Below are 117599 nucleotides of genomic sequence, written 5' to 3' on the forward strand. Positions count from 1 at the left end.
TTTCGCAAACTAATTCGTACTCATTCCACTGCAATTTAATTTAACACACTTGGCGTAAAAACAAGGTCACATTAAACTTCCATGTTACAGACTGAATACCACTTAATCTGTATATTCCTTATTTCAAATAGATTTTTATTTTGTTGAATGTATGTTTGACATACTGAGAGGGAAAGAAGATTAGAACACATTATATTTGAATTACAAATGTTCTTATGACTTTGCCAGTATTAACTATGTGGACGACAATAAGGTATATGCATGTGTACTCCAAAATTATATGAAATTTAAGAAGTTTAAGCCATTTGGCAAAATTAACGGTCCGACTTGATGTAAAAACCAGTTAGTGCTTCTTACAGACTGAACACTACTAAATTAAGCTACTTTTTACTACATGTTCAAACGAATTTATTTGATAATGTATTTTCGTCATTCCTATAATACTAAATTGTAAGAGACTTATACATGTGTTTTCATAAATAACAACATCTTTACCATTAAAAAAGAAAATGAAAAAGGGGTGTTAGCATTTTTGTAACAAATACACTACAAATCTCCTATAGTTGCTCCATTTCGCTTCTTTCTGTATCTCTTAGACTTAAATTCATGCCCGGCCATTTGTACCTGGTATGTGATAGGAGCAAGCAGATTTCGATAGAATGTTCCATATTCATACTTATATGCATGAAAAAGATAAAAGATTGCGCAAGAAGAAAGGAAGAAATATTTGGATTTATTGTATTTGTGCTAACTCCTTCTAAACCTGCGTAGGCCGTTTTGATTTTGTTGCAATAACCTTTATTAGAATTTCATAAGACAGTCCAAACGCATTCGCGTCAATCCAACTGGTCTATAAGCAATAAAGTATTGTTTGAAGTTTCGACAAATTGGATATATATATCTGAAAGACACAATTTGCTCGATTGCTATCTATGCCTCCTGGATATCCTCTTAATTATCTGATTATTGCAAAATGGTTTTATGTCGTTTTTTTTATGTAAATAAATCTAGATTTATTTGGTCTTCTCTCTAATTAATTCCTTTTTGTACAGTAATAAGCGTAAGCTGGGAAATGTAAATATGAACATGACAGATGTTTTTGAGACATCGATGAGGAATATAACCAAGCCTAACAGAGCAGACTCAAGCTGTCAAAACATTTTATTAACGTCATCCACAGCTAACTGATTTCAGTCTCTACTGACACATTCACAACATTCACAGTATGTTTCTGACACAGTCGTTTAGGACTAGATCAATTCGATTTGTCTCTAGAATTAATGTCAGAAAAACAAAGATTGCATCTGCGATAAATAAAGTCTGCAGTTCATTTGTTTTAATTACTTTGAAATATCTAACTTTAGTGAGATATGTATTGTCGTGGATTTTGTGTTTTTTAATCTAAAACAAGAAATAAAACTTCATCTTATTTTATTTGCACAAGTTAAACTTTGTATCTGTTATAATGAAAACCATGAAATTTCTTTTCCACGAAAATATCAAATAGTTAAGCTGTAAATCTGCATTGAGCTTATAATAAAATACAGTGATGTTTGGACAAATGATCTTCAACAGGGGCAATATACATATATTTTAGCATAGTACAAAATTAACAAAGACACTAAGTTGGAAGTATTGAGGCTATTATTTTCATGTAGTTTCAATTGCTGGATATTAATGTTAGTTTTACATATCTTTGAATGATTTTTTAATATACATAAACTAATCATAAGTTTTGATTAGACCCCTTACATGTTCAGTCGTAATTTCCTCATACATGCATTAAAGAAATGGAAAATGAATTGCCACACATGATTAAAACTCGCAGTGAAGAAAACTGGTTCATTATAAGAAAAATGATTTTATTGTGTTAAAATAATATATGTTACGGTATGAAAAAAAAACACAACACAACACTTGTAAAAACATCACTAAAGAATTAATAGGTCAATTTAAATTTAGACATGCAATGTCAAACAGACAATTGTAGGGAAATGTCTGTTTTGGCGATATTTTACTGGTTTAATATCTTGTTTTACAAAACCTGTAGTTTATAAAATACGGAAAATTAAACATAGCCCTTATTTTTAGTCATGAAAACTAGGTAGAACTTGTGTTTAATATACTACAGGCGTATTATGATCTTTATATCATAACTTTAGATACTAGACTAAAAATAATTGTTTACTTGTTAGATGTTTGAAGCAACCCGATAATTTGTGTACTTGTTAGATGTTTGAAGCAACCCAATAATTTGTGTACTTGTTAGATGTTTGAAGCAACCCGTCTGAAATATTTTTCCATTACAGCTTCTTTTTGTTGTGGGCCTACTATGCAAGTGTGTGTTTTTGGTGCTCTGCGCTTCCGAGAAATCTACCCTTATCTATTATCTTTTGTATATTTTGTCAAAAGTGTTGTTAATTTATTGCTAGAATTTTACAAGATGTATCAATCAAGTATTCGGCAATCACGAAGATATTAACAAACCCTTTAAGATAAAAGAAACACTGATTATATACCTTAATCCAATGCACTCTCGAAAAGTTGACATTTTCCGAATTTTGAATCTATTTGATGCAAATCTGCAAGTTTAGTCATGAAAACTAGGTAGAACTTCTGGTTAGTATACTACAGGCGTATTATGATCTTTACATATATCATAGCTTTAGATACTAGACTAAAAATAATTGTTTGTCTTCGTATTCGTAAGTTTTCAAAGTATTTTACTGAATATAGTTCGAGACATGTTATTTGTAACTGTTATAGAATATAAACAAATAGATCGAAGTTTACAAGAACTGATAGAGGCTTTACAAGTTTCAAATGACATTTGTAGCCTTTAGACAAAAGCCTTAATTCGCTTGGTTAAATGTTTAACTTACATAACGAAAATCATATTATATTTTAACCAAAATCAACGTGTATCAACTATTATTATTTATTACTATTTGATTTATATTTTTGAGTATGGTAAAACAGCGCAACAATTCAAACAATATAATCAGAAAGGTTAAGGAGGTAGGTTACCTTGTTACCATGGTACATTCAAATTAGGTGAACCGCGGCAATTTTTTGTATTTCGTGTAATATGATGTTTTAACTGCTACAATCTCAATTTCGTTTATTTCTGTCCCTTCAAGTTCAATTTTTATCCAGGTTTGAAGAACATAACCATCCAAAGGTATTTTATATTGAAAGAAGAAGGAAAATACGGATATCTAACACTTTCCAGTGTATTTTAGTTTCAGTGATATCCGTAGAAGTCTGCATTATTGATAATTTATAGTATGCGCGTTAGGTTTCTAATATAACCTTTAAATGTATATGTCGCGGGGCTCGAGTTTCCATGGTAAAGCATTTTCTCTTATTTTTAAACAACTATATATAAAAACGGGATTTTCGACGGCTTCTGTGCCATTCTGTTAATAACCAACATAGAATATTTGGGTAATATTATTAGCAAAATACCAAGCACTTTACATGGTACCATATTTTTCTTAAAGTTTAAAGTAACCATGGCAACAGAGATGTTTAAAATAGCTTATATCTTGCTTTTTTTTCGTAATTTCTTATAAAAAAATATTGAAAAAAGTTATCTTTCTTGTTAATGTAGTTTTAAAACATATTACTTCTAACGTAAGTTATATTTTCGTGTTATTTGCATTTATTCAAACAAATATCACAGCTTAAAATACATACAGTAGTACCCTTCGTCTTGCATTTTTCATGGAAAAATCGTTCAGCATGCTGCTATGTTTCTCATGGATATTGTAGTAATGGAAATAAAAAGCCGAAGCTGTGTTTCTTAAATAGACCAGTGTAAACGCTTTTGAATTTTACATTTAGATATATAGGTCACGGGCTTTGTTTCCATGGTAACATCAATTGAATTCAAGAGACCACAATTTTCTACTGAAATTTGAACAATTTTAGTCTTTTAGAGCTTAGTTTTAGTATATATTTAACAAATTATCAACGGAAAGTGAAAAATAGGTATTACAAATAAAACTGCAAGATTTTTTATTTGAAAATGGCCGTAACAAGTAACCTTTCACCCAACTACATTCCAAATAACAATGGTTACCATCATCCATTTTCTTACATTCCGCATAACATTTCAATATAACTACATAAAAGAAGCAAAATATTTATTATTATTCAGGGCAAAAGACTCATAAAAAATATTTCAGCAAATAATGGCTGTTTGAAAATAGTTCAAATAAAGAAAATGCACAGAATTACGTACATCCAAAATAAAAGCTATTATTTGTGCGCGGTAACTGACACGTAACGTCATGACGTCAATGACGTCATTTTAAGGCAACATTGTTTTGAAGCGTTTCTGCGGCAGTTTATTCATTATTTCTGCATTATCAAACCATAAAGCATCAGATCGGAGACAAGTTCATGATTTGTTTTCAGAAGAATAAATATACAAACACATTTTGTCGTAAACGTCGTCGTAAATCGTCACGATAGCTTCCGGTTGGACATGCGCACCTACAAAATATTTAGGTAACATAGCTTCTTAAATGATAGTCCTAGCCAGCCGGTATATTAAATAATAACTCAAGCCTGGGGTTGATATAGTGTGTATTACACGACAGATGCAATCCTACAACTATATAAATATTTGAACACAAAATGGCTATGACTTTGTTTATACTTTTGAAATAAATGGTCAAAGAGTAGTAGATTCTACGATGAACTACCGACTACGACTATTATAATGACTGACGGAACTGTATAAGGTGTTTTCGACTAAGTATAAAAAACTAATATCTTTCTATTAAAACTTCATAACCCAATGAAAATTCTTTAATAGTTGTAAAAATAGTTGTAGCATTGGTATGAATTCTAAAACAAATGTACTCTGTGACACGAACAGACCACACGTCATTTACATTATTCAACATAAGGAAGCTTTTAAAAGATTGAAACTCTACAACAGACGCCGATATATAGAATGCATGTTTTAGCCGACAGGACAAGTGCCTTAGGTGTCACTATCGTTTTGCAAGTCGAGAGATAAATTTTAATTACTTGAAACATAATGCGCATACAATGTGTAAAGGCTTTGTTGTGCTGAAAACCAGCTAACTGAAAACAAGGGCACCTTCAGTTATAAACGTACCAAAACAACTTCTTGAATATGGCATCAGTTTTGTTTGCAAAAATTTAAACCTTGTTGCACTTTTCACTTCTTGTCACGTACAGACTCAGTCAAACAACCGAATCTGCTATTTCTTTCGTTCGTTGCATTCCTGTGCTTCTAAAGTATCTTTGTTTAGATTACGTTCTAAAAACAGCAATGTTACCTGCGACTTCAATTTGAATCTGATTACGGTTTCTTATAAAACATGATACCTGAGTACACGTTTAGTTCTGATACTTCTTTTTAAATGAAACAAATCTGATCATACTTGGAAAATTAAAACCAGTAAAAGGTAACTCTTCTAGGACTATTTATCATCTTTAATTTTTGAATAAATTGATTCAACAGAGAAATGATGTTTAGTTCTGCTCATAACAGGTATAGCGAGTAAGATATAGAACAAAAAATGGCAAAGATGTTCCCGTTTGTGAAGAAAGCACCAAATTTTGCATGAAATTACTTTAAGGTATCTCAAATCCTACAAGAGGAAGAGACACGCTATATCTGCCCTGGAACATCCTTTTAAATCAATTTAAAAAAGGGAGGTAAAAATGTCATGAAAAAAATAATTCTTCCTTTAAATTGAAATATATCGATAAAGTAATATTTCATATGATCTAAACATGGATAACATATCACTAGCATAGACAAACAACCATTTGGTATTGACAAATATACGAAGTTTACTACAAAATACTCTTATTTCTCAAGATACATACTAAAAAGGGAAGTAATCAGATTTTACTGTAATGCTTAATTTCAAAATTGCGTGTGAAAAGATGTTGATGTTTCTTATGAAGAAAGCATGCAAGTTTGTATTTAAGTATTATAAAGTATACTGGATGGCTTGAATAGACCAAAACCTGAGGCCCCAAAGGGGAACTACCTTTTATTTATTTCAATTAAATACATCTAGAAAAATTTCAAAAATGTTAATTCATTACCTTAACCAATTATAACCCTTGACACAATATTTATTCAATTACGTTTATTTATACACATTCAATATACATGACTCAGGGAAAATAATATGAGGCACTTAAAGAGGAACTGTTAAAAATCACATTTTAAGGGCAAATTAATTTATTCCAATCGTTAAAATATCATATAACTGAACTAAACATAAGTAAAGAAACAGAATCCATGGATCTTATGTATAAATTATCAAAAATGTAAAAAAATATTCATATGTTTAGGTCAGTGAGGTAATCTATATATCTGTATTTATCAGGACAATAGATTTATATCAAAAAGAGAGGCCCTTCAATGGATCATTTTTGTATGTTGCATAACAGTTTATGACATAATCATGTTCTCAAATCAAATGACTCATCCAAAGACCCATAAAATAAAAGAAACTGATATTTACACCCTTTCAGTAGATATCTAAGAATTGTAATAGGTTTCCCAGTACTTCTCTAATACATTTGTTTGACAAATATATATTTCTTATACATGAATGTGTTATTGCACTGGCATTTAATTGGTTCTATGAAGTGTACATAGTAATGAAAGTCAAGTGTCATTACTGGTCAGTCCTGATTCAACAGAATTAAGCAATGCAAAGGTCACAATTAAGATATACAGACACTGAATAAAAACCTGGCGCGGAAAAAAAATCATGATAGTCTCAAAATGGCGCATTCAATGAGTCCTCCTTTTTGCTCTGTAGAGCTTTATTCCTTCCTTTTTACATTTTTTTTTGCTGAAATCACATAACAGATTTATCCTTGACATATAGGAAGCATATTCACAATAATATGATAGCATGCCAGATTTATTGGAAATGTAGGTCATACAATTTGGGGTATCATTTTTAGTTGATATTGTAGTTGGTTTGTTTGACTGAAGTACATGACTCCCCTCCCAATTTTCTTTTGATGTTTTTTGTCAGCACTGACAATATTCTTTAAGAAAATGTAAAAATGTAAGCTACAGAATTTAAACGGGTCCTGCTCTGTGCTTTAGCCCTTTGAAATCTGTCAATTTTATCTAGATTAAAGAAGGCCAGCTATTTAGTATGTTCATACCTTAATGTCTCTCCCCAAACATGGCTTCATATATAAATATTAGAAATGTGAACATCAGGTAGTTTAGATGTTTTCATGCTGTCCATTTCCTTTAGGAACTAGAATTTTATCTGGCACCATTTACTGACTTACAGCTTGATACTTTTGTTTATAACATGACCATGTATTGTTCCAAAAGTTTGAAGTCACAACATGTGGTGCACTAACTGGTATGCGACATTGTACACATTTGTTTGTCGCAGATGCATAAAAACAAAACCACAAAGGGATAATGTTACGAGCAACCAATACTGATACACACTGTTATTTTCTATAGTAAAACAGTTCGCTAGTTGTTAGCTGTAGCTTCAGTTCTGGTACATGCTGACTAATACCGTAGTAAGCCGCATTTTTGGCATAAAAACAATGACAAAAATCCAACAGGAAAAGACACATCAAAGAAAGTAGAGTTTGGCTTAAAGCTAACATTCTTTATAATGCATTATTTGGTTGTGACTCTGTCTCAATACGTTTGCAAGGCATAGGATATCTTTACTTATGGTTATGCCGTGTTTAAAGATTCAAGCAGCACATGACAACTGGAAGGATAGGTTGTTCTATCATGCAAAGAAATATCAAAATGAAGCTAGAGAATATATTTTCTTAAGCAATTAGACGTATTGAAAGCAACCCCATAAGAGATGTTCACGTATGTAGCAAATAACATTGTATCAAGCAGGGTGTAGACAGGCATTTATAGCATACATAGACATTGCTAATCCTGTCAACTGGAAATGGTCAAGAGAACAGTTACTTGGCTTTAATTACGTAATACGGTTCATAATTAGCTGCTATAAGTTGGAGGAAACACATCAATGTAACTACAAGAATACATACAAAGGCAGATATAAATGTATCAAGCCAATCCTGTGTACTTAGACATTTTGAAGACATGTGTGCTAGAGAGTGAAATACAAATGTACTGGCAAATCTATTACAGTTTTAGTTAAATATTGAAAGGGTTGTTACGCCTAAAATTAAAAGTTGTTTGTTTAGGGTAACCTGATCGTAATTTTTCTTTCAATTTTTGTAAGTTCACGAAAAATGTTTGTGGCATTACCTTAAACAAGCAATTATTCTAGGACTTATAACTTCACTACTGAGAGGTATTCCTAACGCTGTATTGGACAAAGAGCACATATCAGCTATGATTATAACTAGGATGGCCTGCAATAGTCATTTACCCGTGCTGAATGAGCTCCATTGGCTATACCGAGATGCAGAGTATAATGAACTCTGACCCACAAGTACAATGTTCTGAATGATCATTTCTTTATCAGATACAAGATATCATTATATAGGCGTTCAGCATATATTCCAATGTACGCCAACATTTCCGATTTAAGAATAAAATCACTATCGTGATAGGCTCGCAAAGAAATAAATATGCTAGGCAAATAATTTTCAGTTTAGGAAAGGAACAGCCGTAATAAATGTGTCAAACATTTCGATGGTCTTATTTTACAATCATGATACCTTACAAAACTATAAAGCATTATGCTATTAAATTAGTAATGCCACTTTTTGAAGAGAGTTTGTCAGTAGTTAATAGCAAAGTACTAAACGCTAGTGCCGCAATATTTACTTAAAACTTGGCGGCCAATGGTAAGAATATGCACTGAGGATTACATTTCGAGAATGGAAAGGTATTATAAGACCGCAAAGCCTAAAGTTAACGGCGGATTTTAATATTTTAAAGATATGAGGGATACATCAAGACTAAATGAACAGCTTTTTATCGATATCGTTAATGGAAGGAATTTGCAATAGTTTAGGCCTTTGTGAGAAGTAAAACCGCTGGAAGCTTATTAACGAAGACAAATTTCTTACAATACGTATAATAAAATTAGATCTAACCGGAAAATATACCTGTTGCATTATTTCTAATATTCGTAAACTGTCACTGATAAAACATTTCAGAGGTTTGAAAAGACTCAAATTACTTGGAGGGATTTTGGTAAGGAAATCCATGTTCGAGAACCAGGCACGATAATAATTACAGTGTATTTGGTTTGATAATGCATCAGACCACACATGCGCATTCGCGGCACTCTTTCACATAATAAAGGAAAAGATCATTAACCCAGGAGGCAGTAAACAGTTTTCAGCTGTTAGTTCTGATTGGACAGTACTACATTACAAAATGAGACGCAATTTATAGACATAAGTGCAGTTTTGTTCTTTGAAATAACAATATATGATAATATTCAAGTTTCAATAGTACAAAAGTGAGCTTTCATCTTAGAAATATTAATAATTACTTGCAGACGCGAATACACGCTTTCGTTGAGCTAGCATAAATGTCATTTTGAAAGAGGCCTCTGGAAAATTGAAATAGTAAAATATCGATACATATGAGCCGCGCCATGAGAAAACCAACATAGTGGCTTTGCGACCAGCATGGATCCAGACCAGCCTGCGCATCCGCGCAGTCTGGTCAGGATCCATGCTGTTCGCTAACAGTTTCTCCAATTCCAATTAAAAGCGAACAGCATGGAGCCTGACCAGACTGCGCGGATGCGCAGGCTGGTCTGGATCCATGCTGGTCGCAAAGCCACTATGTTGGTTTTCTCATGGCACGGCTCATATGTCACATACTTTTGAACTTATTTGCAGATTTTAAACTCTTATTGGAGTAATAAACCGTGCAGCAAGGACTTTTCCACAGCAATTTAAAAATTGGAAAAGTGAGATTTTTTTGTGACCAGGAGAACACACAATTCAAGGTCTGAGAAATGAAAAGTAGATATAATGCATGCATTGCTGATGGTTTGTCCATGAACAGGCTGTGCCTGCAACATTTTCGTTCTTGTCGTGTTGAGCGACCTGTGAAGTTTCCACTTTTCTCTATTCTAAGAGACACATACAATCATGTTAATACTGCGAAACATTTGTAGTTTTATTTCAGGCGTGTTGTTGTCGTAGGAGACTGCCATCCGAGAGGCTCTGAAATTCCTCCAGTGTATAATATGAAACTCAGTCTGTGAAGTTCAGATGTGCATTTAGGAAAGAAAATATTTCACATCTCATCAATTAAACTTTTAATCAGGCAATGAGTTTTACGACTGCTAGTAACGAGGAAGGCAAACAGCTTGACTGTGCAAAATGTTTACATAATTAAATCTTCCTCTCTCATACGAGCTAAACCATCGCCAAATCTACAAAACAACGTAAAGTAAGCATAGTGAAGTGTATTATGGAACTACATTTAGATTAATAGGTTCCTAAGAACCTTTAATGTTTTACTTGACTTCATTCTCTTTGTTGTATATATCTATATGTAGTCCATTTGTAAAAAGTAGAGAGCAATGGAATTAATTGCCTAAATTACTTCACAAATGGAAGCAAACGTGATTGAAAGAAAAAGCTGTAATCAGCGCAGATTAATGTCTTATAGGATGCTGACTTATGTGACATTGTAAAAGGAATTTACATTATATATCAGATTGAAATTGATTTGTTGTTAGTACACGTGACCGAATGAATTTGTTCTTTGAAGATTGGACAATCAAAAATACGTTTGCCACAAAGGCATATTTTCGCCTGTACTGGAGTTGAATATATTGCTCTGTATAAAACAGACACAGAACTAAAATCGTATTGTGCAAATGTAAAAAAGAAATAAAACTTGATAAATCCTCAAGTACATATACTTATTCCTATCGTTTGCGCTACTTTGACTTAATAAAAAAATAAGTGCCTGACGTTTATTATTGGTTGTTTTTATGTTAGAAAACTAACCTTGTTGCTACCTATAATCTGTGCCGAGATTTTTTTAAAAATATTTATTGATGCCTATAGGTATCCGCTGTTGAAGGAAACGACGCTGGAGTAGAAAGGTGACTAAGATCTTACCAATGGCATGAGAATATAACACTGTATAGATATAAGACCCATAATTAAACCACAACTTAAGTTATTTTTCAATATTTACATTCGCCCTATTCTTTTCCATTGAAAATTATGACGTTCATTTCCTATGAACAGCAAAAGGAATTGCGCGAAATTTACGTCATCGCTGCTTAGTGATAACCGTCCGCTGTTTTGACGACGTTCGAGTATAGTCAGGGAGAACGCTCCTTAGATGACGTCGCAGTTATTTTGTGTGTTGAACAATGTGGCCGGGAAGCTGATTTTAATATTAAATGTCACAAAGTATGTGCAATTTATAATATTATCTTGTTTACAAATGGAAATGAAATGTAATGTAAATATGTTTAGTTAGTGATACATATAATTTGTCGCATAAATTACATAAGAATATACATCATACACAACTACGTCATACTGCTTTCATGACATTCTTAACGTCATGTCTCTAAATGCCTCTCAGTGTCTTACTTAAGGAGGTAGAATACCTTAACATCTGTATGTGCGCATGCCCAACCGGAAGCTAACGTGAGGTTTTACGACAACGTTTACGACAAACTGAATGTGTTAATTTATTTATGCATTAACCTGTCCCTGATCTTATGCTTAATGGTTTAATAATACTGCAATAATGAATAAATTACCACAGGAATGCTACAAAACAATGTTGCCTTAAAATGACATCATGACGTTATGTGTTAGTTACTGCGCAAAATTGATAGTTTTTTATCTTTAAAGTACGTAATTGTGAACAGTTTTTTATTTTAACTTTTTTTTAACAGCCATTATTTGCCTAAATAATTTTGATGAGACTTTCGCTCTGAATAATGATCAATATTTTGCGACTTTTATGTAGTTATACTGAAATGTTATGAGGAATGTAAGAAAATGATAATGGTAATTAATGTTTTTTGGAAATAAAGCTGGGTGAAAGCATACTTATTACGGCCATTTTCAAATAAAACTTGGGCAGTTTGATTTATATATATTTTTCCGTTTCCATAGATAAAATTTTTATACTAAGATATGCTCTAAAATAGATCTTGAATTAAATTAATGTTATCATGGAAACGAATCCCGTTACCTATATATCTAAATGTACAATTCTTAGGCGTTGACACTGGTCTATTTCAGATTTTTATCTCTATTTCAACACTAAACGTAGGAATGATAATTGCAACTACAATGATTTTTCCATAAAAAAATGTAAGATGAGGAGTACTGCTGTAAGTGTTTAAAGCTATGGAATTGGTTTAAATAAATGCAAATCACACGAACTGTCAACATATGACTTACTTTAGAAATAAAATGTTCTGACGCTACATTAAACGAGAATATTTTTTTTTTCAAAGAAGTTACGACAAAAAGCAAGTTATAAGATATTTTAAACATTTCTGTTGCCGTTGTTACTTTAAACGTTAAGATAAAAAGGGTATCATTTAAAGTGTTCTGCTAATAGTATTACCCTAATATTCTGTGTTGGTCGTTAAACGAATGGCACTAAAGCCGTCGAAAACAAAAACAGTAAGTAAACATAGTTGTATAAAAATGAGAGAAAATGCGTTACCATAGAAGCACGTGCCCCGCGACATATACATTTTAAGACTTTAACGGATAACAGTGAAACCGAAATACAATGAAAAGTGTTAAATATCCGTATTTTCCTTCTTCTTTTAATATAAAATACTTTTGGAGGGTCATGCATTTCAGGCCTGGATAAAAAATTTATTTGAAGAGACAGATAAACGAACTTGATATTGTAGCAGCTAAACATTAAATTACACGAAATACAATAAAGTATTAGAGTTCAACTTACTCGAATTTACCCTAGTAACAAGGTATACTACCTTCTTAAAAGCATTGTAAATTTTGAAATAGTGAAGATCATTTCTTTAAATTTCCAGATTTCAAAGATATAGAAATTTCTTCATGAATACTTTGTTATCGTTATCGTTATCTAAATTTTGATTTTTGTCACCAATACTGATTTGGTCATGTAACAGCCAAAATATATTGCAGAGTTAAAGTAAAGACTGATTTAACTTACATTATCGGAACTAAAGGATCCAAAGTTCTCTTCAAATGACTGAAATCCATCCCCTATATATGCATCGATACCGAAATATGGCTTAGAGTCTTCGTTTTCAAAATCGCCAAATCCTTCGATTGGGTAAGCGGCAATATTAGCATTAGGCTGTATGAAATTCCCGAAATCTCCAAAGTCGGGGTCATTTGAAACTTGACTCTCCATTTTGTTGTCCGCTCCTCCTTGAATGTTCAATTCATTCGTTTCTGGGTAGAGTGATTCAATACTTTGGTCGTAAGACTTGTAATATGGTTGTGAGTTATTGTTGTCGTTAAAATAATCGAACCTATTTTCAGAATATTGAACATCACTTGTACTAGGCAAGGTACTATCTTCAAAATATTCAAAATCAAAACTATTTGACTCCTTGTTTTGTACTGATGCCATGTCATATTTTTCTCCAAATCCTAACTGGTCCCTACCTGCATCATTTGAATTGATATCCTGAAGCTGAAAACTATTAAACTGAGGACTTTCACTCCTTTGATCATTTTTAAGACTATCGACTTGGACACGATCTTGCTCTTTTGATGAAATGAATTTATCTACCATATTCAAATAAGGAATTTCCTGTTGTGCCGGTAAATTTTCTTGAAATATTTTGAATTTTGGTGACATGAAGTTTTGAACGTTACTTTTGTCCTGTGTAGAGTCTGTATTGCCTGGTAGGTTTTGTTCATTTAATGAGCCAAAACTGTTTTCATCATTTAAAGGTTTCGGGTTTATACTCTCGCTCTCTGGCCAAAATAAAGTACTAACCTTTCCTTTGTTGACAGGGTTAACTGAATAAACTGCCTCACCAGAATTCCCAAGTCCGTTGTCTAACATATATGAATTTGAATTAGTGTTGTCACTATTAAATATGTCGTTAAGAGGTGTATTCAGTGCATTTTTATACTGCATATTTTCCAGTGTTACCATATCATTGTCCGCTAATGCATTTTTAGTACTTGGATAAAAAAATGCTCGCATCGAAATATCGCTAATAGGCTGCTCGGGTATATATTGTTGTTCAGGATACTTGTTCGGATCATGTTCATTGTCATTGATTGGGTTATTCAAATGTAATGCAAATGCCCTAACACCAGAAAAATGATCAACATACGGCTTTAAATGTTTTGGTGTTTCACCGTTTTTTATATAAATGGGTTTAAATTTTGAAAGCGGCTTTTCGTCATGTATTGCATGCTTTTTAAAGTTTTGCAGACTTGTAATAAATGGCGAAAAATGAAACATTGACTGAATTGGTTTATCCTGAATATCAGTTGAATCACGGTTAAAGGCCACAGGATTGAATTCAAAGAAACGTTTGAATCTGTTGTTCACTGATACTGTTGGTAGATGCGAAAACTTATCCAGCTTTTGCATACGTATCTTGTCCGTTTGCATATGTTTGATGGCGGATTCTAGGTTTCTGTTGGATACAAAATTTCCAGTTCGAAAACCGTTTAATCCAAGAACGTGATAAAGGATCCAAAATATTACTGTTTTTGCATTTATTTCCATTGTCAAATTATTTCTCTAGCAATGCTACAATCAAAGCTGAAAAGGGAAAAATGCAATTCTAGTATATTGTTAATATTTTCCAGAAATAGGTTGCTACTAGTTTCAGACGTGTTAAAAGATAAATTTGTTTGTTTAATATTAAATATTTACCATATGTAGAATAATGTATGAAGTAGCAAAAAAATCATTTACACACTGATTAAGCGTTACTAAGAATTAATTTAACCACGTCTAAACTATCCTTTGTAATAACATTAAGTATCACTTCAACATGTCCCAAATACTAAAGTACTACTAATATAATATTATAGAATGACGCATCTTGTAGGTTGAAACATTTTCGTACGAATTCAAAACATGCTTTCAGCTATAATTTTCCAAGAATATTACATGTTTCCAAGAAGAAATAACTACTTATTACGGATGAAGACCAATTTAAAGCTGCTCCTACTCTCCTCTACAAGATTGAAGAGCACGACTTGAGAGGCTTTTAGCTGAGTATTTCCATAAAAATAGCAAAACGTTTTCTGATTATTATTCCTAATTACAGGCTTCTAAGAAGATCTAAACGCATAATGATAACTTCACAAACTCCTGTACTGTATAGTATTTATCTGAGAAATACGGAAAATAAAGTGTCGCCTATTAATTCATGTGTTCGTTAACAATTTCCGATATTATCTGAGATGCGGCAGAGCCAATACCAGTATTACCCTTGCTTGCTGTTTTAAAGCAAATATTTGCTTGAATAAAAAAAGCGACCAACGTGTCTCACCCCTATAGTGTTACGTTATATAAAATATTCTTAATTTTCCATTAAATAAACTAATAACAGAAAATGAACTATACTTAATGATTATTGCTCGTTAAGGAGATTTTGTAAGTTAGTAAACACAATCAGAATTAAGCCTTCTTTAGATCTATTCTTATACAATATGATTATACGTTCGTAAAGCGTTCATTAAGGTGGAGCAGAATGTCATTAAAGTTGTGTTCTATATAAAACATAATTCTCAAATCAAACATGTTTTTTATGCTACCAAAGAATTGTCATTATATTGCCTTAGACCCCGGAAGACTTCACACTTCCAGTATTTGATATGATACTATACTCTTAGAATTGTTAAAAAGCATTGATTAAGGTTAAACTGTATATTCTATGTAAAACATAAACATCAAATAAAACATGTTTATTATGCTACTAAACATTGCCATTTTATTGCCTTAGAACCCGGAAGAATTCACACCGGATAGTTTTTGTTTTTATTATGATACCGTACGCACAGAACTGTACAAAAGTGGACATTTTCAGTATTTTTTACTAGTCCGAGCCCTAAAATTGAAATATTATGAATTTTTTTTGTGTTGATTCTGTCATTTTTTTCCATCTACAAATGAATCTAAAGCAAAGATAATTGCTGTAAAGAAAGGAACAGAATGGTTTTGGTGAGATCGACATGATTCATCCATAAAGATGTTAAAATGAACTTCTCACCATTGTTGATAAACGAACAACATCTTTACTAACAATCTACCTGTCTAGTACATATTTTACCGTACTGTCTCGTACTGTCCATACCACATGATACTTCGAATATTTACAGTACTTTGGCCCTTTTAATGAAAGAATTACATTTGTACAGATATAGAAATAAACTATTTTCAGAATTGCTGAAAACGATGTTTAATCTATTCATGTAAAGTTTTATCGCGGGGTATTTATCAAATATGCATCAAAACAAAGATATGTAATAGTACTTTCAAAATGTGGCGTTGAACTGTTAATAAATGTTGCCCTATCATGCGGCCCTTTTCCAGAACTCACGCATACATCAGTAAATTGAAAATAACTGAGTAGAATAATATACCCATGTTTTATATGCTGTTCATTTTCCCTGTCTTTGGCTGATTTAATGTTGTACAAATTTAAAAATTACAAATGTTCGTCTAAACGTTGATTATTTCATAATACATTGTACATGTAAATATTACATATTTCCCAACATTAGATGAAAGCGTGTTAGGTTATTAAAGAAAGATTTAAGGAAGGTCCGTTTAACACTCTGGAAAAAATCTTGTATAGAAGATTATACAACTCACCTGTTTGTTAGTCCAAATTTATCGGTGTTATTTTACAAGTAATTTTAAAGAAATTATAATGTTTCTGGTGTAGGTTGTTTTTAATTTGATATTGGAATATTCTGTGTGCCAATATCGGTATTGTCTTAACACTGCACTCTTATTGTATAACCATTTTAATAACAAAAACAACAATTACTACTTAACTTCACATTACATACAGGTAATAACAAGACACACATCGGTAGAACAGAACTAATTGTTTGATTTACATTTTTCCAGGGATATTTGAATGGCGTGTCTGTATAATTCGCGATCGGAAAGTATAATTTAGAGTATAGAATCAAGAAACACTCCAATGGTCAGGAGCGGCCATAGGTGGACGTTGCCACGAAGAAAATGTTTATAAAAGGTTATTTAAAACAAATCACCGTAGTTTATAAACTATATGACCACGGATAGAAGTATGTGTTCTGATGAATGTCTTAAAAATTATATTAAAAGGTGTTTAAGTACATCGGTTACAATTGTAAGAATGTGCTATCCTAGTCGAAATACGATTCAATACTCCGGTTTTAGTGCCTTGTTTTAAACAATTCCATCGTGGAGCACCGTGGTGGCAGGCGTTAGCCTAAACAGCAAATTTTAGCCTTAGAAGTTTTCACCTCAGTAGTGGCTTCATCTTTTATTATTACAACAAAAAAAGAGAATCATTTGATCAAAGTTAAAGTAACCGTAACTAAACTTTGGGGTAAACGGGAAAAAACTGGCCATTTTTGCTTTCAAAGCTGGTACTTCTTAGTTAACTTTTTGTTAAATCCGCTTTTCTGATACAGTAACTATAAGAGATATGGCCCTGTAACTTTTACACGTATTAATCATTATTAGGTTATTTTAGTGGAAAGGCCAAGAATGAATATTCTTAAATGCTTTTTGTTAGTATCGTTTTACTTACTGTACTTAGAAAAATATAATTTCTTGGCTTAAGTCCACTTTTCTTTCATCTATAAGGGTTTTGAATCTTTATATACATGTTTATCATCATTGGATGAGTTAAGTAGGTCATTAACTATAGCTGCCTCCTACATTCTCTTAGAATGATTCACTTTTGATCACTGCTGTTATTTTGGCTTCAATTTGTTGGTCAGGTCAGAGTTATTCCCTTCAATTTTTTTGCTAGGAACCAGCTCTGTACCGTAGATTTATTTCCGGTATTTTAAGCTGTTAAAAGATGACATGAACGGTAAAATTATTACACAGTACTTAATTACTAAGTTTAGTCCACACTTTATTTCTTTACAGTAAGATATCTATAGCAAACTGAATAAAAAATGCTAAACAGCATCAGCAGATAAAGTTGCAATAATACAATAACTCATATTCCACCTGTCATTTAGGTATAGCTGTATCATAACCCCTTTTGATCAAAATGATATTCACGAGGTTCATGTAGGGAAAGTAGGGAGTAATTTGTTCGCGTTCTTCATAATAAGGATCGGATTTTACAGTCTGAAAATGTTAGTAATATTCATGTTTATCTTTGGTATTAGTTTGGGGACAAGTATTCTTGTTATTCTAAATTTTCCAAAACTCTGAGAGATGGCTGGAACATTTTGTTTTAATTTTCGTTCGTTTCGCGTTTTATGTGTGTACATAAACTTATATGAGCCGTGCCATGAGAAAACCAACATAGTGGGTTTGCGACCAGCATGGATCCAGACCAGCCTGCGCATCCGCGCAGTCTGGTCAGGATCCATGCTGTTCGCTAATAGTTTCTCCAATTCCAATAGGCTTTAAAAGCGAACAGCATGGAGCCTGACCAGACTGCGCGGATGCGCAGGCTGGTCTGGATCCATGCTGGTCGCATACCCACTATGTTGGTTTTCCCATGGCACGGCTCATATATTCTTGTTTATAAGCTTCAGAGGGACGGTTTAATTTGGCTTAATATATAAATCATTCTTATACAAACTATACAATATCCGTGTGCTCTTATACTTGGGTTTCACTTTATGACCATGAGGCCCATACCACTGGTATACTCTGCCTTTGGTAGTCATACAGTACAAGAATTAAAATTGTTAGCAGAAAAAAAGTTTGTATGCAGGGTGTTTAAAAGATCCCCATTTATTTGAGATTTCATTTTTTGTGTTAGAACTGTCATCCATTAATTCCAATGGTATGAAAAGCTCAATTGACTTAATTTTGTTGTTTTCTAAATCTGAGATCAGTTTCCGATTATTTTTCCATTTCAGAAGAGTAACGTATTAGTTCGAATCTGTATGGAAGCGTCCTGGTGCCAGCAGAGAGATTTAAATTTGTCTTACGTACGACTTACTATCTCCTACGTAGGAGTTAGTTTCTCCTACGTAGGACTTAGTATCTCCTACGTAATATTTAACATCTCCTACGTAGGACATAATATCTCCTAAGTAGGACATAGTATCTCCTACGTAGGACATAGTATCTCCAACTTTGTACTTAATATCTCCTACGTAGGACTTAGTATCTTCTACGTAGGACATAGTATCTCCTACGTAGGAGATATTAAGTACTACGTAGGAGTTAGTATCTCCTACGTAGGACATAGTATCTCCTACGTAGGACATAGTATCTCCTACGTAGGACTTAGTTACTCATACGTCAGGGTTCCTTTACTAGGAGATACTAACTCCTACGTAGGAGATACTAAGTCCTACGTAGGAGCTACTAACCCCTACGTAGGAGATAGTATGTCCTACGTAGGAGATATTATGTCCTACGTAGGAGATACTAACTCCTACGTAGGAGTCACTAAGTCCTATGTAGGAGATATTATGTCCTACGTAGGAGATACTAACTCCTACGTAGTACTTAATATGTTCTACGTAGGAGATACTAAGTCCTACGTAGGAGATACTAACTCCTACGTAGTACTTAATATGTTCTACGTAGGAGATACTAAGTCCTACGTAGGAGATACTAACTCCTACGTAGTACTTAATATGTCCTACGTAGGAGATACTAAGTTCTACGTAGGAGATAGTAAGTCCTGCGTAGGAGATAGTTAGTCGTACGTAAGACAAATTTAAATCTCTCTACTGGCACCAGGACGCTTCCATAGATCTGCGTTTCTCAAGGTCTGAGAGAATTTTCCCAGTGAGAATTCTATATGTAGAGATAAAAACACGAACTGGTCGGAAAAGTAAGTGTCATTTTTTTTTATTTCAAAATGTATGAAAATGGGAACGCACGTATATGGCCTGTTATACAGTTTATAACGAAAGTTCGCCTTAAATATGAAGCTGTTCCTTTTTCGACCCTTGTCTACTCAACCAGTTTATTTATAAATATTATTGCATTTATATATATCTAAAAGTTTTTGCCTGACTGCACTGGTCTTTGTATCCATAGAGAATCTTTTCACCGGAACGTTTACTTATGTATTCAAAACTTAAATGTACCCAAAAATGTTCATTAAATTCGAATTGTCTAGGATAACAAAGTCATCTACGGTCAAAATATGGCCATTTAACTTTAAGCCTGCTGGCGGCAAGTGTTTTTGCCTTTGCGACCAGTACAGACCAAGATCGGTCTGCACATCTGTGCATGCTGATCATGGTCTGCACTGTTCGCTATTCTGTCAGTAAATTGTCAGTGAACACCCTTCGAATGATAAATGGTACTGCCCAAATTGAGTAATAGGCCAGTCCATTTTAGAAATTTAGCATGGTAAATGTTTAAATTCCCCAAACCAAATAATACTGTATAATTCACAACAAAACAGATAATAATTTTATTTCAGTATCTTACACATACACAGTACCTCGTTATAAACACGCATATTATGATAATAGTTTCATGGTCAGATAATGATAAAAAAGAAGATATAGAATATTGCAGTCATTTTGGGTGTGGAGAATAGACCCTGCTATATTAAACAGATTGTGTTATATTATACATAGAAGGTATGATATCTTGCATTGTACATTTTTATAGGTTAAACACAACATTATAAACACTTATAAACTTTTCAAAAGCAACTTGTTAATGTATTAAGAATATAACAATATAGTAAATTACATTAGGGATGTATAAAATATTCAACAATGAAATACCACCCGGAGGGGCCCATGTGTCAGTTTGCTTTCTAGACCAATGTATTTACCTAAATGTACAAGGAAATATCTACGTTTTGCCTGTATGAATATATAAATAATATTGAGAAATTTTTCATTATTTGGTGGTGCCGAAGTATTGGTTCTCAGGTTAAACGACTGAACAAAGCTTGAGGTTAAAGAATCCAATCACGTGCCTGCTTGTGTGTTGTATTTCTTATTTGAATGTTGTAATCTTTGAGTGAGGCATTTAAGTCGTGAATGTTGTGATCACTCTCTTGCTACACAGTTCGAACACATGCTCCACAGAAATGCTATTTGAATTACTAGTGTCCATGACCTTTGATCCTTTTGTACACCTTGGGGATTCTATTGAGCGGAAAGCCTCTCTTACCCACTCGCCGATCACTCTCACGTTCTTGCTAAAGCTTTTTGGAATATCTTCACATGCCTCATGTAGGACATCAAAAGAAACAAGAAACAGGCATAACCTCCATAGCAGACAGAAATAGTATTCGTGGTTTTTATATCCATCTGTTTTTGGGGCATCCTTAAAGTGTGGCTGCAGTACTTTTCGCACATAACTCATCTCTTTATGATATTCTCTGGTAAAACCGACATTAGAATTTTACCTAATGCGCCTTTTCAATTAGAAAGACAATTTGATAAACTGTAAAAATGTCTCTATATTAAGCCTAGATTTGGGCTTTGGGCAAGGACATAGATGTGGAGCACAGGTATGAACACTTGACTAAATCTGTGTGCCCGTAGAATCACAACAATGATGATTTTATGTCTAAATATGGAGACAAATTACACTATCAACAATTTGTTTGTCTGCATTTTCGACTACACCTCGTGATGTGCACAATTTATAAAATCAATCGACTTGATAGTTTCAATTTTAAATTGCAATAATTCAATGTTAGACGTTTTCTATGATATTGTTAAGTTTCTCGTCAGCCAGTTGATGTTTGAGATTTTCAATATGTGTAAGAGATAGTACATTTAACATCATGTGCTCACATGATGTCTCTACCATTGAGATACGAGCTTTGCTCAACTCTATGCGGGGTCAAAACCCTCAATAATAGCAGCAAAACTATTCGATATTTTGTTTTGCAAATAAATTCATGCACCAATTAGGACAATTCCTTGCCATTGTAGTGAAAAAAAATCAAAATTTTCAATCAAATTATGACATGCTGCATATATTCGTCAACCGTCTTGATCTGCCCAAAATGAGATGCATATGCCTGTCAACTCTTCATTTTGGTTGTTTTATTTTATCTGAAAACAAGACAACAGCAGGAGAAATTAATACGTAACGCGAGAATTTTCCGTAAACATAGTTTCAAGGGCCCATTTCTACGCACTTGATCTCAAACTAATATCACCTTTAGTAATCCATCCTGTGATGTAATATAGCAGCTGTATATCACTGAGACGGGACATTCTGTGTGAAGCAAAATTGCAAAGTTAAAGACTGAGTGATCGTCAAAAATAACACAATTTGCCGCCAATTTGTGTTTGCTATTTTTATTCGCGTGACGTCACAATGGCGTCTCTCTATCCGTTTCGCGCGTTTCCAATTTACACTTGAAATGGATTAGAAATAAAAAAAGAAAAGAAAAAATTTAGGTCCAGAAAGAAACCTCCAGTATTGTCACTTACGTAACTTAAGAGTTTCAGCAAGTCCAACAGGCGCAACAAGTCAAAGTTGCGCAGTACTTTAGGAGAAGCAGCAAATCCTGCAAGTCCAACAGCAAGTCCACTTAGAAGAGCAAGTCCAGTAAGAAGAGTCCAGGTTGCACAGCAAGTCCAGTAAGAGGAGTAAGTCCAGTAAGTGCAGAAAGTCCAGTAAGCGCAGCGAGTCCAAGTTGCGCAGCAAGTCCAAGTTGTGCAGTAAGTCCAAGTTGCGAAGTAGCTTTAAGTTGTGCAGCAAGTCCAGTAAGAGGAGCAAGTCCAGTAAGCGCAGCAAGTCCAGGTTGCACAGCAAATCCAAGTTGTGCAACAAGTCTAGTAAGAGCAGCAAGTCTAGAAAGCGCAGCAAGTCCAAGTAGCGCAGCAAGTCCAAGTTACATATAAGCATATCTAGGGAGTGTAGCAGGTCCAGGTTGGGCAGTGATTTTAGTGAGTGCAGCAAGTATTATAAGTGATATTTCACTTTTATCGAAGTGAAAAAGTTTTTATCCGGTTAAACTGATTTCACAGATACATCTGCATCATACTCGAACGTGTTTTTCCATTTTCTTTAGTTCAGAACAAAACCATAATGTTACAATTCCTATTGCAGTGATAAACTATTAAAACAAATCATATCTTTAAAAAACGATAGATACTACTCGGAGTATGATCATTGAAAATTAAAGCACAAAAGCGGAATGCATTGACCTGGTATTCTTTTTGAAATTTGTAACGAGCTTATAATTTTATAATGCAAGGTTAATTTGCAGCGTAATTCGCAAAACTCGTCATCAGTTATTTGGGGTGCAAACGCATCTGATCTGTAGATGTGGTATACACTTGATATTATTTTACTGGCTGAATGTTCCTGTTAATATGTGCGTGGGCTTGGAAGGTGCATGTGATCAGTGAGTCGGGATGACTGTTTACTGGCACAGCACTGGTTCCTGTATTATTATACTTTTGCATCATAGATTCGATACGCTGTGCCTTCTCTATTTTTCTCTTTTTTACATTTAATTTGTTTGTTTTGCGATGCATCATCTTTCTTTACTGAGCCATTCTTTCAAATCTCTTTTTACTACTGTATTCAATTTTGTTCGCAAAGTGTTCAAAACAATTGTCTCTCTTATTGACAATAGAGAATAAATCATCAGCAGCATTTGACTCTACTGAGTTATTGCACGGTACATCAGGGCCGGGCATATAGAGATGGATAAAGAATGTGCCATGGATTCGGATTTGACCATTTTTTCCTTTCGAGTCATATTTTCTATAAAATTTCGCTTGACACTCGGAAAGTGAAAATTCTAACGTGTAATCGCAACAATAATGACATTTGATTCTGTTCCTTGTGGCTTATATATTTGCAATATTTGCATTATATTGAATCGGATTTGGTCATTTTCAGCCTTTCAAGTTATTCGCGCATGCGCGTTGAAAATTATGTCATCCTTGCTTTACACTTCAGTTTAGCGTCACATTTATTCGTAGTGAAATTTGTAAATATTTGGAAGAAGTGGATTTTGTAAGGAACAAGGTAAGTTATTACCAACAATTTATTCTGTTTTTTGTTAACAATGCATTCTGAGTACCAATTGAATATTCACATGCGTGGATCTAAATTGTAGAATAAACCAAAGTCTTAGCAAGTCACCCAAAGTGATGACCTAGTTTAATATTGGAAAAATAAATAGCATGATTTAGAACACTTTTTGCTCAGTTACGGATTTTATATCGGTTTATAGAGGTGACTTGCAGTCAAAGTAACATTTTGATGTATGTTTTTAATGCGTATAAATTTGAAGTTCTTGAAGACGGAAAAGTGTAAACAATAGGCCATGTGACTTTTGGCCCGATTTTACTATACATGTACATATGCTACACTCGGCAGGTGGCGCTGTTCAAGGTTTTTCCAATTATTAAAGCGAGCTATTTTTAAAATTTCCAATGTCCTTCAGTTACTGAATGCATCAAGGGGGCATTTTATCTTATTATAAGGTCCAACAATAGTCCAAATAATAGGACGATTTGAGACCGCGTGATAACTTTTGACATGCTGTCTTCGTGGGAATGTTTTCTGGTACATATATCATATATCTGATACTTCCTGGTAAATTATATCGGATTAGCAACAACCACCACTTTGTTAGTTTTGATTGATGAAAATTGTGTTTTGGACACTTGTATGTGTATGAATGACAAATCAATTGTGCTTTTGATCATAAAATTTAGTGATAAAGATTTATAGGGTATTAAAGTCATGTTCTAGATTTAGTCGAACTTATCCGACGCATACAGTTTGTTTTATATTGTGACGGTCAAACTATAACGTCGCGGTGGCTGCAAATGTCAGAAATTAAAAAGCAGCCACTCAGCGACAGTAAGCTTGTTTAGTCCTGGATTTTGGCACATAACACATTGTTCAGGTTTTTGTGCAAAAGTAACGGCAGCTAATTGCATTTTTTCTGCTACATGTATTTGATTTATTTTAATATGACTTATCTATCTACAAGAAAGGAAGATCTCTAGTTTCTTTAGAGAGATTACGCACCCATTCAATAAAAAAAAATGAAAATGAAATTTTAGTCCCATTCAAATACATGGTACTTTCACTTTGAAAAACAGTGTATAATTTCCAATCTGTACACTTTCCTGTCTCAAAAATCATACAGTATTTAAGATACCCTATATGCAATACAATAAGCTAGGTTTAAAAAGTGAAATTCAGAAAGCGGGCATTCCATTTTTTTTTGGTCACATTTTTTTGAAATCCTGAATCAAGTGTTTGCAGGAGTAAGTCTTTATAATTAAAGTTTCTAGGTCAATTACCAACCTCACTGGGTCAAGTCCCATAACTCTGGCATGTATTTTGACAAATTTGCCCCTTTTGGACTAGAAAAATCCTGGTAAAGTTTTACTGCAAGTTACTATCTCCAAATCTTTGCAGATATTGAATTGAACTTCATATGTGTCTCCGGGGTCATAAAACTAGGTGATAGCATCAAAGTTAAAGTTTTGCATGCAAGTACATACAGCTATTAAAGCATATAACTTTGAAACTTATTTTTTCTTTTCTAGGTAAATTATCAACCTCACTGGGTCAAGTCCCATAACTCTGACATGTATTATTGGCAAATTATGCCTCCTTCTGGACTAAGGAAATCCTGGTTAAAGTTTTGCATGCAAGTTTAACTGTCTCCAAATCAGATGCAGATATTGAATATTGAAAACTTTACTGTATCTTAAGGGTTATAAAACTAGGTTATAGCATCAAGTCCCATAACTTTGACATGCTTTTGGCAATTTTTTGTCCCCTGTGAACTTAAAACTTCTGGTTAAGTTTTGCATGCAATTTACTATCCCCAAAACTAATGCAGATTACTGATTGAAACTCTTAGATACTTTAACATTAAGGTAATAGTCCTGCTTCTGGGACAACATTAAGAATAGACGAGCATTCGCTGTCTTATGGACAGCTCTTGTTGTAACATTTCAGAACCAGGATACTTGATTGTTTTTAATACTTATATATTTGTCGGCATACTATAAAACATGGAGTGGAGTCGTGGATTGGAGTCAAATATGGAGTGGAGTCATGGAGTGGAGTCAAATTTGGAATGGAGTCGTTGAGTCAAAATTTTGAAATGTTGTATTAAGCCAGTGAAACTCAATCAAAATTCCTGTTATATTCCTCTTGGGAGTAAAGCTTTCTTCGTGGGTTGCTGGGGAATACACCAAAATCATTACTTTTTTTGATATGTTGATTTTTGTGACGTACACTACTCCTATATCGCATTATGTTTGCGACTTGCAAACAAATATGGTACTTCTTAAATAGATATCATTTCGATGCCTGATGACCCCGTGTTGTTTTTGGTATCATTTGAAAGAGTTGTGTCTGCTGAATAAGAAACAAGTTAATAAGATGACCATACTAATTTAAACGAATCACTACAGTCATGTTTTGGAGCAAGAAAGCAAAAATAAATATTTCTATAGCATATATTTGTCATGTAATTTATATTTTCTTTTTCAATAGGCAATACACTTTCAAATGTTATCAAATTATATGGGCTTACCAGGCATCAGTATAATAATAGCACTATTATATAGAACTTGTTTAAAAGTGAACCGGATACCTTAAAGTTCCCTTCCATTTTAGAATGTTTTGGGCAGAATGTTCCATTTTTATTACACTGACTTTTTTACACAAACAATCGTAGTGAACTACCTAAACACATATTATTATAAAAAGGTACAGTAATGCTACATAGTAGCATTTTAAGATAAATAGGGTATTTCTTTTAAGTGATCTGCTTTCGAAAAATATATAATTCATAGATTGAGAGTCACTTACTTAAGTCCTTGTTTAGAAATTGCTCATATTAGATACAATATAGTTTTGAAATTTCAGCTCAAATATATATATTTGTACACCACAGAAAATAAAGACTTCAGCCTCAAAACCAGTTTATCATTCTGAACTATTCTGAATTCTATCAACGTATTTTTTTGTTTTTTCCTGTATGTAAAGCTTGTATGATCATGATGTCATTTAAATTTAATTAGAATAGTAGAGTAATACTAGGCCCGGCCTGCATTGTTAAGTTACTGAAGGGTAGTTCTGCCCATAAGAATAAAAAGTTCTTACAATGCAAAATTTTATTCAACCTCATTTTCTTTCGAAACTTGAGAATACGTTTGGCGAATGCGGCTTGCTGGCAATCGACTAAGCATTAGTTTGGCTTCCCGGCACTGCCAGTCTATCCGGCGTACGCAACTGTTCACCGGTCTTGCGAGATAGGCTAAGCAGCAAATAATATATTTTCGCGATATAAATTTTTTAAAACAGTCAAGATAGAAACTTACCATAAGAAATAAATTGGCTACTTTCCTGAAACAGATCGCAATAGAAAATCATAACAAGGGGGGCGGGGGTCCCAGTTAGGTGTCTGCGCAAAATGTTGTTTCGATTTTCTTTATATTTTATGACAATATACCTACATGTATTAAGTTTCATTCACAAGTGTTACTGTTATCAGTTTTGACTTACTTTTATAGAAATTCACATTTAATGTGGGTGGGGTAATTTGACATGTAACCAGCCAGGAACGCAATCTCCGCCGCGTTTTTAAAAATGGTTCAAACTTTTTACCTGGAACTTTCGTGATAAAATAACTATGTAATGGACATTTACACAACATGTTGCGTTTTAAATTGTCTTGAATACTTTTTTCAACACAGAGCCACAAATTGGCCTAATCAAATTTACTGATTTTCAATGGACGAACTTCACCAAAACTCTAAAACATTTTTATCAGTTGAGATATTCAGGTGTTATTTTCAGCAGATATTATAAGCTAAATAAACATTAAAATGACAATATATCAGTACACTCTGATTAATATTGGAAGAGTGGTACACTCTCAAACTAGGGAAAAGTGGGTGGGGTAAATAAACATGCGAAGCTAAACATTCGAAGCAAGACCAAATCTATATGCCCCTACCACTCATAGGGGCATAATTAAGATAGTAGTAGATAATCTGAGGCATTTCTTGAACTGCGAAATTATTATTCCTATAGTTGTGTTGCTTCGAATGTTTAGCTTCGAATGTTTATTTACCCCAAAAGTTTATCAAAAGCTTAAAACTGACTTAACGCTTCAACGCGTGTATCATTGAAGATTCCATGTTAATCGCCGTTTGAATACACCTGCGGATGTCTCTAAATTGCTTTTTGTACTTTTAGCATGTTTAAAAGTTGAGTTCTGCTCAACCCGGGGCTATAGGGCGTGGACGGTAGCCTGCATTTCCACTACCGTCCATGAACAGGCCCAATCAAACCGAGCCTGCAACATTTCGTTTTTCTCGTGTTGAGCGACCTGTGAAGTTTCCACTTTTCTCTATTTTAAACTATGATTTATTAACAAAAATACATTCTTTTTCCCAGCAAAACTGCGTTTTATTGCTTCGGAAGAAGAAAATGCAATCCTACTGCATGTTAACGTTTGTTAAAGAAACTGATCTACTTATTTGGGTTTTAGACACCGATTTGATCAATAATCAGCTCCACAGGTTACAAATCTCAAGTTATGAAAAGTTGCCTTTCATTCATATTGGAATAAGACTGGTATACAAAATCGATGTATATCAAACAGCAAAACCACTTCTAATAGGACTGTGTCGAAAACAATCCGTTTTATTACGAGGTTATTTGTCCTAAACAGATACTTGAGAGACGCACATGAACTAGGCAGGATGTTTGACGCTCAGTAATTTTTTCATATTACTCAACTCGCACGTTTATAGTAATAAAAAGTATCTATTTCTGACATTTCAGCCATTTCATGCCACGTTTAGATCAGTTACAATGTTTCTTTTCAATTATTTCACTCCCATATTTATCTGTAGTTCTCATCTATCAAAACTTTGACGTACCAAAGTCATTCTAGAATCGTTTATCCAATTTATACCAATATAATGAAATGTCGTCAATGGAAAAGCTTTCAAACGATAATAATAAATCTTTGATAAACAAAGGTTCAATAAGTGCAGTTTTCCCCTCACTCTGCAACACTAACTGAAGTAATATCGGATTTATAGGGCGAGCTAGATAACTTCCGATGTTACTTTAAGAAAAAAGTGACTTTTCCGATAAATCCTTGCACGTAATCATTTATAAATATTCAATTATAGTCGGCAACAATATTTCTATACTTCGCTTTTGTATTTCACCCACTGAGAAAAAGCCGAGTTTATACAAGGTCAAAGCACTTTATCTTTTTCTTCAGGTCCCGAAAAGGGTAACCCCGTTTATTTTCAGAAATATATATATTTATATTAATAACATCATATATCGCATATAGTCACATCAACAGTGGCAAATCTATCTACCTATTGTTCATAATTAATAGGTGGAAAATAAAACAGTCTGCTTATACATGTATATAGCACTTAATCTTAACTTACTTTAATAAACATCCATTATAAGAAACTGTATTAAAATACATTATGTAGCCACATCTCATGTAACTGTATATTTTTGAGGGCAGGTTATGTAAAAAATGTGAGATTTCGTTAAACAACCCTTTTACATTTTTTATTGTTTATGCCATGTAATTGACGTGTACCTATGGCGTAAATTAGCAATACAATAAAATATGTTCAATTTTTAAACACAAGAACCAAATAAGAAATAATCTTAATCACTCGCTTAACACGCTACAGTATTTCTTTTTAAAACGCGGACTCTAATCATGTTTATGAAAGGTCCTCTAAAGTTAGATTCAAACAATGTAGTAACGAACAATCAATGTCAATAATACATTTACAAAAGTATAAACAGTTGTCCTTACACGGTTCTATACGCCCGTAAATTTATATATTTTATTTTATTTTATTTATGTCTCATTCATTTACAAACATAGAAATTTACATACAACATAAAACAATTGTAAATGACCGTTGTAATTAGAATTACAAGAGACAATATACATATTCAAATTTTAAACATACCATTTAACTTACAAACTCATATTAAGAATTATAATATAAAAGCATGTGTACTATATTCGATATCATTTATGAATAAAGATATCTCTGGTATGAAACTACATAAAAGTTGACAGTGACCGAGTGACTACATGAATACATATATGGATGTTGAGTGAATACATGAACATGTACGGATGTTTAGTGAGCATATGAATGCACGAGTGTTGAGTAATTTACCAAGTGAGTACATGCCTGAATGTATGTTGAGCGAGTGACCGAGTGTACATGAGTGTACGGATGTGGAGTAACTGACCGAGTAAGTATATGTATGTACGAATGTTGAGTGAGTTCATGGATGCACGAATGTTGAGTATCTGACCGAGTAAGTACATGACTTACGGATGTTAAGTAAGTGACCGAATGGGTACAAGAATACATGTACGGATGTTGAGTAAGTGACCAAGTGAGTACACGAGTATACGGATGTGGAGTAAGTGACCAAGTGTGTATACGAGTGTACGGTTGTTGAGTAAGTGACCGAGAGAGTACACGAACGTACAGATGTTGAGTAAGTGACAGAGTGAGTACATGAGCGTACAGATGTTGAGTAAGTGACCGAGTGAGTATACGATTGTTCGGATGTTAAGTGACCGAGGGAGTACACGAGTGTACAGATGTTGAGTAAATGACCGAGTGAGTACGTAAGTGTACAGATGTTGAGTAAGTGACCGAGTGAGTACATGAGTGTACGGATGTTGAGTGAGTTCATGGATGCACGAATGTTGAGTATCAAACCGAGTAAGTACATGACTTACGGATGTTAAGTAAGTCACCGAGTGGGTACAAGAATACATGTACGGATGTTGAGTAAGTGACCAAGTGAGTACACGAGTAACGGATGTGGAGTAAGTGACCAAGTGAGTATACGAGTGTACGGTTGTTGAGTAAGTGACCGAGAGAGTACACGAACGTACAGATGTTGAGTAAGTGACAGAGTGAGAACATGAGCGTACAGATGTTGAGTAAATGACCGAGTGAGTACATGAGTGTACAGATGTTGAGTAAGTGATCGAGTGGGTACATGAGTGTACAGATGTTGAGTAAGTGACCGAGTGAGTACATGAATGTATAGATATTGAGTAAGTGACAGAGTGAGGATACGAGTGAACTGATGTTGAGTAAGTGACAGAGTGAGTACACGAGCGTACAGATGTTGAGAAAGTGACCGAGTGAGTAAACAAGTGTACGGAAGTTAAGTGACCGAGGGGGTACACGAGTGTACCGATGTTGAGTCAATGACCGAGTGAGTACATAATACCCATACTGATCGCGTGATTACTATTTATATTAATTTATTTATTTATATATATGTACGTGTACTAAATATATCAACAACTTTCGGAAGTTTTGTTTATCCTCCTCTAACTCAGCAGTCTTCATATGAAATGAAAGTTTGAAGGTATTCGTCGAACATCACTACATATATTCATACCTTTCGCCGGGTCTTTAATTCTTTGAAACTTGTGAAATAGCAAAACGGATCTATAACCAGTGTTCATAACCAATAATGAATTTTCAAAATAGATTAGTACCTAATGTGTCTTCCGGGTAAAATCTGGTGTTATTTTGTAAATTCTAGATTTGAAATGTATATTCTGCCGGTTGATAAATAGTCGCATTTAATCATATCATTATTTTAAAAAGGGGATTCTGTTTTGCTGATTTAGGGCAGGCTGTTGTTCTATTTAGGTTCCTTCTAAAGCCTAGGTGGCAGAAACTGGACTACATTTTCCTTACGAAATAAATCGAGATTCATTGTACTTGTATTAATATCTGTAGTTGCAATTTAATCAAAAACTTTAAAAGTTTAAATGTTAACATCAGAGACATCTAAAGTAAACGTTAAACCACTTTTGTTGACCTTTTAGTTCGACATTTTGGCAGCTGCAGACTCGGGTACTGATCTGTTTACTTCTTTGTAAAGCTCTTCTATTCTTCTTACCACATCTGTAGTACTGCTGTGTGAGTCGGTATAAATGTGAAATACCAGCTTCGAGCATTCATTCTCGTCTGAAGGCGAACGACCCCAGAATTTAAACTCGTGAACTGTAAAAAAGGTTGTAAGTACAATTTCGATAATGACATTTTGCTACTACGTAAAGTCAATGCGATCTACGAATTTTGAAATGGCAAAACTGCAACTAATGTAGTTATTTGACCGCAAAGTATTTTCATTAAAGAAATAAGGTTGAATATATGTTCAAAACTTTTGAACAACTGTTTACTGTACTAAACAGATGTTTTTTTTCCAGTGTGTCTCAAAATTTCGGCAAAGGTATATTCTTATCAAAGATGAAAGATGGTTACAAAAATATATGTTTCTTTTCGTAAAGGCTTTGCAAGTAGCTGGATACAGTGGCATTTGGGCATTTGTATATTTACTAAACATAAAAGCTGGGTGCACTATTTTGTTTAATCATCAAGTTTTGATTTTAATTTTATGAAAAAGTACGATAAACATTATCAATGAAAGGGTTATGTTATGTTAATCGTAAGTGTGAATGCCTTAATGGAAATCAAATGATAACTGGTCGCTATGATTTCTTTTTCGATTGCTTTGAATTGGACGGTAGCGCCACTGAAGGCTACCTTGACTTGGTTGCTTTGTTATTTGTCTTTCGCCTTGTTAAGCATGTCTTAATGATTTTCCCTTTTTGTTCTGCCTCCTGCCAAGTCAATAAGTACAAGTGTATATGTTTCTCTAGATTTGCTTTTTACATAAAGTTACATGACAATTCCTGTATATTACAATACGTGTCATTTGTAACAATAACTATATATTGTTCTACGGCTTCAACTCGTGGTGATAACAATTGTTTACACGGTCCTGTAAGTCTGGAACATGCTAAGGATAGAAAGTATGTGTTGTGCATAGTTGTACGGCTTAAACTCTAGTGATGCTTGTTTAGTTCTGCCAATTGTTTTCTCGTTTAGGGCAAAACCTTTATTTTATCTAGGGACCATACGCCGCCTTTCATGGAACTGCACTCTGTGCATCATTGAAGGTTTCTTAGGTACCACCGTATGAATACATCTGCGGATGCCTCTAAATTATATCCTGGTACTTAAAACAGGTGTAAATGTTGAGTTCTGCTCAACCTGGGGCTAGAGGGCGTGGATGGTAGCTTGCATTTCTACTACCGTACATGAACAGGTTCAATCAAACCGAGCCTGTAGCATTTTTGTTTATGTCGTGTAGGGCGACCTGTGGCTCTCCACATTTTATTTGAGCCATTAACGTACCGTGGTGGCTCCTATCTTTATCGTTTTTGCTCATTTTATATATTTGTTTATACACTATACAGTTATTGCCTTTTGGTATCGCTTTTATCAGGTCGATAAATCCACTTGCCTACCGGCTTCTTTGTTCCGATGAGGTCTATAAACACCTTATAGACCGCTTATGAGGTCTATAAGAATTTCCAGACCTGTCCTATTTCTAATGTCTACACAAAAATCTCAAGTGCCAGTAGCGGGAATCGAACCCGAGTCGCTCCGATGCTAGCCCAATGCTCTAACCACTCAGCCAAATTGTCGACACACTTAGGCATTTGTCAGAGATTAAATTAAAGTTATGCGTAAGCGACCGAAACAATGCAGTAGAATCATGAGAAGTCCGTGCATGACATTTTATGTGGACGTGTGATTGACTCCGTAAATATAGTTTCAGTTGTTTCCAAAAAAGTATGTTTTAAGTGAAAAAAATCCGACTAGTTTTACATATCTTGAAAATTGATTTAAACATGACTTTACTGTTTAAAACTATCGGTCTTATTTCAGACACGCTCGGAATGTATCCCGATAATTTCCGGATTTTATTTACTGTAAAGTTTTATCATTCAATTTTAAGCAGGTCTTGATATTTGTCTGAACGTTAATACGGGCATACTCTCCCGTCAGAGTGGAGAATGCTTCTTGAATTAGGACAGTTTATTTTACAAAGAAAAATATTGATTGCAAAAAATACAAACTACACAAAGTTCCTCCAAGTTAATTAATAGTCTGCTAATGCAAATTGTGATGATATTCGGTACAATAAACATGGAACATAAGTAACGAAGTTGTATTTTTGAAAATAACCCAGTTAAATTATCGTGATACATTCCGAGCGTGCTGAAATAAGACCGATAGTTTAAACATATTGAAAGGCAGTTTTAGGTACTGGTAATTGTTGAGAAACTGGTTAAAGTACATTTGTTTCCTGAAAAAAAAATGTTCCAATTTTTCTGAATGTCGTTAATTCATATCGAACTAACACTTGACATTTTTATGTCTTTAAATATTATTAGATATTTTGCACTGTACAAGGTTTCATCGATTCTATACTAACTTGACATTCACAAGTGTATGACAACTTCTTCACGTGAATCAGGTGTGGAGAACCAAAACGACATTAAACTTTATAATGTTTATTTAAATCGTTGCCATGGCAATCAAAACAGAGGCCTCTAACTACAAACTTCTTAATTAGTTGTACTCATTGTCAAGAAAACTGAAGATTTTTATATCTTCTCGATGTTGTGCGCGCAGGTTTTAGCACATTTCATTGTGCCAAATCAGGGTATATTATGATATGCATTTCTTGTAATAATGTAATAATAAATCTACATCAATACTTTTTATAGGGCAAATTAAAATTAAATTAAGAGCTAAATAAACTTTTATTTTTGGAAAAAAAACAACAAGAACAAAACAAAAACAAAAAACACATTATAAAAAAACCCATAAAATACCATTCGCGCCAAATTCTGACTAACTGACTATTGACTAGATAAACATTGATGATCTCGGAGAGAGACTATTTCCCAAATAAGTACGGATTTTTCATGCAATGCAAAATGTCATGTCCTAATTACTGACAAATATATTTACAGGTTCGTAGCAAGTTGGGCCGTTTGTTATATTAATAGTATCAAATAAATTGTGACATATATTGTCTTGTTCTTTCTTCTAACTATTTGTTTTTATCATACATACACGTTACAAACCTTCTTCCAATCCGACACCAATCTGGACTATGTAAAACAAAGAAACATGTAGGTAAGTCAGTTATCATTCTCGGAATAGGTCTGTATTGTGTTTATAGACCTGTGAGGAGATTTGAAAACCTCGCTCGCTACGCTCGCTCGGTTTACAAATCCCTCACAGGTCTATAAACACAATACAGACCTATTCCTCGAACAATAACTATTACAAATTGACCGAACCTAAAAGGCAACAATTGTTTTATTATTATATCAAGCGAACGTATATGTGTAAAAATTAAATATAAATATCTGCAGTCTTTGGTAATTTTTCGTAGTATATTGTTTACGACGTCGCATTGTTTTGATTTCAAATCGTGAGTACGTCACAGCTGCAGATCAATAAGTGTTTTTGGCTCCGCCTTTGAGTCAGTACAATTTTTTATTATTGATCATGTGACTACATCTAAACCAATGGTTACGACTTTAGATATAAATTTAATAAAAAAATGTAAACATCCACAAAACACTGCAACAGGTTTTGTTTTGAACACGGACTGTGTTCATTGAATGTGGCTTTTCTAATCGAATATTCTTCTTTGTTTCATGTTTGAAACTTTTAAACTTTATTGAAATAAAACTCCTGTTACAGCCATATTAATCGCGACCTCGTATGCCTTGAACAGATAGAAAGGTAAAAACAGTGCCATTCGTTGAAAAATATATGAAAAATATACATTAATTAATTTGTCAACATTAACCTTATCTATTAAAATTTGGGCTTGTTTGGGTTCCATCAGTTGCGTATAAAATTGACAAAGTGCACGGACAATTTTTAACCAGTGTTATTTTTCTAGGTGCATCTTTATATAGACATATTTCAAAGCTACATTTCGTTCTGTACACCCATAATGTGGCTGATAACTATGATGAATAAAAAAGACACAACTCTTCGAGGTAAATATTCAACAATCATATGTGCACTTATCATGATATTCTGAAATAGGTCTTAAAGTTTAAAATGTTAGAAATAACCTAAGTAACTGTATGTATTTCATCGACATCTATGATTATAACGTTAAAATAATAAAATACTTAAAGACATTCATTTATTAAATGATAGTGGGAACTTGTATTTGCTGATTTTTTTGTAACAAATTAGATACGAAAATAAATTCAGTAATCTACTTACAGAGAGATTTCCTTGGTGAACTTTCAAGAACAGCTTTAACTTCTTTTTTGAATACTTCTACCATTTCATTTTCGTAAACAAAAATCTTGACCTTTTTAATGTATCCCTTATAGCTATCTCCTAGAATGTATTCTTGAATGGCTTCAACCATAGTTCTTGCCATTTCTGCCGGTGGAATACCTTTTCCGCCTGCAAATCAAGTGCAATTAAGAAATAAAAAGTTCTCAAACGTGGTTTATCGTAGAATAACCCGAGTTTTGAGTTCTTGTGCGTATGAATATATCACGAAGGCCGTAGGACTGAGTTATATATTGTTTCGCATAAGAACGAAAAACTCGGGTTATTCTACAATAAATCGCACTTGGGAACTTATCATCTCGATTCTAACACGACATACTATTATGAATAGTGTTAGAAAAAAATGGTAACTACTTTTTACGACCGTGCTACACACCTGGATCGGATGACGACATTACACGCGAGTGGTTCATTGCAGTATAACACGAGATATATTTTGCTCTACATGTATGTAGGTTATTTGCTGGTCGTATTAGAATTAAATATATACACTGTTTCAATAATTTCGCCACCCTTTATACGAGCTTCGTCTTATATATAATTTTCTATTGAACTGGTATCCAGCAGGTGTAAGTGTAAGGTTTGACACATAAAAACCAAACAGATGATTTGTTTATTAAATTGTATTAAAGAAATACTAAAAAATCTTAAAGTACATTGCATGAGAAAAATGTAGAATCTTTAATATACATTTTTAATGTTTCTTAAACCACGCATCAAGTTCTGTTTTGACCAGTACACACATACATAGACAAAGACACAGGAGAAGTGAAAATACTAGTAAAAGAACTAACAGAATGAATCAGCAAAAGTGCATGGTTATTTTCTTTGGAAATTGTGATAGTTTAGTTATGTCGCATGAAATGCATGCTTTGCAAGCAGAGGGTTTCAGTTTTGTTAGTTTGTTTTGGGTTTAACGCCGTATTTCAACAGTATTTCAGTCATGTAACGGCGGGCAGTTAACCTAACCAGTGTTCCTTGATTCTGTACCAGTACAAACCTGTTCTCCGCAAGAAACTGCCAACTTCCCCACATGAATCAGAGATGGAGGACTAATGATTTCAGACACAATGTCGTTTATCCAATAGTCACGGAGAACATACGGTTTCAGGGTTGTATATATAATGTCTGGTGATTATCTGTAATTATTATAATTTATGAATGATTAAAGTGGGCGATAATTGAGAGAGGGTTAATTTCTAACATGAATTATTTGTTCAGTATTGTTTTTGTCTTTTTAGACCCTGTAACATGTTTAAAACATATTTTCTATTTCGGAATATTCTATTCCAACAAGTCAAGAGGCTTGCAGGGGTTTTGAATGAAATAAATATATGTTGTATTGGTCAAACTCATTTTTTCTGTTGCTAACTAGTTTTTGTTTTCTAATCAGATGAAACGGCTACAAATTTCTAGTTGTGTACGTTGCATTTTTTTCACGAGTTTGTATTCTTACAACGTCTGATTAAATGTTTCTAATTACCTACAGCAAAATCTATAAAGGAAAGGTATTGTTTACTGACGTAAAACATTGTATTGAACCGATTGTAAGTCAATTTATTTAAATTCATATTTCGCAATCAAACACCACAATCAACTAACATTTGTAAACTGATGAACGGAAATCACAAGAAGTACTGTTTTGCAAATCAATATTTGATTCCTTCAAGCACACACACACACACGCATGAAAAAGGTCGTAAGTGAAATAAGTTCATTTGAGAAAACTGACAAAAATAGATATTTAATTTCATAGATATTTTTATCCTCATAGCTAAAGCGTTTAAGCTCTTACAGTACCGATGGTCAATATCTAAGAAATTTCATATACGCCGTTTGAAAGTGCCCAATGATGAAATCTCGTATCTGCTATTTACGATCTATTTATTATATATATTTTTTATATCCAAAATCTCATTATACGCAATATAAAAAAATGTACATGAAAGATACAACCTTTAACTTCAGTAGATATTACTAAACCTAACCGAAAATGGGATTTAAGTAACAGATACGACCTTATATTATCAAAAAAAAACGTCATTTTTGTTCAATAAACAGGATCACACAGTAATAATTTCATATTCAAAGTATAGCCCTTTTCATGTTGTTTTCGAAACAGTTATGATTATTTTACTCGGACAATATGCACATACACAAAATTGATACAAGGCGGTTTCATTTCTCACACACAAACATGAAAATACTAAAAACGTCTAAATAAATAACTACATAAAAACCGACCTGTTCCTAGGGCGGGAAATGACACAGAGTTAAAACACGACTTTTCAACTTCAACAAGACATTTTGCGACAGCTGTTTTCCATTTGCCTGGACTATTTCTGGCTTTCACATGTATAATCTTCTGACACAATAGTCGTCCAGAACTAGTCATAAGTATACCTGCCTCTTTGAATGATTTCTTGTTTTCATTCGCTGAAGAAAAAAAAACAAGTATTTTTTAAAAATACTTTCGATATTAATCCATGTCGCTTGTCATGTAAAATGGCAGTGACTCTTTTACGCCGTTTTCTCCACACAAATAAAACAATCCTGATTATTAGGCTCATCTCGTCTGTCAGTTCAAACCCTTATCATCATGTTGATAAGAAAAACTTGAACCGTCCAAATTTACGCCAAAATATACTATTGCTTTCGATTTGTTTGTATTAGATTGTAATAATAATAACAATGAACTTATATTGTCGGAAAAATGAGGGAGTGGGGGTGGTTATAAGATGCTGTCTTTTTATCAGGCTTGAACGAATTATTTCCTAATTAACAGGATTGACTGCGTCATACATGTTTAATTCATGTAGTTCTAAAAGCTAAATGCAAACAGTCTAATTGATAAACTTATTTACTTAGGGATAATCTTCTGTATGACTTTCGGACTAGGCCACTGACTGGCTTGGTACAAACTGTCTGACAGAATGGGTATGCAGTAAGCTGTCTGACAAACGGGACTTCAAAAAACTGAATGTTTCGTAAATTGTTTGACAAACAAGATGTCTTATAAGCTACCTAACAAATAGGATGTATATATAGCTGTCTCACGAACTGGATGCCCGGTAAGCTGTACGACAACAAGAAGTTAGCTGTCCCACAAACTTGATATAAGGTAAACTGTCACAGCCTGGCAAATAAGATTTATATTTAGCTGTCCAACAGACTGGATGTCTATAAACTTTCTGACTTAACATGAAGGTTTGTAAGCTATTTCACAAGCAAAATATTTAGTGGCTCTCTAACAAACAGGTGAGCGAGTTATATAACAAACAAAATGTTTAGTTAGCTGTGTCTCCAACATAATCTCTTGTAAACTATTTTATTAACAAGACGTTTACGAAAATATCTCACAAACAAGAGGTGTAGTTAGTAGTCTACACACTTCATTTCTGATATTCCATTTGACAATCAACAGGTTTAGTTACCAGTGGTGCATACTGGATTTCTTGAACTATATTTAACAAACATGAGGTTTAGTTAGCAGTCTTACAAAATTGATGTCTGCTTATCCATTTTAGGAACAAGTGATTTAGGAAAACTAAACTTTACTTGATCTCCGACAAAATGCATGCCTCGTAGGCTTTTTTGTAAATTTGAGGTTTTGTAAACTGTCTGAAAAACAGCAGTCTCGTAAAACTGATGTATAGTAAGCTGTCGTACAAACAGCGTGTCACGTAAATTTGATGTTTATGTAAGCTGTCTGAAAACAGCAAGTTTAGAGTTTATCTTATAAAGTCAATGTCAAGTAAGTTGTCTGACAAACAGCTATTTGAAGGTAATGTTTAGCAGGCCGTCTCATAAAACTGATGTCTAGAAAACTATCTGCCAAACAGCGTGTCTAGTAGGCTGTCTCCTAAAATTGATGTCTAGTACGCTGCCTGACAAACATATCTAGATAGCTGTTTCATAAACTTGAAATTTCGTCAGCTGTCTAAAAAAATAATGGCTGAAATATTATAACCGACGAACTTGATGTCAAAATGACAAGCATCCCGTATAGTCTGTCAAAATGCAACAGCCTACTTGTATTTATATATGTACTAAATATAATATATCCGATTTTTTGACAGACGTACACACTGACATTTATTTTGCTGGCTCACCAATAATCTTCTTTTCAATTCGCAACACCTGGTCTACTTATTCTAGTAGAGACCAGAGAATTATACATGATTCTTGTAATGGGCGGTATATATTTTAGATCTGTGCAGGCACATGAAGCTATGTGCTTTAATTAAGTCGATATCTACAAGTAAAACCTGTAATTGAGTTTCTAGAAAAAAACCAGGACACATATGGATGACATAGATTGCAATTTGATTTGCTTCACTTAGGCGTACACATACGCGTTTGAAACTTTCTTCTTTCTTGTTTTGTATCTCCACAAAGTAAGTTAGAAAGCTGGTATATGGTCTTGAAATGAATTTAACAAAGAAAATAAAGAACTTAGTAAATCTTTACTTAAAATAAATGATTTACTAAAGTTCATTGTAAAGACATAATAGAAATTAATTGTTATCTTTATTTACTCAGAATCTGCTAACAAGGACATAATTTTAGTAGATACAGCACTTTGGATTTATAACATGACATTTTCAATAGAATACCTTCAAACTGTATTGACCTTCCAGCTGCTCTAACAATTGCTTGTGAAATTTTTCCACTTTCTATATTAAGATCATCTGGAACACTGTTTACTATTACCGCAGTAGTAGCTTTGGTCAGATCCCCTTGTTCTATGCACAGTGTAACATGTCCAATTGTTGTAGTATAGTCTATTCCTGAATCAAGCAGTAAAAGTATGATAATTACCGTTCTGTCATATTTTTCAGAATCTTAAAGAAAGAATTTCAAAGTATCTTTGATTTTAACATAGAGATAAGTTTCTTTTATCAGGTCTGCAACTCAGAGACATTAAAGGTTGCAGCATATTTACTAAATGGCAAACACATGATGAATAAAATGATGACGACTGGTGAAATACATGTACTAGCAACTTAACGACTGGTTTTACAAATGATCGTTCTGTGAGAATGACAAACTATAACTTACCACCGCTTTCCGTGAAAACACTTTCCACATTACAATTTTGTCTGCACGATATTCGGGATAATCTTGAAAGCCGTCCCTTTTTGCCGAAATGTGATTTGTATTTCTCAAATCCCTGAATCATATATTCAGGATATTTGAAAATTATAATAATAATAAAATTATAATATGCACAGAAGCTTAAGAAACAGGTCATTCAAAGGTATCTAATGTAAACTTTCACTAAATAGTATAGTTTTTCTTTAGATATTTACTTCAAATAAAAGAAATTCCGCATTAAATTTATTTAACTTTACTAAATATAAAATTAATTGTGTATTCGTTGTACACATTTATACATGTGTTAAGTGCTTACTTTTTTAAATCTAATTCGTAGTTAAATTGATCTTAGTGCAGTTACAATTATGATTCATATTTTCAAACTTTTATTTAATGTGAAATTGGGATCTAGTATACCTTCAAAGCAATCACTTTTCACGGACTATTCAACTATTGGTAACCTTTTATGATGCATAAATAAGGTAATTATCAAATTTCTTTTCTTTAAAGGGAAATGAATACAAATGATAAGTTACACTCATGACGCTGATTGAAGTCTTAAAATAACACCACTACTGAGCAAGAGTCAACAATTTAAGACGTTGGAGACAGTCAATTCATTGTCTTTATCCAGCAAATGCACTTATAAATGTATTATTTTTCTATAGTTTCCAATTGTGTCTTTTCATTCTACTTGGGAAAAAAGAGAAAATATTTTACAAAATTGAGAAAATATCGCTCAAACAAATATCTAGAAATAAATTAAACCTGCAATCTTGCCACAAAAAAAAAAGAAATGGCTGTCATTTTAATCTGATATGAAAATGTTCATAACTCTATTGTTTCTTATCCGATTTCAAACATACTTTCATCTATGAAAATGATTTCAGACATTTCACACAGTACTAGTTCTAGTATCTCGTCATTTAAACTGTAAAATAACGGCCGAAAATGAAACAGCTCTGACATATAAGAATATTAGAAGTACAGTTACAATCACGTACCTTAAATGACTTTTTATCTTCCGGATGTATTATTATCCGAACTGTTTTTAGAGATGAAACTGCTATCTCCTCTTCAAAAGTATCTATTGCCTCAAACATTATTTCTGCAACCCTGTCTGGTGGAAACTCAAGTGCACCCGCACCAAGTACGGGAAAGGCTATAGACGTGTAGCGCTTTTTATGTGAAGTCAAAAGGCAATTTCTCACGAAATACTTCAAGATCTGTAAAAAAGAGGTTCAGTCATTACCTAAAATAGTACTTTACAAAACTTCTACACACCCCTTATCTTATTATGTTTATTGTTAATGTTAAATAATAGTTTCAGTCATATTATTCCTTTCGTAAAGCATACTTAATGACTATCCTCACCATTTCCGCGTATTCTGGATCCTTATTCCACTTCACGAGAACTCCATGAAATAACGCTTTGCATTTCAAATTTCCCCCTGATGTTTCAGCAATTTTACCTATGATTATGCCGTTTGGATATTTTTCCTTCAATTCCGCTGAGATATTTTCTCCTCCTTCTTTTACTAGTGTTCGTGAAATTATACCGACTCGGAGGTCAAGGTTAGAGTTTGTCGAGTTTGCTATAACATCAGTCTGTAAGTTTAAAATAAAAGACATTTAATCATTATATAGAATGAGGCAGAAATCATTTAAGACAAGACTTTTGCCAAGCTATATAAGTCCCCTACCTGAGGTGGCATTTGACATAAATATCATTCCGTAGGAACCATATTCTGTTTTATATTGACACGACTGAAATGCTTGCATATTTTCTGTAGAACGTACTTTCTATAACAGGATTCTTAAAAACATTTAAAAGTTAACAAATGATCTATTTTTGTGACGGACGGATGGACAGACGGACAGACAGATGAACAGGAAAATAAAATTATGTTTATATTCTGCAAATTATCTTCTACTTGGTTACCTAATTTAATGAAAGAATCTCTTGTACTTTTCAAGTTATCGCTTTTATGTCATATTCTTTGCCTATCTGCTGCAAAAGCAATAACATTTGTCATTGCAACAAAATGAAACCACTTTCGCATTTTTAATATTGACATCTGCGAAAAAGCAGAAACAAATAGATCGCGCAAAAAAGAAATTCCTGCAGGCTAAGTTTGACTGAAATTTCTTGGTAACATTTCTTGTACTCTTTAAGTCTAACAGAATCAACTTCTTCGGCATGTTTTTGGAATATTTATTACCATAGAATCCAAGTTTGTTGTCATAACAACAAAAATATAAAGACGTGCATATTTTCAATACTGGCATATATCCCTGCAGCAGTTTTCATGAAACTATTTTGTATTGCCATAGCAACCTGTATGTTTTGCCGTAATCAAAACAGTAAATATTGCCATCTATGCTAAATTTCATGAAAAAAAAACATATCTTGTACTTGAACTTTGTTACAGGATATAATTGTATGAATGACTGACGGACGTTAATACGGGGGAAAAGTATGTCTCCTCCATCGAGACTAAAAACAAAAGAAATACCAAATAGTGAATGTCACGTTCCAAATACGCAGCCTCCCTAAAACGAAACCTACAGCACGCAGAAGTGCACACTTCTAATACACACACTTACATACAAAGCAAACACACGAAGACAAAACGCACAAATAAAGGAACGCAGTAGTGCACCGCCTTGGAACGGTCAGTGGCAAAAATACTACTTGGGAGCTTAGACCGGTTTACGGAGCGCATCCAAGCCAAGTTCAAAGAATGAGGCCCATAACTCGGAGCTCTGAAGTATTGGTATGCAGATAATTTTGATAAATAAACAAAAACACATTGACAAAGTAAACATACAGACAGCGATCATAAAACATAAAAGAACATACATTGGTAACCTCTGTGTCAAAAAAAGAATACTGGTGTACAGTCTTACTTCCAGTTACAACAGTATTCCCTTGAAGTCGCTATGCATTTTGATATACGCATGCTTTAAAACGAACATGGCTTTAATGCAAAACATTTATAACGTTTACGATTCAGATTTTAAAAATCATTTTGAGCCTAAATAATACCTACATCTTGAGCTGTAATTGATCCAGTAACAATTTCTCTTGTTATCGTCTTAGGCAATTTTTCTCTTTTATCAGACTCTTTCGGGTGTATATGACCTGAAGCATGACAAAAGTAGCCGCTTAGCTTAAGGTATCGAATTAAAATTTCTTAAAATATACGGGCATCATATAAACATATAAGATGTAATGTAGAGTCGTATCCTTTAATCTCATCATGTCATCTGGTTATATTTGTTGTTAACGCACATAAACAAGATATAAGACCAGGAAAACTCGTAACTAGAATGATAAAATCAAAGATGCAATGGCATCATCCTTATAGAGGACCTTACCTTGTGTCAGAACACTCGTTCGCCCAAAGCCCTTTTCTATCTCGTTCACAAGGAGAGGAGGTATATCTCTATCTATGTCACAAATGGAGACATTTCTTAAATATGTTTCTGTTCCATGTTCTACAAGATATATCTTTATTGCCTTAATCATTATTTCGGCAATGATTTCATTTGGAAAACCAAATTTTCCAGCTCCAATTGGTGGGAAAGCAATGCTCGCCACATGACTTTTGTCTGCTTCGATTAGACAGTGTGTTACGACACGATTAAGAACAGACACTTCGTTGCTGGTTCCATCTTTCCAGGTAGGTACAACAGCATGAATGATTCTCTGACACGGAAGACCCCCTGCAGTGCCAACAAATATGTCACCATCTTTTAGACTATGGGATCCTTGAATGTAATCATTGCAATCTTTCTGAATATCGAAGCCCCCTATGAGGAGAGAAGGTACAATTATTTGCTTGCTTTAATTTCAATCGATATCATTTAAGCGTCTTAGAAACTATTAACTTATAATACTAGAACAGAAATCAAGACAATAATTCTATTTTTCATTGTATAGTAAAGTAACGCAATGTTTGGTTTGGTTTGTTTGTGTGTTTAAAACCGTTTTTCACTGTATTTCAGTTATAAAGCATTGAATATTTAGCGTAACCAGTGTTCCTTGATTCTAGCCAACCTCTCCACATGAATTAAAGATGAAGGACGAATGATTTCAGACACAACCTGTATTAGGTTAAACTAATCTGTTTTATCAGTTGTTTGCTGTAAATTGTATTATTGTGTTTGCATGCATGTTTCAATTACATTAACAATCCAAATTGTATACATGTTCGAATCTTTAAACAAGAAATGATTTTGCCTTTCAATATTAGTAGAATTTTCTTGAACTTTTTTTCCAATATTCTGTACCTACCTTTATCAACCAAAGTGCATCCCAGACCACACTTATGATCTAACATTGAACCTGTTGGATTTACTATATATTCAACCGCTTCCTCAGATATATCACCTTGCACGATTTTGATGTCACAATGCCCAATCCTACATTCTGCAAGCACACTAGATCTGTGTCTTGTTTTTTCAGTAATTGTTTGAGTGTCAGCAGTCGAAATTCTTATTACACATTTCTCAGCTAATTCAATTTGATTTAGACTGCTTATGCCTTTAGGGCTTTGAAGAAATGTGCTGAACAAGGGCCGATTTATGATTTTATCTGTTCGAGTAACAGTATCTACTGCTGCATGTAATTCGACAATAGCAAGTTTACAGCATTCTTTTTCCCCACTGATCATAAAACCTTTTCTTGTCTGTTTATCAATTATTTCAATTTCAACAGACATACATTTGTACTGCTGCATGAGTGTGTCAATGACGTTCGTTTTATAAGTAAAAATATATCGAAATACTCCCGGATCAATGTGAAATACTTCTGAAACAATCGAATGCGCGTCAACGAGCTTCATTACCTTTTCGCATATTTCCTGATGCCGGTTATCCACTGACACTATATAAACTTGATCCCTACACGCCTTCAAACTAACTCTACCTTTATCCATCTGCTCTAATTTTGCAAGATGCTTCCTTCCGTCTCCCTGCTGCAAATATTTTCCAATTCTAATGTCGACATTGATTGTTGTACTCTTCAACGATGATTTTAGAATATTTACTGCGGTCTTTAACTCCTCTGACGTCTTACTGTACATAACTAGTGCACCGTCTTCTAAAAATTCCCAAACGCCAGTTACCCTCGGATCTTTCATCTTTCCTTTCACATACATCGCGGTTTCCTTCGACCGAAGTAGACTCCTTTCAAACATGCTAAAACCTTTGAAAAGGTTTCAAGTGAATAACTTTGACATAGTAGAAAAGCGGATAACCACATTATGATTTTATGATTTTCTATTGTTTTTAAACCCAAAAATAAAGGTTTAAAGTAGTCTCCTTTGAAGTATTGGCCAATGCAAACACAGCCAGAGACACACATAACAAAGTTGATCAACCACAAATCCTTTTAGTAGGGACTTTAGTGGAAGGATACAACAGGCGAGTTGCTTCATATGTCACGCAATGCATATTTATATTCTTCTTTTTCAACAAGTATTCGGAAAGAAAATGCAGACCTTAACGCTCTTACTGAATGGAACAAGAAATTTTTTAAAATCACAAGAACTCGAGTAAAATTTTATGAATCAAACCTTTCCTTATTACCTCCTAAACCCAAGTTTTCAGTTCGAAATTTAAAGAAAGCTTTATCTAAGTTACACATGAAATTTGTTTTAACTCCTGTGGACAAAGCTTCAAATAATATTTTTGTTATATGACGCATTTACTACACAGAAATATTATAAAATGAATTGAAACATACGGAAACTTATCAGTTACAGCTACAAGATGAAAATAATATTGTAAAAAGTCATATAGATCAATGTATAAATTTTAATGTCACACTTGACGACCATCAGATGAAGCTCCCTGCTCTTTATTGGATCCCTAAACTATATAAAACTCCATATTAAGCTCGATTCATTGCAAATTCAACCATATACACTACATAAAATATTTCTCCTTCTTGTTTTTCTGCAATAAAAGACAACGTACAGACGTATTACTCCACGGCATATGAGAACTCGGGGGTTAATCTGTTTTGGTCCATCAAGAACTCTGGAGAGGTTTTCTAAAAGTTAATAAACAAATACTTCAAATGTCCGACTATAAGTACTAATGACTTTTCTACTCTTTATACTAATTTACCATATAATCTTATTAAAGAAAAACTGGTAGCTTTAATTGAGAAAACAATTATCTGGCATGTCACGAAACAAGAGCATTCTTTTCTGACAGTAAATTTAAGAGATACACCCTATGGAGTTGTGATCAAGTTTGTGAAGCTCTAAGGTTTCTCTTAGATAATATATAAAGAAACAAGTAATTAGTATTCCGATGGGAACTAACTGCGCCCCACTCATTGCTGATTTATTCTGATACTGTTATGAACGAGATTTCATGCTAAGTTTGTCTGCTGAGACGCAAGTTGAAGCTTTTAATGGAACCTTGAGGTATCTTGATGATATTTTAAATATGGACAACATATAATTTTCAGAAATGGTGAAACACATTTACTCAAAAGACTTACAGCTTAACAAGGCTAACACTTCACATTTAGAAGCGTCATTTTAGATTTAAATTTTAAAAAAGATGTGAATAATCTATAAACGAAAATATATGATACAGGAGATGATCTTAATTTTGAAATTGTCAACTCAACTTCCCCAACCTTGATGGAGATGTCCCTTGAGCAACATCATACGGCATCTATATTTCACAACGTATTCGTTTTGCAAGAGCTTGCTCAAAGTTAGAGGATTTTAATGATAGAAGACTATTTTTTTGTACTTTTAGCATGTGTAAATGTTGAGTTCTGCTCAACCTGGGCTAGAGGGCGTGGACGGTAGCATGCATTTTCACTAACGTCCATGAACAGGCTCAATCAAACCGAGCCTGCAACATTTTCGTTTTTGTCGTGTTGGGCGACCTGTGAAGCTTCCACTTTTCTCTTTTATATCACCAAAAACCAAAACATTATTAAAACTGGGTTAACGTTATTAAAGCTAAAGAAAACTTTCACTAAATTTTACTACGGATCGTCCGACCTATTAATGAAATGTATTACTAACCTGAAGACACTTTATAAACTTGGTCTTACACACTCGGAATACTATGGAGATGTAGTTTATAAAATTCGAAAAATTAAACATAATCTTTATTTTAATCAGATCTTTGTAAAATGTGTTAAAAAGTTTATCAAGAGAGGATAAAATGCAAAAATTGTGAAGCACAGTGCATGTTTGGTGATTGACCACTCTACAGTTAATCGCTTACGTTTTCCTATTTGATGGTGCGATTACTAATAAAGTGTAAGACTTCTTGATGCTTTCTCCTAAATCCTACATAAAACGGACGGAGGAATGGAATTATTTCTTGCAGCTTTCTTAGTCGTGCCCTTAAAAAGTAAGCTCTTGGTGCTCTGACTTCAGACAAGTTGTTGAGTACATAGGTATAATTATATCTTAGATTTATCATAAGTTGATGTTTTACTTAATATGATCTGGTGTTTTTCAGCAATGTTAGAGCCTTTCTCAGCGGGGAATGATTTAATTTACATTGTGTAGTCTAATTTCTTGAAAATAGGGCAACTGCGAGGTTGGCATACCCTAAACGCGTTTAAACCTCAAGTGTCCTTTGTATAGGTTGTTGACCGTTCCGTCTTAAACATTCTGCCCGTATTGTATTTTGTGTTGCGTATGTTGTCTTGTCTGTTGTTAGCGTTTCTTTCCTCTTTCTCCTCACTCCCCCTGCCGCCCCCTCCCATCATTTCCCCTTGCATCTGCGTTCCCTTGCTTTGGCATATCGTGCCCACCTTAATTTTGGCTGCCTGAATCCTTAGGCGGTGCCCGATTATTGTTACTTTCCTTCTTATGTGTGGGTGTGTGTCCTTGTGCTTATGTGTGTCTTGGGCGATGCCCTACAGTGTTGTTATATCTTACTTTTCTGTTTGTTTAACTATGTAAGTTGCGTGCGTGCACGCGTGTGTACGTGCGTGCCTCTTGAATATTCATTCTTAATCCACTTTTCCCATACACTCCCTTTTACCCCTTACTCTTCCTCTATATTTTGCATAAAACTTAAATGTACTTGTCGGATTTTTGAAACAATCCGTCTATAATATTTTTCATTTACAGCTTCTTTTTTGTGGGCCTACTTTGCAAATGCGTGGCTCTAAGGCCGTGTTTGCAGTGCTCAGTGTTTCCGAGAAATCTACCCATACCTATTATTTTTTGATAAATATTTAACAGTTCTGGTGCCGTTATACTTTGAAACGTTTATGTTCGTAGTTTCTAAATATAGCAAACATCCTAATAAGTACTTTAGAAATATAATGTTTTACTTAACGTAATAATGGACATAAATAATTTTACGACTCTTGATAGTATATTAAAGAGAAAAATGCATGTTATCTTTAATTATTTGTACGATTGACGTACCGCCCAGAATGTGTAAGGTAAAATCCAATCATTTTTTAAAAAACCGTTACCTTCGATATGTTGTTTTGGGATGCTTGCAGTCATATTTTTGACTTCTAAAACCGCTTCGTCTACATTCTTCTTTCTTCCCTACAGTAATATACATAATGTCGAACAGCACAGGTTTATTTGACAGTAATACACATTAATCATTTAATGTCTCGCTATTCAGAATTATTATAAAAAAATAAAAAAAACACCTTTACAATATTAACATGTATCGTATAAACGTGAATGTAAACTCTAATCAAATGAAGCACTCCTACCTTTAAAACTATATTTTGCTCTTTAAGTGAAGTGTCCACACTCTTTAACCGTTCATGAAAGCTGAATTCTTTAAACATTTCCATCTCGTGATCTTTCACTTTCAAAATCTTTGTTATAGATTGTTCACGGCCATCAAGGTCTCCTTCCATTGAGATAGTCAAGTTTTTTAATTTCTCACTTAATTCCTCCACGGGCTTCATTTCACCAGCAATAACAATCCTGTTTTCGTCGAAACTAACAAGTATTGATTCTGGATCAGGCACTTCCATTCTCTCAATTTCGGACCTCAATCCGCCCAATATCTGCAAAGAATACGTGTTTTTGGCCATATACAATAACGTTGCAATTTCCTGAGAAAAATTAAAACTCAACTCAATAAATTTTGCATGTACATGTACTAATAATATCCAAATGTTGATGTATATCAGAAGCACCTACTTCTTACAGATCTACTAAATAATATTATGATAGTATTGCAATTCCTGCTGTTGACACTAAGCGTTATGCCATCAGTTGGTCTTGAATTAACGATGTAGGCACAGTAACTTAAATACAAACTTCAAGTAGACACCTCTGATTTCAGATATAAATGTTGTAAATTAAGGTTGCGAAAGAAATATAACATGGGTAAAATCTTTTCTTGTCTATTAATCAATTATGTCAATTTAATTTCAAGAAACATACATTTGTACTGTAACATGAATGTGTCGTTCGTTTTATATCTGACAATATATCGGAATACTTCCAGATTAAAATGAAATAATTCTGCAACGCTCGAATGCGTTTCCAAAAACGTCATTACCTTTTCGTTTATTTCCTGATGTCTGTTATCAACAGAAACTATAATTCTTTATTCTTTTACGCCTTCGAACTACGTTTACCCTCATACATCTGCTCTAATTTTGCAAGATGCTTCCTTCCGTCCCTCTGCCACTACAGTTGCATGGTAACTTTTGTATTTCTAAACTTCATAAGCCTTGTGTTGAGAAACGACTTACCTCAAGTGCAAAGTCCGTATACTGTACATATAACATTTTGCATATTTCTGATACAACTCCGGTTGAATTTTGCTTCCAGTTTTTAACTTTAGCTATTCCCAGTATGTCGTTTTCATCTACAATGCATTGTATACATAAATGTTCTTCACGTTTCTCATCAGGCCAGATAACTCTTCCGTGATGACTTTTCACCATTTCTTCCAAGTCTTTTCTATACTGTGTAGAGGTTTGTAGAAATCTGGAAGTCAAATTCACATATTTATTGTTAAACACTCTGAAAAACAATAATAAATAGTATCTTTAGAAAAATGGCCGATGAAATTTTACAACAAATGACCAAGACATTGATCATAGGGATTTTAATTCACTCTAAGCCTTCATTTTTCAGGTATCAACAAGTAAATGATCTCCCAGTACGTAAAATAGTATGTTTTACACAAATAGATTATGTCACTTCTTTACTCAATATTGTTTCAAAATTTGAATTATCCCAACTGATTAATGAGTAAATAAGCATAGCCACAACCTCGGGTTAAACACCTTGCAGTTCACTTATGTCTTCGAAAGAAATGAAAAACAAACCTGCACATATCTTTGTTCAAGTTATGTAAAACTTGAGGACCAGGTATTTTCAAAATATATTCTTCGTCCTGATCAATCAATGGATAGTGAGATGTAACGTCTAGTTTTGCATCATCTATCTCGTGGATTTCCTGTTGTACCACTCTTTCTGCATCTTAAACAAATAACTGAAATACTATATACCTTGTATTTTTGTTCCCACCTTGTATTATACAATGTACTGTATATTACGATGCATAATTTAAGGATTAAGGGACATAACTCGTGAAATTTAATAACTCGAGCTGCACATTAGTCTATAAATTTTGATTTATCTGAAGCAAGTATAAAGCATGATTCCGTTGCTCATGGTGCAAATAAATGTTATATGATATAAGCAGTTTCATATGTATCACCATTAAAAAAAATATTTGAATAATGTAGTAGATATCCAGTAAACAACGAAGTACCAGCTAGTATCTGCATAAATTTCAAAGCAATTTTTATCATGGCTTCTCATGACCATACTCAATAGAAAAAAATACCATTTAAATAGACGTGCAAATGATGTTTTCAGTTTGAATATAATTCAAATTTATTTGAATATGATACGAATTAATTACTTACATTCTGGCGACAAAACAATGACAGTACTGTTTCTTCGTAGATTATTAGCTTTTTATCGAGAAACTGGACATACACTGGAGATACTGCGCAATATTATTCAGCGTAAGAAAATGTCCATTCTACCCATCAATTCAAATTGATTTAATATAAATGACACAATTTGTTCTTAAGTCCGAGTAAAATTTTTAAAAATAGCTGTTCATGACCCTTTTAACATGACGACAGCTATTAAAATGACGCTACAAATGAAAAATGGTATGTAATAAGAAATAACAAACAACATGCATCTATTTAACACGCATTTTTGCTGTATGTCGTCTAATGAAACTATACCTTCAATTCTGTTAAATGTAATAATGTAATCCTTGAAATCATCTCTATGTATAATGGATTCTATCACTCCGCCTTTTGAAAGTTGTTCATTTTCAAAGTAATGCTTTAAGGCTTCAGGCGTTGTTTCCAAAGCAACATCTCTAATTCTGACTCTTTTGGTGCGCTCTACAGGAGTTATTGCGAATTCGTTTTCTTTCGGCGACAGATTCTCAATTTTTAACCGCATTTGTGTCACATCTAAAAGGAAAGAGCGTAAACCAAAATCTGGCGATAAACGACATTAATAAATTTGCATATGTGGCATTTCGTATATTCTATGTAAAGCTACAGTCACCTATACGGATACGTCCGTGCGGTGAGGTACGGCGCGGATGGGATTGATCTGTGAGGGGCGGACACGGATAAGTACGGAGCAGTACGTCTTAGTACGGGAAAAATGGTGAGAAACGGGGAACAAAAAATACAGGACGCGAATAAGTACGGACAGGTACGGCATAGTACGTTGAACTACGTTTTACTGCGCCTGGCAACTTGCTCAGCGCGTGGACGGGTCTGCGATGAACTACGTTGAACTACGCTTAAGTAGGGGCAGCCTCGTATTACTACGTTCAGCTACGGATCAATACGCATGACTACGGCAAGGTACGTTTCAGTAGGATAACTATGTTTTAGTACGTTTAACTACGGACGAATAAGTTTCAACCAAATTGGAATTAAGTCAAGCTCAAATGGCTACGGATTGCTCAAACTTTTGTGCATGTTCATGTTTGTGTATATAGTTTGTTATTTCATACCCCAATCACACGGCGCGGATAGCTACGTTTAGCCCCGGATAGAAACGTAGTAATCCGTATCGATCCGTACCTGAGCCGTACGGATTGATATGGATTGATACAGATTACTACTCTAAGGTACGGCTCAGGTACGGATCGATACGGATAACTACGTTTCTATCCGTGGCTAGACGTAGTTAATCGCGCCATATGTGTGACTGAAGTATTAAATGAAATTTGTATTTGAAAATTATAAATTCTGTAAAGCATTTTTTTCTATTCTAATCCAAACAAAAATCCATAATTTGGTTTAATCCAACGTTAATTTGACACCCAGGGACGGGCCGATTTCTAATGTTGGTAAAACTTGTTGTCCAACCCTTTTGTATTATCACACTTTAGCAAAATCACCGAATGTATTATGATGTACTATAGTATTATATGTCTTGATGTACTGTTGCTGTTGTATATATCTGTATTGTTCATTCATGTCTTGATGCAAATTTACTATCATTATGTGATGCAAATTTACTATCATTATGTCTTGTGTGATAATTGCAATAAAATATTATTAAAATAAACCAAGTGTTGGTACGGATTGATACGGATTACTACTTCGAGGTACGGCCAGGTACGGATCGATACTGATTACTATGTTTCTATTCGTGGCTAGACGTAGCTATCCGCACCGTATGTTTAACTGGGGTATAAGGCGGGTTGATTAAAGTACAACACGTATATATCAAAAATGTATGATATAGATATATCAGCTCTAAAATACTACAAATAAAACATAAAATGAATGCAAGTTTCAGTACCAATATCAATGTATAAACCGTTCATTTCGAGAAAAGGATCAATCCTAATTAAAGATGTGTATCAACAAGTTATGAATTAGTTAAGTTGTTTTACCTGGAGGTTTATCAAAACGTAGTAGGGCGATTTCAGATTTATCCCCTTTGATTACATCCAAAGGCCGCATTCCGCATATTTTTTCTATATATTTTGAAGTATCATCAGTTGTTGTGTCATCTGTCAATCCCAGTATGTATATCTTCAAAGGATCTGTTGGTGCTTGATGATATGGTGAAACAGACACCTCGTTGCCTTGAAGGACAAACTTTTCTCCTGATTCTGCCCTCTTTAACAAATCATTTGCAGCTGTTTTAAGAAACACATTTAGTTTTCATATATATTAATGAAATTTGCAGGTGAAGAGAAATGAAAATGCATATTTGTTTTCTTATTAAAACCCCATGTTTCATGCTATAGATTTATTACATTTAGAAAATTTGTTACTTATAAAATTAACGTTTTTGGAATTAGAACATGACATTTGAAACTCGTAACGTTAAATGCCATTTATTGTATTTAATTTAATTTTCTCTGTTAAATGCGCAGACATTTTGTAGTTTTGATTATATTATATGTTAATAAAGAGTTGATTTACAAAAGATAGATACCTATTCATTTCAAAGCTATTAAATAACTTTCAACTGCATTTCTAAAAGAAAGCTTTTCAGTACGATCACTGTTTCAACGCGACAACCCAAGTACCAAAGTCAACTTTAAATACCTCTCGTGTTCTTCATTGTTATTACGGCTTCCCTATGCGTTCTATCAACCTTAATGTCATCAAAACCGTCATCCACAGTTAGCATTTCTGTTTCAAAATTCAAACCCACGTCTTTAATTGACATGCTTACTGGGATTCCTTGTATTAATATTTGTCTGCATTCCGGTACCATGCTCACTTGCTCCTTTTTCGGTTCCGAGTAATCAACAATACGTAGGGGTCGCAACAGTTTGTCAGGTTTAGATACCCGTGTCGGTAGTGGTGGTGGAGTATCAGGTACTAACGCTGATGGATCAAGCTTTTCTTCATCTATAACTTCATAAACGTGACCTACAAAAAAAAAATGAAACATCGACATATTTTATCAAATATCTGATATCATATGTAATATATTTATTCTTCAAAAACTCACTACTCTTGGAAAATACAAAAATGATAATAACATAAAATGAAGAAATTTCGAAAGAAAACCATGCCATCTTTCTCCAAACGTTTACAAGTTTTTTGAATTTCCGATATGTAAAAAAGCTCATTTAAATTGAAACATACCACTGTCCGGCGAGGAAGTAATGTCTTGCGTATCAGAGTCTGATTCAGGTCTTTCTTTCGGGTTGTCTGATTCAGGTCTTTCTTTCGGGTTCATAATTAAATAACCTGAATCATCTGTTGATGGAACATATTTCTGCTCATGTAATACTGGCTGTTGTCCATGCAAAGATGGTTCACCGCCTTTTGTTTCAGTAGTTTTGCTTTCAACATTGGAACTTGAAGGCGTCGCATTTTTGGGTGTAAATGTTGCCGGCGGCAATGTCGCATCTGATTCAGTTGTTGAAATTGTTGATGCAGTCTGAACATCATTAACTGGTCTAATTGTCTTCGGCGTATCATAATCGCTACAAGGCGTAGGCTGTTTGTCATTTGCAGACATCATTGTAAGTTGTTCAATACTTCTGGCGCCTATAATACTATCTGTATTGTATTGATATAGCTAGCTGAAAAGCAAGGACACCACAACTCGTACTTAAGTAAGGATTTTGACTAGGGTACATCAGACTTCTAATAGCAAATGTCCTCAATTGCATTTTTCTGCACTATTTTTGCCACGAGAAGAAATCCATTAATAGAAGTTATGTTATACAAGAAGGGCGAACCTGGAGAGTGTCTCAAAAGAAAACTATGACGGGTAAACACTTCATATGATTTTAAAAAGTATTGATTTAATTCATTTTGTAAGTCTTTGTTTTTTGCTATACTGCTTGCAATTTTATATTGTCTGTATCTGCGATGAAACCTATTGCTCATTTTTTATAATTTTTATCTATCAAAATATAATGATATCTAAGACAAAGAAAAAAAACAACATTTTTTCCTCGTGACTCAACAAACAAAAAAACCCATAAAAAATGAACTTAAACTACAATATAATTAAAAACAATATGTTTCTAAAACAATATTGTACTTTAAATATATTCGATAATTAAAAACTTCATATACGTTCAGAACAAGTTAAAAATCACCTTTTGATTTAACACGTGTTAAGGGCGAATTCATTAAAATTATTGAACCAAGGGATTATTTTGCACGTTCATGTGATAAAAAAATAAAAATGCATTGAAATTAGTCATTGCAATCAATATTATAATATTTTTTATAAAATTTTGCAACTCGATCGGCGCTTGTATTCGACTCGAATAGATTTTTGTAGGTTCGATCCCCGGCCGCGTCATACCAAAGACGTGAAAAATGGTACCAGTACCTCCCTTGCTTGGCGCTCAGCATTAAAAGGGAAAGTGGCCTCTTCTCTCAAACTCTTTTGGCGATGGATTCCATCAGGAATGAGGTGTCGAGAGTGATTAATATAAGTTGTAGAACTTCCTTCACAATCGACCTTAAATAAATTCTGTATAAAAACTTACGACTGTTAAAAAAATCTTATTTTTTCTCATTTGTGAAACAATTTTAGTTAATACGTACGATGCTCATTAAATTTTGTTTTAAAATGGTGAAACAATTTGAATTTTTGATGAGTGACAAAATTAACTTCTTCCCACAACAGATAACGTAATGACTTGACACAATATTTTTCTTTACCCCTAAGAACTTTTCTTTTGCCTTCAGATCGCGTTTAAATTCCCCTACTAGTACAATAGAAATTCTTGCATTACTTCGGTGACCTCTTCAAAACACTTTAAGCGCAACTATTAACATTTATTGTAACGTTATGTACAACAAGGTCCCACCAATTTATTAACAAGAACGCCTTACATGAAAAAAGGAATGGTAAAACTGATCTGACAGATAGCGAAAACTAAGTACAAAATTTGACAGGTGGAATTTTTTCGGTAATGTCTACCTTCCTCTTCGACTTTCTTTGAAAAGCTCTTCTGCATTGTAGCTTACAACCCTTAAATTAAAATAGTGAAATAACTGACTTTAAACATACTGTCGTACAATCTAATATTCCTATCTATCTTTTATGCACGTATAATATAATTTTGATACCTATTTTGTATAACAATAATGCTGAAATGATCCGAACGCGACCGGTCCTTAACTCTTACCATGCTGGACAAGATCGATTCTGCCTTTGCGAGCAGCTAAGATCATGATCAGCTTGCATATCCGTGCAATCTGATGATGATCTGCACTTTATGCTATTCTCAGTCAGTATCGTTTTGGTAAGCACCCATTTTAACAGTTAATGGCACTGTCCAATTTCAAAAAATAGACAAGTTCATTATAGAAATTTAGCAGGATATGGGTTTTAAGATATAACTTGGGAGTGAACTTAGAATAAAACTTACGCACTTTCTTGAAACGGGACTCTGAAATCCATTTAACAAGTTTAAACAAATACTTAACGAGTATAAGTTTAACATAAATATACAATATTAATGTCCATAAACTAAATCCTATACATGCACGTAATAAAGATATGTTAAAACTTCCTGTTTACCAATACACATAGACGATAAGGATATGGAAATACAAAATAAAGAGTACGACAGTTAAACAAGATCCGTTGACACACAGAAAGCGTTCTATAAACTTTATCTGTTAAACCTTTAACATTTATGTAAAATGTAAACTTTAAATTGAATCACATATATACGTTTTGCAAGTTTTCTCATTGATTTGAAACTTGATATTAGAATGGATGATAAAAGAAGACGATTTTAAATGTTTGATTAATTATTCAAGTTCAAACAGATATATTTATGTATAATAGCTTTTCGAATAGCATATACATATAATCGGGTATGCACTTATTTATTGAAATGTCAGTCTGCAAAGCTCTTTTACTGGACGAAAATTAAAAAAAAAGATACACACGCTTAATTTCATTACTGTGATTATATTTTTAGATAAGGAGAAATTCTGAAGATAACTGAGATCTCCCTTGTGGCAGCGTGCTCGAGCTTATACCTTTCAACTCGTTTCTTTGCACTTTCAGACAGATGCAACATTTAAAACGGATCAATTCTGTTTGATACTGACATATCAATGAGCGTTTTAATAACATTTCTGCCTTATAGTGGCTATAAGTTATGGATTCGTGAATAATACGCATTGTGATTGAAAAAAAAACTCAGGTCAAATATCCTTTAAATGCTAACACGCATTCTGCCTTTATCTTAAGGCATCAGTTCACTTAAACACTTTTATAGTACAGACAGATTTCCTGTGAAATTAGTTGCCCGTATCAGTACTGGACATACGTTTTCTTTAGATAAAAGACTGGAATTCAAGGAACAGACTTTGATTCATAGTAAGTATATTAAATTAAAAAGAATGATACAGGATGGAGTGGACAATAAAGACATATAATTTCCTCATGTGTTCATAGAATATGAAACTGTTACACTGTCGTCCCATTCTTTCTCTTCCTTGTAACAAGTACATAATTATGATTGGCGAACGAAAGGATGGTCATTCAAATCACTTGATCAAATGTAATTTACTTCCTTATACGAGTATAATAACGAGGACAAAATCTCTCTCTCTCTTTCTCACTCCCTCTCTCCCCCCCCCCCCCTCCTCTCTCTCTCTCTCTCTCTTATTAAAGATAAAAGTTTATGGTAGATTTCCCGGAAGCACTGTCTCATTATATTGGTCGACTACGTGTCTTGAAGTGTAGAACATTTATGTTTCGACGCTAGAGTAAAACCTGTTTACTATTCAGAAGCCGGAATTGCAACAGTTTCACAGGCAGAATTGCGAGAACCTAACAGGCGGAATCGCGTGAAAATCACAGGCGGTATTGCGAGAGCCTCACAGGAAGAATTGCGAGAACCTCACAGGCGATATTGCGAGAGCCTCACAGAAACAATCGCAAGAACCTTACAGGCGGTACTGCGAGAGCCTCACAGGCAGAATTGCAAGAACCTCACGGGCGGAATTGCGAGAGCCTCACAGGCAGAATTGCAAGAACCTCACAGGCGGTATTGCGAGAGCATCACAAGCAGAATTGCAAGAACCTCACAGGCGGTATTACGAGAGCATCACAGGCATAATTGCAAGAACCTTACAGGCGGTATTGCGTGAAAGCCTCAAAGGTGGAATTGCGAGAACCTAACTGGTGTAATTGCGTGAAACTCACAGGCGGTATTGCGAGAGCCTTACAGGCGGAATTGCTTGAAACTCACAGGCGATATTGCGTGAAAATCACAGGCGGAATCATGAGAGCCTCACAGGCTGTATTGCGTGAAATTCACAGGCGGTAATGCTACAGCCTCATGGACAGAATTGCGAGAACCTCACAGGGGAATTGCGCGAAACTCACGGGCAGTATTGCGACAGCCTCACAGTCAGAATTGCGAGAACCTCACAGGCGGTATTGCGAGAACATCACAGGCGGTATTGTGAGAGCCTCATAGGCAAAATTGCAAGAACCTCAAAGGCGGTATTGCGAGAGCTTCAATGGTGGAATAGCAAGAACCTCACAGGCGGAAGTGCGTGAAACTTACAGGCAGTATTGCGAGAACCTCACAGGCGAAATTGCGTGAAACGCACAGGCGGTACTGCGTGAACCTCACAGGCGGAATCGCGAGAACCTCACAGGCGGTATTGCGTGAAACTCACAGACGGTATAGTGTGAAAATCACAGGCGGAATTGTGAGAGCCTCACAGGGGAATTGCGCGAAACTCACGGGCAGTATTGCGACAGCCTCACAGGCAGAATTGCGAGAACCTCACAGGCGGTATTGCGAGAACATCACAGGCGGTATTTTGAGAGCCTCATAGGCAAAATTGCAAGAACCTCAAAGGCGGTATTGCGAGAGCTTCAATGGTGGAATAGCAAGAACCTCACAGGCGGAAGTGCGTGAAACTCACAGGCGGTATTGCTAGAGCCTTACAGGCGTAATTGCTTGAAACTCACAGGCGGTATTGCGAGAGCCTTACAGGCGGAATTGCGTGAAATTCACAGGCGGTATTGCGTGAAAATCACAGGCGGAATTACGAGAGCCTCACAGGCGGTATTGCGTGAAACTCACAGGCAGTATTGCGAGAGCTTCGTAGGCAGAATTGCGAGAACCTCACAGGCGGTATTGCGAGAACATCACAGGCGGTATTGTGAGAGCCTCATAGGCAAAATTGCAAGAAACTCAAAGGCGGTATTGCGAGAGCTTCAATGGTGGAATAGCAAGAACCTCACAGGAAGAAGTGCGTGAAACTTACAGGCAGTATTGCGAGAACCTCACAGGCGGAATTGCGTGAAACTCACAGGCGGTATTGCGTGAACCTCACAGGCGGAATCGAGAGAACCTTACAGGTTGATTTTCGAGAACCTCACAGGCGGAATTGTGTGGAACTAACAGGCAGAATTGCGAGAGCCTCACAGGCGGAACTGCGTGAAACTCACAGGCGGTATTGCGAGAGTCACACAGGCGGTAATGCGAGAAACTCACAGGTGGAAATGCGTGAGCCTCACAGGCGGAATTGCGTGAAACTCACAGGCGGTATTGCGAGAGCCTCACAGGCAGAATTGCGAGAACCTCACAGGCGGAATCGCATGAAAATCATAGGCGGTATTGCGAGAGCCTCACAGGCGCATTCGCGTGAAACTCACAGGCGGTATTGCGAGAGCCTCACAGGCAGAATTGCGAGAACCTCACAGGCGGATTCGCATTAAAATCATAGGCGGTGTTGCGAGAACCTCACAGGCAGTAATGCGAGAACCTCACAGGCGGAATCGCATGAAAATAATAGGCGGTATAGCGAGAACCTCAAAGGCAGTATTGCGAGAATCGCATGAAAATCATAGGTGGTATTGCCGGAGCCTCAGTGATGGAATTTCGAGAGCCTTGTTTTACCTTTACGGTCTGACTAAAGGGCTAAGTCAGACTATTAAAATCTTATGCAGGAAATGACGATTTATGATGATTACAATATACTTACTAATTTCTTTCAAACCCTAGGCATGTTTCAAAATTGAATAACATAAAGTTAAAAAATAATAAAGTGTTCGTGTTATCTGCCTGTGCAATGTATTCCTCTAATAATTTCCGAAAGACAGCAAAGAACATCACGCCATTAAACAGTTAATTTATGAAATAACGATATTTTTTTATTAGAAAATATGAACAATTTCTATATCGCAAGTGTGAAAGACATTGTATAAAATAAAAGCCACATTGATCAATGTACATATTAACATGTGTACTTTTAAAATACTCCTCTAAGTTTTTCTATTGAATAATGAAATGCGCTATAACTGATAATTACTTTTCATGAACCTGATAAGAAGAAAATTTATACCATGTTAAGGATAAAAACGCATTAAATAATCTTATCTCGTCTATCAATGTACTATATATCAAGGACATAATTCTTAAGTAAAATGATTACATATTATGTTTGTCAAGATAAAGTACAGTTAAAACACAGTTTGGCGGATATATGTGGAATTATATCAAAAGAGAAGGCATTTTAGATATTTCTCAAATAACTCAAATGATTTACCCTTGTTGTAACCGGAAAATTGTCCCTTGGATACTTGCTCTATTGATGCACGCAATAACCAACATAAGAGATGAACTGAACCAAATTTAGTTTCTGTACACTGTGTTAGTAAGTTAATGGCGGTAATTTCTGAATCAAGGGCACATAACTTGGCAATTGTTGGCTAACAATAAAACCTTACCAAATTTTTACTGAAATACACACATTCTGCCTTAATAATATGACGTAGTGCGAATGTGTTTCGAGAATGTTAAAATAGTGAAAAACAGCGTGTTTACCTTTGACCATTTCATTTTAAGATATCGCGTATATTCTTACGCACCGGGCCTTTTGTGTCCCGTTAGGGCCATCGTGATATCGCTGTCGCCTCAGATGCGCGCGATGCCACGGCAATACGATGGTGATGACACGACAGTACGATAGCACGATGGTGATGGAGCGAAGGCACGATGACGAAGACGAAAAGATACGATTACGAAGACGCGATACTACGATGACACGATGGTAATGGAGCGATGCTACGACAGCGCGATGACAAAGACGCGATATTACTTCGTAATCGTGCCATCGCTCCATCATCATCGTGCTATCGTAATGTCGTGTTATCGCCTTCGTGCCGTCGCTGTCGTGTTATCGCCTTCGTGGCAAAGACGCGATACTATGATGACACGATGGTGATGGAGCGATTCTACGACAGCACGTTGACGAAGACGCGATATTACTTCCCGTCTTCGTCATCGTGCCTACGCTCAATCATCATCGTGCTATCGTGTTATCACCATCGTGATATCGCTGTTGTGTTATCGCCTTCCTGTCTTACATGCGCAAACAAAAGTATATAAAGCATTTATTCCAGTATTAGGGATTGTTTTTGTCTGGGTACATATAAATGGAAATACAGATGCTGCTTGGCACAGAAAAGGGACAATATAACTTTACAACCATTAAAGGTTTTGACTTTTAAATTGACACATAGGTACATAGCGATGTGTCAATTTGCAGAGCGCTTGAATTGGCCCTGTGGGTTTAAGGTCAAGGTCACAAATTGAGCTTAAACATATGGGAAAATTAGACCCATCGATTTTTCGCGAGAGTGAAAATATTTTATATAGCGCAAAGAAGGAGCCCTTTACTTTATTTAAATCTATGGAAAAAGTATTATAGGTATTTTAGCTTTGCAAACGATGTGATAATATTCAATGCATTGCCTTTCTTATGAATATTTTATTTTTAAAATGAATTTAAAAGAAAATGGTCTTTTTTGTGTATACTTACTGTCGGTCTACCTACAATTAGATACATAGTAAAATATGGATAATTTGCTGAAATTTCGTCTGTTTAACAAAGAATAAATAGATTCTTACTTGCCCTTGAAGACGATTGCAAACGACGTGGTAATCTATATTCATTTAACTATTGTTTTATATTAACTTCAGTTTTCTAGGTGAAGAAGAAAATAGTTTTTAAGCATTTTGCAGATGAGTATAGTTTTTTTTTTCGTTATCGGAAAGACTCGAACATTCTCGTATATTTCCGTCAATTCTTACAGAATTTAAGCTCCTTAACGATAAAAATTGATTTCTGCTCATCCGCTAAACTGCACACATGTACGGATTTATAAATTAGTGGACGCTTCATAATATAATTTTATATATAGCCAATAGTCAATTTTAAACAGCTTGAGGATCGAAATTCAAAATTTCAAAAAGAAGAATTTCGAGTTTGCATCGAATTTAGATCTTGCTCGAAGCTCGAAACTGAAATGTTCAGTGTTTTATTCGAGTCAGCATTGAACATCGAGTCTGTCGAAAACGGAAATCTTAAGGAACTGATTTCGAGCTTGAATTAAATTTCGAGCATGTAAGAAGAAGAAAAAAGACTTAAAAGTTTCAAAACGTTGAAATTTGATGCGCCATATTTTGGACAAGTTAGAAGTAGAAGATCGAAATTCAAATTTTCGAAAGGATGACGTTGAATTTCGCTCACATTGAATTTCGCATCAACTCGGAAATCGAAATTAAAATTTAAAAAAATTATCGAATTTCAAGGCAGAATTGAAATTAGAGCCAGCAGGAAGATCGAAATTCGAATATTTTGAGGGGAGCGGTGGTCTAGTGGATAATGTGTCAGCCGCTCAAAGGAGGGGTCGTGTGTTCGAGTCCCACTGGGGTCATGACCATGACTTCTCATATGACACCAGTACTGGCTTTTCCAGGAAGCGGACTCGAGAGCGGTTACAATAAGTTTGAAGCTTTCATCACAATCGAGCTAAACTGATTAAATTAGTATAAACGAAACTAAATATTTTGAGCTAGCATGAATTTCTAGTCAATCGGCATTTTTGAAAAAAAAATGCGTTATTTAAAATGGCTCTTAATTCAATACCTGATCGACATTCAGACTGAAAATTTGACTTTGATTTTCGAACTTGTTCGACATGAAGTGCTAGATTTTCGAAACGTTGAGCGAGATCGAAATCCAGCTGTTTCAAAAGTTTGTTTCACATTCAATCCAAGTTTTAAATTCGATTGCTTTGGAAATTCGAGCAGGCTTGAAATATAATACCGGGAATAATCTATTCAGATTTTTAAAACTTGAATTTCGATATATCCGACCTTGGAAAGATTTTTAATCTTTGAATTATGATCTTGAGCAGATCGCAGTTTTAGTATTATATTGAAATTCAGCTTTTTAAAAATTGAAGTACGATTTTCGAGCTGGCTCGACAGTAATTGCTTGCTCGATATTTGACTTTAAAAAAAATCAATATCAATCTTTGAACAGGCTGCTCATTCAATACAAGATCGAAATTTGGCTTTTGGAATAATATTATGAATTTCGATCATTGAGCTGGCCCGAAATTAAAAGCTATTTTGAAATTTGACGTTTTTCGATCTTCAGGGGTAGCTTTGGATCAAAATTCGACAAGTTATGAAGTGAATTTCGATCTTCGAGCTGGCATAAGATTCGCCGCTCACGACATAATAATAAATGTGCAGTTATTTGATTACACAAAAAAAAACTATTTAAAACTTTTATTTCATAATCATGATCATCAAACAAAGTATTATAAAAGCGAGCTTCCATCTGAATGTAAAATAGTAGAAATTATTTTTGCAAAGTGATTGTCCGGTTTTATAAGTAATAGAAAGAGCATTGTAACTCGAGGGTAAACGATTTGTACGAGGGGGCGTAGCCCCCGAGTATAAATCGTTTACCCGAGAGTTTTAATGTTCTTTCTGTTTTGTATCATAGCCATCCATATATGGTAGTTGTAGGCGTTCCACATTGCCATATACAGCAGTTCAGTGTATACTTAAAATCCTTGCTTTACAAATGTGTAAAGCCCAGGTAAAATAAACCAATGCGAGAGTAGAAAATCAATAAAATACACTTCGCTGTATACTGTTCCAGACATGCTGGCATACTTTACTACCCAACAGTGCGGTAACTAGCGTGCGGGTATTAAATACCTGCACACTTTTAGTTACCGCAGCCTGTACTCAGTGTATACGATTTACCTGCACCAAATTTGTTAAGAAAAAACACCGAGCTATGATACAATAATGTGTTTGTTGAGAATACCGTTATAAAGATATTCTGATTAATCCACGAAATACCATTTAGGTTCCGATTAGTTCCAATTTATTTTCTAATTTTTGCAATCACTGTAAATTAGACTTAATTTATATGATCAAAAGTATTAATGTAACGGTACATTGGCGAAGAAAGGATTACTTGTTAGACATCGGCCTAAAATACGGAGTAGGCCGAAAACTAGCGAAAACTAGCGAACAGTCTCAACAGTAGATTTACCTGGCCAAACTTATTATCGGCTTTTGTGGTGATTTTCACGATGGGTCTAATTTTTCCATATGGGTCAAAACTATCCATCAAATTTTGTGTCCGAAGCATAACTAAATTACCATGAAAGGTATTGACTTCAAACTTGGCATGTAGGTAGATGATGATGTGACGATGTGTAACAAACATGATCCGGGTCTGTAGGGAAAAGGTCAAGGACATGAAATATGACAGATAGATTTAACCTTTTTTGTGACCTTAACCTTTGACCTATAGACCCGGCTTATGTGCTCTGCACATCGTCACATCACCACCTTCCTTCATGCCAAATAATTGAAGTTTGAGGTCAATATCTTGCACGGTTATTTAATTATGCTCCGGACACAAAATTTGATGGGCAGTTTTCACTTTTAAGCTCAATGGCGGTAACTCGACAGTGATAACACGATGGTGATGACACAAGAGTACGATAGCACGATGATGATGGAGCGAAGGCACGATGATAAAGCATCGCTTCATCACCATCGTGTCATCGTAGTATCGCGTCTTCGCTACGAATGCGATAACACGACACGAAGGCGATGACACGACAGCGATGACACGATGGTGCTGACACGATAGTACGATAGGACAGTGATGATGGAGCGAAGGTACGATGACGGAGACGCAACGTAATATCGTGTCTTCGTCATCGTGCTGTCGTAGCATTGCTCCATCACCATCATATCATCGTAGTATCACGTCTTCGTCATCGTGCCTTCGCTCCATCACCATCGTGCTATCGTACTGTCGTGACATCACCATCGTGTCATCGTACTGTCATGGCATCGCGTGTACCTGAGGCGACAGCGATAGCACGATGGCCCTAAATATGACATTAAAAAATGAGTTTACTTCCCAAACGGGATGCAAATTTAGCATAAGTTTCTAAGTGTCTGATATGATCATTTTTTTACGTATCTTTACGATCTTAGAGGTATACATATTCAGTTTAGTTATAATTAGGATTGTTGAAGAAAATCTTACAGTATCCTATTAATATCTTATGAATAAAATAATAAAATAAGAACAGACTTTGAAAGAGACAGTTGACAAACATTATGTAGCGCACGACCCAAGATATGTATGAGGAAGTGTTTCAGAAGTTATCGTACAGCTAAAAATAGAAGTCATTTTATACGATTTAAAAAATACGAAACCTTTGAGTGCTTTGTATTTGTATGAATTTAATTGTACAATTCATATTGTTTTACAGTAACACTTACCTGCTTCTACCAGTAAATCCAGTAAAATTGCATACTCGAATTTATAAAAAAAAACACTGTCACAGTTAAATAGACGCAAATATTATGGTTGAAATCGATATGTAGATTATTACGTACATAGGTTTAGTAAACACATCAGATATTTGGAGGTAGTATATAATAGGGTAAATTCAAATTAGTTGAGCCATAGCAATTTAGTATAGGTTAGTGTTTATTAGATAGATAGATAGATTTATTTCAACATAAAATGTACAATTTACATGGCGACTTATAATTAAAACATACAATCAAACAATAAACAAACATGTATGAATTAATATAGCCATGTCAATCAACATTATATGTTAAGGATTACACAAAAAAGAGTTAAAATAAACTCTTATTTCCATTGTGGTCCTTAAGAATGTGTATTTACAAAGTTTAATTAGCTACGAGCGGCGCAGCCGCGAGGCTGATTAAGTTTTGTAAATGCACATTAATAAACACTAACCTATTTAGTGTTTGAAATTATTTTTTGTTTTCGGATGACGTCAGAGCAAATAAAATCAATAACACACCTCTTGTCCCTTCTGTACACATGACTAACCTGATAAATAAACGACTGCAAGTTAATGCTGATTTACTAAAATAAATTTCCTGAAAATTTGAAAAGTACTGCAATGCCACTGGACAAAAAATAATTTCAAACACTAATTGTACTTCGTGTTATTTAATGTTTTAGCTGCAACAGTCTAAAGTTCGTTTATCTCTGTTCGTTCAAGTACAACTTGTATCCAGGTTTGAAGTACATGACCCTCCAAGGGTATTTTATATAGAAAGAAGAAGGAAAAATACGAATATTTAACAGTTTTCAGTGTTTTTCTATTTCACTGGTATCCGTAGAAGTCTGCGTAGTTGATTATTTTACTAGCATGCGCGTTAGCTTAGTTTGTTAGTTTTGGGTTTAACGCCGTTTTTCAACAGTATTTCAGTTATGTAACGGCGGACAGTTAACCTAACCTGTGTTCCTGGATTCTGTACCAGTACAAACCTATTCTCTGCAAGTAACTGCCAACTTCCCCACATGAATCAGAGGTGGAGGACGAATGATTGCAGACACAATGTCTTTTATCAAATCGTCACGGAGAACATACGCTCCGCCCGGGGATCGAACTCACGACCCCGCGATCCGTAGATCTGCGCTCTCCCTATTGAGCTAAGCGGCCGGGCTATGCGCGTTAGCTATCTAATATAAGCTTTAAATGTATATGTCACGGGGCTCGTGTTTCCATGGTAACGCATTTTCTCTCTTTTGGAAACATGTATAACAATGGGCTTTTCGACGGCTTTAGTGCCATTCTGTTAATGACCGGCATTGAATATTAGGGTAATATTACAAGCAGAATACCAAACACTTTACATGGCACCCTATATGTCTTATTGTTTAAAGTTACTATGGCAATAGAGATGTTTAAAATATATTATATTTTGTTTTTTTATCGTAATTTCGTAGAAAAATGTTAAATAAAATGTATCTGTCTCGTTTAGTGTAACTACAAAACATTTTATTTCTAAAGTAATTAAGTAATATGTTCGTGTTATCTGCATTTATTTCAACAAATTTCAAAGCTTAAATAACTAACAGCAGTACCTCTGGTCTGACATTTTTATAGAAAAATCATTGTGCTTGCAATTATCATTCTCATGGATAGTGTTAAAATACAGATAAAAAACTGAAGCTGTTTTCCTTAGACAGAGCAGTGTCAACGCCTTTTAATATTACATTTAGTTATATAGGTTACGGGATGGTAACATTAATTTGATTCAAGAAATCAATATTTTCTACAGAAATTTGAACAATTTTAGAGCATATTTTTAGCCCATCATCATCATCAGATGGTGGGCTATTCAAATCCCTCTGCGTCCGTAGTTTGACGTGCTTCCGTCCGTTAACAATTTCTCGTTATCTCATCTCCTCAGAAACTACTGGGGGGATTTTGACCAAACTTTGTCAGAATGATGTATTGGTACCCTAGTTGTGTCCCCCTGAAAATCAGACTGGTTCAACAAATTTTGAGTGAGTTATAGCCCTTTGTTTATTTTTATAATTTACATAGATTTATATAGCCTAAGGGAAAAACTTTGAAAATCTTCTTGTCCAAAACCACAGAGCCTAGGGCTTTGGTATTTGATATGTAGCATTGATATGATATTTGTAATGTAGCATCAATTAGTGGTTCTCTATCAAGTTTGTTCAAATTATTCCCCTAGGGTCAAATATGGCCCCGCCCCGGGGGTCACATGGTTCATATAGACTTATATAGGGAAAAGCTTTTAAAATCTTCTTGTCAATAACCTACACCATTCAAATTTGGACCACATGTATAGTTTTGAGTGGCAAGATTAACCTTGACATGAGTTGACCTTGATTTTGACCTAGTGACCTACTTTCACATTTCTGTAGCTACAGCCTCCAAATTTGGACCATGTGCATAGTTTTGTACACCGAAAAAAACTTTGACCTTGACATTGACCTAGTGACCTACTTTCACATTTTTGAAGGTACAGGCTTCAAATTTGGACCACACGCATAGTTTTGTGTTCCGAAATAAAATTTGACCTTGATTTTGACCTATTGACCTACTTTCACATTGCTCAAGCTACAGCCTCCAAATTTGAAACACATACATAGTTTTGTATACCGAAATGAACTTTGACCTTGAAATTGATCTAGTGACCTACTTTCACATTTCTCAAGCTACAGCTTTCAAATTTAGACCACATGCATGGACCACATGCACAGTGTTGTGTACCGAAATGAAATTTGACCTTGATTTTGACCTTGAGCTAGTCTTGAAATTTGGAACATTCAAAAATGACTCAATGGTGGGCGCCAAGATCACTCTGTGATCTCTTGTTAGTATATAAGTACCAAGTTATCAATGGAAACGGAAAATAGGTATTATAAATCAAACTGCCCAATTTTTATTTGAAAATTATCGGAACAAGTAACCTTTCACCCAACTATATTTCCAATAACATCAGTTACCATCACCCATTTTCTTACATTCCGCATAACATTTCAATATGAAAAAATAAGAGCCGCAAAATATTGATCAATATTGAGAGCAAAAGACTAAAAAAAATATTTCGGAAAATAATGGTTGTTTAAAAATAGTTCAAATTAAACAATTGCTGAGCATTACGTACTTTCAAGATAAAAGCTATTAATTTTGCACGGTAATTCTAGCATAAAACTGCTCCTGTCACTTTTCGGGGGTGTTTTAACAGGACAGAAAACGTGTGTTAACAGAGAGATTCTCGCGCTCGCGTGCTGTTATAACACCTTTTCATATATGCGCGTTCCGTGGCAAAGCGTAAACGTCATTCGGCCCCAAAACGGATAATTCAAAACAAAATGACGTCAACGTAAGAAACAACTCAGACATTCCCGCGCATTTCGTGGAAAATTAAAGACGTTGAGAGACATTGTATGCACTTATCAGATTATACGCGTTTTATGCTAGAATAGCGTTACCGCATGTTCATTTCGTGTTATAACATTTGCAGAATCCCTCAGGATACGTTGGTACCCTCGCCCTAACGGGCTCAGTTACCAACCAATCCCTCGGGAATCTGCAGATGTTATAACACGAAAAAACATGCGTTATCCCTACATTGTATTCATTTATCAGTTTTTACGCGTTTTATGCTAGAATAGCGCTAGCGCATGTTCATTTCGTGTTATAACATCTGCAGAATCCCTCGGGATACGTTGGCCCAGTGCTAAGTTCCTAGTCAAGAGCAAAAGTATGCAGAAACAAGACGGAAAATAATGGAGAAAAAGGGAAATGTCAGTATATTGGAAATGTCATATTTTCATTCTATCAAAGTTTCATTAAAGTCTTGTGCATTTTACCTTAAATAAAAATACACACATAAGGTTACATGTATATTCCATTTGAGATACTACATACTGTGTACATAAAATCACATTTTCTGATAGGCTGCATCTTTTGTTTCAACATAAAAAGACCAATGATATTAAAGGCACATAGGAGGGTTTTTTTTCGGCGACGCCGTCTAAATTCGTTTTCGTTACCTATGCCACGTGACTTCAGTTTGCAAATCAAACTGCTTGATAACGCATTATAGATAATTTATCAAAATGGAAGATTTATGCAACACTCTGCCTGATTGGACGAGAGTGTCAATTTCTTTCACTCTGTTGATTGTGCTACGCTGAGTGAAATGTAGACAAAGCGTTTATCCTAAACGACGCTGTTCACAGTTTTAAAGCTAACTTTGGCTCAGTATATTTAGCAAGAATATTGATATATCTCAAAATGATAAGTAAGTTTAATAAATATATGAAAAACCTGTTCAAATACCAACATATATCAAATTAAAGAAAGAGCTGAATACGGTCTGCGTATCACATGAATAAGGGTATGATAAGAGTCTTTTATGTAGAGAAGTGCTTTTTAAAAGATTTTCCTTGTTACAATTGTCGTCTGTATATGAAAAGGTTTCTTGCTTTTGTGACTTATTCAGATTGCATATTAAAATGAGTACTTGTTTGCTTTGATATATTTGTTATAAATTATCTAACTGATTTATTATATATGAATATTTTTTCTTTAGTATGGTATGCAAATATTGAACTCAGCTGAAATCTGTTTCATTATATATATGCTATATAATGACTGAATCTCATTACACTGAAATGAAGGTACGCTGCATACAGTTTATCTATGTGATATGACTACGGTCAAACTTTGTTTATGAAACAGAAATATTGAAATAGTTACAATTGTATGTTTTGCTTGACCTTCACTTTTTTATAGGTGTGACGTCATTGTCCAAAGATTCATGAATAGCGAATATGCATTTGTTAAAGCGGGATCAGTTGGCCTATTTTAGAAATAAATAAAAATAATAAATAAAAAATCCTATAATTGATTTTTTCTCATGTATTCTAATCAAACTTGATTTGTAGCATTTTTATTAGGCCCGCAGCCAACTTTGTTCAGCTGGGACATTTGACCCCTTTTAGGGGCTGCTACAGCTAAAACTGGAAATGCCTTTGACTTCATCTCAGTGTTGTAATATTTTCTTGTTCTTCGGGATCATTGATTTCAATTCATTTAGATTTGAAGATTGAATACCGCTTAAGCCGGTGCTAGTGGGCGTGGGCAGTGTTGCATTTTCCATTACTGCTCATGAACAGACTCAATCAAACCGAGTCTGCAATTTTGACTGTTTGCCTTGTTTTCGGTGCTTCCGAGGGATCTACTTTCCAGATTTTATTTATACAGCGTCTCATGAACAGCTTGGTGGATCTTTGTCATACTTGGTCTGGAGCATCATTATAAGGTCCTCTTCCAAATTTATTTATATAGGAACTTGGGCCCTATTAGGGACCACTATAGCTAAAAGTAGATATGCCTTTCTTCGCATTAACCACTAAAATGTAGTGGATTTTTATCAAACTCGATGTGTAACAATATCGTAAGGTCTCCTGCTGTTTTGTTACAAATGGGGATAGGGACCAATTTAGCTAAAAATATAAACACGTTTAATGACCTCTTCTCATGAACCGCGTCATGAATCTTCATCAAACTACTGCTGTAATTATTCGTCTAAGGATAAACGAAGCAAAATTGCAACCCTACGAAACCTTTGCGAAAAATTAAAAGAGAACCATTTAAATTGTTAAAGTGCGGTGTTTAGTTTTGCAATTTGAAAAATGTTAGATGAAAGATAGATGTTAGATGAAAAATTCATAAACTTCTTTCCTTATTACAATTCGCCGACTATCATTTTTAAAGATATTTCTTGTTTAAAAATAAATAGCAGTACAATATGCCTCTAATTTCTTCACATATCAACCAATGGACAGTTATACAATATAGAATTAGGGAATATTTAGTTGATATATTATAACTATTTTTTCTTTGGAAACATACTCCATGAATGCGAGGCCCTATGGCAACATTATATGACGTCATCCAGCTCAATTTTGTGTATTTTCTTACTTTGCATACGCTAAAACAATACTTACCGCTAACTCATTTTCAAAACTACGTTTTTTTTTAAACTGGGTGATTATTTACGCGTTACGCCTATAACGTCAAGTTATAAATGTGATGAAATCATTGTAATTTCTGGCAGTCAAACTGTGTTTATCATTGCCACTCATAATCGTTACTCATTTACTTGACAGACGTTTTATAAGAGTGTCTCAAGTACAGACCTTGTTCAATGGAGAGATTTGAAGTTTTTTAAGCCGCACAATCTTTTCTTCCATTCTTCTGGAAGAGCAACTCAAGTAACGATTTCACTAAACACATTTAAAATGGTATTCGTGTCATTCCACAGGAAAATCACTTCCGGGTCGTACTCGTATGGCCAAGCAGAATATACAATTTGCCAATTGTATGCACATTTCTTAAGAAAACCTGAATCGTTCATTTAACTTTGTGCTTCTTGTTTTACTTGAGGCTGATCAGCTAAGGTTGGGATTTTATTAAAGAGTTACCTCCTCAAAGCGGACGACAACAGAAGTAAAGGTCATTCGAATCATTCACCTTCATTTATACCAGAAAATCGAGAAAATTAAACTACCATGTAATGTTGTATGACATTTTCTGTAGCTTATTGGCTGTTTTTTTTTGAAGGAAGTATGTGCAAGAATTCAACTGGAATATTAGAATGACTAATGGATATGACAAAGAGGAACTATTTTATTATATATTTAAAGTACTAAAACTGACAGGAGTAATTCCATAACAAGAGCCATGTTAGACATGGCCAATCCCCCCGCCGGGCATATTATAATTGAAGGCTAAAGTTCCTGTCAAGTTAGTGTCTGAACGTATTAATTTTGGGGAAAGCTTTGAAGAACCGTTTAGTTGTGGTCCACATCAGGGGTTTTAAAGATGTGGAAGAAAGAATAAGTCAGTGGTGAGTTGGTTCACTGCTAAATTTTATTAATTTTCATGAACAGTATAGCTATGATGTTTTTCTATATGGCTACTGTAAAAAGAAGGAATGGAAAGCTAACAAGAAGTGCCAGAATGTCACAATATACGCCCGTCACAGCAAATTTCTTTACTCTAGCACCTGTATTTGCAAATGGAATTTTAATTTTGTGTTTTTTAGAAATCATTGTAAGTCTTTTGTTTTTCTAAGTCCACAAAAAAAACTAATTACCAGGTAGAGATACCTTAAAATACACCTGAAATTGGAAAGTAACATCTATGTTGTACCACAGAAAAGTGGTCTTGGTTTTTCCTTATGGTCAATTATAAAATAAGTTACAATATAAGTTATTTATAGTAACAACTAAGGGAAGTTAACGTTAAAAAAAAAAAATTGTAAGTCCACACAAAAATCTTTACCAGGAAGAGATTAGTCAAAATACACCTCAAAATCGGATGTAGCATGCATGTTTTACTACAGAAAAGTGGTCTCGATTTTTCCCTACGACTAGTAATGAAAAAGTTACAATAAAAGCTATTTAAAGTAACAACAAAGGGAAGTAATTCTAAAGAAGGGAACTGCGCATGACACTTCGTCTCATGATGGTGTATAATTGTGCCAAGTTACATCAAAATCCCTCAATGCATGAAGAAGAAATGCTTCGGACAAAGTCTTTCTTGTATCTGACCTTTGGCCTCTAAGTGTGACCTTGACCTTAGACCTAGGGACCTGGATCTTGCACATTCTACTCTGTCTCGTGGTGGTGAACATTTGTGCCAAGTTATATCAAAATCCCTCTATGCATGAAGAAGAAATGCTCCGTACAAGGTTTTCGTTCTTGTATCCTTTGACCTCTAAGTGTGACCTTAACCTTAGACCTAGGGACCTGGTTCTTGCACATAACACTCAATCTCGTGATGGTGTACATTTGTGCCAAGATATATCAAAATCCCTCCATGCATGAAAAAGATATGCTCCGGACAATTTTTTTTAAGAAAATATGATAAAGGGGAATAACTCAAAAAATGGGCAAGGTAGAGTTATTGTTTTTGCACACTGCACTTCCTCCCAATGTGTTCTATCAGTGTATTAAGTTTGAAGAAAATCCCTCTAGTACTTTTGGAGTTATGCTCCGGACAAATTTTTTTAAGAAGATAAGATAAATGGAATAACTCAAAAATAGGCATGGTAGAGTTATTATTCTTGCACACTGCACTTCCTCCCAATGTGTTCTATCAGTGTATGAAGTTTGAAGAAAATCCCTCCAGTACTTTTGGAGTCATGCTCCGGACAAATTTTTTTATGAAAATGAGATAAAGGGGAATAACTAAAAAAATAGGCAAGGTAGAGTTATTGTTCTTGCACACTGCACTTCCTCCCAATGTGTTCTATCAGTGTATGAAGTTTGAAGAAAATAGCTCCAGTACTTTTGGAGTTATGCTCCGGACAAAGATCGTTGCGGACGGACGCACGCACGTACGCACGGAGAGCATTTCTAATATCCCCTTCGCCTTTGGCGGGGGGATAATAAGGGATAGTACTAAGGGATGTAAGGGTTTTGCACATTTCATTACCCCTATTGAACATGAACGATCAAACTGAGTCTGGTTTTATTTTGCTGGCTGCGAAAATAATTTGTAGCGTATATATTTGTTCAAAATTTGCTGCAATGGATCGTGCCTCGTGAATAACCCTCCCTTACCGTCAAACATTAGTATATTGAAAGACTAATCCATTGATATCCTCCACGGATGACCGGTGCTTATATGAATTTTTTGAATATTTAGAAAAGAGACAGTGTGGTTTCAAGTGTTCACAGGAAACTAGTCTCGGCTGGCAAGAGGAAGCATGCTTTCAAATAAATCTGGAGTCTCTCCTCGGATTGCAAAACGATGCGTACGTTCAATGTTCCCTGAAAACAAGCCTCGGCTGGCGAGGATTAGCGTGCTTTCAAGTGCTCCCTGGAGACTAACCTCGACTGGCGAGAGGGAGTTTAGTTTCAACTATTCCCTGGATACTAGTCTTGGTTGACATGAAGGAGGCTTGGTGTCAAGTGTTTCCTAGAGACTACTAGTCTAGTTTCGGCTTGCGAGAGGAACCTTGGTGTCAAGTGATCCCTAGATACTAGCCTCGGCTAGTCGTGCATATAGCATTTTATATTTAACATATCATATCTGTTGAGCTACGAGGTGTGCCTGTCTTTCCATTCATTCAGCAGTCTGGACAAAATATTGTAAATAATGTGATTTTCCACTGAGCTATGCTTAGTTGAACAAAACATTACCAAAATCAATCAAGGAATCAGTACACCAACGTACATCATAACTCATCTGAAGTAAGAACATCCCAATCAAAGCATTTAAGTTCTGGAAGTTCGAAACAAAATTTCATACTGTTTTAGGATGAAGAATTTTATTTAAGCACATCTTTTCAAAGCATCACTGATCCTGAATGTAACTGAGTCAATAAAAAACCAAAGGACCGTAGGCTGTGTTTTGTGTTAAGACTTCTTACCTAGATTGTCTGACCAAATAAAACGGATAACTTTGCCAAATATCAATACGAGTCTTTACAATGCTGCTTTCTTTATGTTGTCATTTTGAAGTACTTACATAAATACCGATCAGTTGACAAAATTAACCTTAAGAAAAAAAGAACAGTAATATTTCCGCCAACCGTATAATGGCTAAATGTAGTACCCTATGGTGCATTCAAGTACTGAGTGGAATATAATCTAAGCATAAACAAATCTACTTAGTTAATTAGGTAATATATAATGCATTACCAACAATTCAAAATGAAAACTTAATTTCTATTTATCACAAAAGTGATTCACTGATTTTATTAAACATATACTATTTCTCCAAGAATAAATGAAACGCTATCCACGTTTGGAAAGCAACCATTGTAGCACTTCACATCTCTAGCAATAAAAACTATACATTATGCAATTAAAGTCAGCTCTTGTGCCACTTTGGACAGTTAATTTGTCTTTATACTTTTCACTATTCTACTTAATTAAGACATCGACAGTGTGGGAATGGCTTCTAAATGGCTGCAATAAAACTAAACAAAATTGATATGTATATGAAAAAATATTTATTACAAAAGTTTAAAATGGTGCAGAAATAAGCCAATATAAGATTTTATAGACGCGTTTCAAATCTTTAAGAATCTTTCGGATAAAATGAATGCTTCCAGTTATGAGGACTGAACATTCAAATTAACCTTAAACCATCCTACTGTGATTAATTATGTAAAAATGTAACAAATTTGCTTAAAGCAGCCTGTTTTGGTTACTATATACAAATAAGTACATTTGCTACAAAATTGTTCTGTTATTTCAATTAAAATTTCACCCCCAAAGAATGTCAATGCAAAAACTTTCTGTAAACAAGAAGAGCCAATTTAAGTATTATTTTTGTTTGTAACGTAGTTCTTAAAGGTTCATAAAATACCAGGACCGCCTGCTTAGCTCAATAGGGAGAGCGCAGATCTAGAGATCGGAGGTCATTGGGCGTGTCGAATGTTCACAATTTGATAAAAGACACTATGTCTGAAATCCTTCGTCCTCCACCTGTGATTTAAGGGGAGAAGTTGGCAGTTACTTGCGGAGAACAGGTTAGTACTGGTATAGAATCTGGGAATACTCGTTAGATTAACTTACCGCCGCTACATGAATGAATTGCTGTTGACAAACGGTTTTTAACCAAAATCAAACAAATACAATACCGGTTTTATAGTTATAAGCAATATACATAAATACATCAAAGGACATGTTAACAAATTACATGACTTGGCCGCTGAAAACCTCTTTTATTGACTAAACGTTTTGCACGATTACAACTCTTCCGGTCTATTTCCAGATGAATCTTTCCTATAGCTACTAGACTAAGTATATCAACATTCTTCCCGTAGCTTGAATGTGCAAAGCCTTCGTTTTACACAAACACGTATACCCCATACGTCTCGCCTATTCTTTTAAGTCTAAAAATCTATGGAAAGAATATAATTCGGTCAAACGTCTTTTAAGTGGAACAAAATGAAGTCATATGACTCTGTTTAGACATCTCTAATAATTAGACATCTCAAATGCTTAGAGAATAACTCTTCAATATGACGTCAAGTTCAATGGTTAGTAATTGTAAATGTATCGATGCGATTTTCAACATCAACAATCAGACAGACAGAGTATTTAAATTGATATTTGTTGTAGCACAGTATGCTGTATTTCAGTGGTTCTTTTTCCAGCTCTTTATAACGTTTCACATTTGCAGTTGTGTCAGATGAATATTTAATCATGAAGTCAGATGACGTCTTGTTTACCTCGGGTCCGACATTCTGATACGTATATGTTTACCTCTTTGTGAAGATCTTCAATTCTTCTTACCACCTCTGTGACACCATTTGGTGACTCGGTATAAATGTGAAATACCATTCTCGAGCATTCGGTCTCTTCTGTTGGTTTACGCCCCCAGAACTTAAATTCTTGAACTGTAAGAAAAATTTAAAGACATTTTCGTCATAGTGCTGTTTAGTAAAATACAGGGTATGTTCGAGTTTTGGAGTATTTATCACCTTAATTATTTAATTATGTACTGAAATTAAGGCTAAATCAAGATTGACTGTCATCCTAATTGTTCAATACCCTATTGTGATGGTAGGTATATTAATATTTATCATAGTTATCCTGTCAAATCTATCGTTAATTAGAAAATATTTCTTTTTCTCGAAACTCTTCTATATTGTAAGACTACCTGGATAAAGTGGCTTCAGGACACTAATTCTTACATATTGGCATCTCGGTTATAGGCATTTAACTTCGAATATGTAGATTCACTAAACGTTGGACATGGTGAAATTTGTTGGTAAATTTTAAGGACTCTTTCGTCGGTGCAACTATTAAAACAAAAGAGCACATAAGGCTTTAAAAGTAGCAAGAATACTTCAGTACTTTGTGCGATTCTTAAACACATTACAAGTATTATCTGCTTACAGAATGATTTCTTTGGAGAATGTTCAACAGTCACTTTTGCTTCTTTTGCGAATTCTTCTACCATTTTCGTATCGTAAACAATAATCTTCACATTCCTTAAGCACCCTTTATAGCTTTCTCCAAGAATATAATCTTGAAAAGATTCCATCATAGCTTTTGCTATTTCTGAAGGAGGAAACCCCTTGCCGCCTGCAATAATCATCTATGTTCCTTTTAATCATATAATTTCTGATGAAATAGCAAGAATGATTTATGAAATATAATATTTTTGATACACACAACAACTTGTATTTAAAAATTAATGCAGTAAATTACATTTCTTGTCATTTGGCTGGTTATACGGAACAATATTCCTGTCATGAAAATGTATTTTCAATAAACTTTAACAAAGCACAACACTGTGTACATGCAGTATGTTAAGGTATTGGATTATTTGATTTGCCGTAGCAGCCTGAGCTGGACCAATCCAAAACATTGACTTCAACATTGACTTCAACAATTAAACCACATAGCCTGTCCAATAACTGGATTAACTAGACTGCATTTACACGTATAAACTATAAAACATATAATTCAGCTAAAATATTTGTTTTATTTCAAAGTATTTTTCTTATTTAGCATGGTGTTCAGCTCTGCTGCTCTTTATACGAAATGTATACACTGAATATTGGGAATTAATATCCCTGAATCCCTTTACAATGAGCTTTTAATTGAATTATGTATTGTAATCGTGCAGCACAATTTCAATTCGAATTCAAAACTATCGTCGGAGGTGTATATATATAAATTATTAGACAAAAACCAACCTGTTCCCAAGGCTGGAAATGACACGGAGTTTAAACTCGAATTCTCAACCTCAGCGAGACATTTTGTAACAGCCTTTTTCCATCCAGGTAGACTGTTTTTTGCTTTGACGTGTATAATCTTCTGGCATAGCAATCGCCCAGAACTTGTCATAACCAGTCCCGACTGCTTGAAAGATTTTCTATAATTGTTTGCTAAATAGAATATATATATTTTTATACAATTATTGACTTTTCGGCATGTGTGTATAATTTGTCATGTTTCATATGTGTTTATAAAAATCAATAACAAATGGGTTTTATCAATGGAACAGTTGGGCAATATACTAGGCAATAAGCCTGGTGTTACTTAGCAACAAAAGATCCTATGAAAAGTAGCAACTAGGTGTCCTTTGAGGTCACACTACTTCTCTTTGTTACAAAATATATGAACCCTTAAATCAAATTACCATTTATCGGTTAGAAATCATACACCGTTGTTTCAAGCAAAATATAAAACTGCCTTTACTTAAAAGGAGTATCATCAGCCAATAAAGGCTATTATTAGACAACACATATACACCAAATACCTCTATTTTAGTTTGCACATATTCTGCTATTATTATAATGGAAAGTGGTTTATTTTACATTTCCGTTTCAATCATGTTATAGAAAAAAATAAAATGTTGGTGATCTGATATTCAAATCCAAATAAAAGACCAGTGGTTTTAAGTCACTGAAAGACAGATTTCAAAATGCAACATTGGTAGACAGATAATATTTAGTTTATCAAATTCTCAGCCTATACATAGAGTAGATTTTATTAAAAGCATACAGAGGATATAAGTATGCTTCAGAGTACGCTCGAATTAATAAATTTACCAAGTGAACATCAGATGCAATATTTTCACACATTTCATGTTACAAAGATTAGATTATTTCATGTCTTTGTAATAGCTACCAGTTTAGCTCGCTCATCGTAATGTCACATGCAAAGTTATGACATCACAATCAAACTGTTGGAAGAATGAAATAACAGTAGAGCCGATTTGATTGAGACAAGATTTTTGTATATTGTAAGGAAATTTACAGCACCTCCCATACCCCTAGCAGCGCCATAACCTGATTTCTACTAAAAAACCACTAAACGGACTCTATGATTTCCCAGGGCGAATACAAGGGGATGGGTAACATTCTACACACGACCTCCCCAAACGTCCAGAGTGTACCCAAACACAAAGCCTTGATCCTGATCTGTCCCCTGCCCCCAAAAGGCCAATGATAATAACTAGGTGACATTTTACGGGCGCTTAAATACTTATGAAAACGTCATTTTCATGAACATCATTGTAGTGGATTTATTACAAATATGCAAATTGTTTCGTATGATTTTTATTAATTTTTGTGTTGCTATTTTTATTGTTTATTGATAAGCTGGAAATATTTTTAAAATCACGTGAAAGTTTTATAACAATTCAAACATAATAACCACCCTAAAAGAGATGTGTATTGACTTGCCCAATTATACCACCTGTTATATAAAAGGTCGATCAATACGATTGCATTAGAAAAGGCATTTCGTAAAATAAATATTTACATGTCCTGTTTACAAAGTTTGAACTCTATTGGCAACTGGCCTAGATTAGAACATGATTACTGCTTGCTTTATAAATAGTTTCTTCATTGACTAAAATTTATGATCTCAAATAGTATTTAGATATTATGTTTCAGACTATAATTTGCATGTACTGGTTATATCACTACATTCTAGCCAGGTATTATACACGAAGGAGCTCGAAAGTGTCATTCCCTTGCATGAAAGCTAGAAGGTCGCTTTACAACTTACTAAAATATCATTAAGATTATTTAAGGCATTGTTAGCATCCACAGCAGAATGACAAACGTTAATCCTTTTGTGGTATATTCTAATATTGTTACTTACTTAGATCTGCCTACAAGATAGCATTGTTTTAACCTGGAAACAATTACCCGTTTATGAATTATTTCAGTAACAACATATTATGTATTTAAATCAAACCAAGACATCTTTGAAAGTTTACCTTCATGTTGTATTGACAGCCCAGCTGCTCTTAAAATTGCGCGCGATATGTTGCCAGTTTCCATATTGAGATCTTCTAGAACACTGTTTACTATAACCGCAGTAGTAGCTTTGGTCAGATCCCCTTGTCCTATACACAGTGTAACATGTCTAATTGTTGTAGAATAGACTGTTCCTGTATCAAGCAGTAAAGGTATGATAAATGCCGTTCAAGCTTATTTCTCAGAATCTTAAAGAAAAGACATATACTTGATTCTCTGTTCCAACCCTACAAAATTGCAACCCAAATACGTTTCTCTTATCAGTTTTGCAACTGAGAGAGATGAAAGTTATAGCATATGAATGATAAATAAATTAAAACGAATTCACTGTCGGGTATAAAATCAGTTAAATTCTAGCAACTGAAGTAGAGAAAATTTGAATAGCGTTTTACAGATGATGACAAACTTTAACTTACCAGCGATTTCCGTGAAAACATTTTCTACGTTACAACTTTGTCTGCGCGATATTTCGGATACTCTTGAGAGCCGTCCCTTTTTGCCCAATTGTGATTTGTAATCGTCAAATGCCTGAATCATATAATCAGGGTAATTGAAAATTCAAATAATACAAAAGAAAATCATGAAATGCACAGAAACTTTCAGGACAGGTCGTTCAAAGGTATCCAACGTCCATTTTTTCACTATATATTTTTTCTTTAAAAGAAGAATATCCTCATCAAATATACTTAACTTTCCTAAAGATATAAATTAATTGTGCATGTGTTGTACACATTTATACATTATTAAGTGTTTACTGTTTTAAATCTAATGCGAAGTTAACTTAAACAATGTGTAGTGATTATTCATATTTTCAAATGTGAAATTTTGCTCTAGCATACCTTTAAAGCAATTACTCTTTACAGACTATTTAACTCTTAGTAACCTTTTATGATGCATAAATAAATTAATGATATAAACCTCTTTTACCAACAATTAGTTGATTTGATATGAATGCTGTTGTCCAACCATTCATAATGCTGATTGAAGTTATTACTGAACAAGATACGACATTTTGAAATTCAAGTCCTTGGAGGCAGACAATTCATTGTCTTAACATCAGACATACACTGCTGAATCATTTATTTAGCAAATGCACTTATAAAAGTATCATTTTTATAGTTTCCATATGTAAGATGTGAGGCATGATAATATTTTTTCTTTCTGATTGGAAAAAAAGAGAAAATATTTTACAAAATTGCGAAAATATTGCTCAAACAAATATCTAGGAATAAATGAATCTGCCATATTGTTTTATCTTTGTTATACAGAAACAAGTGGCTGTCATTTAAAACTGATATGAAAATGTTCATAACTGTATTTTTCTTAGCCAAGTTTGAAAATACTTTCACACAGTACTAGTACTAGTGTCTTGTCTTTTAAACTGTATAATTAGCGGCCGAAATATTAGAAGAATAGTTACAATCACGTACCTTAAATGACTTTTCATCTTTCGGATGTATTATTATCCGAATTGTTTTAAGGGATGAAACTGCTATCTCCTCTTCAAAAGTATCTATTGCCTCAAACATTATTTCTGCAACCCTGTCTGGTGGAAACTCAAGTGCACCCGAACCAAGTACGGGAAAGGTTATAGACATGTAACGCCTTTTATGTGAAGTCAGAAGGCAATTTCGCACGAAACACTTCAAGACCTGTAAGAATATGTATTCAGTCATTACCTAAAAATAGTGCTTTACAAAAATGATATACACACCTCATCTTATTATGTTTATTGTTTATGTGAAATAATAGGTTTAGTCATGTTATTCCATTCTTAAAGCATACTTAATGAATATACTCACCATTTCCGCGTATTCTTGATCCTTATTCCACTTCGCAAGAACTCCGTGAAATAATGCTTTGCATTTCAAATTTCCCCCTGATGTTTCAGCAATTTCACCTGCGATTATGCCTTTTGGATATTTTTCCTTCAATTCCGCTGAGATTTTTTCACCTCCTTCCTTTGCAAGTGTTCGTGAAATTGTACCGATCCGAAGGTCAAGGTTAGAGTTTGTCGAGTTTGCTATAACATCCGTCTGTGTGTTTAAAATAAAACACGTTTAATAATTATATAGAGAGTTAAAAAAAAAGGGCAAACACATTTTGACAAAACTTTTGCCAACATCACTCTTACCCCGACCATGTTCTAAAGTCACGGGACAGTGTAAATAAAATCAATCACCACCAGGTGAATCTCTAACACACGTAATGGAAACAAAAGGTATGGCATGTAAAACACAAAAAATGCTCCTGTATAATTATATTAAAAAGTAAACCTTAAGAACCAAAAACGTATGTACAGAAGGTAGAGCATCAAGAAAAACACCCGTAAGGGCCCGACGAAACAGGCCAGAAGACAGAAATCCAATGAGTTCAGTCCATGTAAGTCGAAATTTCGAGATAGGTAACTCGAAATTTCGAGTAACTATGTCGAACTTTCGATAAATTTAAGTCGAAATTTCGAGTTACGTATCTCGAAGTTTCGAGTTACTAACTACAATAGTTTACGTTGATGTATACTAGTAGGTCCTGGCCAAGGTTAGGTATCTGGTGTATTCATGGGTCATATGATTAAAATTTGCTCATAAAAATATCACTATTTAAACCATGTTTAAGTCTGGAAGGTTTTCGGTCTAGTTTAAGCCGATATGGCATGGAAGTATAGACATAGCCTACATGAACGTGTAGTAATTAGTCTGACCAAGAGTGGGTACCTGGATATATCTAAATTTTGAGGAGAGGTCATAAAAGGTGACCGGGAAGTATTAAAACTTAGAATATTTCACTCTTTTGACCATATTTGGACGGTTTTCGACCTAGTAAGAGCCCCTGCCACCTGAACATACTATACATGTAAACGAAGGTATATATCCTGGACACAGTTTGAAATCTGGAGTAGCTCTAGAGGCTATGGGATAGGTCATACATTGATGTATTGTAGTATATGTTCAGACATGTTGGATACAATATATGAATATGTACTTTGATGATTCAACTAGACAAAAGTCGTCCATTATATTTTTTGCCTTTGACAGACGGACAGACGTTCACATTTTGCGGATAAAAGGGCAAGATACAAAGTCGAAATTTTGGTCTGTGTCAAAACACGTATGGGAAGTATAAAAGGAATATTGGTGTACAAACAACTCTTACTTCCAATCATAAAAGTAGTCCCTGCTATAACATGAAGTCCCTTTGCATTTCAATATATGCTTTAAAACGAACATGGCGTTTACGTAAAACATTTATAACGTTTACGGTTCAGGTTTTATATCTGTTGGAGCAAAAATAATACCTACATCTTGAGCTGTTATTGATCCAGTAATAATTTCTCTTGTTATCGGAGTAAGCAATTGTTCTCTTTTATCCGACTCTTTTGGATATATTTGACCGCTGTAAGTTTGTAATTCTGAAGCATAACAAGAGTACTTGGCTGAAGATATCGAATGAACATTTCTTAAAATATACGGGCATCATATAAACATTTAAGATGTATGTAGGGTCATATTATTAAATCCCCTAACTTCAGCTGATTATATATGTTTGTTAACGCCCATAAACAAGATATAAGACAAGGAAAAAAGTCGTAACTAGAACGATAAAATAACATATTCAACGACATCGTGCTTATCTTACCTTGTGTCATAACACTCGTTTGCCCAAACCCCTTTTCTATCTCTTTCACAAGAAGTGGAGGTATAGCTCTATCTATGTCACAAATGGAGACGTGTCTTAAATCTGTTCCTGTGCCATGTTCTTCTAGATATTTCTTTATTGCCTTTATCATGAATTCGGCAATGATTTCATTTGGATAACCAAATTTTCCAGCTCCGACTGGTGGGAAGGCAATCCTCGCCACACGGCTTTTGTCTGCTTCATTTAGACATTGTGTTACGACACGGTTAAGGACAGACTCTTCGTTGCTGGTTCCGTCTCTCCAGGTAGGTACCACAGCATGAATAATTCCTCGACACTGAAGACTCCCCGCAGTGCCAACAAATATATCACCATCTTTCAGGCTATGGGACTGAATGTAATCATTGCAAGCTTTCTGAATATCGAAGCCCCCTATAAGGAGATATGGTATAATTATGTGCATGCTTTAATTTCAATCGATATCTTTTCAGCGTCTTTAAACAAAATTACTGAAACATTTATGAAGTCAATACCTTGCTTTTGTATTGTTTTGTTAAATAACGTAGAGTTTGTTTAAGTTTATTTTTGCGTTAAGAGCTTTTTATTAACAGTATTACAGATATAAAGCTGCGAATATTTAGCCAAACCAGTGTTCCTGGATTCTACACAAGCAGTAGCCTTTCTCCGTATGCACAACCAACTTCTCCACATTAGAGAATGACGAATGATTTCTTATATTAGCTCACACTAACCTGTATTGAAAATGGTGTGCCGTAAATTGTGTTTTTGTTTTTGCATGCATGTTTCGATTACTTTAACGATTCAAGTTGTCTACATGTTCAAATCTTTAAGCAAGCAAAAATTCTACTTTTCACTATTTAGAGAGAAATATCCATTTCTTTCTTTTGCAATATTCTGCTGTACCTACCTTTATCAACCAGTGTGCATCCCAAACCACGCTTATGATCTAACATTGAATCTGTTGGATTAACTATATAGTCTACCGCTTCCTCAGATATATCACCTTGCACGATTCTTATGTCACAATGTCCAATCCTACATTCTGCAAGCACACTATTTCTTGTTTTTTCAGTAACTGCTTTCGAATCAGCAGTCGAAATTCTTATTACGCATTTCTCAGCTAATTCAATTTTATTAAGATCATTTATGCCTTTGGGGCTTCGAAGAAATTTGTCGAACAAAGGCCGATTTATGGTATAATCTGTTCGAGTAACAGTGTTCACTACAACATCTAGTTCAACGACAGCAAGTTTACAAAACTTTTTTTCCCCGCTGATCATAAAGCCTTTTCTTGTCTGTTTATCTATTATTTCAATTTCAACAGACTTACATTTGAACTGCTTCATGATTTTGTCAATGACATCGGTTTTATAACTGAAAAGATATCGAAATACTCCCGGATCAAGATGAAATACTTCTACAACGTCCGAATGCTCGTCCACGAGCTCATCTACCTCTTCCCTTATTTCCTGATGTCGGCTATCCACAGAAACTATACACACACTATCCTTAAACGGCTTCAAATTAAGTATACCTTCATACATCCGTTCTATCTCTGCAAGACATTTCTTTCCGTCTCCCTGCTGCAAATATTTTCCAATTCTGGAGTCGACTTTGATTGTTGTACATTTCAACGATGATTTTAAAACATTTACCGCGGTCTTTAAGTCTTCTGACGTCTTACTGTACATAACTAGTGCACCGTTTTCTAAAAATTCCCAAACGCCAATTACCCTCGAATCTTTTATTTTTCCTTTCACATACATCGTGGTTTCCTTCGACCGAAGTAGTCCGCTTTCAAACATGTTAATACCTTTCAAAAGATTTCGAATGAATAGGTTATTACTTTGGTATACTAAAAGAGATGATAACCACATTATATTTTTGTTGTTTAAGACAGAAACTGAAAGGTTTAAAGTAGTCTCCCTGGAAGCACACAAGGTTTAAAGTAGTCTCCTTGGAAGCACACAGTCAGAGACACACATCGCAAAGTAGGCCAACCACAAATAGAAACTCTAGCGGAAAGGCATAGCAGAAGAGTTTCTTCAACTTTCCACGCAACGCAGATTTCAATTCTTCCGTTTAAGGTATTGATGGAAACTATTTAACAGTTCTCGTGCCATTATACTTTGAAATTTCTTTTATACAAATTGAATTTGTCTTCATAACTTCTGAACATCAATTACCCTAATAGTATTTCAGAAATAGAATGTGTTACTTGACACAATAAGAAACACAAAAAACTTTACGACTCATGCTATCACATTATAGAAAATGATAAATGCCTGTTATTTAAAACATATTGTACCACAGACTTACCGATATATCGCCGAGCATGTGTTAGATAATGTCCAACATATCTAAAAAACTATTACCTTCGATATTTTGTTTTGGGAATCGGGCAATCATATCTTTGGTTTCTAAAATCGCTTCTTCTACCATCTTCTTTTTTCCCTACAGAAATATACATACATGTCGAGCAGCGAACTTATAAAGAGGCGTTTATTTGACAGTAATACATAATGCCTCCTTGCTATTCAGAATTATTAGAAAAGCATCTTTACAGTAAAAACATGTTTCGTAGAAACGTGAGTGTAAATAAATGTCATTTAACTTTTAATCGAATGAAACACTCATACCGTGAAAACTATATTTTCATCTTTAAGTGAAGTATTCACATCCGTCAATTGTTCCTGAAAGTTGAATTCTTTAAACAGTTCCATCTCGTGTTCTTTTACTTTCAGAATCTTTGTTAAGGGTTGTCCACGGCTATCAAGATCTCCTTCCAATAAGATAGTCAAGCGTTTTAATTCCGCACTTAATTCCTCCACGGGTTTTATTTTACCAGCAACAACTATCCTGTTTTCTTCGAAACGAACAAAATTTGATTCTGGATCCGACACTGCCATTCTCTCTATTTCGGACCTCAGATCGCCCAATATCTGCAAAAAGATACGCGTTTTTGTCCATATACGATAACGTTGCAGTTTACTGGAACAAATTAAAGCGCAATTCTCGAGTATGCCTGATGCACTTACTACTTACATAACATATCTATTTAATGTTATTTTGAAGGAGTATTATAATTCCTGTTGGCACTAAGAATGATGTCATCAGTTGTTTTTGAATTAAAGATGTAGGCACTGTAACTAAAATACAAATTTCAAGTAGACTTATCTGATTTCAGATATAAGTGGTGTTAACAAATTGCAATCTGAAAAGTTTACATTTTCAAATGTTCAAATTCATTTAATCAAGAAAGGTATTACTTCAGACGAAAAGAATATACATCGCGGGTAAAATATCTGGGTAAAATGGAAACTTCATTAAAACCTTGTTATAGCTTAGAAGGCTACGTACTTTTTACCTCTTGTAATCTATGACATTTTATCTCTGGTATGGAAAAAACGTAAATATAAATAAATGTGAAATATATGATAATGGGCAACTATCTAATACTCAAAGAAAAAGTGTCTTCTCATTGATTTATAAGAAAGGTGATCCAGAAAATTAGAGGCCTATTTCCCTTCTTTGTGTCGATTATAAAATAGCAACTAGAGTTTTAGCAAAGAGATTGCAACATGTTCTCCCAACAATCGTTAGTTTAGACCAACAAGGTTATATAAAAACATAAATGTATAGGTATAACATTAGACAAATTCAAGATATTATAGATTACACAGAAACATTAAACATAGATGGAGTTATTGTATTTTTAGATTTCAAAAAGGCCTTTGACACGGTCGAATGGAGCTTTATGTTTAAAGTTTTAAAACACTGTGGCTTTGGAAATTCCTTTTTACACTGGGTTCATGAGCTTTATGCCAATACTTCAAGTTGCGTCTTAAATAATGGATGGAAATCAAATTTCTTTAAAATATCACATGGGATTTGTCAGGGTTGTCCCTTGTCAGCCCTATTATTCATCATTGTAGCGGAAATTATTGCAATAAAAGTACGCGATTGTGGAAACATTAACGGTATTTCTGTAAATTATGATGGTAACACAACTAGCAGACGACACTACATTGTTTCTAAAACATGAAAATGATATCTCAGATGCTTTACAAGTGATTGATGAATTGGAAAAGATTCTGGGTTACTACTAAATAAAGACAAAACAATTGGTCTATGGATAGGGAAGTCAAAAACGAAAACTATTAATATTTTGAACAAAATGAAAATTACAAAACATGAAAATGATATCACAGTTGCTTTACAAGATTGATGAATTTGGAAAAGATTCTGGGTTACTACTAAATAAAGACAAAACAATCGGTCTATGGATATGGAAGTCAAAAACGAAAACTATTAATACTTTGAACAAAATGAAAATTACAAATTTGCATGTTAAAGCTTTAGGAATTTATTTTGGAAATGACAAAAATGGAAGTGATGAATTAAATTGGGACGAAAACTTAGCAGCGTGACAGTCTCTTATTAACGCCTGGAACAAACGAAATCTGACTATGTACGGTAAAATCTTAATCATCAAATCAATTTTATTACCCAAAATTACATATATACTGCAAAATCTAGTCCCTCCAAAGTCCGTTTTGAATGAATTCAATTCGTTATTTTTTTAAGTTTCTACGGAAAGGCAAAAACGAAAAAATCAAAAGAACAACAACAATCGGTCATAAATTAGAAGGAAAACTAGATATGATTGATATTTATTCCTACTAAAAATCAACGATCGTTAAATGGTTAAAAGTTTAAAAGTATTAGAGAATGCAAATTTGATATTGATACCAAAATTTTTCTTAAACCAGTATGGTAAAAATGTCCTAGTATTAGATATGAATACTGACTCTGCTAAAAGTTTACCAACAATAAGTTTGTCTATTCCATCATTTTACAAAAAAAACTTATTGAAATTTGGATAGAATTAAAACAAACCGACAAAGCAAATACAGAAACACTAAAAACATTTTATGACATAAAGAAACAAATCATTTGGAAAATATCTGTTATTTCAATCATGGATTGACTCTGGTTTAATATTTATAAACGATATTATTTCTGACAATGGTGAAATTAATAAAAACAGTATATATCGAAAACTTATAAACAAACAGAACTGGATTGCTGAGATAAGCAAACTCAAAAAATCAATTCCTGGTCATTGGAAAGAAATTGTTACTTCTGAAGAGTCAATAAAATCGAAAGTAAAAACATCTTTTGATATGTACATCAAACACAAATTAATCGAAAATGCAGTAAATAAAGACATTTACAATTCTTTTCTCGACGCCAAATTTAACAAACCGTATATACACAAATATTGGGAAGAGCTTTTTTCCAATAAAACAAAATGTGAATCCTTTTACTATGTATTAAATAAAGTTTAGTAGACAATCGAATAAAGCAGTTTAAATATAAGACTATACATAGAATAATAGCAACAAACGCTAATCTGTTTAAGTCGAAAATAATCCATTATGTAAAATATTGTAATGAGTTTGAAGACTTTGACCACTTTTTCCTTGGTTGTCAATATTTAGAAACCTTCTGGTCAAAAGCTGAAGTTACATTTAATAGATGTGGTTTTAATAAATCATTCAGGAATCTGAAATGTATGATTATTGGATACAAGATAAAACTCCGTGAATATAACTATATAAATTTATTACTAAATTGTATTTCATATTGCATATACAAAACATATTTTATGAGCGAAAGACTAACAAAAGCTTTAAACATTTGGAACATTTTATATTACGATATTTTAGTTTAAATCAACTGTTATGAAAATAGGAATATTAGTCCGTATACTTTGAAAGTTTTTTTTAAAGAATATGTGATCGTGTATTCAAGTTACTATATAATCAAGATGGTATTACTCAGATGTATTCATATATTGTCTCATACTCAAATGACAATGTATGTTATTGATATTATTATATGTTGAAATGAAAAAATAAACGGGTTGTTCCACGTTTGTGAAACAATTCCAAAAAGAAAAAAAGAGACAATTGTGAATGGATTTTAGTCTGATCCTTAACTGGTGAGTAACCGATGCTTTGAAAAGAAAATATTTGAAATTTAAATAAAAAAAGTGCTGTTGGGAATTCGGGGCATTTTTTATCAACAAATAGACGATATTTTTAAAAATCAAATCCTACAGAAATCTGCTAAATAGATAGAAATTCCGGGAACATGCACGTTATTTGATCTTTATATTTGTTCCGTTCGTCCATCACCAGTCCTTTGGGATCATGGAGAAAATTCATTTTTACTACATTGCGTGAGGGGTTTGCACATTTCTTTACATCTCATGAACAGAAACAATCAAACCGACGGGTATCATGTTATTTGGTTGCGTTCTATGATTCCAAAGGATCTTTTCACAAATCTGATTTGCCAGATAACAATATTTAGAATAAATATACAGAGGATTTTTGTTTTTTCCCTTTATCTGTATGTTCGTCCGTCTGTCTGTCTGTATGTCAATCCGTCAGTCATAACGCTTGCCATTGACCATTCGAATGCGGCGTCCTACTGTGTACCTTTGTTATGTTTTTTCTTTAGTTACTTCATTAACAACGTGTTTACGTGTACACGTTCATCCATTTATTGCAACTGAATGAAGCTTTTCGTGTTGCACTTCTGTGCTATTACAGTTGCAGGATATTTATGGCATTTTTAAACTTCATAAGTTTTTAGTTAAGAAACGGCTTACCTCAAGTGCAAAGTCCGTATACTGTACATATAACTTTTTGCATATTTCTGATACAACTCCGGCTGCATTTTGCTTCCAGTCTTTGACTTTAGCTATTCCCAGTATGTCGTTTTCATCTACGATGCATTGTATACATAAACGTTCTTCACGTTTCTCATCGGGCCAAATAACTCTACCGTGATGATTTTTCACCATTTCTTCCAAACGTTTTCTATACTGTGTAGAGATTTGTAGAAATCTGGAAGCCAAGTTCACAAATATATTGTTAAACACTCTCAATAAACATATAATAAATACTATCAATAGAAATACTGGCTTATAAAATTCAACAACAAATGACAAAAGTCATTACTTATAGGGATTGCAATTAAAAGCAAGCCTTCAGTTTTAAGGCATCAAACAAGAAAATGTTTTTTTATTTCCGTTTGTAGTTCTTAATTGAATGTTATTTCCAAATAATAATTATACCAACTTATTAATGAGTGAATTAGCATGTACACAACCTAGGGTTAAGTACCTTACAAGTATACATATGTGTCCTCGTACGAAATGAAAAACAAACCTGCATATATCTTTATTCAAGTTTTGAAACACTTCATAACCAGGTACTTTCAAAATATATTCTTCGTCCCGCTCAAGCAGTGGATAGTAAAGAGTTACATCTACGCTTACATTACTTATATTGTGAATTTTCTGCTGTACCACTCTTTCTGCATCTACAACAAATAAGCCAAAAATTGTATGCTTTATGTCTTTGTTCCCACCTTGTTTCTAATTGCATAATACTGCTAAACATTGAGGAGGACTTCACATTTTCATTATTTCTAATTTCAACGTTGGTCCTGTAAATTACTGTATTAACTTCCAGAAAAAAAACTGTAACTATCATTATATTCTCATTAAACACCTTTACACGTGATCCAATCAGAGGAGGAACAAGATACTCAAAACATGCATAATTTAAGGCTCCGGGGCCATTTTCCTTAGAGTTAATTACCTCAAACTGCAATTTAGTCTATGAATTATGATATATCCTAAGCAAGAACTGAGTATGATATCAATACACGTGGTGTCAAACATCGTTGAAAATAAATGACGTAAAAAAATCAGTTTCATGTCTGTTATCAATAAGTTTTATTAATATGTAACTACCTTTGTATCGAGAAGTATACAAGAGTTCGGCACTGGAGAAAATACACGCCTTTAAGAGCGCAATATTATTCAGCTAAAGAACGAGTTCATAAGTTTAGGTTCAAAATTAATGACATTTGTGTTATTTACCCATAAAGTCTGAATAAACATTTGTTTTTTAGTCCGAGTAAAATTAAAATATCGTCATTGCTGATCCTTTCAACATGGCGACAACTATTAAAATAACGTTGCAAATGACCTAATACACCCGATATCAAATTTATTAACTGAAAAACAAACACGTATGTAATAAGAAATATCAAACAAAATGCATCTGATTTAAACACAGTTTGTTGTATTTCTATTGAAAATATACCTTCAATACTGGCAAATGTAATAATGTAATCCTTGAAATGATCTCTATGTATAATGGATTCTGTAACTCTGCCTTTTGAAAGTTGTTCATTTTCAAAGTAATGCTTTAAGGCTTCAGGCGTTGTTTCCAAAGCAACATCTCTTATCCTGACTCTTCTTGTACGTTCTACAGCAGTTACCGCTAATTTGTTTACTTTCGGCGACATCTTTTCAATTGTTAATTGCATTTGTGTCACATCTAAAAGAGAAGTGCATGAATTTGATGATATGACGACAGCGATATATGTGTATATGTGGCATTTTGTAGAATCTCTGTAAGGCGGGTTGATTGAAATGCAACACTTTTCAAAGTCTTAAATATATCAGCTCTAAAAAAGTACAATAAATTTCAGTCAATAAACATTTCTTTCGAGGACAGGATCTATCCTAATTAAAGATGTATATCATTTTTTCATTTCATTTCAGTTATGAATTAGTTAAGTTGTTTTACCTTGAGGTTTATCAAAACGTAGTAATGCGATTTCAGATTTACCCCCTTTGATCACATCCAAAGGCCGCTTTCCGCATATTTTTTCTATATATCTTGAAATATCATCAGTTGTTGTGTCATCTGTCAATCCCAGTATGTAAACCTTCAAAGGATCTGGTGGTGCTTGATAATATGGCGAAACAGACACCTCCTTGTCTTGAAGAGAAAACTTTTCTCCTGATTTTGCCCTCCTTAACAAATCGTTTGCAGCTGTTTTAAGAAACACATTATTCTTAATACATGTTGAAAATAAATACAAAATACATATTTTTGTAATTAAAACTGAATATGTCGTGTTATGTGACTTTATATATTAGGAAATTTTATCAGTTATTAAATTTTACGTTAAACGAAGTAGAAAATTTAAATTTCATAAACTCGCTACATTAAATGCCATTCGTTCTATGTATGTGAATTTTCTTTGTTAAGGTGTGCAGCCATTTTGTGTTCTGTATTTATAATAACACCCTACTGTCTTTTGATATTAATGTTATCAGAAGACAGTTGTCTGATATTATATTTATCACGAAACACATATAAACTGCCTAGAACGACGTATGTCCTCGTCTCTTATTTCGGTAACATTGACTTCTAATGCAAAAATAAAAAATAAATTCATATTTTATATTTACGGATTTGAACATTCATTCAACCCTAAACATCTGAAAGAAAGAATACGATAGCCATATTGATATCAACATACACCCTGCTGATTGGCTTTCTGATATTCTTTTCAAAATCTAACAATAAAATAAACTCTTACCAGCGTATTTAATTAAAGAAAACGTCATCTTGAATAAACAACAGCATGCTTTATTTCATCATTTTAAAACATTTGACTCAAGCAACTACATGTCCAGAGCGCTGAAAATTTCTTTTCTAGTTCAATACTAAGTCAGAGCGACTTCAAAATTTAATCAGTAACTTTTACTTGATAAAAACAGATGCTTTTTAGGCATAAATCAAGAATATGTATAATGTCAAGAGTATTATAAACCTTTCTAAGAAGCGATCCGTGTAAACATTGTGATGTCATGATGAACGTTACACAATGACGTCATTAAGTACTATTGTCTATACTGGTTTCCCAGTAGTTTCCGGACCCAAGTAGTTTTCCAGACCCTTTACATTTCGTGCTGTATAGACTTTACGACGTCGTAAAGTATCTAGGTAACAATATCATATCATCTACACCTTTGTTGCCTTTACATAGCAGGGAAAACCTAGCATTACCGAACTTATTTATTATTTAAATATCCCGGTTGTTTCAACTTACTTGGATATAATGTTTACACAAGAAATTGTCAACTGCAGGGGAATTCCAGTTACAGTGCGCATGCGCAGAAATTGAGGCCCCTTGAAGGTAAGCATCAGTCAATTGATGCTCCCATTTACAGACGATACAGTAAAAACATTCCTGTAGTAATAAAAATAAACAATGAAAGTCAGAAAACATCGACCTATTCGCACTACGGCATTAAATTATCGATTAAAATTTAGGAACCAAAACAGACAGGGATTTACCTGTGATACCGTCTATCAATCATGTATCTAGCAGCAGTGTCCATGCCCGAGTGGCCAGGGCGTTAGACTACCAATTTTGAGACCGGTCTTGTTCTTTTTTTAAAGTTGTTAATTATATCAGAAGTTCTTAATTTCTTTTTTGTAATATTACCAGTCCGCTAAATACGTCCTGTCATTTTAGAGTGACGTTGCAAACGTCATCCAAACGTAATAAGACGTAACCGTTATGAGCGCATTATAAATCTGGTATTTGTTAAGTTCTTGAAATATTCTTTTCAAATCATCATCACGCCTTAGAATTATGTTTAAATTTTGAATATATATAACGAAATTCGAAATCTTTGCTTTTACAGAAAGCTTACAACTTTTACAATGAAAGGTCCGGAAAACTACTCTGACTAACTGAGATATTAATGGAATTAATTGCCCCGTTTGAGGCCTCATCTACATTTGTGTTATGAACGCAAGTTTTATACGAATTTTGTATGGTGTTAACGAAGAACCTAGCATTTTTCTGTGAAAATTTTATGTTTCTACTATGTTTTGTTTGAAAGTTACTGGCAAAAAATAGCGATTTCGGTCCGGAAACTACTGGTAAACCAGTATGGTGAAAGTGGAGACAGGCATAGTTAATGAAATTACCAGTTGAGATTACAGAATCTGTTTTAAAAAGGTCGTGCAACATTAAAACTGGACTCTGTTGTAAAAGCTAGTCCGTCAATATGAGAGCAGCTTAATTTTTCAAAAAAATATGCAGGCAAGTTATATCAGGCACTTTGCCTAGTAGTTGTATGATAAATAACTTTAAACTGCATTTCTAGATCTACTAAAATGCTTTTCAGTAAAATAATCGTTTCAAGGCGACAAGCAAAATACAAAAAATACTTCAAATACCGTTCGTGTTCTTCATTGTAATTACGGCTTCTCTATGAGTTCTGTCAACCTTTATGTCCTCAAAACCGTCGTCCACAGTTAGCATTTCTGTTTCAAAACTAAAACCCACGTCCTTAATTGACATGCTTACTGGGATGCCTCGTATTAATATTTGTCTGCAACTTTCCGATGATATGCTCACGTAATCCTTTTCAGTTTCCAAGTTATTATCAATACGTATTGGACGCAAAGGTTCATTAGTTGTTAGTTTAGGTACCCGTGCTGTCGGTAGAGGTGGTGGAGCATCAGGCAGTAATACTGATGACAACGCATGTGTATTCGTATTTGGTGGACTTGTCGCAGAACATGACATTCCCTCCAAAGTGCCGATTATGTCTTTATTAAATTGATCAAGCTTTTCTTCGTCTATAACTTCGTAGTCGTGACCTACAAACAAATGAAACATCAACATTAACATATCTAAATTATCTGACATCAGATCTAATTAATATATTCTTCAAATACTCACCACTTCTGGAAGATACAAAAATGACAATAACATGAGATTTAAAACCAAATCGAATATTCTTGAAAACACGCCATCTTTCTCCAAACGTTTACTTGTTTTAGGAATTTCCGAAATAATAAAAACAAACTCATTTACAGAGAGACATACCACTTTCGAACGAGGTACATTGCGTATCGAAGTCCAGTTCAATTTTTTCTGTTCTGAGCGAGAGTGAAAGACATTAATTAGTGCATTTGCGAACAGTATGGATCCAGACCAGCCTGCGCATCCGTAGTCTGGTCAGGATCCATGTTGTTCTGTAACGGATTTTCTAATTGCAATAGGGTTTGAAAGCGAACAGCATGGATCCTGACCAGTCTGCACGGATGCAAATGCACTATGTTGATTTTCTCATGGTGTGGCTCAATTTTATTCAAAATGAAAAGCCGCATTGATTAAAATAAATATTAATGTATGCATTTTAAAATACTCTCCAAGTTGTCTGATTAGATATGAAATGAGCTTTCACTAATATTTATTTTTAAAGAACCTGATAAACAATTTGATATCATTAAAAAAATAACCTTCCATTAAAACACAATAAATTAATGTTACCGTCTCATCTATTTATGTGCAGTATATCAAGTTCGTACTCCTAAAATAAAATGTTCATTTATCATGTTTGTCAAGATAAAGTACATTTTAAATATACAGTTCCATGGTTAGATGTGATATTTCCCTTTTTGAAAACCATTTCCTGGGCATAACTTGAATACTATGTACGATATACACTTCATATTTTACATTAGAGATGAGTGTGAGGGAGTGCAGTGTTAAAGAACAACTCAGCAACTCTTGCTGACCACATTTCTTATTAACGCAACCTCCGTGACTGAAAAACCCCTTATGCTACTGAAATGTCTGGGAGCTTCCGTCGGCGTTACCGATCGCCTTGTTTTGTTTGTTTGTTTGTTTGTTATTTTTTTTTTTGTTTTTTTTTTGTTTTTTTTTTTTTTGTTTGTTTTTTTTAAACATTTTGGTAAATCATACCAAAATCCGCAATAACTCAAATTTTAAACATTGACATATTTTTGACCGGAAAGTAGGTCCTCTGGAATTCAAAGACACCCGCTCTGTTGATGCACACCACACTCGACGTAAGATATGAACTGAAGCCAAGTGCAGTACTGTATACTGCGTTAGTACGTTACGTTACAGTAATTGCTGAATCATAGCACAACAATACAACCTTCACAAATTCTTACTAAAATACACACATTCTACCGTAGATGGTAAGAATTTATGAGTACACTTGTCTTGAATGTTAAAATAGTGGAGAATACCGTTTCTGATATACCAGGGATATGAAACTTTGCTTACTTGGACCGACCTGGTCCTGAGTCAAATTTATGGTAATGTTTCAAAAGTAGATGAAGGTGCAAGAGTATAAAATAGTGAAATGTGGCATATAACTATAAATATATTAGTAAGTAATGGAAATGTCCCATTCGGAAAATCATTAATTTTGCTTTGTTGTTGTTGTTGTTGTTGTTGTTGGATTTAACTTCACATCGACACAATTATAGGTCATATATACAGTTTCCGGCTTTGATGGTGGAGGAAGACCCAAGTTGCTCCTCCGTGCATTATTTTATCAAGGGCGGACACCCGTGTAGAACCACATTTCATTTAATGATACCAGATGTTTCCTTATGCACGGGTCCTTCTGAATGAAACAAGTCAAAAGAGGATGATGAGTAACAAGTTACTATATCTAGTACAAGGAAATTTCCTCTACTGCAAGTCTGAACAGATTGATATTTTACGTATCTGATATCTAACATGTATACATATTTTGTTAATGTTGAAAAAAATCTTGCAGCACCTTATTGACAATCTTTGAAAATAAAACAAGGCAGTCTGAAAGACAGCTATATCCCCCGCCGCTGTTATGAATAGTGGCTCAAACCTTTGACCTTGAGTTGTGACGCTGACCTTAAGCCAACATGGCTGACTGATGAGTTCTGCACATCGTATTGATGAGATGATCGTTTGACCCAAGTTTCATGATTCTCCTTCAAGGGGTTTAGGAGATAGAAAGCGGACACGAAATGGAAGGGTCAAACCTTTGACCTTGAGTTGTAACCTTGACCTTGAGCAAATATGGCTGACTCGTGGGTTCTGTACATGGTCTTGATTCGGTGATCACTTGACCTAAATTTCACGATTATCCTTCACGGGGTTTAGAAGATACAGAGCGGACAGGAAATGGAAGGCTCAAACATTTGACCTTGAGTTGTGACCTTGACCTCCAGCCGACATGGCTGACTTATCGGTTCTGCACATTGTCTTGATGAGGTGATCATTTGACCCAAGTTTCATGATTCTCCTTCAAGGGGTTTAGGAGATACAGAGCGGACACGAAATGGAAGGCTTAAACCTTTGACCTTGAGTTGTGACCTTGAGTTGTGACCTTGAGTCAACATGGCTAACTCATGGGTTCTGCAAACAGTCTTGATGAGGTGATCACTTGACCCAAGTTTCACAATTATCCTTCAAGGGGTTTAGGAGATACAGAGCGGACACGAAATGGAAGGCTCAAACATTTGACCTTGAGTTGTGACCTTGACCTTGAGCCGACATGGCTGACTTATAAGTTCTGCACATCGTCTTGATGAGGTGATGATTTGACCCAAGTTCATAAAAATCCTTCAAGGGGTTTAGGAGATACACAGCGGACACAAAATGTTACGGAATGACGGAAGACGGAAGGTCGGACGGAGACCATTCCTATAAAATTATTAAAAAAAGTAATAATGAAGCTGGAAGAGACAATAAAAGTACCTGCTGATAAACATAATGTAGCATATGACCGAAGATATGTATGAGGAAGTGTTTCAGAAGTTATTGTACAGCTCAAGTACGAAACCTTCAAGCGATTTGTATCAGTTTAAACATATAACTCATCCTGGTGTTTTGCTTCTGTCGATAATCTCATAACATTGCATATTTATCACAAATTTACCCCACACATAGTTAGATGAACGAGAGTACTATGGCGGAAATCGATATGTAGATGATTATGTATATACTCGGTTAAATCAAACTTTAAACTAGCATTAATCATATAGGCTTATTTATACGGCATAATTTAAGTAATGATAATGTTCATGGTTAAGTTTAAAAGTATGCAGCAACAAGACGGTTGATAAATACTTAAAAACAAAAATAAACAAGAGGGCCAAGATGGCCCTAGGTCGCTTACCTGAGAAACATACCATAACAGATAGTCTGGCCAGTTTTCATTAGGATTGGACCAAAAATGTGGTCTAGTCTATTGAGTTTAAACAAGTATTTTCTTTGATATGACCTAGTGACCTACTTTTTGACCCAAGATGACCCTAATTCAAACTTAACCTAGATTCCATCAATGCAATCATTCTGACCATATTTCATGAAGATCAAATGAAAAATACAGTCTCTATCGCATAGAAAAGGTTTCTCTATGATTTGACCTAATGACCTAGTTTTTAAACCCAGATGACGCATATTCAATCTCGACCTAGATTTTATCAAGGCAATCATTCTGACTTAATTTCATGATGATCAATTGAATTATACAGCATCTATCGCATACACAATGTTTTTCTTTGATTTGACCTAGTGACCTAGTTTTTGACCCCAGATGACCCATTTTCAAATTCACACTAGACTTTATCAAGGCAATCATTCTGATTAAATTTTTATGAAGATCAATTGAAAAATACAGCCTCAATCGCATACACAAGGTTTTTCTATGATTTGACCTAGTGACCTAATTTTTGACCCAAGATAAACCATATTCAAACTTTGCCTAGATTTTATCAAGGCAATCATTCTGACTAAATTTCATGAAGATCAATTGAAAAATAAAGCCTCTATCACATACACAAAGTTTTTCTTTGATTTGACCTAATGATCTTCTTTTTATTTCAGATGACCCATATTCATACTTGTCCTAGATTTCAACAAGGCAATCATTCTGACCAAAATTCATGAAAAATAATTGAAAAATACAGCCTCTATCGTATACACAATGTTTTTCTTTGATTTGACCTAGTGACCTAGTTTTTGACCCCAGATAACCCATTTTCAAACTCGCCCTAGATTTTACCAAGATAATCATTCTGACCAAATTTCATGAAGATCAGTTGAAAAATGCAGCCTCTTTCGCATACACAAGCTAAATGTTGACGTACAGACGACAGACAGACGATGGAAGCCGGACATCGAGTGATCAGAAAAACTCACCTGAGCAGGTGAGCTAAAATAAAACTCATTTACAGAGAAACATACCACTTTCCAACGAGGTACATTGCGTATCGAAGTTCAATTCAATTTTTTCTGTTGGATTCAAATTCACTAAATTATCTGTTGACTGTACATTTCTCTGCTCATGTAAACCCGTCTGCTGTCTATGCAAAGATGGCTCACCACCTACTGTTCCAATAGTTTTGCTTTCAACACTGGATATTGAAGTCGTCACATTTTTGGTTGTAACTGTTGTCGGTGACTTTATCGCATCAGTTGTTAATGCAGTCGGAACATCGTAAAATGATCTGATTGTTGTCGGCGTATCATAGATGTTACAAGGCGTAGGCTTGTCATTTTCAGACATCACTGTAAGTTGAACACTTATGGCGCCTGTAGTAGTCTCTGTATTGTGTTGAAAGCTAACTGAAAAGCAAGGACACCGTGATTTGTACTGAAGTAAATATATATTTGACTAGCGGCAAATCTACTAGAACTGATAATCAAAAGCCTTTATATGACGTTTCAATGGACAAGTTCTAAAAACAAACGTTAAATTTGATCCAGGTCACTTTGTAATAAAATATGTAAAATGTTAGACTTTTGCGGATATACTTGCTCGCAATCTAACGTCATTAATAAATTTCTGTTGGTTTATCTGTAATGTAACTACTACTCTTCAGTTCTAGTTTTACCTACCAGTTAAAAGTCCAAATGATATAAAGATAGTTAGGACAAAGAAACAACAGAAGTTTTCCTGGTGCAAATAACTTCCTTTCAATATTGAGTACAATAGGACTGTAATTGTATTCTTAACAGCTAATTCCGGATAATTTTAGTTAAAAAGGAGGTTGGCTTAGTAGCTCAACTTCCGGTTATAATCATGTGATGGAAAAATGAAGTCATATTACAGTCCATATGTATATCTCTGACACCATTAAAATGTTACCGTCATGATTATGAACGTTCGAGACTCACTCGAGCGGTTAAATTCCTCCAAGTTAGAAAATAATCAGGCCTTCTCTGACAGAACAGTGGATCAATCCAAGTAAGTGTTTGAATAATATTAGAAATATATGCGTTAAAAAACAGTGGTACCATCTTGCCAAATGAGGTCATATGCATATTGGACAGAAACATTTTATATACTTTATTATTGAACTTGTATCTGTACCGTTTCTTACAGCATTTTTACTTCAGAACAAGAAATATCTTTAAAAAAGATGGTCGGCGTGATGTAATTGAAGCACAAGTTATATATGGGCAGAAACCTGTATTTTAAATCTTTTGGCATTGTTGAAAGGGGCCTCTGTGAAGTTTTGTATAAATGAGGACAGTAGTTCTGAAGAAAATTTTGTTTAGAAATTGTGGAGGGACACACGACGGACACCAATCACAAAAGCTCACTTTGAGCCTTTGGTGCTTAAAAGATGGTAAGCCGGACATCGAGTGATCAGAAAAACTCACCTGAGCAGGTGAGCTAAAATAAAACTCATTTACAGAGAAACATACCACTTTCCAACGAGGTACATTGCGTATCGAAGTCCAATTCAATTTTTTCTGTTGGATTCACATTCACTAAATTATCTGTTGACTGTACATTTCTCTGCTCATGTAAACCCGTCTGCTGTCTATGCAAATATGGCCTTTGAGCCTTTGGTGCTTAAAAGATGGTAACAGTAAGCAAACAATATTGAAATACGTTCTATACTTTATTTCTGGAATTGTTGGAAGCAACATGAACACTTACCCTACTTCAGCTTATTATCAAATTTGTCTATCATTCAGAATATGTATAGTACTGTTTTCACCGGAAAGATTAATTTAAAATTTAGAGTCTAAAATTTGACAGTATCGGACATGTTGTTGCAGGTTAGTAATGATTTGCACTGGTTAGAAACTGTTGCTGTAATGCAGGGAAAGCGTTAATGACTGTATAAAACAAATAACCTTTCTGTAAAAACAAAACTTGAGGAAAGGTAACTTAACAAAACAGAAATAACTTAACAAGAAAACTTAACAAAACAGAAATATGTCCGGATGAACAGATGAATATTTGGTTACGCACACCCGTTCAAGATTGTGCTGTACTTATAGAGGTTATAGATGACGAACATGTTGTCATTTCACTCAGTGTCACACATGACTCAAAGTGAAGCATTTTCAGCCTTTCCTCCATCAGCGCCACTCTTACAAAATCTCTCATTATGGCTGAAAATACCGAGAATACCTTACCAAGCAATCCGATTGGTACATTATTCAGGCGACATAAGGTCATACGAGGTCATAAAATCGTGCTTAATACGGCACGCCGAAAAATCTAAATGTACGAACCCTTTTCACATGCACATATTTGATACATACTAGCAGTTTCATTCACTGTGAGATTATATCAAATACAACTATATGCTACATGTATGTTTTTATTTTAACTAGTCGCTAAAAATCATGTAGAAAAGTTAATAAAGATATTGAGCCTACTGTCCCACTGTCCCTAGGGTTCGTTTTACCAAGCCCATTTCTAACAAAGTTTGATATATAACGTATGAGTAAACTATACAAAAAGCTGTCTTACTAAACCTGTTTTAATCAGGTTCAAGCATTTTACGTACTCAAACTGGGGTTTGAGTTATTGTAACAAGTTTGGTTGGACAATGATGTTAAACCAAAGTTTTGCCCGCCCGGAAAGCGCAGATTGTGGGCTCCTGTCGATCCCCGGGTAAGGCATATGTTCTCTTTTACGATTTGATAAAAGACAATGTGTCTGAAATTATTTGTCCTCCACCTCCTATTCATGGGAGGAAGATTGCAGTTACTTGCAGAGAATTGGTTTGTACCAGTTCATAATCCACACTGGTTATGTTATATTAACTGACCGCCGTTACATAACTGAAATACTGTTGAAAAACGGTGTTAAACCCAAAACAAACAAAACAAAACAACAATAAATACAGACACACATTTCGACCGCATCGTAGATATCTACTAAATGTTTGCGGTCAATTACACGTTTACCAGTTGTTTTTTTTTTTTTTTTTTTTTTTTTTTTTTTTTGTTTTTTTTTCCCCTGTTTGTTTGTTTTTTTGCTCATTAGTTACAGATTGAGGCCGGAAGGTGTGTAAGACCAGTTAGCATTTATGTAGATGATAGAAAATGTTTTGTATGTCAAACACATGAGGATAAGTATCACTTGGTTATAGTGTCGAATATATAAGGACTTACAAAAATAATTCATAACAAAATATACAGACACAGACGAAATATTTTCAATTTTTAAATTCAGAAAATCAGAATATAGTACGAAATCTTGGAAAATTCATACATTATGCTCTTGAAATTTAAAGCTAATGTTGAAGGGCATATCATTTTCAAAACATTTTTGCTTTCATCTTTATTTTTCAAATTTAAAAGAAACACACACACACACACAACGCTATCGGTAACACCGATGGATGCTCCCAGAAATTACTGTAGCATAAGGGGCTTTTCAATCACGGAGGTTGTGTTAATAAGAAATGTAGTCATCAAGAGTTGTGGTTCTTTAACTGTGCACTCCCTCTCTGATCAATATGTAAAATATGAAATCAATACCGTACATACCGTACATTGTATTCAAGTTGATTTCAAAAAGGGAGATAACTAAAAATGAGACCACATAGAGTTATGATGTTTTGTCATTGCACTTTTTCTCACTGACCTTTATCAATATGTAAAGTATGAAGTTACTACCTTACATAGCTTTCAAGTTATACCCCGGACAATGTTTAAAACAAATGGAATTATTAAAACACGGGAACATTAATAGTTATGGTTCCTTGTCATTGCACTTTCTCCCACTGACCTCTATCTATATGTAGAGTATGAAGACAATACCTTACATAGTATTCAAGTTAATCGTGATTATTCATAAACGGGACCACCTAGAGTTATGATTCCTTGTCACTGCACCTTCTTCCAATGACCTCTGTAAAGGTTGGTATCGTCAAGACTTTTTGTGTTATTCTCTAGACAGGAAGTGTGACGGAGGGACGGACAGACAGATGGACGAAAGAACGGATGGAAAATGTGGCCTTCTTTGAACAAAAAAAAAACTTGAAATTTCGTACTATTTCTTCGGAAAGAAACTCATTCAGTTAACCTCTTTTGTCTCCTTTCGTTAAAGGTTTACTTTATTTGGTAAACATGTTGTGTTTGTTTCTGTTTTGTCATTCACATATCATTTTGTAATTTTATGTACATATGTTACATAATTGTTTTCTTGTATGTAAATTGTAAAGTCTGCACTCTTTACATTGTCACTAAGAGTTATTTATTTTGATATTGTCAGAAATATCTGCAAGTTTGTTGTATTTGTTTTTTTGTTTGTTTGTTTTTTTTTCTCTTTTTTTTCAGGCAAAAATGAAGAGGTATATCAAACTCTTTAGTTACTGCAATTAGTGTAAAGTTGTAATCTATCTATCAAAAACCGAATAACTGTCATCGGTGTCGTACTCAATCTTTAGCTTTCCGAATCGTTGCTTTACCCTTTAAAAATGCCACTTTTGTTTTGTCTGATTTGATTTAATCTGTTTGATGACAATAATCGTTTTAAATACATTTTTTGTCTTATACGGTTATAAGTTATGGATTCATGCAAGGTGAACCCCCACCCCCCACCTGTGTTCTGGTTAAAGGTTAGCAGAAATATTTTGTATTACCTTTATCTATAGCAATGTTATCCATCAAAACTTTTATTCCTATATTAAAAGTCCCTAGTACACTTACATTTCACGTTAAAGTTAGTTGCTCAGCTCTTTTATATCAGTACTGGTCATACGTTGAATTTCAAGCAAAAGACCCAGCATTCACAGTAAGCAGTATTGATTGTAACAAAGGAAGATAAAACAAAAACAATTTCTCATGTACTCATAGTATATGAAACTATTGTATTGTTTTCGATCTCTACCTCTTCTGAGTATCAAGTGCCGATGAGTTTGAAACGAAAGGATGGTCATTCAAACAATTGATCAAGATTGAATTATTTCCTTATACGGAGAAGATGAATTCATGAAAATTAAACACACTCACACGCACACACGTACGCACTCTCGTGACGCTGATTTCGAATCGAATGTCGCAAGGAAGGGATACATGTGGGGAAAAACATAAGCAAGATAGTACATTGATTGATATCATATTCTTCTGGACAGGAATTATGTACAACTTCTTACATAGCAATATAACCGACACTTCCATTTAACAGTCATCAAACCTTTAACCATTTTCATATGATTCTTAATTTGTGTTTCTATTCAGTCACAGCACCAAGCTCAGGTTGAAGAGTGAGAGTGAAAGACATTAAGGAGCCGCACCATGACAAAACCAACATTGTGCATTTGCGACCAGTATGAATCCAGACCAGCCTGTTCGTCCGCGTACTCTGGTCTGGATCGATGCTGTTCTGGATTTTCTAATTGCAATAGGGTTTGAAAGCAAACAGCATGGATCCTGACCAGTCTGCGCGGATGCAAATGCACTATGTTGATTTTCTCATAGTGTGGCTCAATTTTATTCAAATGAAAAGCCGCAATGATTAGAATAAAAATTAATGTGCGCATTTTAAAATACTCTCCAGGTTGTCTGATTAGATATGAAATGAGCTTTCACTAGTATTTATTTTTAATGAACCAGATAAACAATTTGATATCATGTAGTACTATAACAATAACCTTCCATTAAAACACAACAGATTAATGGTAGCGTCTCATCTATTTATGTGCAGTATATCAAGTGCGTACTCCTAAAATAACTTGAATACAATGTTCGTTATTAACGTCATATTTTACATATGAGATGAGTGAGAGGGAGTGCAGTGTTAAAGAACCACAACTCTTGCTAACCACATTTCTTATTAACACAACCTCCGTGACTGAAAAGCCCCTTATACTACTGAAATTTCTGGGAGCATCCATCGGTGTTACCGATCGCCTTATTTTGTTTGTTGTTGTTGTCGTTGTTTTTTGTTTGTTTTTTTTTTTTTTTTTTTTTTGTTTTGTTTTGTTTTTTTTTTTAATTTTGGTAAATCATACCAAAATCCGCATTCTAGACATTTAAGAGTTTCTCAAATAACTCAAATTTTAAACATTGACATATTTTTGACCGGAAAGTAGGTCCTCTTGAAGTCAAAGACACCCGCTCTGTTGATGCACACCACACTCGACGTTAGATATGAACTGAAGCCAAGTGCAGTACTGTATACTCCGTTAGTACGTTACGTTACGTTACAGTAATTGCTGAATCATAGCACAACAATACAACCTTAACAAATTCTTATTAAAATACACACATTCTACCGTAGATAGTAAGAATTTATGAGTACACTTGACTTGAATGTTAAAAGAGTGGAGAATACCGTTTCTGATATACCAGGGATATGAAACTTTGCTAACTTGGACCGACCTGGTCTTGAATCAAACTTAGGGTAATGTGTCAAAAGTAGTTGAAGGTGCAAGAGTATAAAATAGTGAAATGTGGCATATAACTATAAATATATTAGTAAGTAATGGAAATGTCCCATTCGGAAAATCATTAATTTTGTTTTGTTGTTGTTGTTGTTATTTGATTTAACGTCACATCGACACAATTATAGGTAATATATAGAGTTCCCGGCTTTGATGGTGGAGGAAGACCCAAGTTGCTCCTCCGTGCATATTTCATCAAGGGCGGGCACCCGGATAGAACCAGATTTCATTTAATGTACCATGTGTTTTCTTATGCACGGGTCCATCTGAATGAAACAAGTCAAAAGAGGATGATGAGTAACAAGTTACTATATCTAGTACAAGAAAATTTCCCCTACGGCAAGTCTGAACAGACTGATATTTTACGTATCTGATATCTAACAAATATATATATTTTGTTAATGTTGAAAAAAATTTTGCAGCGCCTTATTAACAATCTTTCAAAATAAAACAAGGCAGCCTGAAAGACAGCTATATCCCGCGCCGCTGTTATGAATAGTGGCTCAAACTTTTGACCTTGACTTGTGACGCTGACCTTAAGCCAACATGGCTGACTGATGAGTTCTGCACATCGCCTTGATGAGGTCATCATCTGACCCAAATTTCATGATTCTCCTTCAAAGAGTTTAGGAGATACAGACACGAAATGGAAGTCTCAAACCTTTGACCTTGAGTTGTGACTTTCACCTTGAGCCGACATGGCTGACTTATCGGTTTTGCACATTGTCTTGATGAGATGATCATTTGACCCAAGTTTCATGATTCACCTTCAAGAGGTTTAGGAGATACAGAGCGGACACGAAATGGAAGGCTCAAACCTTTGACCTTGAGTTGTGACCTTGAGCCAACATGGCTGACTCATGGTTCTGCACATCGTCTTGATGAGGTGATCACTTGACCAAAGTTTCACGATTATCCTTTAAGAGGTTTAAGAGATACAGAGCGGACACGAAATGGAAGGCTCAAACATTTGACCTTGAGTTGTGACCTTGACCTTGAGCCAACATGGCTGACTCATGGGTTCTACACATTGTCTTGATGAGGTGATTACTTGACCCAAGTTTCATGATTATCCTTCAAGGGGTTTAGGAGATACAGAGCGGCCAGGAAATAGAAGGCTCAAACCTTTGACCTTGAGTTGTGACCTTGACCTTGAGCCGACATGGCTGACTTATGGGTTCTGCAAGTTTCATGAAAATCCTTCAAGGGGTTTAGGAGATACACAGCGGACACAAAATGTTATGGAAAGACGGAAGGACTGACGGAGACCATTCCTATAACCCCCACCACTTGTGGCGGGGGATTAAAAATAGTAATAATGAAGCTGGAAAAGAAAATAAAAGTACCTGCTGATAAACATAATGTAGCACACGACCAAAGATATGTATGAGGAAGTGTTTCAGAAGTTATTGTACAGCTCAATTACGAAGCCTTCAATCGATTTGTATCAGTTTAAACATATAACTCATCCTGGTGTTTTGCTTCTGTCGATAATTTCATAACATTGCATATGAATGCGAGTACTATGGCGGAAATCGATATGTAGATTATTATGTATATACAGTCCCTGCCTCGCGGATTTTGCTTTTTCCTCGTTACCACCGGCACAAATATTTGCCTTGAGTGGAAAATTGCGATGATTTTTTCACATTGAACGGCTGTTGACAAGAGCGAAAAATCGCGGTGATTATATAATACACCGCAATAGAAGTATCAATAAATGCCCGCGGCGAGTCACGAGGAATAATCTCAGCGGGTCGAGGTGAATTGCGATGGATTGCGGTGAACCACCGGCAATCACCGCGAAATCCAGGTAAATTTTGTAGCTTTAATACATATAAACTCTCTACTAATGTTACATGTATAATTGCATTAGTTTTTTCTGTTAAAATGGACAAATAATAGGGTTTAAGAACAAATAAATAAAATTTATGTTGATATGTCATTCCATTAGTTTAGTAAATATCTATAGTATTTAACAAATTAAAATGTATTCCTATCTTACCTTTTGGATAAATTTCAAAATTTACACGTAGGGCTTGGCGTTGGAATTTTGTAGTTTTAATTTGAAATTTAATGATTTCCTGTTGAGGATTAATGTTTATAGCCATTCGCAAAATAAAACAGAAATATAAGCAATATATAGCATAAACTGTCTCATGTCATTGTGGAGTACCGAGGTTGGAGAAACAAAAATGACCCGTTAAACACTTGCAGGAAGTATCACTTTTCATACTGTTTATTGTCATCAATATTTTAAGCATAGTCAAATACTGTATAATACACGTACTTGACACTTGACACTTTTCTATTTTTGTAAAGAAACAGTTGCACAATGTGATATGTATTATGAACATACATTAATTATATCAGGCCTTTTTGTTATAGAATATTATATAAAATATATAAAGAAATCGTTGTTTAAGTACTTTCTAAGTAAACCACTTTACATTTCGGCAAGGATGGTCACCTGTTTTTACCAACTTAGTTTTAAATATAATTTTATAATAGAATTTTATTAAATCAAACCTTAAACTGGCATTATTCATATAGGCTTATTTATACGGCATAATTTAAGTAATGATAATGTTCGTGGTTAAGTTTAAAAGTATGCAGCAACAAGACGGTTGATAAATACATAAAAACAAAAATAAACAAGAGGGCCAAGACGGCCCTATGTCGCTCACCTGAGAAACATACCATAACAGATAGTCTGGCCAGTTTTCATTAGGATTGGACCAAAAATGTGGTCTAGTCTATTGAGTTTAAACAAGTACTTTCTTTGATATGACATAGTGACCTACTTTTTGACCCAAGATGACCCATATTCAAACGTAATCTAGATTTCATCAAGGCAATCATTCTGACCAATTTTCACGAAGTTCAATTGAAAAATACAGCCTCTATTGCATACACAAGGTTTTTCTTTAATTTGACCTAGTGACCTATTTTTTAATTCCAGATAACCCATATTCAAAATCGACCTAGATTGTATCAAGACAATCAGTCTGACTAAAGATCATGAAGATCACATGAAAAATTCAGTCTCTATCGCATACACAAGGTTTCTCTATGATTTGACCTAATGACCTAGTTTTTAATCTCAGATGACCCATATTCAATCTTGACCTAGACTTTATCAAGGCAATCATTCTGATCAAATTTTTATGAAGATCAATTGAAATATACAGCCTCTATCGCATACACAATGTTTTTCTTTGATTTGACCTAGTGACCTAGGTTTTGACCCCAGATAACCCATATTCGAACTTGACCTAGATTTTATTATGGCAATTATTCTTTCTACAATTCATGAAGATCAATTGAAAAATACAGCCTCTATCGCATACAAAATGTTGTTTTTTTTATTTGATCTAGTGACCTAGTTTTTGACCCCAGATGACCCATTTTCAAACTTGGCCTAGATTTTATCAAAGTTATCATTCTGACCAAATTTCATGAAGATCAATTGAAAAATCCAGCCTCTATCGCACACACAGCTTTTACTTTGTTTTGACCTAGTGACCTAGTTTTTGACTCCAAATGACCCATTTTCGAACTTGGCCTAGATTTTATCAAGGTCATCATCCAGGCCAAAATGTATGAAGATCAAATAAAAAATACAGCCTCTATCGCATTCACAAAGTTTTTCATTGATTTAACCTAGTGACCTAGTTTTTGATCCCAGATGACCCATTTTCAAACTTGGCCTTGATTTCATCAAGGTTATCATTCTGACCAAATTTCATGAAGATCAGTTGAAAAGTACAGCCTCTATTGCATACACAAGGTAAACGTTGACAGACGACAGACGCCAGACGACGGACGCCGGACATCGAGCGATCACAATAACTCAGCTGAGCATTGCTCAGGTAAGCTAAAAACAAGACGGATAATAATTGAGAAGAAAGGAAATATCAGTATACTGGAAATGTCACATTTTCATTCTGTCAAAGTTTCATTATTGACTGGAGCAGTGTACCTTAAATAAAAGATACACACACGTAACCTCAGGTTATTTGAACATGACAGTGCGTGCAAATAGCCGGTTATTGTGCACGCTTTTTTGGTTATTGGTATGACTAGCAGGATTCTGGTTCGCATAATTGTATACAAATTACCGGAAATTACGTTTAAATATATCATGAAGAACTCATTAATAGCAATAGCATGCTTCAGTAGTTATTGCCACCCCTTAACTTAAATTATTGCTCGGGACTATGCTCACGTTACAATATAAGACCAGTCGTGCAAATAACCATCTATAGCACACCAATGATGATTATGACGAGATGATTTTACACATTTACAATACTATAGTCCTTGCAATGGTAATATTTACAATCTCATTTACCTGCTAATAGATCTACACGAAACAATATTTTACAGGTTTAACTAGGGCTGTCATTGGTTGGGTCTTAGGCATATCTACGATACCGATATATCAGAAGACAAATATCGACGATACATCGATATATCGATCATTAAGTTAGATTAACAACTTATTTGTTCATATGCATACTATATACCTTCCTGTAAATGCTATTTTTAGTTTTATTGCCTACTTTTCATATTACTGTTTGATTGTGTTGTATTTGTATTTATGAAATAAAAGAAATAAATAAAAATTAATAAAATCTTTCATTTTCATTTTGCCTTCACTTCTTTTTTGCATTTATCCAAATTTACAACTTTGTAAACTTAAGTTGTTTTTGAGGGTCTGAGTGTTTATCTGGATAGTTCTCTCTGAAAAATATTGATTTTTGAAAATGGGAATCGATAATCGATCGACAAAAAAATATCGTTGATACATCGATATCGTTTCTATCGATGACACCCCGTTTAACTTTTCTGCAGCTTGTTTACGTATGTATGAGTCATAATTATATCTGCGTCTATGCAGTTTAAAAACCTTGTTATGACCTGTAAACAGTCTGTCCTACTCACAGCTTTGTAACTATTCATTTGCCTGCTATTCTGCGAAGCAAAAGAGATATTCAAAAGCATATTTTATAGGTTCAAGTTATCAAAACATGTGTAATATATTGTGCACATCAAACATAAGTTTGATATCTTTCACCAACTGAAGACATAAAAATACCAGAAAGTGCATTTGGTTAGAATAGAAATGATTAAAAATGTCCAAAGATGAGATTAATTTTTTTAACAAGCCTGGGTTAGGAAACATGATTATAATCGTTTGTTAAAAAAATAATTTACAAAAATTAAAGGGGGCGAAATTTTTCCCAATAGCAGAATTTCTTCAAACTTTGGATATTGAAGGACAATCATCTAAGAAACAAAATGGCAGTAAAAGCCATACTAGGTCACCGGTTTTAAAAAAGAGTTATCTGCCCTCGAAAACGGCCTTTCTGGGGAAAATATACTCGTATATTAGTATTGTTAATAACTTACGTATAACATAAATAATTTTGATAGTTTTCATTTAGGTAATCGAGGGCGATTTATAAACCGAAACTAATTTGCAAATGAACCAGTTTGTGATACCCAGGTATAATTTTTGAGGTAAATGTCCGATTTACCTATATTTGTTGACAAATCTATGAGTTCATACATGTATATACATTGGTCGGTCATAGAAAAATCAATATATGAAACAAATATAAAGTGATTGAACCGTTTTTAATCTACTTACTAAAATATCATTTTTGTTAGAATAACTCTGTACAAAAGTTCATTTGGGTAGGGAAAACACTTCACCACTATATGAAAGGTATCACAAATGAGATAAAACTTTTCAGTGTTTTTCACATTACTTTATGCTCTATATAGGAATTTGCATGTTACGTTACGAAAATATTTGTAATATTTCGACAATTCAAAACATACAGTAAAACGCCGCTCGCTCGAGGTCGTAAGGGGATGAGCAAAATGCTGGAGTTATCCATGGTTTCGAGCGACCCAAACATTGACCAACATACGAAGAAAATTGAAGTTACTTTTACCGATTTTCATCGGGACCATTTGCAGAGTAAACGGTGATGCGTAATAATAACATACTTGTGACATTTTAAAAGAAGAAACGTATTAAATACGTTAAAAACGTTTTCTATGATAAGACGTTTCAATAGGTAATTTGTAAACGGCACGTGTGAAGAAACAACTAAGACTTTTTCGGCGACGCCGTCTAAATTCGTTTTCGTTTTCCTATGCCACGTGACTTCAGTTTGCCAATCAAACTACTTGATAACGCATTATAGATAATTTATCAAAACGGAAAATTTATGCAACACTCTGCCTGATTGGACGAGAGTGTCAATTTCTTTCACTCTGTTGACTGTGCTACGCTGAGTGAAATGAAGACAAAGCGTTTATCCTAAACGACGCTGCTCACAGTTTTAAAGCTAACTTTGGCTCAGTATATTTAGCAAGAATATTGATATATCTCAAAATAATAAGTAAGTTTAATAAATATGATAAAAACCTGTTCAAATACCAACATATATCAATTTAAAGAAAGAGCTGAATACGGTCTGCGTATCACATGAATAAGGGTGTGATAAGATTCTTTTATGTAGAGAAGTGCTTTTTAAAAGATTTTCCTTGTTACAAGTGTCGTCTGTATATGAAAAGGTTTCTTGCTTTTGTGACTTATTCAGTTTGCATATTAAAATGAGTACTTGTTTGCTTTGATATATTTGTTACAAATTATTTAACTGATTTGTTATATATGAATATTTTTTTTAGTATTGTATGCAAGTATTGAACTCAGTTGAAATCTGTTTCATTATATATATGCTACATAATGACTGAATCTCATTTTACACTGAAATGAAGGTACGTTGCATACAGTTTATCTGTGTGATATAACTACGGTCAAACTTTGCTTATGCGGTCAAAATTTGCTTATGAAACAGAAATATTGAAATAATAACAATTGTATGTTTTGCTTGACCTTCACTTTTTATAGGTGTGACGTCATTGTCCAAAGATTCACGAACAGCGAATATGCATTTCTTAAAGCGGGATCAGTTGACCTATTTTAGAAATAAATAAAAATAATATATAAAAAAATCCTTTAATTGATTTTTTCTCATGTATTCTAATCAAATTTGATTTGTAGCATCTTTATTAGGCCCGCAGCCAACTTTGTTCAGCTGGGACATTTGACCCCTTTTAGGGGCTGCTAGAGCTAAAACTAGAAATGCCTTTATACAGCGTCTCATGAACAGCTTGGTGGATCTTTGTCATACTTGGTCTGGAGCATCATTATAAGGTCCTCTTCCAAATTTATTTATATAGGAACTTGGGCCCTATTAGGAACCACTATAGCTAAAATAAGATATGCCTTTCTTCGCATTAACCACTAAAATGTAATGGATTTTTATCAAACTCGATGTGTAACAATATCGTAAGGTCTCCTGCTATTTTGTTACAAATGGGGATAGGGACCAATTTAGCTAAAAATATAAACACGTTTAATGACCTCTTCTCATGAACCGCTTCATGAATCTTCATCGAACTACTGCTGTAATTATTCGTCTAAGGATAAACGAAACAAAATTGCAACCCTACGAAACCTTTGAGAAAAATTAAAAGAGAACAATTTAAATTGTTAAAGTGCGGTGTTTAGTTTTGCAATTTGAAAAATGTTAGATGAAAGATGAATGTTAGATGAAAAATTCATAAACTTCTTTCCTAATTACAATTCGCCGACCATCATTTTTAAAGATATTTCTTGTTTATTTATATTCATCAACAAATGCATATCATAATTATCGTCTCAATTTAATGAAAAAGGTAAATATTACTTCCTTCATTTGGATTGAAACAACTGCTGATTAAAATACTAAGATCTCGTAACTATCTTCTCAATCCCGCAGAAAAGATGTTTTAAGTAATCAGTAATTGATCGATATTTGATCAATAAAACGTTTCTTTAACTGTTTATCAATAACTAATCTCATTATAAGATCAAATATACCGACAAACAAATATTTAAGATAGTCTGGGAATAGACCACGCAATTCTGACGGTGTGTGAAAATTTTGATTAACCGATACATTCTGGCCGCCGAAGGTGTGAACAATTTTAACACTTCTGCTCGAGTTGGCCAGAAGAAACAAAGAATAAATTGATACACAGGGACCAGGCGTCATACTCGAGCGATCGAGTTATCGATGCTCGACCCAGCCATGGTAATTTCGCATAGAAGGTAGAAGGAAATCGGCCGGGACTACATGAATTGCTCGAGCGAGCCCGGGTGCTCGAGTCATCGATCCTCGAGCGAGCGGTGTTTCACTGTACTTTGTTTTGACATCATGAATTTTTAAAAGACATCGCTAGAATGCTAGATTCATGTCCAGAACTCCTCGGTCGTTAGTCATATGTAAATATATAATGTTGATTTGTTTACACTTTGCTAACAGGAATTTATGTTTGCACAACCAACCTAAGCATGTGCGCTGCATGATGTGCTTTGCAAAGGTCTATATATATCTATATGCAATATCAAATAATCGATTAATATCTCATTAGCAATTTTCAAATTATATTGAACATGAAGTCCAATCAGTTACTAGCTAGTGTGAGAGAGTTGTTTACGACGGAAATTTTGCAGTTTATTAGGTGTTATGATTCGGTTGATGAAGTTATGATTCTTCAAAGGGGGTTATGATTTTTCATAAAACAATATCTGCCGTAGAAAACTATTCTGTCATGAAAAGCAAAATAAAATCACCCCCTTCGAAGAATCATAACTTCATCATCCGAATCATAACACCTAATAAACTGCAACATTTCCGTCGTAAACGACACTCTCATACGTTTTTACGGGGATAAATTGAAACGTTTGTGCATTATTGATCGACTGACGCCGACTATTTGAAAACGTATGTGTTCGAAAACAATAGCAGAAAGCGGTATGGGTGGCTCAGAAACGCTGAAATGTCATCATGTGTACAACTTCTGAAGTTGACAGGAAGCAAATAGTTGATCGCTGCACGGAATAGCTTGTATGCATGTAATTATTATTCAATCGTGCATCGAATAGCATTCGCTGATTTTTCATTTATAGTAATATTGGAAAGAAAACGTAAGAATTCCTTTCCAGTGTCACTGTTTTTATGTGAAAACCATCATAAACGGAAATCACAACAGAAGCATTTCCATACATAACCGAAAGGTTATGATTCTGGAGATTACCGGGCGTGATGTTTCTGTACGGAAAACGTGGTTGTCACTGGCCGTCCGGTCATAAGATCTTATGTCACATGCACCAAATCGAAATATGGCGATACCAGCTGTAAACGAGCGACCATTTTCATGGATGTAATATTTAGCAATTTGCTTTGTGTTTGCCAGCGATATTCCTAGCCTGACACAAAGCTTAAGAAATCATGTTGTCCAAACCTTTCCTTTGACGTCACGATGTCCAGCCATAACAAATGTAGTAATCGTTTTCAAGAAAAGAAGATAACGGGTTTGTTTATCAAACTGTCATGAATAGTTGCTCTTAGCGTTCACTGGACACCATAAATGATTTATGCTCAATTTATTTCGTACCATTTATCCGTAAAGTAATCTTCCTTTAACGTTATAATATTTTAAACTGTTCTCCGCAGGAAAGTGGCGCTATAAATTAATCAGATAAATATT

General features: G+C 34.4%; 2 protein-coding genes across 2 annotated transcripts in view; both read right to left on the reverse strand.

The window, feature by feature from the left end:
- Window positions 1-15341, reverse strand: part of LOC123529615 (homeobox protein 2-like) — a 22644-nt gene extending 7303 nt beyond the window's left edge. The window contains exon 1 of the mRNA XM_045310009.2: window positions 13142-15341. Within this exon, the coding sequence (XP_045165944.2) occupies window positions 13142-14686 (1545 nt within the window). The 5' untranslated portion in view covers window positions 14687-15341. The remainder of the gene's footprint in view (window positions 1-13141) is intronic.
- Window positions 15342-31375: 16034 nt separating this feature from the next.
- On the reverse strand, window positions 31376-106397 carry LOC123529664 (uncharacterized). Its single transcript, XM_053520753.1, has 38 exons — window positions 106246-106397; window positions 102994-103143; window positions 101527-101903; window positions 96705-97130; window positions 94248-94496; window positions 93759-93995; window positions 92814-92967; window positions 92252-92489; window positions 88209-88511; window positions 87945-88023; window positions 86477-87382; window positions 85549-85980; window positions 85212-85321; window positions 83715-83948; window positions 83343-83564; window positions 82329-82440; window positions 81873-82046; window positions 79837-80028; window positions 79031-79219; window positions 78344-78528; window positions 55589-56027; window positions 55040-55369; window positions 54376-54624; window positions 52691-52927; window positions 51752-51905; window positions 51170-51407; window positions 50171-50473; window positions 49916-49994; window positions 45737-46648; window positions 44818-45252; window positions 44490-44581; window positions 42811-43044; window positions 42441-42662; window positions 41401-41512; window positions 40956-41129; window positions 38584-38775; window positions 36262-36450; window positions 31376-32151 (listed from the first exon to the last, which is right to left on the reverse strand). Exons 2-38 carry the CDS (start codon window positions 103011-103013, stop codon window positions 31970-31972), a joined length of 9612 nt encoding a protein of 3203 aa, XP_053376728.1. The 5' UTR covers window positions 103014-103143; window positions 106246-106397; the 3' UTR covers window positions 31376-31969.
- Window positions 106398-117599: the final 11202 nt, after the last annotated feature.

This window comes from Mercenaria mercenaria, chromosome 13 (genome assembly GCF_021730395.1).
Source record: "Mercenaria mercenaria strain notata chromosome 13, MADL_Memer_1, whole genome shotgun sequence".
In the NCBI taxonomy this organism is placed as follows: Eukaryota; Metazoa; Mollusca; class Bivalvia; order Venerida; family Veneridae; genus Mercenaria; species Mercenaria mercenaria.

Bases quoted from the DNA above. Each gene is read 5' to 3' on its own strand.
- LOC123529664 (XM_053520753.1), bottom strand. From the start codon at position 103,013: ATGTACCTCGTTGGAAAGTG. The intron at 101,904-102,993 runs GTATGTTTCTCT...CTTTTCAGTTAG, and splicing joins ATGTACCTCGTTGGAAAGTG to CTTTCAACACAATACAGAGA. The intron at 85,322-85,548 runs GTAAGATAAGCA...GTTATGCTTCAG, and splicing joins AACGAGTGTTATGACACAAG to AATTACAAACTTACAGCGGT.